At 47.1% G+C, this 103,810-nt stretch overlaps 4 protein-coding genes and 2 non-coding genes across 11 annotated transcripts; 1 reads left to right on the top strand and 5 right to left on the bottom strand.

Annotated features, from left to right (window-relative positions):
* The first annotated feature begins 5,031 nt into the window (after positions 1-5,031).
* Positions 5,032-6,297, top strand: OST4 (oligosaccharyltransferase complex subunit 4, non-catalytic). Its single transcript, XM_036263094.1, has 3 exons — positions 5,032-5,143; positions 5,269-5,406; positions 6,061-6,297. The coding sequence occupies exon 2, from the start codon at positions 5,270-5,272 to the stop codon at positions 5,381-5,383; it is 114 nt and encodes a 37-aa protein (XP_036118987.1). The 5' UTR covers positions 5,032-5,143; position 5,269; the 3' UTR covers positions 5,384-5,406; positions 6,061-6,297.
* AGBL5 (ATP/GTP binding protein like 5) lies at positions 6,095-25,338 on the bottom strand. Of its 3 annotated transcripts, none has more exons than XM_036263091.1 (16): positions 25,222-25,338; positions 23,890-24,156; positions 23,496-23,667; positions 23,015-23,178; positions 22,273-22,450; positions 21,819-21,997; positions 20,949-21,405; positions 20,318-20,487; positions 19,845-19,980; positions 19,007-19,209; positions 18,151-18,365; positions 9,707-9,862; positions 8,530-8,639; positions 8,186-8,232; positions 7,581-7,711; positions 6,095-6,695 (listed from the first exon to the last, which is right to left on the bottom strand). In XM_036263091.1, the coding sequence occupies exons 2-15, from the start codon at positions 24,102-24,104 to the stop codon at positions 7,663-7,665; spliced, it is 2,451 nt and encodes an 816-aa protein (XP_036118984.1). In that variant the 5' UTR covers positions 24,105-24,156; positions 25,222-25,338; the 3' UTR covers positions 6,095-6,695; positions 7,581-7,662. The 3 variants fall into 3 exon arrangements, with proteins under 3 accessions (XP_036118984.1, XP_036118985.1, XP_036118986.1); XM_036263092.1 differs by lacking the exon at positions 25,222-25,338 and adding an exon at positions 24,313-24,347; XM_036263093.1 differs by lacking the exons at positions 6,095-6,695; positions 7,581-7,711; positions 8,186-8,232; positions 8,530-8,639; positions 9,707-9,862 and having other exon boundaries at positions 18,019-18,365.
* A 387-nt stretch (positions 25,339-25,725) lies between these two features.
* Positions 25,726-25,798, bottom strand: TRNAA-AGC. The gene has a single exon. It is a non-coding gene; the product is annotated as a tRNA-Ala (tRNA).
* Positions 25,799-26,141: 343 nt separating this feature from the next.
* TRNAY-GUA lies at positions 26,142-26,231 on the bottom strand. Its single transcript is given in 2 exon segments — positions 26,142-26,177; positions 26,195-26,231. It is a non-coding gene; the product is annotated as a tRNA-Tyr (tRNA).
* A 3,427-nt stretch (positions 26,232-29,658) lies between these two features.
* TMEM214 (transmembrane protein 214) lies at positions 29,659-40,004 on the bottom strand. Of its 3 annotated transcripts, XM_036262991.1 has the most exons (17): positions 39,860-40,004; positions 38,768-38,967; positions 38,095-38,245; positions 37,662-37,796; positions 37,336-37,418; positions 36,785-36,890; positions 36,593-36,674; positions 36,211-36,312; positions 35,703-35,844; positions 35,175-35,266; positions 34,844-34,892; positions 34,537-34,650; positions 34,192-34,309; positions 33,511-33,607; positions 33,169-33,337; positions 32,878-33,023; positions 29,659-32,662 (listed from the first exon to the last, which is right to left on the bottom strand). In XM_036262991.1, the coding sequence occupies exons 1-17, from the start codon at positions 40,002-40,004 to the stop codon at positions 32,536-32,538; spliced, it is 2,058 nt and encodes a 685-aa protein (XP_036118884.1). In that variant the 3' UTR covers positions 29,659-32,535. The 3 variants fall into 3 exon arrangements, with proteins under 3 accessions (XP_036118884.1, XP_036118885.1, XP_036118886.1); XM_036262992.1 differs by lacking the exons at positions 36,785-36,890; positions 37,336-37,418; XM_036262993.1 differs by lacking the exons at positions 35,703-35,844; positions 36,593-36,674; positions 36,785-36,890.
* A 3,771-nt stretch (positions 40,005-43,775) lies between these two features.
* MAPRE3 (microtubule associated protein RP/EB family member 3) lies at positions 43,776-93,766 on the bottom strand. 2 transcript variants are annotated; one of them, XM_036262811.1, is made up of 7 exons: positions 93,602-93,766; positions 48,251-48,378; positions 47,446-47,591; positions 46,635-46,836; positions 45,254-45,408; positions 44,981-45,133; positions 43,776-44,717 (listed from the first exon to the last, which is right to left on the bottom strand). In XM_036262811.1, the coding sequence occupies exons 2-7, from the start codon at positions 48,369-48,371 to the stop codon at positions 44,649-44,651; spliced, it is 846 nt and encodes a 281-aa protein (XP_036118704.1). In that variant the 5' UTR covers positions 48,372-48,378; positions 93,602-93,766; the 3' UTR covers positions 43,776-44,648. The 2 variants fall into 2 exon arrangements, with proteins under 2 accessions (XP_036118704.1, XP_036118705.1); XM_036262812.1 differs by having other exon boundaries at positions 43,799-44,717; positions 46,680-46,836; positions 93,602-93,731.
* Positions 93,767-103,810: the final 10,044 nt, after the last annotated feature.

Genomic DNA, 103,810 nt, shown 5'->3' with positions numbered 1-103,810 from the left:
AGAGAAGCCAGAAAAGGAAGAAAGGAATCTGGAAATGGGGGACCAGCCTTCTGTCAAGCATGAAGAGAACTTGGGCAAAAGGAGACTCTCATTATAAAAAGGCCAAACGAATATGGGCCCCAGACGTGTCTTGGCGAGGGTCAGGCCATAAGTGGGTGAGGAAGGGAGGTAGATGACATGGACCCTATCTCTTCCGCAAAGGAAGTCACTTCCAGCCTGGAGGCAAGTCTGATAGCCTCTGTCGCAGGGAAGGGACAGTCAGACTCAACCATCAGCTCCTCCGAAGATGCTGGAATCTGTCAGCTGGCCCCCTCTTCATCAGATGGCCCCTCTTCACCATCTGGCCCTCAGGCTGTGTTCTGCACTAGGTCTCCCGGTGTGGAGGGAGACTTGGGAGAGCTCGCGCTGCACGCTGAGCACTACAGGGGTGCCCAGGGGCAAAGGCGTGTATGTATAAGACTCAGCGAGGAGCAGCTGGGGCTACTGGGAAATGGGACACAAGCTCTGAAACAGAAACTAACATAAAGCAGGACAGACAGAGTGCCAAGAGGGCCAGACAAATGGAGGAGGCGTGTCCTGGGTAAGAGGAGGGGAAAGACAGTTGGCTGCTGGGGGAGTCAGAGAAGAGCTGTTGAAAGAGATAAAGAGGTTTCAGGTTGGGAAGTGATCTTCCTCAGTTTCCTCATCTGTAACAGGGGAATAATAATAGTGCCCTCTGTCCTAGGTCTGTGAGGATTAAGTTAATACACGTAAAGTATTTAGAATAGTGTCTGGCATGTGGTAAATGCTCAGTACATGTTAGCTTTTATTTGTGTCAAGAAGTGGCCTAGAAAGTCAGAGAAGTTGATTGCAGAAAAATTAGGGAGAGACTCAGATGACTGGTGAAGAGCTTGGATTATAAGGTTTTGAGTAGGAGGTCAATATACATGCAGAAAGAAGACACTGCCAGCAAGAACAATGGGCAGGGTGTTAGGGCAGAAGGATGCTGGCTCTAGCTCCTCCTCTAAATATGATATCACTTTGAGCAAGTCCCATGACTCCACTGGGGGTCTGTTGTCTAGGGTCCCTTCCAAATGATGAGCACCTGAAAGAGAAGGCTGTGTCTGCCTGGTGACTGCCTGGGTAATAAGGGACCAGATGAAGGGAGACACCAGAGAAGATTCCAGGGTTCTAGCCAGGATGGGGAAGTTGAGAAGAGGAGCAGGTTTAGGGGAAAGAAAGATGATCTTAGTTTCTTTTTTTAAAAATATGTCTTTATTGGTTTTAGAGAGAGAGGAAAGGAAAGGGAGAGAGAGAAAATCATGGAGTGCCTGCCTCCTGCACACACCTCAACCAGGGATTGAACCCGAAACCCAGGTATGTGCCCTGGCTGGGAATGGAACCTGCAATCTTTCGGTGCATGGGACAACACTCAACCAACTGAGCCACACCGGCCAGGGCAAGATGACCTTAGTTTAAACATACAGGCTTCTCGCTTTATCACCCTTCACAGATGTTGCTTTTTCTACAAACAGAAAATTTTACAAATTTATTTCTTTCACCAGCAAAAAGATCCCAACTCGCTTTATTGCGATATTCGCTTCATTGCTGTGGTCTGGAACCAAACCTGCAATATCACCAAGGTATGCCTGTCCTGAGTTTAAGATGAGAGTAACACATCTCAATGGAAATGAATGTCCAGGAGATTATTAGAAATGTGGGTCTTGATTCTGGGAACCATTTGCAGGTTAATAATCGAAAGCCAAGAAAGGAAGCCGCCAAATCTTCAACGTGACTCTGAATGATCTGCCTCTGAGAACCTATGACCCAGGATGGGATCCTGAGGTTGGGAAAAGACAGGATGGTGAAAGTAAGCACTGGAACCAACAGAAATGGAAATGTATAGCCATACATATACCCTTAGAGGTGTGGGGATCAGCACACAGGGAGACTCGAAGGGAATGGTCCTAGGAGATCCCGATTTCAAAGTTGCTGCCAGTGGAAGGTTGCAGCTTTGTCCCTGGTTTCAGCATCAGTTCTAGGCCCTAGCCCTGGCAGGAAGCCAACCCACTTCCCCTCCAGGTTGCTCTGGCTACGGCCATGGGTTTTCTTTCTCTGTTCTTTTCCCTCTTCTCTCCCTTCAGGAGGCCTCTGGCAACCTGAGGAGTCATCCCAGCCACCTTGTCAGTGCCCAGTTGTCACCTATTCCTTTGCTTGCTCCCTTAAGTTTAAAAATCTGTTATATTTTAAGTGTGTCAAGTCAGAAATGTTGGCTTTGAAATATAATTGCAGTAGGTTGCGTATCGTTTAGTCCTGTAATTAGGCGCCAAGACCTAGGGGCTGACATGGATGTTTGTGAAATCTCAGAGAAATTGGTGGCTCTGGGTTCACTGTGAGGAGAATTCCTGGGTTCACTGCAGAGGCCTGAGGTGTTGGGCAAGCAGGATGCAATGGAGACTAAGACTAGAGAGAATGCAGCCGTTGCTGTGGTGTGGTATAGGCAGACAGCTACAAATTTCCAAAGCAATCAGAATTCCAAAGAAGTCCTGAGATCAGATAAAATAGGCTAAGTTCCTGGGGCTCTAGGACAACACTGATTCCCCTCTCCACGAGGGGGGATTTCCAAGGGTCTAGTACCAATGGGAAATCTTGGCTATACTAAGCAACTAACTCATTCAGTCAACCATCACTGAGCACTGAGTTCATGTGCCCAAGTCCAGGACAGCCAGGGGACACCAGCAGTAAGGAATGTATTATGTCTAACACCATCTGTCAGAATATGAATATTGAAAGGGAAAGAGGGCAAATAATATGAACTGGGCCTTGGGTCATGCAAACCCAGATGGAAATTCAAGCTTGTGGGATTCTTGAGTGAAAGTCCACTCCTCAAATATATACATTTCCTTTTCCTTCTAACCCTCCCTACAGGTACAGTACTTTAGGTGCTAACCTCCCTAAACTCTGGGTCCCAGGTCTTGTTGCTTTCTCTCTCCTGAGTCTAATGCTAAACTCATCTTTTCCTTGAAAATGTCACATTAATCACAAAGATTAAGTTGCACATATGCCCCCTCCAGATCCTCTCCCTCCCGAATCCCTCACAAGATGAGGCTTTGCCTGTCTCATTTCCCTCCTCCTCTTCCACCCAAGCTGTTTTCAAGCTTTATTAGTTCTTAGCTGAGTCTAGTTTTGTCCTGGAGACCTTTTTTTTTTTTTTTTTTAATTTCAGTTCCTCCAGGCATTAGGCCAAATTACCCATTCAAGGCTGATAAAGTCTCACTGACCTAGGCATAGGAAGTTCTGGGAGGTGAAGGATATTTCTAGATGATTCTAAAATAAATCCTTTTCCTCTTGTCCCTGACCCAGGACAACCTACTGAGTCCACACAGTCTGACATGGGAGTATGGAATAAAGGAAAGAGAATCAGGTGACACTGTCCACCAGCTGTAGAATATTGGTCAAATCAATTATCTTCTGGGCCTCAGTTTCCTTCTTTATAAAATTATCTTGAAGGCACCATTCAGCTCTGACAGTCTAGGCAACTTTGCACCTGGCTCAGCTGGTTTCAGGACAGCCTTGACGACCTGAAGCACCTCATGTCATTGGCAGTCTAGAGAGTCTGCTTTCCAGGGTCTAGTTCTGTTCCAAGAGCAGTTCTAAGATCTGGTTGGACTTGAATCTGTTTCAAATTTCCAGGAGACATGAAGCATAATGTGTGTAATCCTTTAAAACCTAGATCCTCATTCTCTCAGAGCAGAGCTGGGAACAGACTGATCAGAGGGACACATGAGGAAGTACCTTGGAGTTTCAAGGTTATGTGGAGGGGACTAAATAGAAAACTTGTGAGAAATACTGGGTGGGGGCTGGAGGTGAGTGGGGAGGCAGAGGAACTACAGACTGCTAAAGGCAGAGACTGAGCTTAGGAGTCACTGGACCGGAGCATGGAGGACAAACTGCCTACGGTCCCAAGCCAGGGAAGGCCACTCTGGGCTAGTGCACCCTAGCTCACTGTACACACAAGGCGGCAAGTTGGTCCCCTGATCCAGCTGTCCCAGCCCCATAGCAGCTCCTGTAGTTTTCTTTGGCTCAGAGAAGCAGAAGCGTCCCCTGGGCCCTGGCCCCCCTCTACCGCAAAGCAACTGGCTTCCATTACCCCTGACAGCTCCAGAGCAACAGCACAGCCCACCCCCGGCCCCAGCCTGGCTCAGTGCCGTTCCCTTTTATGGTGAAGCTGAGGGAAGCAAGACGTGAGGGGGGAGTAGTTCTGGCTGGGTAGAGGATTATAGAGCCCCAAAGTACTTCTCCCCTCACCAGAGACCCTCAGACATCTACCCACAGTTATCCCCCCCGCCCCGTGACCCACGCTGCTGGGAACCCAGACCCCTCTTGCTTATCCTAGTCCTTCCTCCTCTCTCCCCTCCCTCACATCCGGGGGTGATTTCCCACTTGGCCGAAGTCCCACGGTTTGGGTTTAGATTTCGGGAGGGTCCGCCCTATTTCCGACGCCTACCTCCGGGGGTGGGGTGGTGAGAGGGAGCCAGGGTAAGGAGACGCGGGTCAGATCACAGGCAGGATCTTTCTACTTGTTAGATGTGGGACAGAAAGGCTGGCTCTGAGGAGAGGAGCACCCAGTCGCGCCAGCCCTGTCTCCATTCTGCCGGCCTCTCACCCCTCTCCCCGCCGCCCAGGCCAGGGAGGGGACCCCGAGGGCAGGGCCCAAAGGAAGCACCTGGCTGGGCCGGGCCAGGGCGGGAAGGAGTGAGCAGCAGCGTGGGGGGTCGGGACAGGAAGGGGGGTCAGAGTCTAAGGTCAGGCCAAGCCTCGCGCATGGCCCCGCTGCCGCCGCACTCTCGCCCTAGCACCCCTCGGCTTCGGACAGGCGGTCAGAGCGCCGTTAACCACGCCCCCCGCTGCGCCAGCTGCGCCCAGCTGCAACCAGCTGCGCCGTGCGGCCAACGCGCAGTCCCTCCGCAGCCCCACCCGAGACCCCGCCCCTGCGAGCGCGCCGAGGGGAGCAGGCGAGACGGCGGAGCTAGAGAGACCGATCCGGGAGCCGCACAGCCGGAAGTGCCTGGCCTGGGATAGAGCTGGCGCAACAAACTTCCGGTTCAGGTCTCCTACGTTGAGCTAGTTCGCAGACCGTGTCGGAGCCGCGCCAGCTGGTCAGGTGAGAGGCTTGCAAGCGCGGTCCACACCCCTTCTGGCGGTGGCTGGACCAGGGGGGCGAGGACGGGCCTTGGTCTGGGTAAAGAATGTGCCGGCCGGAGGCTCAGTCCGTTCTCTTCTCCGCAGGATGATTACAGACGTACAGCTCGCCATCTTCGCCAACATGCTGGGCGTGTCGCTGTTCCTGCTTGTCGTTCTCTATCACTACGTGGCCGTCAACAATCCCAAGAAGCAGGAATGAAAGTGGCACTTTCTCAGCGCCAGGTAACGGTCCGGGGCTGTAGCGCCCAGCCCCCGGAGAGTGGAGTGGCGAGGCCGTGCCAGGGCCTATAGGGTTCGAAACTTCAAATCAGAAAGTGTCGGGCCAAGTATGATACAGTTCCAGTACTGGGCCGCTTTATCTGCACAGAGAAGAGAGTGCCTTACAGTACTCTGTCCCTCCCCCTTAAACTGTTTCCTGTTAGAATAGGGGTGGGTTTCCTAATCCCTGCCCCCAGTCCCCAATTTCATGTGGTCCTCAGATGCCCAAGTTGGAGGTACGGGTACAAGGAGGCACTGACTCCGGTAGGAATGATGGTACTGAGGATGCCATCCACGAATGAGGACTTGAACTCCTTAAACAGTCCTCACTTTTCCAAGATTATTTAGACCTTTACGTAGGAAGATTGTTGTGTCCGAGGGATTGTAAAGATATAGAATTCTATTTTCATGTTCTGGGGCAAGGGGCATTGCTCTAGGGGTTGGCTACTATAGACTCAATCATAAAGAAGCAAGGGCTGAAGGGCTTGGAAATCAACCTTAAGTGTGGATCAAAATGTAAAGTGGGGGAGAGGCTGGATGGGAGTTGATACCTGAAGGATTTCTCCAGAGTAAGCTGCAGCATTTTCCTTACCGCAGGTCTTTCCCCCTCTTTTCTAGGGTTCCAGGACATAGTCTGAGGCAAGATGGAGGGTGTGAGGGGCCTTCACACTTCACTTCATCCCTTCTATCCATCACAACATATAAAGCAACTACAGCTGGATTTTTCCAAACAACTTTTATTTCTTCAAAGTCTTCCTTAACTCTATGGAACAAGAAGCTGCCACTGAGTTGAGCCCAGTATAAGGGCTGCTTTCTTTTCTACTCCCTCCCCCCGATATAAAAATATAGATTTTTTTTTTTGTGGTCCCAAAATCTTGTGCTGTGGAGGGAGGGAAGGGGTGGCACCTTCCCTGCTTTGTCCTGTCTCATGGTGATGCTCTGTGATGCCTCAGAACAGTGTGACTGTCATTCCAAGGAGTTATGCTTGTCACATGGAATCAGCAGCTGAGGGAGGAAACTAGCACATTTCTCACTGTGTTTTCCATTTTGTGGCTATATCCTGGGCACCAAGGTCAAGGCATCAGACCCGGGGAGAAACAGTGAATGGGGGAGATTTAGGGACAAAACAAACCTCAGGTTGGCCCAAGGGCCCCCCACTGTAACAAGTCCGAGACTGGGAGTCAGATAGACTATAAGAAATAGGACAAATGGCAGGGGCAGAGTGGGGCCGTGGGGGCCCGGCCTGAGGCAGCCTGCAACAGAAAAGAGAAGAATCAGGGTTGTAAAAAGTCTACCCCTCTTCTGGTCTGTTAGCCAGGGGCTGGGAGATGAGACAGGTGAGATGGGTAAGGATAGGCAGGTTGAGTACTGCACAGTGGTCTGATGCTGGAACCAGCCAGCTCCTAGGCCTTAGACCCTAAGTAGTTGTTTTCTTGTTCATTGGAGTGAAGACTGGGGCCATGATGGGGGGAAAAGTCAGGTACTAGATTCTTTTTTTTTTTCCTCACCCAAGGGCATTTTTCCATTTTTTTTGTTCAGATAGAGCGGGAGGGAGAGAGAGGAAGAGAGAGAGAGGGAAACATCAATGTGAAGGGACACATCAAGTGGCTGCAACCCGCACGACCAGCCAGGGCCAGGGACAAACTGCAACCGAGGTATGCGCCCTTAGCGGGAACCGAACCCGGGTCTCTCTGTACCGCAGGCCGACGCTCCAACCGCTGAGACAAACCGGCCAGGGCTTTTTTTTTTTTTTAATCCTCACCTGAGGACATTTTTCCATTTTTTGTTCAGATAGAGTGGGAGGGGAGAGAGAGGAAGAGAGAGAGAAACATTGACATGAAAGGGACACATCAAGCGGCTGCCACCCGCACGACCAACCAGGGCCAGGGACAAACTGCAACCGAGGTACATGCCCTTAGCGGGAACCAAACCTGGGTCTCTGGACTGCAGGCCGACGCTCTTAACCGCTGAGCCAAACCGACCGGGCAGGTACTAGATTCTTAATGAAAGTACATGTAGTCTTTTTCGGGGGGGTGTCAAAAGGAATTGGAAAGGAAGAAAATGATCCTGAATGGTAGAATTGGGAATGGGGGGGTTAAAATGAGAGGTGGGGTGAAGGACTGGACCCCAGTGCTCACCCAGGTGCAGAGTGGGGTCCCGGCTCTGGCTCACTGCTCTCCCTGGTCCGAGGGTTAGGGGATGTGGGGCCTGAAGAGCCTCTCATCCCTCTGCGAGTCGGCGGTGAGCCCCGGCCCAACCTGGGCCTAGCCTGTGGACAGGGGGTAGGCTAAGAGACTAGGTTCTTCATGAGTATTTTTGCTTCTAGGGTTTCCATGAGTAAGGATGTAGTTTAGCAGTCAACACAGGTATTGGGACCTTTAGTTTCTGGGCACTGTCCCTTGCTGAGAGGGTAAGGCAGGATAACAGAACTCTTCTGTTCAATCTATGACTATATACTCTTGAGTCTTATTTAACTAGGGGAAGCAAAAAGATCCACCATTTAACCTCCATGGCTATACTGGCCAACATCTGCTTGAGTAGAGAAGTACTGTGTGGAAAGATGTTGGAGGATTGGTAGATCTTTCTCAGAGCCTTCTGTGCCTCAGCCCCTGCTAAACCAGCTTAAGCTTCACCCATCCAGTCCCTTCTGCCTATACCCAACTTTAACCAACCTAGCTGGGGATCTGGACTGAATCGGAGTTGGTGGCACAGCTGTTCTAGGAGCAGCAACCAGATGTGTTACCTGGGGAATCCGGGACCCCTCCTGGCGGGAACTCTCCTCGGGCAGGTCTGGGCAGAAAGAGAGGAGAAGCTAAGGGCAGGGGCAGACAAAGCCAAAGCTAGCAGGCTGAGGTTGGGTTATATCCAGCAGGGACATGGGGTTGGAAGCAAACAAAAGACCTGGTCAAAGGGGATGGGGACACTGGACAGACAGGCATTGGGACACCAGAACAGCTCTCTTAAATGGCTGGGGGAGAGGTAAAGCAGTGCTGGGCATTTTCCCTCCTACTACCCAGATGAACAGTTCTATATTGGGTTCTGCCAGAGCTGTTATGCTGGGGACTGAGGAAGACCCAAAAATGTTACCTGCAAACGGGTCCTGATACAGGGCATTCGAGGTCCAGTTCCTAGTAGACTTTTCCCAATCACCATGACAGCCTCTGGCTTGTCCCCTGACAGGAATGAACAGCTGCTCCCTAGGGAACAAAGGAAACTTATCAGGGTAGGGGCCGTGGAGAAGAAGAATTAACTTCTTTAGAATAGCGCTTCTAAATATTGGCAATATTGACATTTGGGGCTGGATAATTCTTTCTGCCATTGTAGGATGTTTAGCAGCATCCCTGATCTCTACCCACTAGATGGTATTTCTTCCCCTGCACCCTCCCCATTTGTAACAACCAAAAATGTCTCCAGCCATTGCCAAATATCTGGGGGTGGTGGGGTAGTTGCCTTTGGTTGAGAAGCTGGGCATATTCTAGTCTGGTCCAAGGGGTGGAGCAGCAAATTAGAGCTTGAATCAGAACTCACTTAAGCTCAAGTGCTCTGTGAATATAGACCTTACAGCCTGTTCCAATCAAATGTGTGAGCATTTAAAGATCAAGTCAGCAGTACCCAAGACCGGCGGGTTGAGGGCTACCTAGTGAAGAGAGTTAGCAGATTAGGAGTAACAGGCTCTGAGGGAGGCACAAAATGCTGGACTGGTATCCTAGAGATCATTCCTATCCAGTCCTTTACACAGCTGGGATATAAGAAAAGGAGAGCGGACAGAAGATGGCCAAGGTTTTGTGTGCATGATGTGGTCACACGTTTGTGGTGATGATGGGAAAGGCCTAGGCTTTTTAAAAATTCTGCAGTTTTGTCTAATGTTGCCCAGCTCCTGGAGTCAGGGAGCTTCGATACGCAGCAGGAAGGAAAAGTCCTAAGGTTCCTCAACTGTAAAAGTGAGAGTGAAATGAGATAATGTGCTTAGAGCATGCCTGCCACATAGTAAACACTCAATAAATGGCAACTATTATTTTATTATACAAAACATTAAATTCCAGCTTCCTGTACAAGGACACGGGTGTTTTGGGTTTAGGATAATCCAGGAAGATAACTGATGCCCCTGGTCTGGAGTGGTCTATATTACATCAAGTCAGGAAGGAGGGCCAGGTCAGGTGGCAACGAAGCTGCAGGGATTTCTTCAGGAGCCTGGTCTATATCCTGCGTGGTAAGGAAGGAAGGAAGCTGGCCAACCTAGATTTCCATGGCAGTGGGTACAGACCTGATATGCTGAGTGAGTTGGGCAGTAGGCAGGAGCCCATATTACGTGAGGAGGCTGGGTTAGAATTGGCTGGAGTTGGGGATGGGGCCAGGCTGCTTGAAGTAAGGCGATGGGTCAGTGGCTGCTGTCGCCGCCTCCTATCCTGGCTTCGGGGCTCTGAGTGGAAGGGACACAAGCAGATAGGGAAGATGAGTGAGGCACTGCCACTCCACTGCTCCACTGCCTCCTGGGTCAGAAGATGCCTGTAAATTTGTCATCATACCAGCATCCCTTGTCTGAAGTAAATCTGAGATGAGTAGAAAGACCTATTAATACTTATTCCAGTTATTCAGATCTCAGACAGCCCTCACCCTACTTCACCTCTGTGTAGCTAACCAACTTACCCACCAGTTCATTTTTTGGCAAAGGAGTCATTGAGCTTGGCTTCTAAAACACTGCTTTTTTAGGTTCTCTTATCTCTAACTGCTCCTCTTCAACTACTTTTCCTGCCTCTTATATGGTGGTGTTCCTCCACCGTTCTATCCTTGGTCCTCTCCTGCTCAGCATACTTTAAACTCCCAAACCTCCCTCTAGCCCTTTCTCCTGAGCTGCAGTTCTAATTGTCCACTGGACATTTCTACCTGGCAGTCTTTCATGACCCACACAAAATCCATTTTCTCCCATCCTTCCTTTTATTCTCCCTACCTTCAGGAAGATCCTGCCAGAAAGCTTGTTTCATCTTTTGACTCCTCCCTCACATTTATATTGTGTTTAACCAAATCTGGACAATTCTACTTCTGCCTTCATTTAAATTCCTTCTTTATTCTCCCTTGCCACTGCTAGTGTCCAGATACAGGTCTTCAGCTCATTTAGGCTTTAAAAAAAAATTCCCCACTGGTCTCTGTTCCTTTTTACAATTCATCCGTTATGCAGGTGCCAGAAATTGTTATTCTAAAACACAGACCTGATCAAAATCATTTTGGCTTAGACAAAGGGGAGATACTGAAGGTCTTCTAGAGGACAGAGTCTAAACCTTTGCACATAGCATTCAAAGCCCTGCCCACTGTGATTCCAGTCTGCTCATCCTCGGTAGGATGCTGACTTGATCCTTCACACCCTCTGCTACAACCCCTAGGGCTGGTAGCTGTGTGGTTCCCCGGCAATGTCTGTTTCCTAGCAAAATCTTGGTTATCTTACACATCCCATCTCAAATGCCACCTCCGTGAGGCCTTGACCATTACTGGTAGAATTAATTGTTCTCTTCATTGTTCTTTATTTGCTTGGCTAGTAATTGTTTATGGTTTCTCCGTAAATAAATTAGTACATGTAAAGGACTTAAAATAGTGCCTGGCACATACTCAGTACTCAATAAATGTTTGCCGATATTCTAATTAGAATTTGAGTCTTGAGAGTAGGGACCTTCTCTGATACTATATATCTTAGTGCCTATAAAGCAGAGACCTTAATAAGCATTTTGTTTACCTGAATAGCAGACACCCACTATAGATTACTGAGCTGGCTCAGTAATCTAAGGGCATATGGTTCTACCCTGTGAGATAGCTCTCTCTGATCCATTCCTTGTGTCTCGAGTCCCACTGTTACAAGTTCTGAAAGGTGTTAGCCCACTAGCATAAATGGTGACTAGATGGGATAGGGAGGCTTTCAGATTTGGCAGGTCCTTCCTCACCAGAGGGACAGCAGGTGCCAAATGCTCTCAAACCGAATGAGCTATTCACTTTCATGGAGCTGAATTTGATGGAGGTTCCAGGATGCCAGTTGACGCCTAACAAAGCAACATACGTTAGATGTGAAAAGCCTCCAAATTAAAAAGTAGGTAACAATAACTTCATCTTGCCTAGCTACACTGAGCAGTAGCCAGCAGTAATAAGGATATTTCTGAAAGGTCCCAAACCAAATTAAAAAAAAAAAAGATACATGAATAAGGAGTAGAAGAAAGGGAGAGATCTCAGGATGGCAGCTACTCTAGATTTGAGTTTGCTGAGATGCAGAGTACCAATTAGAGTCTAAAATCACAGCCAAGAGTCAAAAACAACCAGGATGTAGGGGGCTAGTAAGAGTTGGTACAGCAATGCCTCATTCGGTTTGAGAGCATTTGGCACCTGCTGTCCCTCTGGTGAGGAAGGACCTGCCAAATCTGAAAGCCTCCCTTATCCCATCTAGTCACCATTTATGCTAGTGGGCTAACACCTTTCAGAACTTGACAATAGTAGCCAGAGACTCAAGGCCACAGTCAAGTAACCTGAAACGTTATTCACCACCAATAACTTAGAGATGCTGTAGAGCCCAGACCTGGGAAATTCTTTGGTTAGAACAGGGATGTCACTATGACGTCCAAGTGACAGTGCACAGAGGCAGGAATAATGATCTTGATAAAGGGAGAAACAGGTTTTTAGATAGTCTGAGATATCTGCATACACAGATGCATGTTGAAAACACATTGATGGCCCTGGCCGGTTTGGCTCAGCGGTTAGAGCGTCGGCCTGCGGTCCAGAGAGACCCGGGTTCGGTTCCCGCTAAGGGCATGTACCTCGGTTGCAGTTTGTCCCCGGCCCTGGTCGGTCGTGCAGGTGGCAGCCACTCAATGTGTTCCTTTCATGTCGATGTTTCTCTCTCTCTCTCTCTGTTCCTCTCTCTCCCTCCCACTCTCCCTGAACAAAAAATGGAAAAATGTCCTTGGGTGAGGATAAAAAAAAAAAAAGAAAACACATTGATGGATAAAGCCTCACCCACCACAAGAAAGGATGAGAGAACAAGAGTAAGCAAAAGCTTTTGGGATATTTGTAGGTGCTAGTAAAGGAAACTGCATGATACTCAAGAAGGTATGAAACAAAACAGGCAAAACGTGAAAAAAAAAAAAAAGTGTGAGATGTAAGATCATAGGAAAGATACTAAGGATACAACTCAGGAATCCTGCCTCTAAGGAGAGTTTCAGGATAGAAAACAAGGTCTAGTTTAGGAGAGAAGCCTCATCTGGAACGTGTAAGGCATTTAAAGAGCATTTCAAATCATCACTTAAGAGACTAGCTTCAGATCTAGCCAGGCCTGCTATAAATCTGGCAGTGTGAGCACACAGCCGTTTCTCATGTTTTGGCTTTTGGCCTACTCAGTCCCTATTGAGACAAGAATTAAAGGGAGGAGCCCCACTATCATTTCTTGGTTCTGAGCTATAGCAATGGCGGGTTAAGGCTGAGTACAAGAATGATCAGCTCTGCTTCCAGAGGTTATGACATGTTTCGTGGTAATCAGCTATAGGTACCATTCTGGGAGTGGCAGCAGAGTCCTGGGGCAGAGGTGAGAGGAAGAGCCAGACTGGCCTTGCCATTATATGAATTAGGATGGATATTCTAAAGCCTCACAATTTAGAGGAGCAGTTGTGTAACTTGTGCCTAGATCCTGCATCACCCTCCCCCAAACATCTTTGGAACTATCCCTATATGTCGCACCGCAGATCTTATTAATCCCTGGGATGACTGCAGACCTGACGTATGCCCTCTGAGGGGTGGGAAGGTGAGACAAGCATTCATTCAGCTCCCAACTTCTTGCCTTTTATTTGTTCAGCAAATATTTGCTGATGGTTTAATAAGTGCCAGGTACAGTGCCAGGTGATAAAGGAAAAAATAGAGGTATTAGGAGACATTTCCTGCCGTCGAGTAAGTTTTAACATGCTATTTAACCTGAAACTTTTGTTTGCAGTAGATGTAAGTGATGATGATGCTAGTGGTGATGGTCTTGTGTCCTTTGACTCACTTCACAAAGGAACCTCCATTCACTATTAGACTTTAGCTTCTCTACCAAAAGCTGCCTGTCAGCTGAGCCATGGCATCACAGGAGCCAGGAAAGGTTCTAGTAACCTCAGGCTTCAGTGCCAGGGTTGGGGGAAATGAAAGCAGTGGTAGCAGGACAACAGCTGAAGACTTTACATTTAAGTCCCTTGTCTTTTACCCTAGTATCCCACTGGGTAGTCTGGAGGGCTCGGGCTTATGTTTCGGTTATAGAGACTATTGCTTGAATCCAGGGCCAGGACTATTACGAAGTGAGTGAGGCATCTAGGTTGCACAATGTAAGGAGGCCCTTGCCTGACTCTGAGAACAAGTGTCTTCTTACACTGTGTGTCCTGGGCACCTCACTGGCCTCCCCCAGACCTTGCCCTGTTTTTGTCAATACGTAACCAATAGAAGAAGCTGGTTTACCTCTCCACCCTCTCCCTGGCCCTCCTTTGAGCTGTTTGCGTCTGCTTTTACACTAGTATCTTGCAGACTTTTATTCCTCACTCTATCATTGTATTAGATATTCCCCAGTGATCTCTCCTTCTGCCTCTGCAGCAGCTGCTGATAATGCTGTCTGTGCTTCTGAGCCAGTGGATGGGAACTTGACCACAGGTCTGGGAAGGCAGTGCTAACTAACCGTTTTGCAGTGGGGGAGAAGGAGGTATAGAAGATCCTGGCACTGTGGTCAGGGGTTCTGGGAGTCAAGGCTTATTCAGAGACTCTTCAGCCTCCTGCCCCAGGAACATTCCTGCTCACCCAAAGTTGGCTACTTGTTGGTCTTCTAAAATGTCATCCCCCAGCCTCTGAAGACAGAACCTGTCAGACTAGTTCCCTGAACCTCTGCCTTAAGCTTCTGACTGGGCTGCCTAAATCTTTTCTGAAATTTTCTGGATAGCCCCATCGTATGTTTTGTCCTAGCCTATAAAGAATAGTCACTAATTAAATGTATAGTTAAGTATGATGTAATTTTTATACATTAGTGGAAATTTTCTTTTTGTTTTAAATCCTCACACGGGGATATTTTTCCATTTTTATCTTCAGATAGAGTGAGAGAGGGGGAGAGAGAGAAACATCAATGTGAGAGAGACCCATTGATCCCGCAGGACCCTGACTAGGACCAGGGACTGAATCGCAACTGAGGTACGTGCCCTTGACCGGAATCAAACCCTCGACTCTTTGGTCCGTGGGCCGACACTCTGATCACTAAGCCAAACTGGCCAGGGCTCTTTTTTTTTTTAATGTTTTTATTGAGAGAGAAGAAGGGTGAGGGAGAGAGAGAGAAACATCGATGTGAGAGAGGGACATCAATTGGTTGCCTCCTGTATGCACCCCGACTGGAGATTGAACTTACAACCTGGGTATATGCCCTGACCAGGCATTATTAAACTGGTGACCCTTCACTGCAACCAACAGAGCCATACTGGCCAGGGTGAAATTTTCTTATAACTTCACAAGACAAAAAAATATGGTCAAATCACAATCCCATTTTTGGGTTTGGCAAGTATAGCAGATTATAGTTAGATCTCACAGGTACAGGTTCTCCCTGTCTCAGGAGACCAAGTTTGTCTCGATGTGACAGAGGCCAAGGAGCCAGATGTTTGGAAAAGGAAATGTCACAAAGCTACAGTACAGATAAATCACACTAGACAATGAAGTTGTTCCAAGGGTTGAAGACACCAAGTCCAGACACCACAGTCTGCATCACAGGTCCCTGTCCAAGCCAGGGCCAGTCTCCCATCCTGGCATCATATCAGGGACTTTAAGAGAGAAAGCAGGAAAAACTGCAGCACCAGCAAATGCCCAAGAGAACACGGGAGACAAGATTCCCGGGATCTGGCCCTTTCAGCTCCTCACAGTATTCCTGGTTTGTTATTAGTAACCCTCTTCTTGACCCCTTTACTTTAGACATAGTTTCTTAGTTCTTACAAATATTTATTCAAGTCCCTGGAGTGTTTTTTTACTCAAACCAGCTCTCTTTTTCTGCTTCTAAGCTCATTCACCTGGGGGAACATAACTTCTCACTTGGTTTTACCGGCACCTGTATGTGGATGATTCCTAGATCCAACCCTGATGTTACCTTTTCTACAGTTTGGCCATTTTTCTGCCTGCGGGACATCTCCATATAGATAATCCAAGACATCCAAGCATGTCTACTAGATAAACTCATCACTTTTTCTTCCAAGTGTCTTAATGTCGTCATGATCTTTTCTAGCTTGTAGCCCTGACCCTCTCTTAGTTTCTATCACTGAGTCCTGCCACTCCGTTTCTAATATGTATATTCATCTCTCCTTCCCAGACCCTGGTACAGGCGCTAGTCTTCTCATGTGTAAACCATCATGTATAAACCATTCCAAGGATCCCACCCCCCCTCCCTGGCCTGACATATACAGGTCAGACAGCTCTTTTAACATAAGTATTTTGTTCCCATCATTCTCAGAAGCAGCACATATGTCTCGTTAACTCATAATCTGTTTTCAAGACACTTCTTCTGCCTCCCACCTCTCTTTATGTGACTCCCGTGGCAAAGGGCTTGGCCCTTGGAGCCAGCTAGTAGATTTGCTTCTTGTCTTCTCTACGCAGCAGCTCTGGTCCTGGCTATCATTCTCATCTCTGAAATGTGTTTGTCAAACCATATACCACCACCCATTTTCAAAACCACTTCTCAACTAAACATTCTCTGGCTAATTACCTTGTGTTTACCTGACAGTGACTCCCACGTCCCCTGTGTGTTTATAATGTGTGTGTGTTTATGTTGTGTTTACTGCCCTCATGCCCTAATCAGTTTCAAATCAGCCAACTAGAAATTACTTTATACTAACTATGCCTATTTTGTTAGTTATTTGGGGAAGTAACAAACACAATCCATGTCCCTCACTCAAGGAGCTTAACATAGCACTCTGCATTGGGAAGGGGACAGAGAGGATGTTTAAAACTACCTAGAATCCTCCAGTGAGGATGCAGAATAGGCTCTTTACTATTTCCCTTTTGCAAAATGGGAAGAAGGATTTATAATGCTGATATTCCTTCCTAGAAACTATGAGTTAAGAGGAAAAGAAATTAGAAGAAAAAAACTTTATCCAGTTTAAGATGGGAAACTCAAGTATACTGGCACATGAAAAAAATGTGTGAATAACTCTTACCAGTAAATAGCTGTGCAGTTTTGGACAAGTCACCCTTAAACAGCCTGATCAGAAAAATGGAAACGCCATCCATCCCACAGGGACCTCGTAAGGATTAAATGAAATTTATATGTGATGCTGTTTTGTTCACCGTTTAATATTAATTACATATAAGGCATTAATACTCTCCTTCAAACACAGTATGCAAAAGTGCCCTTTTCAACGAAGATAGAATCTCAAAGAATGGGACTTGGAATATAAGCAGAGGTAACCATGATGCACTCAGGGATCGAACATCGTACTGGTCAGAGCTGGGAAGGACCATTGTTCTCTGGCTTCCACAGCAATGACCCGGTGCATGTTCTGGGTCTGCACCAAGAGCTCTGATGCAAGCTGAGTGGCAGGAGGTGCTAACAAGGATGACTGCAGCTTGAAGACCAGCAAAGCTCTTAGTTCCAGCTTATAAGCCTCCATACTCTGACAAGACTTCTGTAGCCCGGGAGCCACGTACAATATTGATTTGTGGCTTAGTGTACTCCCAGAAGTGGCACTGCAAGTCTCCCCACCACAGTCCCGGTCACTCCCAAGAAATGGCTCTGTAGTCCTTTCCTCTTCTTTTTCCCTAAAGGCCCATCTGTCTCTTGTATACATTTTTTTTTTTTTTTTTATCCTCACCCGAGGACATTTTTCCATTTTTTGTACAGACAGAGTGGGAGGGAGAGAGAGGAAGAGAGAGAGAGGGAAACATCGATGTAAAAGGGACACATACATCAAGTGGCTGCCACCCGCACGACCAACCAGGGCCGGGGACAAACTGCAACCAAGGTACATGCCCCCAGCGGGAACCGAACCCAGGTCTCTCCGGACCGCAGGCGGGCGCTCTAATCGCTGAGCCAAACCGGCCAGGGCTCTTGTATACATTTTGACTAGAATCTCTTGTCTTATCAGGCAGAGTCTCATCAGGCCAAAACTAGGGGGACTGATACAAAGTTGAGCAATTGTGGTCACTGCTGGAAGGGGCTAGACTATTGCTTTATAAGCCTACAACTGAATCTGTCTGTAGTTCCATTTTTCTTTGCAAAAGTTAGAATCTTTTTGATAACACTTTCTGAATAGGCTCTGAAGCCAGGAACAATTTCAGCTCATAGGACCTTGGAAAAGATTCTCCATCGTTCTACAGTGCTGCAATTTGGATTGTGAGGGCATTTCTTTATACTGCCTCCAACAAGACAGCCTGACACTGTCCTTGAAGTGAGGCTCCATATCTCAGTGTAGCCCTGCTTCAGCTACTGTTTCATCCTTAGAAACTCTCCTGCTTCCCAACATATGCTGAAGCAGATACCCAGGATACCCACCTATGCCATACACAGTACCACTCTGGAGCTCATGCCGCAGGGAACACCAAGGTCGCAGGAGAGGCTGCAAATTCTGCTATAAACTAATTTTATTGATTCATCCCCTTGGTCCCAGTCCAAGTGTGTATCTTCATGCTCTCACTTCCCCCAACAATGCCCCAAACAACTGAACACCTGTTGCAGGGGCTCCCAGACTAGCTTACCTCTCACGGGGCCCAGCACCCGGTGGTTGACCTTTTGGGTGCTAGAGCCCAGGCCTGGCAGCCCTGCAGACCGACTGCTATGAAAAGGAAAGCTGAGGGAGTTCTTCATCTGTGGAGAGTTTTGTTGGCTGCTGCTGCTACCGCCAGCACTTGTGCCAGTGCTAAAACTTCGTGCACGGCTCAAGGTATTTTCAGAGCAGGAAACAGGCAATCCACTGCAAAGAAGCAGATGCCAGTTAACCAAGGGCCAGGGAGGTTGTGTCCTGAGTCTTTCCCCAGGGTCTGATGCTCAGTAAAGCTTCACCTCTGAGGTACAAAGGTATAGAGACTTATTCCAAGGGAGAAGGAGGAATTCCTGTTGTTGTCTGAGGTATCTAACCTGGGCCATACCAGCTTATCTCAGAATGCCTAGAAGCCCTTGTTCACACATACATACATGCTCCTGCAGAACATACACCAAGAGCCAGAAGGGCCATCCCTGAGCAGCTTAAACTCTCAGAAATTCCTCCCTCATTGCCTTGGTGCTGGCCTTTGGACCCCTCCATCAGTTATTCACAACCACTGGAAGCTGAGCCCTGCCCTCACCCCAATTATATTTGATTTTGTGCAGGGCTCTGGAGCATGGAGTCCCGTAGCCTGATTTCCAGATACCTAGGAAGCATGTAGCTCCAGGTGAACAGGAAGAAGATCCCATTCTCAGAAAGTGAGCTCATCTCACTAATTTTAATTTACCTGAAAATATTTACTATGTGGTCCTTTTGGACATAGGAAAGGAACACCAATCCCTGGGAATTCCTCGCTCTAGAGCCCTGTTCCACTCTCATAGTCTTTCTCCCTTCCACCCTGCTGGTCTTACTTGTTAGTTTTGGGTGGAGTTCGAGAGCCTCTCTTCTTGCTGACACCCACGTTCACAGTGCTGCTCGGACCTCGAATGCTACGCACATGTTTTAGCATCCAGGCCCGGAGGTTCGTGAGGCTGCTGTGCTCTGATAGCACGATTCGGGGCCATGGATTGCATTCTGCCATGTCCAGGGCTGCAATGGCCATAGCTCGTCCCACCTGTGGGGGAGTCCAGTTTGGCTCAGTGTCTTGATCTTCCAACCAAGGCTGCTGTGTTGGGTGGGTGCACAGCACAGTGGAAGGGAGGAGAGGCCAGACCTCAAATTTGTTCAATGGGTACTCCTACTTTTGTGCTCAGGCTGTTTATCACAAGTGGATTTAGAGCTGCTCCCTAAATCATTGTTTATTTGGGGGCCCTCACCCATTATGAACTGGGGCAGATGTGTTTCTGGCTGGCAGCAGGAAATTCTCCCAGCAGAAGGCGTTTGGATCTCTTCTATAACTCACAGCTCTTTCTGCTCCTCTTGTGTGCTCTAGGACACCAGGGATCACCCAGACTACTGCAGAGGGGGTGCTTTTAGCCCAGGAGTGAACTAACCCAAAATAAGGAAGATAAGCTCAGAGACAAAGAACCTGACTCAGATCTGCTAGTGGACTCTCTGCAGTGGGGAGATCAGAACAGTGCCCATCCATCCTCTCAACACCCATAGTCAGAGGCCTGCTCCTGTGAACTGACGAAAATAACCACAGTGGTGAGATGGCAATAGTGGTGAGCCTCTCATCAGAGGACCTTAGAGTCAGGCAGCAGGAGTGAAGGCCTTTCCAGACTTCTCCTTTTCCCCATGTATTCGTACCTGCTCAAACAATTCCACAGTGTATCTGGAAGGGAAGGCCGGCGGGGGAGGGGGGCTGGCACGCCCGTTGTCATGGCAGGCGGCAGGGATGCTGTTTACTGAGCGTCCAGTGTTGTAGTTGCATTCAAGTGTGTAGCTAAGACACAGAGACCTTTATCAGTGTCCTGCCTGGACTGAATTGGTACAGAACTATGGGGGACAGCCTTGGTTGTCTAAGAAGGTAATCACTTGGGAAAAAAATGGACACAAATAGAAAGTGCTAATTCCTAGCCACCAGCAACTGACCTTGGCACTATATCACATACACAAAAAGTCCCAAAAAGGTAGAGTCCCAGACTAAAGCCAATAATGTTCATTGTGAGCCTGCCTTTTGAGAAGACTTGGGCTGTCCCCTGCCCTTCAAACCCCCTAGACTGGGTATTGCTTTGTTTAGGGAAGTTATTTCATCAACTGTATTTCAGTTTCCACCCAACCTGTGGATTATCCCTGAGGCTTTGTAGATTGCAACCCGGCCGCTTCCCTCCTTAGATTGGCCATCTCTGCGGTCTCGGGCATACATGTTCTTCTCTGAGAAATTGCAGCCCTGGAAGTCGAAGTGGGCTGAGTTCAAGGAGATGAGCTTTGGATACAGCATATTTTCCACCTGTTTTGGGAGGAGGAAAAAGGCAACTCAGGAGAGACAGAAAAAAGGCCTAAGGGCAAGGAAGAGATGGCAAGCATGGGGCCATGTGACTTAGATACCTTCACAACCATCAGCAGTAGACAGCGTTTCTTGAATTCTCACAGAATGTTTGACATTATTTCCAGGTGTTGGAAAGGTGCAATTCTACCTCTTTTTAAACTCTTAGCTTCTTCTCTCCAATAATGCAAAATTTTCCTTTTCCCTCGGTTTCCCAAATTCTAGAAAAGAACTACAATGCCAACAGTCTGACACTCTTTCAGGGTCATGATAGAACAGGCCCCAGTGCCATCCCTTCTTGGCCCTTGGAAGCTTGTTCAGTAAGTAGTCCACCTTTTGCAGCCACAGGCCTTCCTGACAGAAGGTCACCTTTATCTCCCAACCTGCTACACTTCCCACACTCACATGACACTGTGGATTCCTACCTGGGTGTTCTCATCACTAAAGCTGTTTCCATACATGAAGCAGCCCCTTTTGGAAGCATGTCCGTGCAGGTCCACATAGTAAGCAACACCACTCTCTTTGGGGGGAATGGTGTCGGGGGCTGGCTGCGCAACCTCAGTGGCCTGCTGTGGCATAATCCACATACTGTTGGCCTTTTTTTCTGCTGGCTCAGTCTGTATCCAGGCCTCCGGGTTTTCCCCATCAGATGAGTGCCCAAGGTGAGTTTCATTTTGGAGATTATTGGCATTCTCAAAGTCAGAAAGGGGGGCATCAGGACGGAGATGAGGACTGTGCTGTTGCGCAGAGGGACTCTGGGAGTTCAGACGAGAGTGTACATGGTGGTAGAGAAGGACAGCTTTAGCCCCGTAGATGGCCGGGTGCAGGACTGCATCAGGTTTCAGGTACTGACGGTTCAGATTCACTCCACGTGAGTCTGTGCTGTAAGGAAAGAAGGACTGAAGCAGGGTCTAGGACTGGACCAGCGAGGGAGACACTAGAGTAGATGAAAAGGAGACTGTGGGAGACTGACTTATAGAATAAGAGGTTGAGGTCACATTAGGAAAGAAAAAACTGAGGCTAGGCCCTGTCCTTGATCTGCTATCACTCCTGCAGAGAAACCTAAGGATAGCCCCCAGGTGGAGCTGCAGTTATTCTAGCTCTGCTCCTTCCAGAGAGTGGCAGTAGATGGGACCCTATTCCTTCTCAGGTCACTGGACAATTAGATGGGCTTGCCCTTGTTAGGGTGCAACCTCTTGATGAGAGGTAGGTACATGAGAAGCTGATAGTATTTCACTAAGATGCAGGGCATGAGGGGGACTGGAACAACCCAAGAGGTTGGGGAGGCTTCTTACCGGTAATGGCCCCGGACCACACCATCGGGGTTCAACATGGGAATCAGCTTAAAGACAAAGAGGCGACGTAGGGTTTGGGCCCGGGGATCATCAGGTCGAAGGATGAAGTCCAAAAAACCATTGAAGACAAAGCTAGATGGAGTCTCCCCAGGGTGTACTCTACTACTTAAGAAGAATATCTAATGTGGAGAAGAGAGCAGTCGTTAGGTCAGTTACACTATAGTTCCACTAGAACAGTACTGAGGTCAGGGGTGTGGGAGAGGGGATGACACAGGAATAGCCACTGGATCTCCAGCTGGCTGAGTTTGTAAGTGCAGCGGGAACTGTTACATTTGCCTCAGAATGCAGGCTGAGGCTGTGTCCAAGATGCCTAGAGCTAATGTGGCTTTAAATTATCAATAGTGCCTGGGCTAGTGAAAGGTCAGGGTCCAACCTTTATACTATCCCCACTCACCCTCTTGCCTGTGAAACAGAATGGTCGGGGGGTGCTGATATCAGGAAATAGCTGCTCTAGACGGGGCTCTCGATCTTCTTGAAGCCCATGGCAGGAACTGATCGTTAGCAGATCTACACGAAGTCCATCCAGAGAATAGCAAAGGATCTCCCGGTGGTAATAGATGGTATCCAGAGGGCTGTAGGGATACAAATCATTAAGCCAGTAGAAGTCCCTACAGTCCTAGCAAGAGGTGGGCCTTGTCACGAACCCAGGAATTGTAGGATCTGGTATTTCACCCTCACCTTTGGGGCCTTGCAATCCCTCCAAGTGTTAAAGGAGGCTGAGGATTTGGGTGGGTCTGCATTGCCAGAATGCAGAGTACAGGACAGGATGAAGTTGGTTTTTGCCCCCATTTATGGCTACCTAGGATAGCTTACTTTGCATAGACAGAGAGTTGCCCCCTCTTGGAACAGAAAAAAAGGTGTGCTGAGCAATGGCAGTGCTGCTAAATTCTGGATTTCTAATGGAAGCTGGGATATTACGGGCTTGAACTGGACATGGGGGTGAATGGAGTGTAGGTGGTGGTATGCTGAGATCAGGTCACACAGTACCTATCTGCCAAAGGTGCCCAAAGTCCCACATTCTGAACAGAGAAAGGAGCTGATGAAGTTTTGGTTCAGGGCTCCTAGGGCAAGTTCCAGAAGCAGCAGAGGTGCTGTCTGGTCCAGGGCTGTGTTAGGAGTAAGAATGGGGTTGGCACCTGCTATGGGTAGGGTGGTTCTCCAGAAAGCGCTGGTCTAGCTGGTTTAGCAAATCCTGGCAGTCACTGTAGGAGAAGGGGTAGCAGAAGGCGAAGTAGGTGGTGGCCCCACGGCCCTCTACGAAACGATGAACAAAGGATAACACAAACTGCGTTTCTGTCATCTGAGGAGCAGAGGAGGAAGAGGGAGGAGCAACATGCCATCGATGTCAGAACTAAGACCCTATTGGAGTCACCAGGAACTGACCTCACACCCTCATCACATTTACCAACTTCCCTCCCTTCGAGACTTTCCATGACAACCAGCTGCTTTGAGGCTTCCTGAGGCAGGAGCTTATCTTGGACTCCTGCTAGTGCTGTAGGAGGTACCAAAACCTGGTGTCCTGCTGCCTAGTGCTCAGTATCAAGGCTGATTCCTCTTTTCTTTCCCTCTTTCACTTTTAGCACCCAAGTCTTTCTTTCCTCCTCATGGATAACTTACCTCAAATGTGGGCCGGTCTCGAATGCGTTCCCAGCGTGGCCGGGTAGGCAGTGTACGCACAAAGGGGGCCATGCCCTGGGAATACAGCTTGCTCTGCTTGTTCATGTTCATAATATTGATCTTGATGAGTTTCCCTGGAGATCCTCCCCGGACACTGAAGTAAAACCATGACCTGAAGGCCAGAGTAGGAGAGACCGATCATTATATACGAGAGGGTTGCAGAGGGAATACGTGGGAGAGTAGTAAGGACAGGAGGAGGAAGGAGGGGTAGGGAGAGAAGGAAGGATAATGTGTTGGTATGAACTGTAAGTCAAAGGGCTAACTGAGCATGGGTTTGGGGACAGGGACATCCCCTCTCGTTTCCTTCTTCCACCCTCCATTACTTTCCTCTTACCTGTTCCCATTCTCAAATTCTGTTTCAGCACAGTCTGGTCGGGTCCACACATTGAATTCATAATCAGGGGAAGAGGCAGTGCTGCCGGTGGGGGCTAATGCCACACCTGCTACTCCTTCCCCCTCACTAGACACAGATTCCACTTTTTCCACATGGGCTAGGTTCCCTGAATCAAATCGAGAACTGAACAGCAGTCCCCCACAGCGCAGCTCCATGGTGGGGCTGGGAAAGCATCCTCCTGCTCCACTCTGGCCCCGAGAGCTGTCCCTGAGAGGAAAAACGAAAACAAGTGTTTTGGGTTATCTCCAGATAAATGAGCTGCTCTTAGGGGGCTCGCTCCCTGTCAGGAAAGGTAGAAGTGGCCTTCCAGCAAAGGCCAAGAGAAAGCAGTATTCTGTCCCTTCACCAAGGGTTATAACTGACCTAAAAGGGCTCCATTTTACTACAGCATGGTTGTTCCAAAATGTAATACTCAGTGGCTTAACCAGGTTGAGAAATACTAAGAAATACTAGACTCTAAGCTTTGCAGTCGGCAGATTAGAGAATATAATCAGAGCGGTCCGACTGCCCAAACCTAGCCAAGATACACCCACCACAACACATGGCCATCTTGAAAGGTGAGCCATTCTGGATCTCTGCTTCCTAGACTGGCCCCCCTACTCTCCAGCAAAGCAGAATGGAAAGTACCAAGTTTCTAAGTTTAAATGGGCAACTTCCTGTCTCCACTCCTCTGTCCTCACAAGTACTGACTAGGCATTCTTCTGTTGCTCCCCTGAGCCCTGCAAGGGCTGGTTCTTTCTTTTTTGTTATTACCCTATGCCTATTATGGAAGAAAACTAGAAAAGTGTGGCCTTTGTCAAGCCAAAGGAAACTGGGAAGAAGCCACTTGCTCACCTAGAGACTGCAGCTCAGTTCCAATTAGGGCACAGCTCTGTTTCCACCCTTCCCAGCCCTGTAAGCACTGGGGTCCCTGAACAGGCTACTCTGGTAGTTGTGGGTTAATAATGAGTGTTGTTAGTACCCCCCAAAAAGTGGCTGGTAGAGACCCATCTGGGGGCTTCTCAACCCTGACTCTGGAGGACAGAGACTGCCCAGGGCAGGGTAGGGTTTGGAGCATGGAATGGGTCAATACAGACTCACAGTGGAGGGAGGGCGGGAAGGCAGGGAATAGGGGTCAGAGGTGAGGCCACCGGAGTGGGGGTGGGGCCGGGGAGCCCGGGTTGAGGGGCGGGGTGAGATTCCAGAAGGGCTTGGTGCTGAAGGGGCTGAAAGGGCTGAGAAGGGGGCGGCACCGGGGCGGGCGGGGCCCGCACGCCACGCACAGCCCCTCACCTCTCTATGGGCCGGTGATCCCGCTCCCTTTCCCGCTAGCGAGGCGCCACCTCGGGCCCCGGCACCCAGGCCCTCTACCCAGGACCCAAACAAAACCCGAGCGCCGCGGTGCCGGGACCCCGCTCTGCCAGGAAACAACAAGTCTCTCGCCTATTGGCCGTAGGTACAGCTGGCTACCCGCCCAGTAAAGCTCGCTGCCATTGGTCAGTGCGCAGGGGTTCCCTTGCACGCGAGCGGGTCCCTGAGCCAGTGCCGTGTAGGGGCACGGCCGGCCCGCCAGGCGGAAGGGTTCCGCCCGCGTCTTCTGGGAAGATAGTCAGCCGCCCGTCTGCCAGGAGCCGGGAGACAATGACCAAGAAGTAAACTGCAAAAGACTTACCTTACAGATAAAAGGGGAATGCGTGAGCGTAACCATGTCTGCCGCGCTCTTCTGTTACAAACACGCCACCGGTTCGGTTTCTCGCCCGTTAGTCAGATCGTATTTATGCGAGGGCAAAAACCGAGTGGAGGATGCGGGCATCGATCCCGCTACCTCTCGCATGCTAAGCGAGCGCTCTACCATTTGAGCTAATCCCCCGGCTGCTGCTGCTCTCTCTCCATTTACCTTACAGGTCGCTGCCCGCTGCCCGCTGACCAGCCGACCAACCGAAATTCACGACATTGGATCCATGGGCAAAATTTTAACAAGTAGGAATAACTACACGTAAACCATCGTAATAAAGCCTTATTTAAATTAAAACACATGTTGATACGTCTGGATTTAACCCACACGGGAGTTGTGCTGTACGTATCCCGACTACTTACTGCATATATGTTTTACCGAACATCGGCAGTACTCACGAAATTCTCTCTGGCTTGGAGTAAACCTTTTTCCCCACAAGGCAACTAAATGAAGTGGAGGTTAAAAATGTTGTACGAAGTCCTTCGAGCCGGAATCGAACCAGCGACCTAAGGATTGCCACAGCTCCACCTACTACAGTCCTCCGCTCTACCAACTGAGCTATCGAAGGCCCCGCTGCCTCAGCATTCTGCAGATTCCCCTCTAATGCTTACCGAAGCCTCGCTGTCCCGGGACGGCTTCCCGGAGCCCTGGACTCCACCTTCTAAAGAAGCTCGCCGGGCTGGGCCCTTCCAGACCACACGGGACAGAGGAAGCAGGAGACAGCAGTGAGGGCACAGGGCGCGCTTCCCAACCCTGCATGGAGGAAACACGGCAGTACACTTCCCTTCGTTTCCCTGCATTCTACAAAACAATACACCTCCACCCCTCGCCCCTCCTCGTGGCTGCCATAGGGCTGCGGACGCTTAGAGATCCCGCTCGCAACCCTGAGCTTCTGGGCAGCCTTGCCCAGCGGGGCCAGAACGCACGCACGCCCCGCAACTGCAGAGCGCAACCCGGTTCGCACAGCCGAAGGCTGGCTTTTGCTATTTCTGCTCCACATTTTCCTTCCATTTCTCCCGGGACGCCAATAAAATCCCACTGCTCTCCTGGTGAAGTACATTCATTCAGTCAATTAACCAACGTTGTGCCCGCTTCTATTCGTCCTGACTAGGGCAAGAAAGACAGAAACCACAAAGCTGCTCGAGGTTTTCGGGGCGGCGCGGGATCCAGCTGCCAAAACCCCGCGAGGCGGGACTGGCGGGCGGAGCCCCGAGAGGGACCCCGGGCCTGGCTCTGCCCACCTGGCCCCCGCCCCTACCCGGCTCACACCTTCACCTCTCTTTCCCGGGGCCTGCAAAGCCAGCCCACAATCCTTTGCCACTAGAAGCTCCCGAGGTTTAAAAACAAAGAAACCAACCTAAAACCCAACTCTCCTGTGAAGCCTTGCTTCGTAGCCCGGCGGGGTGGGGATGCGGGAAGACCTGACCTCCGTTTCCAGCTTTGGCCAACTGCCTGTACAACCTGGAGTCACGATAGCCCTGGGCAAATCCGAGTCAGGTGATGATTTCAAGCCCCTTGCCGCTCCGACATTTTATGGGTTCTGGCAGGCTGAGCTTTAAATCCGAGGTCTGATGTTGAGCTCAACACCGCCTTGCGCCCACCCACAAAGTAGATGTTAACATCTTGGTTTAACTTTGCTTTGTTGCTGCAAATGGAACCATTGTGTCCCAGAGCATTAACTTGGGGTGTTTAACAGTTATTTTCTTTCTTGGGGCGGGGGGTGGGGTGGGCTGGGCTGGGAAGCAGAACATATTTATGTTGCTTTTTTGGCGAAATTCACATAACACTATTAACAATATTAAAATATGAACAATTCAGTGGCATTTAATGCATTCACAGTGTGCAAATTACCACCTTTTTCTAGTTTCAAAACTTTTTGTTTAAACACCCTACAAGAACAACTCGTACCCTTTAAGCAATTACTCCCCACCACCATCCCCTGGCAACCACTGATCTGCTTTCTGACTGCATGGATTTGCCCAATTCTGAAGATTTCATAGAAAAGAAATCATAAAACATGTGACCTTTTGTGTCTGATTTCTTTCCCTTATGTTTTTGAGATTCATCCAGGTTGTAACCTGCATCAGTACTTCCTCCCTTTTTATGGTTGAATACTATTCCCCTGTATGAATATACCACCTTGTTTATCCATTCATCTATTTTGAGCTATTTCCACCTTTTGGCTTTTATGAATAATGGTGTTCTAAATATTCATATGCAAATTTCTGTATGGATATATGTTTTCATTTCTCTTGGTTATATACCTAGGACTGGAATTGCTAGGTTTTATGGTAATTATAATGTTTCAACTCTTTGAGGAGCTTTCAAACTGTTTTCCACAGTGTGTGAACCGTTTTACATTCCCACCAGCAATGTAGGGTTCCCATTTCTCCACATTCTTGTCAACATTTTTCTGTATAGCCATTATTTCAGTAAATTAAGCTCAATTAATTATAAACATTTTCTATCATTAAAGATTCTTTGGAATCATTTGAATAGCCATTTCCTGTCCTTTAGTTTTACCACAATTTATTTTAATATTGATCTTATTGTCGGACACAGTTTATATCCAAATTTTCATTATTAATACTACTACAGTAAATGTTCTGGAATATAAATCTTTACTTTTAATGTTTACTCATAAATGTTTACTTTTTTATTCTTCAGAACACACACACACACGTTAATCTTTTATAATTACTTTTACATATTTTGGAACCTCGCATAATTTTGATAACTAACTCTTACAATTATGCAAAAAATCAGAATATATATACATATATATTTTAAAACCACTGATCTATCTACTTTATTTATTTATTTATCCTCACCCGAGGACATTTTTCAATATTTTGTTCAGATAGAGTGGGAGGGAGAGAGAGAGAGAGAGAGAAACATTGCCGTGAAAGGGACACATCAAGTGGTTGCCACCGACACAACCCAACCAGGGCCGGGGACAAACTGCAACCGAGGTACGTGCCATTAGCAGGAACCGAACCCCGGATTTTCTGGTCTGGGATGCTCTAACTGCTGAGCCAACCTGGCCAGGGCTAGTATAAAAACTTTTAAATCTTTTGATAAATACTACCAAATTACTTCCCAGAAACATTATGCCAATTTCTACCAAAGCATTCACTGAGTACATTATCACTTTAAAAAATTATTTAATATGATATACAAAAATAAAGTGTTATTTTATATCTGTACATTTTAACCAATGAAATGGGCTTTTTTCAAGTCTGTGGTTCATTTGCATTTATGAATTATGCCTTTTATCCATATTTTTATTATTGTATCTAGCACCTTTCTTATTGTAGTGTTCCTTAACATTAAGGATGTGTTATTGATATGCTCAGTAAGGAAATGGAGGCCTTGATCAACACAGCAACTCGACTTAATATACACAGAATATTCCACCCAACAGCAGAACATGTTCTTCTCAAGCACACATGGAACATTCTCCAGGTTTGCTCACGTTAGGCAACAAGTCTCAACAAATTTAAAAAGATTGAAATAATACAGTCTGATTAATGTAAACAACAAACTTTGGATGAGTGATGTGTTATTGTAGGCTGTGGAGAGGCTGTGCAAGTATAGGGCAAGGGTTTATGTACCTTTTGCTCAACTTTGATGTGAACTTAAAATTGCTCTAAAAATGAAGTCCATTAAACATTTAAACTGGTGCTTACACAGTAAAGAAAATTATACTGCCCTGGCCGGTTTGGCTCAGTGGTTAGAGCGTCGACCTGCAGTCCAGAGAGACCCAGGTTCAGTTCCTGCTAAGGGCACGTACCTCAGTTGCAGTTTGTCCCTGGCTCTGGTTGGTCGTGGGGGTGGCAGCCACTCATTATGTCCCTTTCATGTCGATGTTTCTCTCTCTCTCTTTTCCTCTCTCTCCCTTCCACTCTATCTGAACAAAAAAAATGGAAAACTGTCCTCAGGTGAGGATAATAAAAAAAAAATTATACCAAGGCACATTAAAAAAATGGTCTGAATTCAATATTTTATTCATAGGCAGAATATTCAATATTCAATAAATATTCACTCATACCTTGAACAATGGAAGCTCCCCTCCACCACCTTCAAATTTCCTCATACCTCAAGTCCGGGGTAATGAAAATACCCAGTAAAAATGGAATACCACATAGGGAAAAGCAAGGTCCTTTGTCCCCTCAAGCCCTTTTGGGAGTGGGACCATGAAGAGTATGTAGAAAAAGGATGGATCATTTTAAGTGTTTTGCTTAAATTCAAACTCCTTCAGGAGAGATGAGACATATTAAATTGCTGAGGTCATCCAATCATTGAAATTTCTGTGTAACTGACAACTGGGTCATTCTGGAACACGGCAGGGAAGGCATGTCCCTCTCTTTGGGAAACACTTCACCTCAAGGGTGGTGGCATTTGAGAACGGACGAGCAATGCTGCAGGTGTGAGACCAGCAACGTTATCTGCCTGGCAAGATAATCTATCCATAGTAAATCAGGCCGGCCCATCAAGTTGGCCTGCTCTAAAGCTGTAGACTGGGTACAAATAACCAGAGGAGTGTGGAAACATACTTTAAGACTTAGAAAAATGGAAAGAAGTGTTTCAAATGAGTCATGTAATATAATTTGCAGGTCCACATAATTTGTAATTAAGAGGTAACCATATTTAAACTGCCCTTCAGTTTTGTGGCGCGTTATCTGTAGAACTCCAGCTGTGTGTGAAAAGTAAAGTAACAATGTCCAGCTGTAACCCTCTCCAGTGTCAATTTACTTCTGTTCTTCTAACACCAAGTCATTGCCAACCTGTCAGCACCAGAGTGTGCTCCACTAGTCCATACTGGTTCAACTCACTGGCTGTTTGTTGATAGTTCTGCAAAAATGAAACATCTGGATCTCTGGTGTAGCTTTAATGAACAGCAGGTGCAATGTTGGGACCACTCCTCTGCCAGAGGAAAAATTCTGGGCAATTCCAACACTGGGTCAACCAACTGCATCTATTAAAGCCAATTCAGGAGTCAGTCTCCTTGTGAGAGGCTGTGGAGACCTCAGTTAATCTAAGTTGAAGAGAAATGTCACACCACCCCAGGGTTATATGCCAGAAATGGAATGAACCCAAGGTACAGTACCCACATTAGAAACCAATGAAGCACTTGTGGCATTCTCCAAGTTGCTGGATTGAAAGAACTTAGCTCAGCAGCCTTAGCTGAACTGGACTCGATGTCATTGTAGGAGTGTCATGAGTTTGTCCTTTGCTGTTGCCAACTTCTTCTACTTGTCTTGAATATAGGCCAGTTCCAAAGCTTCACTATTCCTGAGAATTGAACCCATTTGTTTCTGATTGGTGAAGAGTAACTGAGGACATGGAACATGTCTTGGGACCCTTGGACAGTCCTGCTGAGATGTCCTAGACCACTGCTTTTTGCCAGGCAAGGTTTCTAATTTCTGTGAAAAATGGTCATTGCTAACTGCCACTAGGAGAGCAGGGTTCTGCCCAGTGTGGGCTATTTAATTTCCAAGTTGTAACATCCTAACAAGGAAAGGGAACAAAAATGTGAGTGGGCAGTGCACCTCTAGTACCGCTTGTTTGGAAACATTCAAGAGACTTGAGGTGAGAACTGAAAATCTGTGCAGTTATGACATAGTCTCAAGTCCAAAATTAAAAGGACTTTGGTGATAAACCCTTCATCCTGTCTCTGTTGTTCTAAATCTTCCACTTACTTCCTTATAAAACAAATCAATTAATAAAGTCCTGGCAAGGAAGAAGACATCCCGATTGCTGGCCAATAATTTCCCTAGGAGATTCCTTCCTGCTTTCCCAAGCATCAAATAGTTAAACTGTCACGGCAAATCACAATTGGGACATGAATCACAGTGACAAGTGAGACTATATGACTAGGGGAGCAAGAGGAGTGTGTCTAGAACCCTCAATAGGCCAAGTTTAGGATGAGGGGTGTGGGCTTTCCTTGCCAAAAGCTCAATTACTGCCAGCAGCTACAAACCCTAGGAGGGCAAGGGCCAAAGGGGAATATGCAGGTGCCCATATTTTGTCCTGTTCACAAGTATGGGAATTCCTATGTGAGGATGCAGAGAGGAAAGCTAGAAATCAAATCTGTGGCCTTTATTCCACCTAGTAGGCATATCCAGGAGCTATATGCTGAATCCTGTCTCAACAAGTTGCTGAAAGGTTCCTTGGGCCCAAGGCATACAACTAACTGGGCTCTGCTCTGCAGACAGATGGCAGGTAGGGGTGGGCAGCAGAGAAGCTGAACCTGGAGGCAGAGGCCCCCCAGTACTGAAGGGGAATGGTGAGTAAAAAGGATCAGGGTGGAGGGGGCAGTGAAGGGTCTCGAAGGACCTCAGTTGGGCATTTTGAGGTGAGAGGTTTTTCCAAGTAGCCCTCCACGTCCAGGCTTTGGGTAGAGGTGAAGCTGCTGTTCCCTACTGTGGTGTTGTAGCCTTCCGGGTCCCTTTCCTTTTCTTGCTGTGATTAAAGTGTGGGGGCAGAACTCATTCATGGGAAGAAGGCAGAAGCCACTCGCTGGAGTCCCACCTCTGGGGATGAGCTGTTTGGGGCTTCAGGAATGAGATAGAAGGCAGGAGACAAGAGAGGAGGCTACAGAGGCTACCAGCCCAAGGGCAGAGGCTGGGAGCTATGTGCAACAAGGCCAGAGAAGTGTTCAGTGGACCTGCGGATAGGTGGCTGAGATACCCCTGGGCTCAGTCACCACCAAAGACGAAAGTACTGGGGCAGAGACGACTGGACACTTGCCTAGAAGACAGAACTCAGGCACCAATAAAAAAGTCCCCAGGCAGAACTGCCCCCATGTGTCCCCCAGCAGTCTCAGATAACCCATCCCAGTCAGAACCTAGTGGCCAAGGAGGCAGGGCCTACTGCTGGGATATCATGGCAAGTGCCCAGTCCAAGAAAGCCACTGTGATGTCCTGTAGGCAGAGCCAGGTCCAGCGGGCAGCCTCACTGAGCTGTGTCTTCACGCAGTCCCAGGTCACCTCGCCTCTGGGAGGAAAGCAGAACATTTGTGGGGTTGGGAAGTAGTGATGTGCAGCTAGCTGTGTCAAGTCACAGAGCTGCTTCTCAGACCCACAAATGCATACCAGGATGGCCAAGGGATGAGCAAGGGGCAGGGCAGAGAGACTGAACGGAGATGTGTCCCTGGAAAAAGGGCATGGGGGCCACTGGACTCCTGCTGGAGCCCCGGATGAGAGTCTCACCTGCACGCCTTGTGGCAGTACTGCTGGGCCCCAGCCAGGGCCTCAAGCAGCATGAGCCACACTGGCAACAGCACGTTGTGGTAAAGAAGCAGAAGCAGCTCCCTCAGAGAATGGAGCAGCTGGTTCAGGGCATCAGGGAGCTGGAGCTGGACCATGGAGAATAAATAGGGTTAGGGTGCCTGCTGAATGCATCCTGTCCCTGAGGAACCAGTCCACGAGGGGCTGCACCTTCCCAAGAACTCAGCTGCTGGGAAGACCAGCCCTTCTCTGACCTCAACATCTGTGGCTTACCCGCTGGGAGAGGCTGGTGAGGCTGTCACTGAAACAGGCAAGGTGGGAGGCACAGTGGGCAGAAAGGAAGCTGACTGTGGCATTGATGTGAGTCCAGGCGAACTGCAAGCTGGGCCTCACCACAGTCAGCAGGTGAGAGCCCCAGGCTGGCAATGTCTCCTCTAGCCAGCTGTAGGAATTAGGAGAGCGGAGGGCTGAGTTTCGTCAGGCAGCTCGGCTCCCCAGACATAGTTAGGGGAAGGGAGGCCTTGGAAAGGGAAAACCACACTTCCCACTGACTGTCAATGCCATCACCACCCTAAACACCCAATCCCTCTCCCCACCTCCCTGGGAGGTGCTCACCTGTAGCCTTGCAGGCTGTAGGAGTAGATCTTGGCACATGCTTTTTGGCCAGCAGGCAATAAACCAGATGACTGAAGCAACCGGCCAGAAAGGGAAGCTAAGTAAAGGGGGCCTCTGGTGAGCTGAAAGGTTGGGCAGAGACTAGGCAGACAGATACTACAGGATCTAGAGCAGGCCCAGTGAAGGATGGGGCAGACCTCAGTGTGTTCACAGGGCTGCAGAGCACGCTTAGAGGGAGGGGATGCAGGCCCAGGGAGCTGAGCCCATTTCTCTTGCTAGGTCACGTGAGCAGGAATAGCGTAGGCAGGTGGAGCCCTGGACTTAGGTATCACTTAGGTATCAGGAAGCCTCAGGTTTGGCGTCTGTCTTACTTACCAGCTGTGATCTTTTTTTTTGTTTTGTTTATCCAGCTGTGATCTTAATCTAACTGATAAATCTTCCTGAGCCTCAATTTCCTCAAGAGTTAAAAAGGAGATAACACCTACTTAAATGAGACCATGAACATACAAGCATTTCTACATTGCAAAGCACTAGTCCAATCTGAAGTGGTAATGTCATAGCTATGGACATAAAAATCTGTCTGAACAGAGCTTGTTTTGCAGCATCAGGGCAGAGTTGTGTGCTGGGGACAAGGGTGTTTCACCTAGCTCTGTGATCCACCCCATGCCAATCCCTGCTTACCTTGGAAAGAGCTGTGTGACCGGAAATCGTGGCACAGGAAACCTATGGCAAAGATCAGCACCAACAGGAGTAGCCGTGTCCAGGGCAGCCGGAAGCCCTGAGCCTGCTGCAACAGACCCTAGGAGGAAAGGCGGTAGGAGCAGTGGTCAGAAGGGACGGGGCTTCTTGCTTCCTAAGGCAGGCCTCAAGCTAGGCCTTCCAAGGGGAGGGTCAAGACCCCACAATGCTCAAGGTAGTGGGGGCTCCAGGGACAGGTGGGGCAGGAATGTGATACAGGCCCAACCCAGGGTGTGCCGAGACAGATGCAGAACAGTGTGTGGGTTGGGGAGGGCTGGGTGCTGACACCTTGCAAGCTGCATCACAGGTGACGACATCCTGGTTATTACAACTGCCTTTCCTTAGCAGCTCCTGGTTGGTAAGCTTGAAGGATTGAATGGTTTCTTGCAAAGACTTCTGTGCCTACAGGATAAGAAACATCTGGGTTGAGAGTATAAGATTTGGCTGTTAGGGAACCCTGAGCCTCCACCATGCTTCATTTTCCATGCCATATGTACTAACAGAATGCCTTCTCAGGGAAGGGGGGACAGTGGCTGGGGGTACGAACCCAGAACCCAGACGAGGCTCAGCCTGCCATGTCCTTCCAGCTCCTCACCTTCTTGGGAATCCGCTCCCAGGACCTGAGCAAATGCTCCAGAAGCAGGCTGTAGGGAAAGCACAACCCCGGCAATCAGGGAGCCCACTCAGCCCTTCCCATCCCCATTAGGCCACTGGCTGCTTCAGGATGAAAGACTGCACCCCCTACTAGCAGATGACCAGCTTCTTAAAGGCCACCCAGCAATGTTCCCACTCAACTTGAGATGCACTAGCCCTAAGAACAGTAACAAATGTTTCCCTTCTGCTTCTCGGACAGGGAGAGGCTGGGAGGCCTGAACTAAGGAATCTCTGTGTGAGTGAGAGGTGGTTGACACCCTGCCCCAACCTGCCTGGATTGTGATAGGTGCTTGGGGTACAGCTGCCTCCAGACGTTGGCACTGAGGGGGTCCACCGTCAGGCATTCGGTCAGGCTGCGCAGGAGCTGCACAGGAGATGAGAGAGGGAGAGACAGTGGGGCATGGGGCTGGTGGAGGAGACAGTGCTGAGAAGTAATCCCCTTCTCCCAAGTGAGACCATGCAGGCAATTCATCCACTCTAAAGGGTGGAGAAATTGTGCCCAGACCCCAGAGATCTCAGAGACTGAAAAGGGGGAGGCTGGGGTCTTGAGCTAGACCTTGAACTCAAAGATCACTCATCTGCAAGAAAGAAGACATCAGAGACCAGCCAGACCTGAATGTGCTGTCTTTGCAGCTCTGTTTTCTGAGGATAGAACATGACAGAGTAGGGCAGGAAGCTGTCAGGAATGAGCTAAGGGATGTTCAGGAAACAGGTCCATGAAGGCAGGGCATTTGTCGGCAGTAGGGATCTCCACAGCTGACCCTTGAAAGGGAAAAAGGAGCCTCCCACCATTTCCTCACCTCTTTTTTCATCTCAGGAGGGCAGTTGGGGGTGGCTCTGGACAGAAAGGAGGGGAAGTAGGTATGCAGGGTGGATTCCGGCTTTGCCCCAAATGCCAGCACCTTCAGTCGGGGGTAGAGCTGACACAGCTGCTCCTGCAGGCTGGAATGGGGGTGGGGAGGAGAGCCAGGCAGAGGCTCTAAATAGAGTTGTGCACTGTGTCCCTTTTGCTTGCCTCAGAGTCCACACTCTGCCCAAGGCTGGGAGTCTAAGGGCCTTGTAATGGCTCTGAATCATTTTAGACTAAGAGACTCTTTGGAAAATCTGTTGAAAGTCACAGATCCTCTCCCCAGGAAAATGCCTACATGCTAATCACACTCAAGGGTCCATATCATTTCAAGGGGTTTACTGATCCCTTGAACTTGCAGTTTGAGAATCTTAGATTTAGGGTGGCTAAAGAAATATACTGCCTGCTTCTAAGCCCCTGCTGGGATCCTTCACAGCAGGTGTGTCCCAGGGTGGCCCTACCTGGGTGTCAGAGAGTTGTTGGGCATATAGGCAAAATCCAGAAGTGGGAAGAAGTCCTTGGGGCCAATCATGCCAAAGCCCTTGGTGAGGTTGGGGTGCATCCTGTGGGGGAAGAAAGAAACAGGTTTTTTGGGGACTACCACCCAGGCCAAGATCCCAGCTAAGACCAATATCTAGGAATAAGGACATTAACTCTACCCAATACCTCACCCTTTAATGGTTCCCTCCCCTTCCTTCCTCACCACCACTTTCAGAGCTGGAGGAGCTAGCTGGTCCTGGTTTTCCTCACATCTACAGAGACCAGGATCCCAGCATCCCATTTTACTGAAACAGCCACTTGGAGACACCTGGGCCTTCCCCTTGCCATCACCCCACTACTCACAGGAGCAGGCGATCCAGGTATGCAATGGCGAAGGGGGACAGGGACTTGATGCCCAGCACAGGCAGCATGATCCCCAGCCACACTGTGGAGACAAAGGTTAGGGAGGAAGCTTCAAGCTCAGACCCACTGGGGACATGAGAAAGGAGCTTCCTGGCTCCAAGACCACCCCTCTCTTTCCCACTGCTTTGTTACCTTTCAGTCCCTCGGTGAGGTTGGCAAAACCTGCTTGACCCAGTGCCCACATGATGGTCAGACACTTTGCTGGTCGATTCTGGTGGGACCTCAGCAGTTCCAGGAACTGAGGAGACCAGTAGGAAAGGCAGGCTGGGATAGGGCAAAGCATCAGAAGCACCCCCAAAGCGAGGCAGGAGGAGAGCTGTCAACTGGGAGGGACAGGCTGAGGGACAGTGGAGCACACTATGGTAGTGTGGTGCAGTGATTTAGAGCATGGGCTCTGGCACCAGACTGTGGCCTTCACCCATACTTGCCACTTACTAGTTGACTGACTCTAGGAAAGTTACTGAACCCCTCTGTGGCTCAATCTTCTCATCTATAAAATTAGAATAACAGCAGTACTTGCCTCATATATACAAAGCAGACACACAGTAAGTGCTAATAGTATCAGCTGTTATGACTGGACTTAAGGGTCTTCTGTTAGCCCTTGATTGGGTCCAACAGTGTAGATTCTGCCCAGCTTCCCCGGTCCTAGCCTTGTAGTGTCCCTACCACCATCCTGAGCTCACCTTGCCCAGGTTCATGGTGGCAATCTTGGGTTTGTCTTGCAGAATGGCTTGGATACAGATGCGGTAACCATGTAGTGACTCCCCTGGAGAGACACATGTTCTTAGACTCACACATAGGAATAGGCACCCAAAACCTGAAATCTCCCTATTCACAGCCATGAGCCCAGAACCCAGGCCAGTGAATCCTAACTTTCTCCTCCCTTTCCCCAAGTGTCAGGATTAGCACATTTCTCTAATGGAAACAACAACCCAGCTGCTCTTGAAGCAAGAAAAAGGAAATAGGCCCCCAAGATGGGGCTAGGCTATCCCTCATGGGCCCCTCTCACCTGGCGTCTTATCCAGCTCTTGCAGCATGGTGAACAGACAGTGGTCAAAAAAGAGCTCCAGAGACCCCGCTGCTTTTGCCAGTAGCCCTCGGATGATCCCACGCAGTTCGCGGCTCACCAGGCTATAGGGATAATCTGGGGCAATAGACCTCCATATGAGTATAAGGACCAGAATCTTCTACCAGCTCTGAGCACACTGGCGTGCTCCCTGAGAATGGTGAGTGGAGCAGAGGCCCCTGCACTGAGGCTGGCACCCTTCCTATCCCAATAAGGCCCAGAAACATTCACGGCCATGATGATTTGAGAACAGCTCCACCATATAAATCAGGGCAGTGGAGGATACTAGGGTCTGTTCCTAAGTAGTGTGCTTACACATAGCCATTTCGGAATTTTCTTCAAATTGTCTGAGCTTGAGGGAGTTGAGAGAACTAACCGTGAGTATGCTGGCTTAGTGTGGGTTCACTTAGAGGTGCTTGGAGCTTGTAGTTGAGATAGCTGGCCAGGTCCTTCAACCACACAGATGGGTTCCCAGAGAACACGCTCTGGCTCTTGTCCAGTTCCTTCTGTAGAGCTGCCACATCCAGCTGCCAGGGACACAGGCCTCACATGGTCAGTTGTGGGTGAGTTGTGAGTGCAGAAAAATGGGGGAGAGGTGGGAAAATGGTTGAACTAGGTGGTGACAGGAAGAACAAAGGGTTTCTGCTTTTAAACATAAGTATGTGGAATGCCACAATTTTGCTGATACAGATCTTTCAACGTTTAGGACAGCTGGACTTGCTGATCTCAAGGCCCAGTACTCTTAGGCCCTTCACATGTTCAAGGGGAAAAACAAAGGACAAGATGCAAAAGATCACTGCTTCCATGGGGTAAGGAACCACAAGTAGTTTCTCCAACCTCTCCTTGGGATCTCTGGGTTTCAAGGCTCTCTTCTCACTAATCGGTGTTTCCCTAGAAACTTCTCATTTCTTTTTTATCCTAAAGCAAACATTCTGTCCCTTGGGGTTTCCATCCTTCCATCCTTCCCTGAATGCTTCCTCTCTACCAATAGTGTCCTAAATTCCTCAGCTGTCTGGCCCCTTCCCCACCGAAAGTCTAGGCACACTCACAGCTTTCAGTGCCTCCTCCAGGCTGCGGAAGCGGCCCTGCTTCTGGTTTTGGTTGGTGAGGGTTGCCACCTTCTTAGTCTGCTTTTTGTTCCCAGGTTTCTTAGGCTCCACGGCTGGGGGTGGAACCTGCTCCTTATTCTGCTTCTTCATGATTTTCTCAAAGCCCCGCTCATAAAGGGTGCTTGTCGTCTGGATGGGAGCTGATGTAATAAGCAGAGAAAGAGGGACCATCCTTGGATCTTGAGGACCTCTCAGGAATACTGGCCCCTTCTCCCACCCTGTCACCTAATTCACCTCCGGGGAGGAGCTGCCTCAAATACCCTCCTTGCTGTCCTGCTTAGGGAGCAGGCCCGTGAGCCCTTCTGGCTGCTGCTTTCAGTCATCACAGCTCTTGAGTTCATGGGCCCTTTCACAGAGATGAGGCATTATTAGTAAATCAGACTATCTGTGAACTAGTGGAGGGGTTGGAGACAGAGGGCTGGCTCCTTTGGTGAGAGGTTACTAGTCCGGGAGATCAGGATTTTTCCATCTTGTTTCAGATGTGAAAACGCCACAATCAACAAGTGGCAAGCTTTCTCCACTCCTCTGGGAGACTCGGAGGAAAGAGGCGCCACTTAGAATAAGGCTTGGTGGGTGTTTAAAGTATGTGGTGGGGCCTCCTATCCGTCCTCCCTTCACCCCACCTCCTGGAGGGGGCACCTTATATAATGGACAAGGATGCCTCTTCCCAGCGCTCGGCCACCTGCCCAGAGAGGCCAGGCTAGGGCCCGGGAACAGCTGGTAGGGTGTGTGCAGTGAGCGGGGCGTGGGGAGACCGGACTCCTAGTACCCTGACAGGTGATCCTGGGCCAGGCATCTAACTTCATTGAGCCTCAGTTTACTCATCCGCGAAGCCAGGACAGCAGCCTCCCTCGCGCTGTCTGCCGTTTATGAGGCTCAAAAGAGACAAGGCAAGGGTAGCGCTCGCTGAACTGGGAGGCGCCGATCGGCAGCAGAGCTCCGCCTGGAGGAGCCCGGAGAGTTCTGCTGCTGGGGAACCCCCTGGGGGCGCAGGCCCGGGTCCGGGCGGCGGCGGGCCGGGGGGGTACTCACGGGTCAGGTCGTATTTCCACACGCCGTTCGCCTCCCCGAGCGCCCGGCGGTCCACTCCGCCGCCTCGCCCACTGCCTCCGGCCCCAGGCCGCCGCCCCTTCTTCACCACCTCCCAGCGCCCCCCACCCGCCGTCCTGGCCGCCATGGCTCCGACCCTCCCGCCACTGTCAGCGGCCTCCCTGGGCTTTCCGGTCGGTGTGCGCGCGCCGCGCTCTGCCACGTCTCCTCGCAGAGCCTCGCGGCGCGTGACGACACCCGCAAGGCAGCCTGGGACTTGTAGTCTTCGTTTTTGTCGCGCTATTCAGGCCAAGATGTGAGACCGGAGGCACTTGCTTTCAGCAAACTGCAAGGAGCACCCACTGTGTGAAGGTCGCTGCACCCGGCGACTTGGAAACTTAACTGTTGCAGTTTTTCTTTCTAGTAGTGTCAGAAGGATGGAATGAAAAGAAGACTCTTCACCTCCAGGAAGAGTTTGTAGACTAAATGCTTCCTTCCTTCTAGGAAAGTGCTTGTGTTCTGTTGCTAGTGATTAATGTTGAGTTTAATGGCCTGTAAACGTATATTGTGAAGGAACAAGGAAGAGGATGGAGCCTGAGGGAAGAGACAGTTTTTGGAGAGCGGACAGTTCTTATATGAGGCAGGGAAAATCGGGGGTCTGGGACGGCCAGGGCTGGCTGGATTTCCCCTTCCAGGCAATGGGAAAGAGACAGCTCTGGCTCTGTCTGCAGTGTCCTAAGTCCCAGATGTGGCCTGAAAGTGATCAAAAGCTGCAGAGCTGAGGAACCACTCAAACAGGTTACTGCTCAGACATCCACTATTCCTGGAGGGCCTCCTACCATGCTTGTAGTATCATGTGGGACCATGAAGAGCTTGAAGATCCCAGCAGGGGAGGACGAGGGAAAGCGAAATGAAAGTAACTTATCACAATTGAGGAAATGTGCTATTTTGTGTACACTCCTACATTTGAGGTTGAGATTCATACCTGCCATACTGAGGTGCAAGGCAGGCCAGCCCTTATAGTAAGAACTAATAGAGTCCAAATTCCTACTGGACCAGACAGCTTAGAGGGTGACAAATTCCTTAGGAAGGAGATTGGAGAAGGCTTCCTGAAGGAGATGGAAGTTGAGATGGGTCCTGAGGAATGGGAGAATTTTCATTGGTTGGAGATCAGGACAGCTGGAGAAAAGCCAATTGTATGGAGTCACTGATTTAAGCAAAGGCCTAGAGGTGGGACAGTGTAGGGCAAGGCTGAGAAACGAAGTGGTTTAGTGTGACAGTGCTTAATGGAATTTGGAGGTAATGAGATTGAAAAGGGTCTGAGCCCATATGCCATGGGTCTTGCCTGCCTAATTTGGACTTTATCCGCCAGACCCTAGGAAGCCCATGGGAAAGTAACATCATCCACTGTTTTGGAAAGATGAATAAGGAGAAGTGAAGGATGCATTGGGGGTAGGAGAAAGGCAGGAGGTGAGAGATAATCAGCCCTTGCTGCCTCTTTCTGCCTGGCCTCCAGCCTCTTCAGGTCTGATCATGGCTGACTTTGCCTCAGGTAGCTCTGAGATGGAGTACTTTTGCCAAGGACCATATTTGAGCTGATCATTAATTCATTAATCAGATCATTGGTTTAGCTCTACTCAGAGTCCAACAATTTCCCCTCTTTGCTTGACCCCTTATGTCACATGCATGGTCTCAGAAGAGACACTATTTTGGGAAGAGAAACAGAATGGGCTTTCCATAGAGGCCAAGGAGGGGGAAAAATATAGAATGATGGGCGGGGGAGGGAGGCTTTCTTTCTTGTCTTTCCTTAAAATAATAGTTTGGCAGGTCATCTGTAGTAATGTGGTATATAGGGGACAGAAGTCATTTACTTATCCAGCAGCATTTCCAAAGCACCTTCTCTACCTAAGCACCTAGCACCATGCTAGGTGGGGCTGGAGGATGCACCTCACTTGCTTGTGAGGAACTTGAAAACTGTGTGGGAGACAAATGTGTAAACAGAAAATGACAGTTCACCGTCTTAAATGTTCCATGAAAAGGCACATTTAGTATGAGGTACTGAGAAGAGGTGAGGGAGTTTTATGTCCCTGAGCTCTGGGTATTTGAAGAGCAGCCTTAGATACTAGCCATGGAGGCGGACTTGGGCAGGTACCTACATGGGGTTTGAGGGAAGAATCAAAAGGTGTTGGTTCAAGGGGGACAGGTGGGTGTTTAGTGGGGGCAAGAAGAAGGGTAAGCCTATGGAAGCATGGTAGTAGAAATCTGTAGATTTCTCTTGCTGGTGTAACAAATAACTACAAACCTAGCGGCTTAAAACAACACAAATTATGTTACAGTTCTGGAAGGTGGAAGTCTGACACAAGTCTCACTGGGCTAAAACAGGTATCTGCAGGTTGTGTTTCTTTCTGGAGTCTCCAGGGGAGGATGTTTCCCTGCTTTTCCCAGCATGAAAGCTGCCACATTCCTTGGTTCATGGCCCCCTTCATCTTCAAAGCCAGCAGCATTGGGTCAAGTCCTCTCATTCTATCACTCCGACCTCTTCTGCACTCTCTTCCATTTTTATGGACTCTTGTGATTACATTGGGCCCACCTGGATAACCCAGGCTACTCTGCTTAAGGTCAACTTAATTCCTTCTACAACTTTAATTCCTCTTTGCTATGTAACGCAACATATTCATACGTCCTGGAAATTATGATGTGGACATCTTCGGAGGGAGGCATTATTCTGCCTACCACACCTGCTTTAGCAACAGGGTGAGGTCTTGGCCTGAAGATGAACATTGGGCAACACAGAACAACTACCTTATGCTTTGATAGTATCTACCTGGGATAATGGAGGAAAAACCTTTTAAAATTAGGCAAGGGATTAAAAAATCATGAAGATCAATAAAAGCAGGCAAGAAACTTGTTGGAGGAGAAAAAGAGATAAAATAAAGCCAGAAGTATTTGTATGTGGGGTGGGTGTCAAAAGGAGGAGGAGAAGTGAATGAGGAATGAGCAGGCAGGAATTGCTTATTTTAAGCTTCTGTCTGGAGCCATTAGAGAAATGGTGGTGGTCTGGAAGAAGGTTCATGGAGCAGAGCCACAGAAGAAACAGCCCCAACTGTATCTCGGTCATATGCATGATGGTGAAGAAACAGCTACCAGGACTAGCCTGAACCTAGAGGAACATTCTGGAGGCAATACCTTTGTGGTCTTTGGGGATGAGTACTCAACCACGAGCCAGGAGATGTGAATTCTAGTCCAGGTTTTTACCACCTGGAGTAAGTCATGTCACTTGTGGGCCTCGGTCCCTTCATCAGTAAACAAGGGCGCTAGTCTACATGACTGCCAAGGCTTTGTTTGAATGGGCTTGGGAGCTCTTGGTCAGGCTTGCAGGACACTGGTGATTGAGGCCCTTTGCCGGGTCACGCACCAAGAATGCAGGGCTGTGTGGACGATGTGAAAGCTTTCTGATCCTGGTTCCCATGAGACCTTGTTCTACAGAAGGAACCACATGGGCACTGCTGTCCTTCTGGGCTTCAGTGCTCAGAGTTGCTTACTCTTTGCAACTCATTCAGCTCTCTCTGTCAGATGAGCCCTTGTCCCCGGCTGGATCACTGTGGTGAGGTATGTGAGCTTTGACAAGGGGTGGGGGACAACATGCAGTCTAACTGGTCCAAGGGAGACTGAAACAAAGCACCCCTTGGCCAGGCCACCTGTCCCCCCCACCCCCAGCCACTTTACTGGGCTACCTACCATCACAGCCATGGCCCTAAACCCTGTTCCTCCTCAGGGCTTGGGGGTGGGCATCCATGCCTTCTCTGAGAACCCTGGCGTGCGTGTTGGGAGGTGGGGACTAGGTCAGAGATGGGCAGTGGCAATCGCTCTGGAGAGGGAGTGCTCAGGAGGAGCAAAGCACTGAGACCCAGGCTGTAGCTCAGTTGAGGGAGACATGGCATGGACTTTTACCACACAAGTTTATTTAAATAAAAGTGAACACATACACAGGCTGAGTGGCCTGAGGAGCCAGGGCTGGGGGAGGCAGGTGGATGGGAGGCAGACGTACAGGAGGGTCTGGGCAGAGTCTGTGTGGTATGAACCGAGCTGCAGAGGGAGTGGCTGGGGGCCTCGGGGCAGTGCTGGGCTTTGAGGCTGGGGGAAGAGGGCCCAGGATGGTTGAGTCTGGTGCCAGGAGGTCATTTGCATCCCTCGCATGCTCCCCTCTCTCTCCCTGACCACCAAGGCCTAAGGCACCCCCTCCTCAGTCCCCCATCCCTCTCCTGACATCAGCCTTCCCCTCAACTACTGGGAGTCAAAAGACAAAATAAATAAGAATTAGTGAGTCCTGCCATGGCCTGGCAATGGGGAAGGGAGGCCAAGCCAGGCACACTGCCCCGGAGCCCATGCTGTGAGCCCTGGGAAAAGAACAGGTAAAGTGCAAGGAAAATCCAGTAAGTAAAAATATACCAATGACTTTGTCAAATATACAGCTGCTGGCTGTCAGGGGAGCAGGCGGCTGGCTGGGGCGGGTGGCGCAGCACCCTGGGAAGTGTTGGCCGAAACAGCATAGAGACAACGGAAATAAATAGGGGTGGGGAGTGGGCAGGGGTCCGACCCACTGGGCCAGTGCCACAGGAGATCAGGGCCTCTGCCTGCCCACCTACCCCATCCCCTCAAGCCCCCTTGCCTGACTCCCCAATGCTGCGGCACTGACACAAAGCACCCAGCCGACCGGCTGTGAGGAAAGGGTTATAATGTGGGGGTGGGAGAGGAGTGGGGGGCGTGCAGTCAGCCAGGGCTGGGGCCGCCCTCAGTACTCGTCCTGGTCTTCTTGTTGGTGTTCCTCAATCTCATCATCCTCGGGAGGTGCAAATCCTTCCTGGAGGGTGGGAAGGGAGAGGGAAATGGTGAGCCAGGCAGGCCAGGCTGAGGGTGGAATTATATAGGCAGCTTGGGAGCAGGGGTCCGAGTTCTAGTCCTTTTCCCTGCCAATGCTCTCTGTGACCTGGGGACTGTGACTTCAGCTCTCTCTCCTCAGCGGTCCATGTTCTCCAAGGCTCCTCTGGTCCCTGTCTCTCTGGTCTTAGGGCCAGGCGGAATGGGGCAGGGCCTGGGACGTTAGCAGGTGAAGGCAGAGCTCACCTCCGTGGCATAGAGAATGCCAATGATGCCCGAGATAACAGGGCTGTTCTCACTTTCGTGTTCCTGGCAGATGAGCTCGATGTCTCGAAGTTTGCTGAAGTAGAAGTCACGCTCCTTCTCCAGCCCATCCACTGTCAGCTTCAAATCCAACAGCTGCTGGGGCAAAGGTGGAGTTCAAGCCAGAGATCCCTGCCTCGGCCCCCTGCCTGCCGTGACACCCCAGGGCCTGGCTGCTGCGGTAGGGTTGTCTCAGCTACCCTTGCCCCCACTCACCTGCTGGTTGAGTTCAAGAATTTGGGCATCAGTCTCATGGCCACCATTTCGGGCCGACGGGGGATTCTTCCGGAGGATGCAGGGTGGGGCCACGTTGCTCAGTCGACCGGAGGTCTGCATGTTTTTGGGGCCTGTGGGGGACGTCCTCTGTGGAACTGCCCAGAGGGAAAGGTTGGATGGGGCCGTGTGAGCCCCAGCTCCGCGGCAGGAGCCAGGCTGGTGTGAGTGTGGGGGAGGCCCCGGAAAGGCAGGCACTCGCGCCCTCCCTCCTCTCCCGTTTGGGAGCATCTGCACCTGGGCCTCAAGCCACGGCCACACGGGACACCACAGCAGCTGGCAGCCCACTGGCAAGCCTGGGAGCAGGGACGACAGGGAACTAAAGGTGTGTGTGGGGGGGCTGGCCTGAGGGAGCGATGGGGGACCCAGGATGGGCACTTCGGGGAGTGGGGCTGGGAGAGTTGGGGCCCTCTTGCATTGACAGTGAAGCCTGAGGGAAAGCAGCTGGGGCAGGGTCTCGAATCTAGCTCTTGCTGGGTCTTTCCTGACAAGCCCCAGCCCAAAGCCACCCTCCATATGGGTGACCTCAGAGTCTCGGGACTGGGGGACACTAAAGAAACCTGCCCCTGCCCCTCCCGGCTGCCTGCCTCAGATGGGCTCTGTGCCCTCTCCGGGCCTGACTCAGGGAACAGGCATGCTGTGGCTCCTTGCTCGCTAGCTAGGGCAGCTCCAGACAGAGCCAGCTGCTTCTAGTGCAAAGCAAGCAGGTGAGTGGGGCAGGTCCAGGCGGGCGGCAGCGCAAACAGGAGGGCTCTGCTATGACGGGTTCAGATGGGCTGGGGCTGCTCCTCTCCTTTTCTCCCAGCCCTCCCGACCCCCCAAGGCCCTAGTGCTTCTTTCCCTTCTCCTCTAGAACCCAGACAAAGTCTTGTTTCCAGAGACTCATCTCTTGAGGACTTAGGGCTGTGGGCCTTTGAATGGGGGAAGATATGACCAAGCTCGGCAAACTCCTGTCCCTGGGCATCCAGTGGGCAGGGGGCAAACAGGATGTGTAGTGCTGGCACCGGCCCTTGGCCTGGATGGACCTGGACAGAGGACTATGCCATGTGCTGCCCCGTCATCCTGAGGCAAACCTGTTAGCTCATGCTACAGAAGGAAGGGCCCTCGGCTGGTGCCAGTGGCTCTCCTTGGTAGCAATCTTTGGAGCCTCTCCTCCCTACTGCGACTCCCCCTGGTCTAAGCGGGCAGCAGGCGGCGTCATCTGAACTCCGTGATAACAGTCTCCTCTAGGCGGCAGGGCCGGGCCGGCAGCCCAGGAGGCCTCCTGGTTGTAGAGCCTGCCGGCCCGCCCCCCACGCTCCCTCCCCCAGCTCGGGCACGTTACCTGCTGTGCCAATGAGTTTCTTGGATTTGTTGAAGATCTGATCACCTGGGTTAGGAGGTGGCGCTACGTCCTGGCCCTGCCGCGCCAGCAGAGGGTTGTATTCCTTTCCATCATAGTTTGCGTCAAAGAATTTCTTAAACCACTGAATAAACTCAAAATTATCTTGGAATTTTCCTTTCACTAATTTCTCTACAGGAATTATCTGAAATAGACCACATAAGCGGAGAACTTTAACCACTTGCGGCTGGAGGGCTGCCTTCCTGTGAGAGGGCCACTGCTCTCAGGAAGGCCAGCCCCTGGGCTGCAGTGGCCGCCAGCTCCTCACCGGGCCCCCTCCCATGGCACCAGGACACATGGGTAGGCTGCAGGCCCCGCCGGGATCCAGACACAGCCTTCCCCCAGGCACAGGGGAGACTGTGTGGGGAGGAGTCCCTTCGTGCTGCTGTCTCCATGTGGGGTGGGGGCTGCTGGAACCAGGGGCCTGGGGCCAATGAGGCAGTAGAGTGAGCAAGAGACTTTGCTTGGGCCCTAGAGAAGGAACTCAATAGGAGCAGTTTATCAAGCCTCAGTTGCTGGGATGGATAGGGTCCAGGGAGGAGGAAGGGACGGGAACATCGTCAGGATGGGATGTGAAGTGTGGGGGTTTCCACTGTGCCTTGAGCTGGGGGAACATCCCCTCTGGAGAGTTGGGGGGTGGAGAGAGGCACAAAAGCTGGAATGACCCCAGCAGCCCCTGTTGCCCTGTTGGTGGGCCATCTTCTTCCCCAGGGTCACATGGCTCCTCAGGGCCCCTGGGAGCACAGGCACCTACTTTGTCAACACCCATCTTCTTAAAAGCCGCTTGCAGCACCTTGAAGTTTTGGATGTATTCGTGCTCTAGCTTGGCCTGGAACTTCACCTTCCTCAAGTGCACACAGCCAGGGAAGAGCATGTCCATGAACTGGCAGTAGGCTGCCCCTGTGGGGAAGCATGGCTGACTGAGGGTCCAGGCCGCTCTCCCGCCTAGGCTGCTTGCTCTCCCTCCAGCCAGGCCCTCTGCTGGCCTCCTCCAAACGACCCATCTCCTCTTTTCTCTTCGTTCTGGGGCATGGCCAATCCTACCGGCAGGATAGACTCAGCCACAATCCCCCCAGCATTCCAAGAATAAGAACTATGACTATTTATTGATGCAATTATGTGCCGGCACCATAGCAAACACTAGGTATACGTAATTTAACCTAACAGCAATCCTAGTGAGATGGGTGATGTTATCTCCATTTTACAGATGGGAAAATCGAGGCCTAGAGCAGTGTAGTGACTTGCCCAGGGTTGCACAACAGGAAGAGCTGAGATGTGGACCCAGAGTGGCTAGACTGGACCTTGTGCTGCTAACCTCTGGCTTTACTGCCTATTCCCACTGCCCGCCCCTCCTGCAGCCCTTTCTGTGCCTCTCCTGCTCTCCCTGGTCCATAGAGACCCTGATTTCTTTCCTTCAACTCCAAACACTGACTAGTTTAGGGACTCTGCACCTCCTTAACCCTAATTACAAGTTACATTCTCTGCTGTGGCCGCTTTGCGTCCCTCCTTCCCTCTCTTCCCCTCCAACAGGGCCCACGTCCCTGTTCCCAGCCTCTTACCTGAACAGAGCTGTTCTATCTTGGTATAGTTGAGGTGCAGGGAGTCGTTGACCCATGCAAGCATGTCATGACGACTCAGATTCTCACTGGTCACGGATGTGGAGTACACATTGACGGCCATACCCCAGCTGCAAGGAAAGAGGAGAGGCAAGGTCAGCACCAGGCAACTCGTACTGTTCTTTCCTTCTTTAGTTTTTACTGATTTTTTAGAGAGAGGAAAGGAGAGAGAGAAACATCGATGTGAGAAAGAGACATTGACTGGCTGCTTCCTGCACGCCCCCTACTGGGGGAATTGAGCCTGCAACCTGGGACCTCTTAGTCCTTGGGACAACGATGCCCAACCCACAACCACACAGGCCAGGCTCGTGCTGCTCTTCAGCTGGAGCAGGAACTGGATGATCCCTGGGGAGATGAGAGGCATCTTCCTCCAGAAAGCCCTGCAGTTTCCCTCCTGGAGAGGGGTACCTCTTCATTCTTTAAACATCTAATGAGTGCCTCCTAGATGCCAGAGGTGTGCTTAACTGGTGCAACAAAGTTAAGTAAGATGTGGTCTCCACCTTCAAGGAGTTTACAGACAGGCAAACCCCCATACACAGTAGGGCACGTGCATAGTTCAGGGATGGCACAAAGAAGGGAGGGATCGCTTCTGCTTGGCAGCATCAAAAAAGGCTTCCAACCGAAGATGTTGGAGCGGGAAAGGAGTAGGAATTTTCCAAACATACAACGGGATGTGGAAGGGCACTTCAGGCCCAAGGACTGGCAAGAACAAAGTCATGGTTTAGTCCAGGGCCCCGAGCTGCTGGGCAGGGCTGGGCTGGGCGGGGCGGGGCAGCAGGTTTTGTGCTGGGGGTGGCACAGTGCGCTGGCAGGGACAGATCACGAAGGGCTTTGTTTGCCCTGAGGGGGAGTTTGGACTTTTTGTTCAGACAGCAGGAAGCCATTACAAGTGTTTAAGCAGACAGAATCCTGACCAGATTTGTGTTCTAGAAAGTCAGCTACCCACCCTGGCTGCCCGCAGACCAGAGTCGTGGGTTCAGTTCTGGCCAAGGGCATGCACCTCAGTTGCGGTTTGTCCCTGGTGCTAGTCGGGGTCGTGCAGGAGGCAACCAGTTGATGTGTGTCTCTCATATCGGTGTTTCTCTCTCTCTCCCTCACACTCTATCTGAAGATAAATGGAAAAATATCCTTGGGTGAGGCCAACTAATCTTTGCCTGACTTCAAATACCATATTCCTGTGGGGCCTGTGGTGTGTGGTCTGCTGGCTGACCCGGGGCACCTAAATTCTGCTTGTCCAGGACCTTCCCTTAATACATGCTTGTGCTCTGTATTCATTACCCCAGTGATGTCACCATCTTCCTCATCTAACCAAGTCCTGCAACTCTGCCTTCCCAATATGCCCTGCTCTTTGCCACCTCTCCTGCTACCTTGGAGTTTATGCAGACATTCTCTCCAGCTGTCAGACCTACCTAAAAGCAGCCCTGGCCAGGTCACTCCCCAGCTTAAAGCCCTCGCAATCAGCAGACATAAATGAGACACCCATTGGCCAAATTTGCCTTGCAGACTTAAATTCTTTAGTACTTACTGTTGAAAACTTTTTTTTTCTTTATTCATTTGAGAGAGAGAGAAAGTGAGAGAGAGAGAAAGTGAGAGGGAGAGAGAAATAGAAACATCGATGAGAGAGAATATCGACTGGCTGCCTCCTGCATGCCCCACACTGGGGATTTGGCCCACAACCTGGGCATGTGTCTGACCGGGAATCGAACCAGTGACCTCTTGGTGCATGGGTCAATCAATGCTCAACCACTGAGCCACACCAGCCAGACAGTGTTGGAAGCATTTTTTAATTAGTGCCCAATATTTTAAAGTTAAGAAGTTTTAATTTGGGATGCAAACAATTTGGGATTTCTGGCTTCTTTTGGCAATCCTGGGCCTATGCTCCCCGCACAGCAATCTATGTTGCTGCTGAGCAGAAGCGCCCACTCTGGCCAACAGGTGGGAGCCTCTCCCCCAACTCCCAGCAACGGCCAAGTGTCTGTGGTGTTTATCTCTGACTTGCACTGTTAAGGGAAGAGGGAAATACTTCTTGTAACTATATTTTATCAGAAATTAAGAAACAGAAGATAGGCTGAAAGGACTATGTACTCAGAATTGTAACAGTGTAGTTCTGGAGTGAAGAATACTTCTCTAGCCCTGGCCGGTGTGCTCAGTGGTTAGAGTGTTGGCCTGTGGACCAAAGGGTTGCAGGTTCGATTCCCACCCCTGGTTGGGGTGTGTGCAGGAGGCAACCAATCGATGTGTCTCTCTTACATAGATGTTTTTCTCTCTCTCTTTCTCTACCCCTCCCTCCCTTCCTTCCACTCTCTCTAAAAATCAATGGAGAAAATATTCTCAGGTGAGGATTAAAAAAAAAAAAAAAAAGACTATTTCTCTAGGTTTAATCCGCAAAGTGCCTCTGAAGAAAGAATGAGCCCAGCCCACTTCCTTGTCCCTACCTATACTGTGTCTTTATCAAGTCTGGTCTGGAGCCAAAAGTGGATGACACACAGCCTGCCCCATGCACTCCAGAGGATTTTGAGTAGGAGAGTACCTGAGATTCTCTTGCAGAGACTTCCCAACAGACTGGAGTGAAGCCCAAGTCATGCATGTATGTGTATATGTGAATAACTATATTTATTATATGTAACTGTATTATATTTATTACTCTATCTTGTCATATGTAATAGATAGTTATGTATATAACTATATAATACACTATACTATGCAGAATATATGCAGTATATCATATATTTATACATATACATACATACACACATATTATATATATGTAATTAAAAAAACACTGCAGATGATTCTGGTGCACAGTCAGGCCTGGTATTAGAACCACAGTCCTCATCTGATACTAGGAACAGAGCCCTTGTCTCCACTCAGGACTGGCTCAGGTTCTTCAGGTGATGCTATCTCTGTCCTGGTTGGGGTCCTTTTTGGTTCAGGAGAACTCACCCAAAGCATCCAGGGGTCCCTGCAAGAATTCTCTGTCACACTTGTTCAAAGGTCTCTAAGAAAGCAGCTTCCTAGTTCCCTTACATCATGACAGCGAGGGCAGGATACCTTTTTAGTTTTCCTCTCCTAGATTTGGCCCTGTAAATACAACTACATTATGGCCAGCAGGTGGCACCCAGGTCCTGAGCAAAGACGCCTTTAAATGTTTCCCCACCCCCCACCCCCTTCTCCCTAGCTCCGTTAGAAAGGAGAGCCCCTACGTTGGATCCGGTCCCCCAGAGAGGAAGCCTGGTTGGGTCGGAGGCTGGCGGTGTCAGGGCAAGGGGCTGAGTGGGGTGCTTTCATGGCCAGCTGGAGTGGCTGAGAGGACGGGGTCTGCTCTAAGATTCTGGGCTACACTAAACCAACTCCCCGACTCCCCAAAGCCACATGTTAAACTCATCAACACGTCCAACCTCTGATGACTTTTTTTACTGGTGGTTGATTTAGCCTAGACTCACACCAGACCACTTCTGGGGGCAGAGGTATAGAAAGCATTTGTCCAAGCATCTGGCCCTAAGTGGACCAGTTGCCTCCAATTAGAGTGGAGACATAGTCTGTGAAAACTCTTAAAGTTAACATACCCATTACCAAGGGCTGCTTCACTTTCCCTGAATGGTAGATAATGGTAGGCAACCACCCAGAGGGGGCAGGCTCTGTTCCAAGGGTTGCAATAGTGGGGTCATCCAACCCAGTCCCCATGTTTCTATCATCATCTTTGAGACATGATGACTGTCAGGAAAAACAGCCCCTGATTTGGTTGTGACAGGTCATCCTCTAGAGCACTTGAGAACCCCATTCAGGGTTAGACTGAGGACATGACCATGGGCAAAACCTGCTCTGCAGAGTCTTGACTCCTGTTACCAGGTGTGGAGTCATGGGAAAGAAAGGTTGAGAAGGTTTAATCCAGTGATTTTGCTAAATCACTTCCCAAGCTAGGATCATAGGGTCATGGTGCAAGCACCGACAACAGAAAGGCTGTTACAGCTCTCATCAGGAGAGGTGGGCTGGTGGTCATTCTCCGGCCCGAGGTCTTGAAAACGGTCACCACCACAACCAAATCTCCACATCCCATGGCTAGAAGAGTTTTGAGAGACTGTCCTGTTCCTTCCCAGATACATAGGACTGCACTTAGATCTAGGTTTTTATAATTCCTAAATCATAACTAAGTCTGCATAACTCTGAAAACTCATTTAATATTTAAGAATCTTATCACCGGACTAAATCTAATTTCAGCTTTTTGTTTTTAAGTCTTCAGTGGAAATCTGTCTTCCACAAATATGTCTTGAAGATAACTCAGGGCCCCACAGTCTTTAGTTCTCTGGTCCCTAGACGATCCCTCTGCAGTTTGCAGGCCTCTACCCCCTGCCCAGCATGGTTATGAAAGTTGCACCAGGTCTCTCACTCCTGCAGTGAGTGTTGGGCATACTGCTAGCAGGCTCCAAAAGGTGCTGCTTAAAGAATACTGGATCTCCAGTCAGACCACTTGGGTTTCAATTCTGGGTCTACCAAGTTCTAGCTGTTTGACATGGGGCCTCAGTTTCCTCATCTATAAAATGGGAAAAGCCCCTACCTCATAGAGCTGTTATGAGGTTTAAGTGAGCCATGGATACAAAGTGCTGAGCAGAGCCTGGCACACAGTAAGTATCTGGCAAGTGTTACCAGCATTACTGGGGCAAACAGGGAGAATTCAAGGGCATTTGTTTGAGAAGCAGGTGCCCAATACACACCCAGCTTCAGGTGTCCAAGACGCCAGTCCAGGAGGCAGTACACACTGTGCTTTTCTCTGCCCCTTCTGCCTGGAACGAGCCATCTGGGCTTCCCAAAGATAGGCCTGTGACCAGAAACCTCCCACCTCGACTTCCCATAGATTCTGCTTTGTAGACGCCATCCTACCGGCCAGGAAAACTGGAACAGATGCTGTGGGATCAGAGGAGAGAGAACTCTGCGGAGCCTGCCAAAATGTTTCCTGCTCCTGACATGGGGCTATGCCCATTGTCACTGGGCTACCCCTTCCTGTCCAGACCCAGGGGGGCTAAAGTCACCTGTTTGGAAAATTTGCAAAATTGCTCTCCCTTGCCCCCTTGGATCACACATCCAGGTTATTCTGCGGTTGCATGGAGGCAATATGTGCAGGCAGGGATGAAGGGTGCTGAGGGACTGGAGGAGCCTGGCTGGCGGGTCACAAAGCCCTGGTAGACCCAGCCAATCACCTTCTTCACACGGCTGAGCAAAGACCTGGACTCATAGGGAGGCTCGGCCTCTCAGAGTTGAATCAGTCAAAGGTAGAGATGGGGCAGGTGGAGTAGTTCCAGGGCTGGTGGGGCCAGCACATCCCACCCGGTAGATCAGGACAGGGAGCTGGATGGTGTAGGTTCAGGTAGGGACCGGAGCTTCTCCAGGATTCTGTTCACAAACACTTTTAGGTCATGTAGCTCTTCCTAAGATCCTGAACTCCACTGAGGTTCCAGCCACTGGAGTCCTGGATGTGACCTGCTGAATGATGATCTGAACTTTTTTTTTTTTAATCCTCACCCGAGGACATTTTTCCTTTTTTTTTGTTCAGATAGAGTGGGAAGGGGAGAAAGAGAGAGAAACATCGACGTGAAAGGGACACATCGAGTGGCTGCCACCCACACGACCAAACCAGGGCCGGGGACAAACTGCAACCGAGGTACATGCCCTTAGCGGGAACCGAACCCGGGTCTCTCTGGACCGCAGGCTGACACTCTAACTGCTGAGCCAAACTGGCCAGGGCATGATCTGAACTCTTAATGAGGCTCCCCCCAGGCTGGTTTGGATGTTGCTGCCATACCCCTTGTAGTGCTGTCCAGGGGAAGGCATCCTTTGGGGAGTTCTGGCCAGACTGTTCTATCTGACCATAACCCAAAGGGTTAACGGAAACCCAGGAGGGGAGTAAACAGAATACATCACTTGTTAAAATTAATTCATTTCAGTAGGGTCCATCTAGATGGGCAGATAGAATGGTAAACCTTTCTCTCTAAAGGTTCTCCACTGGATATCTTTAAGTTCCTCAAACATCTACATAAGTCAACAGACTTCCAGGACGGGAGCCATCCATCAAACCAAGGTGACCAGCGGCAGACTCCTGGAAGCTACCATGTAGTGAAGCGAGCTTTAATGGCAGAAGATGTGGCCTGGCTGGCTGCAGACTCTGCCACTTACTGCCTGAGAGACTTTGAGCAAGTAATTTGAGGTATCCAAGCCTCAGTTTTCAGGTCTGAGGATCAGAGTGATGATACTATTGAGCACAGGACTGTTGTGAGGTTAACGAGGGACCCTGTCTATGGGAACCAGAGTTCAACATTACCCAGACTTTGGAGGTTGAGCAACCTTAATAGCAGACAGAGAATGACTGACATATTTGACTCATTCTTTCCGGCACCCTGAACGGATTCCCTACAGACCTCTGCTCAGGGTGGTAAGCAGGGGGACAGTAAGAGACAGGCTTGGCTTTCGGTTGTGGCCCTCAGGCAGAAAGAGAGCTGAGCTTTTGGAGTTATGTTGCCCACTTCTTTCTTTAATTAGCACTGGTTCAGGGCCCAAATATTCAGTAAATATTTGTTGAATAAATGAATGGGAGAGGTTAAACCACAGTGTGGGGTTTCAGGTGATAGGTGGGCTCAGAAAGGATGGTCTTCTGGCCTCATTTCTTGTTTGTTGCCCCAAGGAGAAAGGAGGAGAGTGGAACTCTCTGGCCACGCAACCAGATGCAGCGCGAAGCCTCTGGATGCTCATCAAGACACTTAAAAAACCTCTTCCTCTGATGCAAGTAAAAGAAGCTGTGCAGGGTGCTGCCAGATTCCTCAGAGCAGGGATTTAGGATGGTTCTGAGAACAGAACTTGTAACCTGCTGGGAGGACTCCAGGTCAGGACACCTCTCAGTCCAGCTCTGCGCACCCCCACAGGGTCAGGAAGCCCCCCGCCCCCGGCCCGGTTCTGGAGGGTGGGTCGCTGGTCCATCTGCAGCTAGCTTGAGGACAGAGAAGGAACAGGGCTGTGACATGCTGGGAAGAGAACATTCCTTTCTACAGCCCTAGAGGGCCTGCTCTTCCTTTAATGACCCTTCATGCTTCCACAGCACGCTTGCATCTCTGGGGACACTATAAGCCATGTCACTTTATTTTCCTTTAAAATGATGTTCCTTCAGTCTGTGTGGCTTACAGTTGTCATCGCACAAAGTGGTATGTTCACTCCCTCCTCTGAGATACCTGGATTCATCATAGTTCAGCCTACCTTCCCTTGACCGGAGTCGGCTCAGCTGTCTCTGCTCTCATAACTCCTCCCACCCCACAGCCAATCCCGCTCAGACGTCTCCAGTTTTATTTCCTTGCCTTTTTGACAGACTGCTCATATAATCTTTTAACCTTTCCACCAGAAAGCCTACTCTGATGATGTCCAAAACAAATGTGACCATGCTCGGAATTAGATTCTCTGTCCTCTTTCTCACACAGAATGTGTGTCATCCTTAATATCCTCCAAGACTCTACCCTACCTGCCTGCCCTGCAGGAGACAGTCGGCCCTTCAGTGGGGACATGGTGGGAAGGGTGCGAGAAGGCCTGCCTAACTTCAAACAGCTTCTCTCCTGATCTACCCGAAATTCCCGCTGCAAATGGTACTCTTGTGGATTATAACATTTGTCTCCAAAAAGCCTTCTTTGAAAAATTCTCAGTTTTGAATACAGGGAACTGAAGGCTCTGGGTCAAGCTCAAGATGAACCACTGGCGGGCCAGAGCATGCCAGGCCTCTGCACCCAGGCCCTGTGCCCGCCAGCCCCCGCACGGTGGCAGGAGAGCCAGGGGAGTTGGCACAGCTCTAGGGCGTGACGGCTCGCTCTGCTGTAGGCCCTGGAGCATTAGAAGGGAAAGACAACTTCAAAGGTTTTCTTCTTTATATTTCTCTTTGCAAACGACTGCAACATTGCTTTCATCTCAATCAGCAAGTGCTTCCTGACCACGGACACAGTGTGCTAACCACTCCATGAGGCACGGGAATATTTTAAAGCATGGGTCTTGTTCTCAAGGAGCCTTTGTTTGGTTGAAGAAAGAAGAGTAATTCATAAAACAAGGGACCTCACAAACCAGAATATATGAGGTACTAAATAGTGAAAGCATGTATGGCTTCTACGTGCTCCAGAAGAGTATATGGATGACTGGGGGCTCAGTAGTTAGATGGTTTCTGGGGAAGTGGCACTAATTTGGGCCTTTAGAGATAACAGGATGTCAGGAAGCAGTGAAAAGAAAATGGAAACTTTGGAACATGGGAAACAGGTTTATTATTACTTTTATTTTGTCTTATTTTTAAAAATATCTTATTCTTTATTAAAAAAAACTGTATTGATTTTAGAGAGAGAAAGTGAGAGGGAGAGAGAGACAGAAACATTGATGAGCGAGAACATAGACTGACTGCCTCCTGCATGCCCCCCACTGGGGATTTGGCTCACAACCTGGGCATGTGCCCTGACCAGGAATCGAACCGGTGACCTCTTGGTGCATGGGTCCACACTCAACCACCGAGCCCCACTGGCCAGTCATTACTTTTACTTTTTAAACTGAGCATAAAGCTTATGATTAAATCTTAGAGGACTGTTAGGAAACATAATCAAGAGAAGAGGTAGGAACGGTAGTATTGTCCCAGGAGCCCAAGGAGGGACCAGTCTCGAGGGGGTTACCTATCCAGTTTAATGAAGTTACCAGACCTTAAATGGAGAAACAGTTTGATTGTAAGGAACTCTGAGTCATTTTGTTGGAGTATGAGGATAGAATCTAGACCTGCAGATAGTTATGGCCCCAGGTCATTTGCCTATGAGGATGCTGAGGAAGGAAATCGGGAGTTTGTCTCCAAGGCCATTTGTGCTGCAGCACGACAGGCGGACTAGAGTGACTGAGTGCAAGGTGGAGAGCACCCTGCATCTTTTAGTAAAAATGTGAAATGGTACACAGATTTAACATAGGCTTGTGTTCTTTCTTTCTTTCTTTTTTAATAATTTATTTATTTTTGGTACATGCCCCTAGCAGGAGCCGAACCCAGGACTCTCAGGTCCGCAGGCCGACGCTCCAACCACTGAGCCAAACCAGCCAGGGCTAGGCTTGTGTTCTTTATCTCAACACCCTACTCATCCTCTTTAGAATCTATATCCCATCCCTAAGTTTTAGATCTCATCTGTCTAAGGAGGCTCATGAGTACAACCTCACGGTTTTTCTAAAGCTTCCTACTACACTGCATCATGAAGGAAAAGAAAGAATGGGAAATTTTTAAATATAATGTCTTCACTAAGGTAAATGTTTTAAATATTCACGTACTATTCTGTTTAACTGTAGTTAATCAGAATCCCTTTTGATCTTTTTTTTTTTTACCCTCACCCGAGGACATTTTTTCATTTTTTGTTCAGATAGAATGGGAGGGAGAGAGAGGAAGAGAAAGAGAGAGAGAAACATCGACGTGAAAGGGACACATCAACCCGCACAACCCAATCAGGGCCGGGGACAAACTGCAACCGAGGTACGTGCCCTTAGCGGGAACCGAACCGGGGTCTCTCTGGACCACAGGCTGATGCTCTAACCGCTGAGCCAAACTGGCCAGGGCTAATCCTTTGTTTGTTTTTGGTAATGTGCCCCTAGCAGGAACTGAACCCAGAACTCTCTGGTCTGCATGCTGATGCTCCAACCGCTGAGCCAAACCAGCCAGGGCCCTTTTGATCTTTGAAAATTTTGTTTGGAAAGTTACTCTATTAAGGCAGGGTAGAATTAAAAATAATTCTTACAAAGGACTTTAAGAGCCTCAGACTCACTCACTTGTTTTTTGGAGTGTGTGATCCAGGCACTGAGCCAGGCATGGGGCCTCTAGGAAGGAATGAGACCCAGCCTGGGCCCTTGAGGAATTCATGGACTAAGTGGGGAGCTAGACAAGTGAACAAAATCGTCAATGGGCAACCCATTACGCTACCACCCCCAGATGCAGGAATGACATGCGGCTTCCTGGGTCAGGGAAGGCTCTGGAGTTTGAGTTTGGTCTTGAAGGAGAAACTTATTAAACAAATTAAGTCAAGAGGAAAGAGGAATGGGTTGGGAGGAGGGAGAGATCTACAAATAGTTTACCCCAGAGTGAATGTTGGGGGCAGAAGATGTGGTTAGAAGGTAGATGGAAGCCACACACCAGGAGCTCTGTAAGGCGGTCAGGAGCTATTTCATTCTGTGGGAAACACACCAAGGGATTTTTTTTTTCTTTTTTTTCTTTTTTTGTTCAGATAGAGCGGGAGGGAGGGAGAGAGAGAGAAACATCGACATGAAGGGACACATCGAGTGGCTGCCACCCGCACGACCAACCAGGGCCGGGGACAGACTGCAACCGAGATACATGCCCTTAGCGGGAACCGAACCCGGGTCTCTCTGTACCGCAGGCCGATGCTCCAACCGCTGAGCCAAACCGGCCAGGGCGGGATTTTTTTTTTCATGTATACAACATATCTGTACACAATACAGAATCATTTGTAACAATACTGTATTTAAAATAACAAAGCATAATTTCCAAATTGAAATGATAGCAAATGAAATGACAGTGCTCAGAAACTGCATACAATTTGTAAATCTTTTCTAGAAAAAACTGAAAGGATTCCCAAGTGCTGCTTGCAGAAATCAGTGCCCCTCCAAATTTTTGTAAACTCTTTATTTTGAAATAATTTAAAACTCACAATTGGAAAATAGGACAAAGAATTCCCATGTATCTTCCTCCAGCTTCCCCAATGACATCTTACATAACAATTGTTAAGGCCAGGAAGTTGACATTGGCACGTTAGTACCTAAGCTACAGACCTGATTTGGATCTTATCAGCTTTTGCATGCACTCTTATTTTTTTTGGTTACAGTCTATGAAATTTTACCACAAATAGATTCATGTTGTCACCACCCTACTCGGACACAGAACTGTTCTATAACCTCCGAGAAACACTCTGGTGCTAGCCCTTTATACATGCTTCTCCTCCCACTCTAACCCCTGGCAACCACAGGTCAGTTTCCCATCACTATAATTCTGTGATTTTAAGAATGTTATATAAATGGAATCATATGATAACTTTTTGAGATTGGCTTTTTTCCCCCCTCAGCCCTTTGAGTTTCATCCAAGTTGTTGCATGGATTAATTCTTTTTTATTGCTGATTCATATTCCAAACAACAGTACAAGTGTGACTGTACCACGGTTTATCCATTCACCCAGGGAAAGACATCTGGGTTGCTTCCAGTTTTTGGTGACTACAAAAACCCTATGAGAACTTCCCTTAGATTTTTCTTGCTTTGTCCATGAGAGTCTGGCTCTGGGGGAGATAGCTCCATATTTTCCTGTTCTTTGGAACCACAAATCTGGTTGGGGGTATATGGTTGGGAGGCCCAGGCATTAGGCAGGGGTCGGGGGGCTAAGACACAGGTGCAGAAACAACTCTTTAAACTGACTGTTGACAGAATTCTGGTTTGTCACAGTCTAAATCTGTTCCCCTGTAAGCCAGATTCTTGCTTCTTACATGCATTTACACTAACCCAGATTTGTGAACTCACCTTCCTGATAAGCATGTACCTCACTTATCTATCCTTATTTTTATTTTATTTTTTAAACATTTATTTTCTTTATTGATATTAGAGAGAAAGAGGATGGGAGAAGGGAGAGACAGAAACATTGATAAGAGAGAACATCAATTGGCCGCCTCCGGCATGCCCCCCACTGGGGGTCGGGCCCACAATCTGGGCATGTGTCCTGGCTGGGAATCGAACCAGCGACCTCTTGATGCATGGGTCGATGTTCAACCACTGAGCCACACCAGTTGGACATCTAGCCTTATTTTAAAAGTCTTGGCATAATTTCACCAAGGAAACTTTAGAATTATAGTGGCCAATTCAGAGAGCGGTCACTATGAACAGAGTTGAGAGGTGCTTTAGAACAAAAAGAGAATAAAGTTTCAAGCATCTAACTGTTTGAGGATTACTGGGGCTGAATCCATTAAAGTTCAGAATGACCTGTCTAAATTTCTACTCAAACTTGCACAAAACCCTCTTAAATCAGAAGCTAAAGAAGGACTAAAATAGTCAAAAGTATAATAAAGGACTCATCATATCTAGAACAAGTCCTTGTAACACCCCTACACTCAGTTGAAAAAGCCAGTGGAGGGGCAGAGATTTACTTGGGGCCATAAATAGAATTGTCACTCCCTGATCAGAACCAAGTGCGCTCTTATCTCTAGTGCCTCTGAGGCTGCATATTTTATAGCTGTAGAGGTAAGTTCTTTTTTTTTTTTTTACTGTTTCTTTAGATTAAAATAGTGTTTGTTTGTTTTTTTACCTTCTTCTGGGAAAATCAACAATATACCTGGAGTGTTATGTCCCAAAGACTTGCTGAGGCTTCTACTTTTCACAAGTCCTCAACCACAACCTGAAGGGCCTTGAATTTCCCTCTGATTCTTATGTGGATGAGCTTCTGTCGGATCTACAGATGAGGTAAGCTTTACAACTGATTTGAGTTATCTATTGTTTTTTCAGAAAGGGTATTAGACTTTCAGAGAAAAGTTACAATTTTGTTTAAGTGAAGTTCATTACCAAGGACATGATTTTTCCCAAAGAGATAAATCCTTTACTTCTGGCAGACTATAGGCCATTCAAAACTTTTCTGAAACCATCACACTCATAAATTAACCAAGTCCTAGGTATACAAATCACTTCCTTGGGAATCTGGACATGAAGAGGTCTTTTGTGAGTTAACTAGCCCTACCTCCCACTCTGGGCTTACCTAATGACCATAAACATTTCTACCTATGTGAACATGTGAGATCTGGACAAATCTTTGGTGTTAAAGACTCAGCTTCATGGGACTCATCAGATGTCAACAGTCTACTGCAGTCTCCTACCTGTGGCAAAGCCTACTCACCTTGCCTCTGGGCATTAACCCTAGCAGTTAAGCTAGTGGGGGGCTTCTGCACACCTGGTTTTAGGGTTTCCTTTAAATATGCTGGCATTTCATGCTGTAGAATATTTGTAGCTCACTGAAAATATGCAACATTTCTTAGTAAACAGGCTTGCCATCAGTGAAATCCTATTACCTTCTGCCCACATATTTCTATTCTTTGCAGTAATACTTTGAATTCTGCTACCCTACTTTGAGATGTCATGTTTTCAATGAAGTCATTTTGGCCCACCTGTTTCTGCTCTAGGAAAAAGAGAATGTTAGATAATTTAAGCAGTAGAAAAACTGGGGCTTGATTTAAGAACCCAAACGCTCCCTGGCCGGCTTGGCTCCACGGTTAGTGCGTCGGCCTGCGGACCAGAGAGGGCACGTACCTTGGTTGCAGTTTGTCCCCACCCCGGCTGGGGTCATGTGGGTGACAGCCACTCAATGTTTCTCTCTTCCTCTCTCTCTCCCTCCTGTTCTATCTGAAGATAAATGCAAAAATGTCCTTGGATGAGGATAAAAAAAAAGAACCCAAACGCTAGCCACTCAAAGAAACTCAGGGTTGCTTTTTTTCCCTCATTAACACCAAGGGTTCTTCCAGATCCCACATGTATATAAATTTTAGTTTCTCTTCTTTTCTTTTCATTCATGGAGGTAATAACTGACTGTAGCTTCTCACAGTTCAGGTGTCACCTCTCTGGAGGTCATGGTAGGATTCTGGAACTTTCTTATTTTAGAGGGGTGGTAGTGAGGCCCTAGGACTTGACCTGTGTTCCTGCAGTGAGCACAAGTCTTGCTTGGATTCACTCACTCCTTTGTTCACACATAAGCAGGTGTCTACACAAGGGAATATGTAAGCACCTAGTAGGTACAGAGATGATCGGGCCTGAGGAGCCCTTCTCATTCATGGATGGCTCCCTGTTGAGGAGCACTGTACATAGGGCTAACTGCTGCCTGGATAATACCTACTTCAAAGTGATGTAGAGATACATTTATTCTTTTGACCACCTCCCCAGGAAATTGCAGCATGTTGCAAAAGCAGCTTAATATGATTAAAACTCCCCCAGAATCTACTGATACTGTCTTCTTGGTCTTCTCTCTGTTACAGATTACGAAGTAGGTCTATAAGACTACCTTTCCTGAGGTACACCAGCTACACATGGACTGTTACCCGTGGGGAGGGCTGTTTCAAAAGAAGCCAGATTCCAGGCGTACCTCATTCCCAGACAAGCCAGGATGGCCCTGAATTAGGACTAAGGTAGGACAAATGAGGACTCCACAGTGGCGAAAAGGACTTTCAAAGTAAGGCTAGAGGAGTGAAGTACACGTTCACCAGGAACATCACAAGTCCTCTGCGACACCTGTCAGGTGGAGGACCCATGCCAGCCTCTGGGGAGCACAGGACCCTGCAGTCCTGCACATCCAGGCAGAGATGGAGAAGAATGGAGGCTGGCTGAGTTCTCAGGGTCCCTGCTCCGGGTCCCCAGCGGTCACTGGGCACTTCAGAGTCTGGTCAGGGCTAGTACAGAGTTAAAATCCATGTAATAGTAGTAGGGTAATAGCTTAATAACAAACAAAAACCTGTTATTAAGAATGCAGGGAAGTGTACTTTTTTTGAGGATTTTTAGAAGAGTGTGAGCCAAACTGATGACATGCCAGGAAGCAAAATCTCAAATACTCTCTTGAAGTGTACTCTTTGAAACATGGTTGGTGAGAGTGTCATTTGGTACAATCTTTTTGGAGGGCAATTTGGTAAAATACATACATATATATATTAAAAGCCTTTATATTTTATATACTCTTTGACTTTAATTCTACTTCTAGGAATTTTACACTAAAGCAATAACTGTGGGTGTGTATAAAGCTTCAGATATAAGCATATTTATAATAATGAAGAACTGGGAACAAGCAAAATGACCAACAATAATGAACTGTTAAATCAATCATGGTACACCTAACCTACACAGCTGCTTAAGAGAGTGATATTGTTGAAGAATATGTGATGGTTCTTTGTCTCTGTTGGCTGGCTGACTCAACACCCATTCCAAACACCCTTCTCCCTGCCTGTCTCCACTACGGAGGTCAGAAAAAGGGAAAACTTGCTTTGTAGCCCAGTGGTATCTTCTGGGAAGTTTTTCCAACCCCCTCCCCCCCCCCCCCCCCCCCGCCCCACACACAAACACCTCTCTAGAAAGACTTGGTGTGGGGAAAAGCTCCCCAAGTGATTCTGATCTGCTCTCCAACCTGAGAACCACTTTTTTCTCCTAACTCCATCATTAACGAAGAGCTGTCCCTTCCTTAGTTATTTTTTTCATTTATCTCTTTATATTGGTATAAATTCACAAATTATTTTACTCAATGACTTATAATACATTACCATGGTTTATTTTGATGTTCAAATTGTCCCAGCATTGGTCACTGGGAGCCACTGCCAGCTGGCTCTTCTGGTTTTAACACACCCTCAACATTCTTGGACAAGTTCCTTTCTAGTGCAATAAGATGTTCTAGGCTCAACTTATACTTTCCCTGCTTCAGTCTTGGAACGAGCCATTTCTCTAAGGGTCCTGGTCCTTTTAGGGGAGAGTGAAATCCACTTTTGAAGACTTAAGCATCACATTAATATTTATAATAAAAGATGACTGAGCAAAGTTAGGAAAGAATAAGAAAGAGCTCCCAATCTGATTATGACCAGTAAGCAGGGGTCAGCAATTATGAGCTGGAACCTTTTTAAAAATAAAGTTTTATTGGAATACAGCCATGCTCACTCATTTACCTTTTATCTATGGCTGCTCTCACATTACAACAGCAGAGATGAGTAGTTTTGACTAAGACTGTATGGATCGTAAAACATAAAAAATTCACTATCAGGTCCTTACAGAAAATATCTCCTGATCCCTGCTAACAAATATCTATATGTTATAGACAGGATTACCTATCAGGAGGAATAGTGTGACTTGGAGACACAGTAAATAAGACCAATATGTCTTCCTAGCTGTCACAAGGCAGTACCTTTATCAATGCAAAATAAGCTACAGACTTGGAAAAACTGTAACGTCACAACGTAGCATCTGGTTGTAATTACGGAACAGAGGAAGCGGTTACTATGCAATATAGAAACAAAGGATGGCTGGAAAGTAAAACTACCTTAGTGCAACTTTAACACTGTCCAATGGAGTGGCACTCTGTTTGGCTGATGTTGGTATTCTGGTCACTATGACAGTATTTCTTCTAGCAGAGAGGGGAGAATTAATCAAGCCTGACCACAGTGTGGACAACATACCATTTCTTAACATCTTCCAACTCTATTTGCTCTGATTTTGTGCTTGCAAAGCAAGTTCTGATTACTTTTCTGATTTTCAAGATACCACAATGTAGGGAAGAAGTATATCCCTTGCTACATAAAATTTGTTTTTTGGTACAAATGTGCCTGTGCAAATAAATGTAAGTTGGTTTTCTCAGGACTTGGTGACTTTAAGGAGAGCTGACCATTAAAATATCAAATCTAAAGACATGAGAGGCTAGATCCAGAACTGTGTCAATTCCCTTAGAACATGGCACACAATAAAACAGCTAGATCATCATTACATTTCTCCCAAAGTGGGCAGATGTAAAAGTATGCTGAAATGTTGGACAGCTCCCGCACGCAAAGATTAGGGCTCCAGCCAAATCCTGGGGTATCCTGGAAGCGTTCCTTTAAGTCAGTGTTCTCAATAAGTCTCTGTCTTGTGGGATCCCACCTCCTACTCAAGAGAGCATGGTTCTCAAGATTTCCATTATAATTCTGGATTTCCTGATAGACATTATCTTTCAGACCCAACCAGTGATCAGGACCAAGCTGGGCCTACAGTAGTAGAATAAAGAGCCAGAACTGCCCTGTTTCTTAAGTCAGGCAAACATCAGCACTGCTAAGACTGAAAAGGGGGTAGAAGACCCATCAGCTGGTCCTCGACTGGGCCGTCTCAATGGGCAGGGGGTCACCCCCTCATGTAACAAATGATTATAGCACAGTGTATTAAAACTACAACATGAATTCAAAGACAGGGGCAGTGACTCATCCTTGTAATTTTAATTCCAAAGCATGTCCCAGAGTAGGTGCTTAATGTTTTTGATTGACCTCTTCTCTTTTCCTCAAATAATCCATCCCCAACTCTAGAATAAGTCACCACTTTTTTTTAAGTATATGCCCTGGCCTGGTAAAACGGTTGGTTGCAGTGTCCTCTGGATATGACAAGGCTGTGCGCTCCATCCCGGGTCAGGGCACCCACAAGAATCACCCAGTGAACGCACAGATGAGTGGAGCAGCACCCTGAGGTTCTCTTTCTCTCGCTCCCTTTCTAAAATCAATCAATACATTAAAAAAAATTTTTTTTAACTGTCTGAGAACGTTACTCAGTAAGAATGACTGTACTGTTTCCTCTAAAATATGACTTTAAAATCATATGTCTTTTCCAATTGGCAAATTATTCTTTATTACTTTTTTTTTTTTAAATCCTCACCTGAGGATACTTTTCCATTTATCTTCAGGTAGAATGGGGGGAGGGGAGAGAAACATTGACATGAGAGAGATACACTGATCAGTGGCCTCCTGCATGACCCTGACCAGGCCCTGACCAGGGCGGGAAACAAACTGCAACTGAGGTATCTGCCCTTGACTGGAATCGAACCTGCAACTCTTTGGTCCGCAGGCCAATGCTCTAACTGCTGAGCCAAACTGGCCAGGGCTATTACTAAAATTTTTGACAAAATGTATTGCTATAGCTTTTAGATGTAAATATAATAAATATAAACACATCTCATTAATTTTTCTTCCTTAGTTACAGGAGTAATAAGTTTCTGATTTCTCCAAATCATGAAATTAAACAACTGTATACAGCAATTTCTCAGAGTAAGTTGGCACAAAGGAAGGATATGTGTGGAACGGTGGTGGTGAAGGTCAGGGAACCAGTTCTCACATGTGTGGACAGAGGGTCAAAGCGCAATTCTAGCATGACTTACAACAGTGAGTTACTTCAATAAGGGCAGGAGAGAAGGAATGCCCGTTAATTTTAGTGGAATGGAAAGAACTCAGTTATTATCTGCATACTTCTGGCTTGAGTAAGAATTTGAGAGTGATCTAGAAATGTAAGACTGGGAGTAGATGCCTAGGAGTTGCCAGGGCCTTCCAGAGAGATCATTTAGGCAATCACATGACCAGAATTCTGGTGGAACCGAGATAGAAAAGAGAAACTAAGGAAACTGTGCGAAAATGAACCCATTTCCTTTTCATTTCTGCAGGGCTCTATGAAGTGAATGGGGAGTTTTATTCTGTTTGTAAAAAAAAAAAAGTAGGGATTACTTAGGAGCAAGCACAGAGAGATAACTATAGAATAGTGCCTTTTTTAACTCCTCACCTGAGGATATGTTTATTGATTTTTTTTATTAATTAATTTTTGTTACAGATGTTTCTCCTTTCCCCCCCCCTCTGATTCCCCCCCCTTGATTTTTTTTTTTTTTTGAGAGAGAAACATCTGATCAGTTGTCTCCTGCATGTGCCCTGACTGGTGATTGAACTTGCAACCTAAGTATGAGCCCTGACCCAGAATCAAACCCACAACGTTTTTGGTGGATGAGACACTTCAATCAATTGAGCCACCCCAGCCAGGGCTGTAGTTAGTGACTTTTTTTTTTTTTTTAATCCTCACCCGAGGACATTTTTCCATCCCTTGTTCAGATAGAGCGGGAGAAGGGGGGGGGGGGGCGGAGAAACATCGATGTGAAAGGGACACATCGAGTGGCTGCCACCCGCACAACCCAACCAGGGCCGGGGACAAACTGCAACCAAGGTACATGCCCCTAGCGGGAACCGAACCCGGGTCTCTATGGACCGCAGGCCAACGCTCCAACCACTGAGCCAAACCGGCCAGGGCTGTGACTTTTAATAAAGTGAATAGCAGTGACCCCACAGACCATTTGTGCCCAATTGCTACCCCCAAAGTTTTCTTCTCCCTATCACCACCATCAAGTTCTTTGTGATCAAGGCTGTGGACAGTAATGATTCAATCACCACTGTCACTTCCTTTCTGCTTTGTCCTCTACTAGGGTGACATGCCAAGTGTTGGGAAGGCTGTGCCTCAGCAGCAGACCTGACTGTCCTTGAAGCTGACCCACTGAGCCTCCCAGGTTCTTACAGTCAGTAATTATGCACTCTGTACCCAATGAGCATCAGGGACAGTGCTGGGCACTGGTGACAGGTGAATGGGACAAGGTCGCCACCATCAAGGAGCCCACAGCTAAACCATGGAGAAAGACATACAATGACAACATCATATATAAGGGCTATAACATCAATCAGTTCTTCTCTGGTAATTATTTGAACAATTACTCTCTGGTAATTAATTGTTATTGAATTTGAAAAATTATAAAAGTAGTATTAAAATGCAAATAATACAGATGTATCTAAAATGAAAAAGCAAGCCCAGCCAGTATAGCTCAGTGGTTGAGCATCAACCCATGCACCAAGAGGTCGCCGGTTTGATTCCCCGTCAGGGCACACGCCCAGGTTGTGGGCCAAATCCCCAGTGAGGGGCAGGCAGGAAGCAGCCAATCGATGTTCTCTCTCATCAATGTTTCTCTCTCTTTCCCTCTCCCTTCCTCTCTCTCTAGAAATCAATATGAAGAAAAAACTTTTAAAATAAAAAAGTAAAATTTTACTTTTGTATGTGTATTCTTCAGACCTTTTAATATACATATTCAAAAAATATACATATGAATTCCACTGTTTAAAGAAAAATAGAATAAAAATATAAATATTCTACATACTGTTTTGTTTCCTCTAAAAATATCATGGTTACTTTTCTGTGCAGAGTATACAGATTCACCATTCTCCTTGATATTCACTTGTATCCAGGAATAACTAACCTCTGAAAAAGTTAGGGGATGTTTTGGGCAAAAGGTGATATGTGATCTGGGCCTTGAAGGAAGAGTTGGAGTTGATTTAGTAGTAAGCAAAGCTGAGAGAAAATGCTTGTGATGCATGCATTGGGGAGGGACTGAGAGACAGTTCAGGGAGGCTGAGAATGTAAGAGGATGTGAAAACACACACTTCTTTGGGGACCATAAGCAGTCTGGTGAGGACATGATGTTCCTCAGACTTTGATGTGCAACAGAATCACCTTGGTAATTTCTTAAAGCTGCAGCTGCCCCATCCCCTACCTTGAGATTCTGATTCAGTAGGTTGGTGACCCCAAAGTCTTTGTTCTTAACCCACTACTCTAGGCTGCCTCTCCTTCTATGATAGTGTGTAGTCACTCACATCATCCTTCATACAAGCAAGGCACAGGGAGGCCCAGAAAGTCCCTATGGGAGCAGAGTAGGAAATCTTGATATCCTTACATTTTGCTCACTTAGCCATCTCATTCTTAGTGTTCTAGCGTCCTCTTCTACACAATCTCTTTACTTTGTAGTTTTATATCATCTTTCATCTAAGAAGTTAAAAGTATTCCAACACTGACCTCATGATTGGACACTGAGAGAAAGTAATAACCTCATTTTATAGATAATGCAGAAGAATAAATGAGGCACCAGAGAGCTCACTTTCCTACCATGGTGAGTCAACACCGAAGCTGAAGACACAATGAAAGGCTGCCTTTCATTCGTTCATGTTACTGTCCTACGTCGCTTTTCTCATTAATCGAGGCAGAGTATGGAAAACAGCCTGCATAATGCCCTGCTGACAGCAGAGACAAGTCACTTCTCTCCTTGACCACTACCAAGCAGGCTGTGCCCAGGTGCTCTGGAGCTCAGTGGGTGTCCGAAATGACACAGGGCTTTCCTTCTAAGGGTATCAAGAAAAACTTCAAAATGCCACCAAACAAGGAAAGAGACAAAGAGAGCTGCATCTTAAGGCTTCGCTTCTGTGTCAGTTGGGAAACAAGGGTGCTGTAACTGCATAGCTGTTTAGGAAAATGTTGAGGAGGTGAAGCTGTGTTCCTGGCAGACAGTAAGGATGAATGACAAGCCTGGGACTTCCCAGCATGCAGTGGTGCTGAGCTAGGGCACAGGTATAGGGGGACATGGCGGGAAGAGCAGAATTCTTTTTCTGTGAAGGAGTGGCAAGGGTCACATCTGGCTTTTGACGAAGACTTTCAAGCCAAGAACCATCATCCACGTACTTCAAGATGGAGCACTCTTTAGAGCAGAGGTTCCCAGAATTTAGGGTACACAAGAACCACCTGACTGGTCCATCACCAACGCAGATCCCTGAGCCCACCACCATGAGGACAGTTCTGGACTGGGGCCAGGAGTCTGCATTTTCACAGGCTTTCCTGGTGAGTCCATTGTAGGACCACACTTGAGACCACCCTGCCCTCAAGAACACATGCCAACTTCCCATTGACCTGCTCCCATCACTGTTAAAAAGTCAGTGGCCTGAACAGCATCAAGCTGAGTCATGGGAAAACATTTTTTTTTTTTTTTTTTTTTACATTGCAGTTTTCCCTCATCTCCAACTGCTTCAGTCTTCTTTCTGGTTGGATTCCAGAATGTCATGATAGAGTAAAGCAACTGAGGAACAAATATAAAGAAATATGCTGACTTGCCATATAGATGCTGAAAAAAATTTCAATGAAGGCTCACAGCTATTAACAAACATTTAGTTAACTGGTTTCTTCTGCCACCATTTATTTATTTATATAGGAGATAGTTTATTTAGAAAGTCACAGAGGAAGAAGTGAGCCATGGAAGAAACGGGCTCAGGAAACAAGTTATAAAGAGAGGCAAGGAAAACATGCCTGGGGGGAGGAGGGGAAGGGATGGGCGTGTCCACAGAGAGAGCCGCTCTTCAGCCACCGTTAACATTTTTTTTTCTTTATTGATTTTAGAGAGAGAGAAAGGGAGAGGGAGAGAGAGAGAGAGAAACGTCGATGAGAGAGAGAGAGCATCGGTTGGCCGCCTCCTGCATGCCCCCACTGGGGATTGGGCCCACAACCTGGGCATATCCCCTGACTGGGAATCAAACCCGCGAACTCTTGGTGCATGGGTTGATGCTCAACCACTGAGCCACACTGGCCAGGCTTTGGCTACCATTTAAAAAGCAGCTAAAGGAGGAGGGGGGAATCAGTGGGGGGAAAAGGAGAAACATCTGTAGCAAAAATAATTAATTAAAAAAAATAAAAATAAATAAATAAAAAGCAGCTAAGTGGCCTGGCCGGTGTAACTCAGTGGTTAAGCGTTGACCTATGCACCAAGAGGTCACCGGTTCCATTCCCAGTCAGGGCACATGCCCAGGTTGTGGGCCAAGTCCCCAGTAGGGGGCATGCAGGAGGCGGCCAATCGATGTTCTCTCTCATTGATATTTCTCTCTCTTTCTCTCTTTTTTTTTATCCTCACCTGAGGACATTTTTCTATATTTTGTTCAGATAGAGTGGGAGGGAGAGAGAGAGAGAGAAACATCGACGTGAAAGGGACACATCAAGTGGTTGCCACCCACACAACCCAACCAGGGCCGGGGACAAAGAAAATAAAAAGGAGCTAAGTGTATGCAGTGTTCTTTCTTGATAATCATATATGCAAACTTGAAAAAAGAGCTAGAGACTAGGACAGATATTCTCTCACTCCATCACAGACTGCTGAGATGCTGGCATGTCCTTGCATTACAAATTGTCCAGGAGGAGCTTCCCCCTTCCACCAAATCAGGATGTTGCTCTGTGAAAGACACTGGTGCCACATCACTGTGGTGCTCAGACCAGCGGGCCAGGAGACACACCATGTAACAATGGCCCTGATTAGAACCTGGCCTTCAGCAGGCCTGCCTGCCTAGGATGCGGGAGTAGAATTGTTGAGAGGTGGCCCCGCCTTGGCCAGTTTCTCAGTGGTTAGAGCGTCGGCCTGCGGTCCAGAGAGACCCAGGTTCGATTCCCACTAAGGGCATGTACCTCGGTTGCAGTTTGTCCCCAGCCCTGGTTTGGTCATGCGGGTGGCAACCACTCAATGTGTCCCTTTCACGTCGATGTTTCTCTCTCTCTCCCTCGCACTCTATCTGAACAAAAATTGGAAATATGTCCTCGAGTGAGGATTAAAAAAAAAAAAAATAGAGGTGGCCCCAGGATGATGGGTTCTTTTTTGTTCCCTACTTTGAATTTTATCCTCTAATCTAGAGCCAGTATTCAATGTTGTTTTTAAAGTGAAATTCATTCACTGGAGTTTCAGGTCTTGGTGTTATGAAAGGAGTTGAAGCAAAATTAAGCCATTAATAATTTGGCAAGGTTCCAAAGCATTCACCATACCATCTCACGTTTCACACGCATGCAGGACACCTTTGTCTAATGCCTTGTCCTAGAAATGAGTCTGAGTGGCTGGGAACCCAGACATTTCTGTCCTAATAAATTTTTCTCTGATCCCTTTATTGGCTGTCAAATCTCTTTTTAAAAATCTCCAACTTTATATTCAACCATCAAAAACTTTTCCAAAATAGGCATGAGTGTTTTCTAGTAGATAATTTTAATGTTGAGAATTAATTCTCTTTCCCAGTCCCAACTCTACTTCTTTGAAGTCAGCATGCCTTTCATCTGTAAATATGAAAATAAACATTAATAATTAATGCATTCCCATCCTCTCCAAATAGGAAGTTTTATTTACTTCTGAGGAAGAAATTATTATTTCCCAGAGCTAGAGAGACAGGCAGAAGCAGAACGGGAAGTCTGCTTTTGATGGTCTCGATATAGATTCAAACTGCCTCAAGTAATTTCATCTGTCTTCAAGAACAACTATTACTGGGTCACTCCCCCCTGAGTTCTTACCTCTTTTTTTGTTTTTTAATCCTCACCCGAGGACATTTTTCCATTTTTTTGTTCAGACAGAGTGGGAGGGAGAGAGAGGAAGAGAGAGAGAGAAACATCGATGTGAAAGGGTCACATCGAGTGGCTGCCACCCGCATAACCCAACCAGGGCCGGGGACAAACTGCAACCGAGGCACGTGCCCTTAGCAGGAACCGAACTCGGATCTCTCTGGACCACAGGCCAACGCTCTAACTGCTGAGCCAAACTGGCCAGGGCGAGTTCTTACCTCTTAATGGAAATATGTTTCAAATGGCAGCTCTTCAGCTTCTCACTGTCCCTTCTGACCAACAACCCCATGAACCACTTCCATATTTTATGAAGAGAGCCATACATCTCCCACATGCCAAGTACAATGAACTTGTCCCATCACCTGTAATCCCAGCATCAGGTATACATTTATTTTTTAACATATGCATAATGATTTTGTTTTTGTTTTTTCCAGGTATGCTTTTTGTGACTCACTCTTTGGCTCATCCCAGGGGCTGTGTCCCCACAGGCACCAGCTTTATGACTGATGGCTGTATGAAATGCTCTTAAAGGCCCAGTTAGCTTAGTGTGTCTGATAAGCACCAAAGGGGTTAGACCTCCCACCCCGTACACATCTTCATCTTCTCAAAAGCTTAAAGGGAGAACTTCACCTTGCCTAGCTCACATTCACAGCCCCACCTTTTTAGCACAGCTGAACCTCCCTTCTACATTTTCTGCCTAGAAGAACCTGTGAGGGTAACACATTTCATGTTTCCTACCTCTGCATGAAGAAGTGTTCCCTTTGATTGTGCCTTTCTTACTTCAAGGACTAGCATTTAATTTGAACGCCTGGGGATGTGGTGAACAGAGCCACCATTCCTATCCACACCTGTTAGGATTATACAGTTTGTGATGGGCCCCCAAAGGTGTCCACGTCGTAATCCCTGGAACCTCTGAATATGTTACCTTAAATGGTAAAAGGGGCTTTGAAGATGTAATTAAAATAAGGATTATGTGATAGGAAAATTATCCTGGATTATCCAGGTGGGCTTAATGTGTAAGGGTCCTTATAAGAGGGAAGCAGGAGCCCTGGCCAGTTTGGCTAAGCAGTAGGGTGTCGGTCCCCTGGACCACTGAGTCCAGGTTCGATTCCAGCCAAGGGCACATACCTAGGTTGCAGTTTGTCCCCGGCCCTGGTCGGGTCATGGGGAGGCAACCAGTCGATGTGTCCCTCTCACCTCGATGTCTCTTTCTCTCTCTCTCTCCCCCCCTGAAGATGAACAGAAAAACATCCTCGGGTGAGGATAAAAAAAAAAAAAGAGGGAAGCAGGAGGCTCAGAGAGATGTGATGACAGCAGCTGAGAGTGGAGCGATGTGGACCATGAGCCAGGGATGCAGGCAGCCTCTAGATTCTAGAGTGGCTCTCAACCTTCCTAATGCACGACCCTTTAATACAGCTCCTCATGCTGTATGTGGCGTATCTGCATGTGGGCGGCCGCCTGGAGAAGGATGGAGGAGCGGTGTCTCAGTTCCTAAGACCATCGGAAATATGTGTTTTCCAATGGTCTTAAGCGGCCCCTGTGAAAGGGTCGTTCAGCACCCCCAAAGGGGTCACAACCCACAGGTTGAGAACCGCTGCAGATGCTGTAAAAGGCAAGGAGACAGATTTTCTCCTAGATCCTCCAGAAGAAGCATAGCCTTGCTGACACCTTGATTTTCGCCCACTATATTAGTTTCCTGGGGCTGCTTTAACAAATTACCACAGATTGGGTGACTTAATGTAACAAAATGTATTCTCCCACTGCTCTGGAGGCCAGTTCAAAATCAAAGTGTCAGCTGGACCGTACTCCCTCTGAAGGTTCTAGGGGGCATCTACTCATTGCCTTTTCTAGTTTCTGGTGTCTCCAGGCAGTATGTGCTTGTGACCATATCATTCAAGTCTCTGCCTATGTGGTCACAAAGTTTCTTCCTTCTGTCTCTCAAAACTCCCTCTGCCTTCCTCTTAAAAGGATACACCTGACTGCACTTAGGCCCATCCAGATAATCTAGGATAAGCCTCTCCTATTAAAATTCTTAATCACACCTTTTGTCATAGAAGGCAATATTCTTTTTTGGGGAGGTCATATATAGTAATAGTCATACATTCTGGGATTTAGGACTTTTGGGGAGCTACCAATTCAGCCCATTATACCCACTGACAAGGATTTGGACTACCGACCTCCAGAACTATACTAGATCTGTGCTGTTCTAAGCCACTCAATTCGTGGTGATTTGCTGCAGCAGCAATAGGAAACCAACACACAGATGGACTTCTCTCCCCTGGACTCTCTGAGCTGAGGAGTCCTTCTGTTCTCTCACTCGTGAAGGTCACCCTGGGTGATGTTGATTGCCCTGTGGCCGTGGCACTTGTCTGGGTCAGACCTGAGGTGTGGGCTTCCCAAGTCTACTTCTGCCATGTCCTTTCTATGAGATCTACACTGTCAGAGTCCTCCTTGGCTAAGTGTTTGCACATGGAGAAAGGTGTAGAGAAGAGAATCTAGAACTAGAATATTGTGAAACCTCTCATGAACTGGGAGGATGGCCCAAGTGGGACTCTGTCTGACATTAAAGGCCAACATCCTTCTCCAAAGGGGAGAAAAGAGTTTCAACATGTCTTAACCTCTCTCAGGGCTGAAGCACATCTATTTAAACGATACCAAGCAGCTGATACCCAGGCTAGAGAAGGAAGAAGTCAGGATCTGGGGATGTCCCTTCTTCTCTTTTACAAATGTTTCAGTAAACTTAGGCAGTTAAGCCAGCGATGCTGGGCATTTACACACTTATAGGTCAGTCTGGATAAGGCAGAGTTTTATTCTGCTAAGTCATTGTCCCCATGTTTCATTTTCTCCACTAGCACAGTGAAAGCATCTCCCAGGGGCGAGTTTTAAACAAAGTTCCCTGACACGCTATTTCAGTCTCTTGGAAATAGTGCTACTGGGGACAAAACCAAAACCAAATATAATGTTACCTGGGCAATGGGAAGTGCTTTCCACATGTATCTTGCACTGGGACTTGAACATGACTGCTGGAAAAACCCTAAATGGATATGATTCTAATTTAGTTAAACACTGGAAGAAAACGCAGTAATAATGTTCACTGTAGTAAACGGTAGTGGCAATCGGTTTTCTGAATGGAGGGGCTTAGGGCTGGTAATCTAGCGGGGAGAGAGGTAGAAGAGGGTCTTGAAGCTGCACGGGCTGGGCCAGCACACACCTGCATTTGGACTGCATGTTTCCTTGGGCTGCTTTGGGGCTGGCAGCACTGAGGCCCACCTAAACCAGGCCTTGATGTCATGCTCTCATCAACTCTTTTCTAGCTTTTCCAGTTTTTCTGTAAATGAAAATTAGTAAGAGCCCATGTTTTTAGAAAAAAATCATGTTAGTATGTGTGTAGAAAAAACTTGGAACATTCAACAAAATAGTGGCAGTGATTCTCTTTGGGGGGCAAGGTTATGGAAGACTTCTACTTTCCGCATTTCTGTAATGTTATAGGTTTAAAGTATTTTTAAGCCCGGCCGGTGTGGCTCAGAGGCTGAGCACTGACCCATGCGGTAAGAGGTCATCAGTTCGATTCCTGGTCAGGGCACATGCCCAGGTTGGGGGCCCGGTCCCCAGTGGGGGGCATGCAGGAGGCAGCCAATAGATGTTCTCACTCATTGATGTTTCTATCTCTCTCCCTCTCCCTTCCTCTCTCTAAAAATCAATAAAGAAAAAAAAAATTTTTAAAAATATTTTTAAAGGCAATTTTGACTTACATTTGTTATCCACAAGAGGATTTTTTGATAACTACTACACAGTAGAGGCATTAGTTGAACACACAATGCTCTTAAAAGTTTCTCTGAAAAAATGAGCAAGGTAATAGTGATTTTTGAGAATAACCGCTTTAAAATCATGGAAAAGCTAATGCATGGATGCAAGTTAGGATGTATGGGTTACTGGGGAGAGAGTAAGACAAGTGACTCAAAACCGCTCAAGAGTGTTCTCCAGTAGAGCAACTGAGGACTTCGCAGCCGTCTGAGGAATCTCTCCCCAAGCCCCAAATCCCCACCATGGAGTGGGGACCAGAGGGGAGGCAGCTGCCACTCAAGGACAACCGTCAGCAAAGGCTCCTCAGCTGTTTCTCCCAGCTCCCCTCCTGTCTTCAACAGCCCGCTGCAGCCTAGGGACACGGGGAGCTTCGGTCAAAAAGCTGACAGGCTGCCTCTTTGGAGAGGCTGCTAGAAGGCACTGTCAATGCCAGAAAATCAAGCTGAAAGCAATGTATAAATTGAGACATTTCAGCTAACAGTTCTGGGAGCTCTAAACAACTAGTTATTCCCTCGTCCCTCCCAAAGAGGTCATCTGCTCCAGGCAGCAGGCAACAGGCAACATAATTTCCACAGAATAGCCAAATGCTGGCAGAACCCCAAACGATGGACTTAAAAAAAAAATGTTTTTATTGATTTTTTTAGAGAGAGATAGGAACATCGATGTGAGAGAGATAATCAGTTGGCTGCCTCCTGCACACACCCCCACTGGGGATCGAGCCCAAAACCCAGGCATGTGCCCTGACCAGGAATCGAACTGGGACCTCTCAGTCCATGGGATGACGCTCAATCCACTGAGCCACACCGGCAGGGCCAAATGATGAACTCTAAAGAGAAAGGGGCAAATGAGACCTTCTTAAATACTCCTGACAAAGCCTGTGTTACCAATGGGTTCCCTGTGCCCTCCAGAGGCACAAGTTCTCTTGAGTCATGACCTTTAGAACATCCGAGAACAGCTCTGGGCCAGAGCAGTGCCTGGCCAGGTCTTGCTAATGGAGCTTTCCAGGCCATGAGAAGTTCTCTGGGCTACAGTCAGAGGTGTGTTACATCTGGGAAGGCACAGGGTACTCATTCTACATGTTGGTAGACCGGCTAGGTTCAGAAAGATACCTCAGGAAGTAGACCAGCTCTCCGGAAGTATTGGCAGTCAGGGTGAGGTGCCGAAGGGAGTAGTTCTGGAGTCTCCCCGTGGGACCCAGTGGGCTCCTGGGTCAGGATCTAGTCGCCCATACCCAGGAGAGTGGGAAATGGGCCCTTGGGGGAGGTTATACTACACAAGTCGACTTCCTCTTTATGTAAGAACAGAGTATGCGGTGGGTTCAGTCTCTGAGCCCTGTCTCTACCTAACTGGAAAGTTAACTCTGCCCGAGTAGAGTTCAACGAGGTCTATTGAATAGGGCAGTAGTGGTGGTATCCTCTTCTCCCATCTCCTGAGAGGAGCTGGTGTGGGCCTTCGGGTTTCCAGTGCCCCTCCCAACCTGGAGACTGAGAGTCCAGGCGCTGCTCTTTCTGGTTCTCTTGTCCACTGGGGATGACCGTGAGGGCTCTTTAGTCCACTACTGCAGCCACTATCTACTCACTCCTAGGAACCACTTCACAGACTAAGGATGACAAGAAAATACCCCTCAGAAATCCACTCATCCAGCAATTACTTGTTGAGCCTCAACTGTTTCTAGGGCTTCTATCAATGAGTAAGCCAGTCTTGGTCCTTGACTCATAAGAGCTTGTTATCTGGTGAAATGAATAATCAATAATAAAATAAACACAAGAATAAGTATATAACTATAATCACATCAAGTGCAATAGAGGAAAAATACAGTACTAGAGTGTTTGGTTTTGTTTTTTTAATCCTCACCTGAGGATATTTTTCCACTGATTTTTAGAGAGAGTGGAAGGGAGGGAGGGAGAGAGACAGAAACATTGATGTGAGAGAGACATCAATTGGCTGCTTCCTGCAGGGCCCCGGCTGGGGCCAGGGATCTACCTGCAACCCAGGTATGTGCCCTTGACTGGGAATTGAACCAGCGACCCTTCTGTCTGTGGGCCGACACTCTACTGCTGAGCCAAACCATCTGGTGCAGGACTAGAGTGTTTTGAAAGCAACGGCTTTCAACCTTATAGTAAAAAATACATTCTACATACAATCCAATATATATACAAACACAACACACACAGACCTATATAATAAAACAAAAGTTTCATTAAACAATTCTTACTCTTATTGTGAGTGATACATTGATATTTTCTGGTCTATTTGTTTAAAAAAATGCTGGCTGCAACCCAATAGGCCACTCCCACAACCAACCAATGGTTGTGATACACAATATGGAAAACCCTGTCACAGGGGCCCCAACCTGGAGTGAAGCTGGGACGCAGGTCATGGAACACTTCCCTGAGGGAATGACACTTTAGCCAAAACATGTGAGGTTAAGAAGAATTAGCCCCAAAAGGCCGGAAAGCTAGGCAGAGAGAACAGCATATACAAGAACTCCTCATTCTACAGAAAAGGAAACTGGGGATCAAGGAAAGACGTGATTTGTTCAACATAACTAACCCCAAGCCCAAGACTCCAAACTCCAAGTTCAAGGTTCTTTAAAGTACTGCAGCCTATCAGTTGTAGTCTTCCTCTTCATTTTACTAATTATGTGCCAAGGGCTAATTATTCTCACCTAGCCTGAGTAGGAGAAAAGAGAAAAGAACAATGGCAGGAGGCTATGTTCACAAAGAGCCCATTTAATTCTTCACGCAAAACAATGCACCTTAGCTCCTACCCCACCTGGCGTGAGGCCTGCACTGCGAGCTGTTTGTTCCTTCCCAGTAGGAACTGGCAGGGAGCCACACTCCTGCTTAGTCCTGGCTTTAATGAAAAGCCATTTACAAAATGCCCGGCAAGGCTTAGACTCAGCCGAGGGGCCTGGAAAGAATGCAGAGTATTGGCCCCGGCTTTTCCATCACCCCCTGTGGATGCCGCACCTGACTTTCCACCTGTTTCCACCTTGCTCAGTTCCCTGCGGCCAGCCCCTGACTGCTGTGCATGGTCAGCTGTGAAAATGCTCCAGTTGTGCAGCACAAAGGTAACATGAACCCTGCAAATGAAATACAGGCCACAACCCAGGCTGTCAGTCAGGGTCCGGGTCAAAGTGGATGATCTGGGAGGACATGAGGAGAGGGGTCAGAAGAGGCACAGGACTTAGGCAAGAGAAACAGGGCTGTTATACACAGTTGCTCGGTTTGTACGCTGCACGAGGCACCCAAGGAGGGGATGAGTGAGGCTGGAATAGAACCCATACTCCACTCACAAAACTGCATTCCTGGCAAGGGCCTTTATCTGCCTAGAAGAACCTTCACTCACAGGAGCCAGAGCGGAATGGCTCAGGAGGGCACCTGGTCAGAGATGGAAACAGCCAGACCTCATGACAGCACACTGGGAACATGACTGTTGAGCCAAGGGAAGGTCGGCCTCCTCAGGTTTTAACCTTACAGGTGCGTGGGCAGACAAGGGCAGGTGGTTAGGTGCTGCTCTGTAGTGACAAGCTGTGACCACGGCAACTACTGGCTGACAAGCAGAGACATCTCCCAGTTCTAACTCCTTATCCAGCCAGACTCTGATCCTCTCCACCTTGGCTTCTCCTTCATCCAGCTCCGAGTGATCCACGCACCCTGCAGGCACAGCTCTACTCCCGAGATTTTAACTATTAGTTTAAAAATTGCTAACACAGCCCTGGCCGGTTTGGCTCAGCGGTTGGAGCGTCAGCCTGTGGTCCGGAGAGACCCGGGTTCGGTTCCGCTAAGGGCATGTACCTCGGTTGCAGTTTGTCCCCGGCCCTGGTTGGTCGTGCGGGTGGCAGCCACTCGATGTGTCCCTTCACGTCGATGTTTCTCTCTCTCTCTCCCTCCCGCTCTATCTGAACAAAAAATGGAAAAAATGTCCTCGGTTGAGGATTAAAAAAAAAAAAAAAAAAATTGCTAACACATGCCCATGTAAAAAAAAAAAAATCCAAACATTACACAAAGGTAAATAATTAAAAGAACAGCCTCTCCCCAAATTTTAAATTAGACTCTTTCTCTGTCAATAACCTCCTTACTGCGCATCCCTCATATTCCAAACCAGCTTTCTGTTCTCACTGGAGCCTGTAATTACTCTGCCCCTCGTTCCACGGACAACCAGCGCCCGTCTTAGATCGGCAGTGCTTCCATCTCGGACCCCAGGGCCAGCTGCTTCGCTGTCACGTTAGATTCTGCTTCCTCAGGAACCTTGCCCCACCCCATCCTGATGCTTCGTCACTCACTGCTGCTTCTCCGGGCTAGAGGACTTCAGAGACTTAGTCCATTATGAATTCATGGGACCAACTCAGCCCTCACCCCTGAGCAACAAGACTTTTATTCATCACACATACGCCCAGGCTCATTTCTCACAGTGGTTCATTCAGGCCTTCAAGACCTCACCCCCCACCTTAGCAAGTGGAAGTCTTTTCTTAGCAAGAACTCCAGTCATCCCCCTTGGCTGTCACCCTGCAAGTCAGGGGTAGAAAGAACTACACCCACTCCTACCAGTCTCAGAGGAAGAGACCCTTTTCTCCTCTGCAAAGTTACCCCTTCCCTGGTGTCCTCAAGATCATTCCTACTTGCTCCCTTTCTCTCCTGCACCTGGATTATTTTCCTCAACTCTTTTCCCATTTCTCCTTATTATCAGAAATCACTCCAAGTCAATACCAAGCTCTTACTCTAATTGTAAGTTGGTTGGATCACCATGGAGAACAATGTATAAGCCTACTAAAAACAATATGGAAGCAACCTAAGCATTCATCCATGAGTGAATGAAGAAGATGTAATATACAAATGTATATATATGTAAATATTACTCAGTTGTAAAAAGACATTAAGTGGGGTGAAGGCGGTGGGTGGGGGCAGGAGCGGGGAGGAAAGGGTCAATAGGAGAAAAAAGGGGATATCTGTAATACTTTCAACAATAAAGATAAATTTAAAAAATAATAAATAAGCCCTGGTCAGGTTTCTCAGTGGTTAGAGCATTGGTCCGCAGACCAGAGAGTCCTGGGTTCGGTTCCCACTAAGGTCACGTACCTTGGTTGCAGTTTGTCCCCAGCCCCGGTTGGGGTCATGTGGGTGGCAACCAATCGATGTGTCTCTCTCACATCGATGTTTCTCTCTCTCTCTTTTCCCCACTCTCTCCCTCCTGCTATATCTGAAGATAAAATGCAAAAACTGTTCTTGAAAATGTTCTCAGGTGAGGATTAAAAGAAAAAGAAAAACCAACCCAAAAGAAAATCTTGGCATTTGTGACAACACAGACAGACCCTGAGGATATATATGCTAAGTGAAATAAGTCAGAGAAAGACAAATACCATATGATCTCACCTATGTGGACTCTAAAACCAACCAACCAACCAACTAAAAAACCCCAAACCCAAAAAACAAATTCATAGATACAGAGAAAAGAATGGTGGTTGCCAGAGGTTGGAGTGGAGCGGGTGGGCAAAATGCGTGAAGTGGCCAAAATGTATAAACTTCCAGTTATAAAATAAGTAAGTCCTGGAGATATAATGGACATCATGGTGACCATAGTTAGCAATACTGTATTCTATATTTGAAAGTTGCTAAGAGAATAAATCTTAAAAGTTCTCATCACAAGAAAAAGAAGCTGGTAACCATGTGTGGTGATAGATGTTAACTAGACTTATTATGGTGATCATTTCTCAGTTTATACAAATATCAAATCATTATGCTGTACACCAGAAACAAACGTAACGTTACATGTCTATTACATCTCAATAAAAAGCAACAATACTGTGTATACCAACTGCCTCTGTAATTCCACTTTGTGAGATATATCGTGAAGAAATAACCCACAAAAGAAAAAAAGCAACTTGTACAGTGATGTTCAGAGCAGAGATATTTATACTTGCAAAATGTTGGAAATACCCCAATACTAGATTGAAGGTTAAGCATACTTTGGTATCAGTAGGTAGGATGAGACACCAGAGAAGGTATGGAATATTTGGAGTACCAAATATGTGAATTATGTTGATATAGAGAAATCTTCAGACGAAGTATATTTTAATACACACAAATATATATATATATATAAACAAAAATACACAGTTATTACAATTTTATATATGTTTGCTGATAATGAATAGAATTGTTTATACCAATAAGAAATTCGATCCGACTGCTTCTGGTTACTATTTTTCTTCCCTCCCCTGTTGCTGTTGTCTGGTGACCATCCACTGCCTCTATTTTCTCTCTATTCAATTTCCCCCTTAACCATATGCAATCTAGCTTCTATCTCCAATGTTTTTACTGGTCTGACAGTGTTAAAAATCATCATGCTTGCCCTGGTCAGTTTTGCTCAGCGGTTAGAGCATCGGCCTGCAGTCCAGAGAGACCCAGGTTCGGTTCCTGCTAAGGGCATGTACCTCAGTTGCAGTTTGTCCCCGACCCTGGTTGGGTCGTGTGGGTGGCAACCACTCTATGTGTCCCTTTCATGTCGATGTTTCTCTCTCTCTCTCCCTCCCACTCTATCTGAACAAAAAATGGAAAAATGTCCTCAGGTGAGGATAAAAAAAAAACAAACAAATAAAAAAAAAAACAATCATCATGATTTTCTTCTAGATAAATCCTGAAGTTTAGTTAAATTGGTAGCAATGAAGCTCTCAATGTCTTCTCTTCCCTTGCGGCTGAATCATCCTAACTTCTCCACATCTCTTCACATTTTCCCTAATTATGGACAATTTTTAAAGATTATTCTTGGAGCTCTGGTCTTTGTATTCTGTACCCAAGACCTCTGGCAAGCTCCCTTTTCAGGGAGCCATCCCTTCTGTTCTGTTGATGTTGACTCCCATATCCATCCCAACCTCATCCTCAGCTTCTAGTTCTATGTGATCAAGCCACTCAGATGTCTCCAATTGTCACTCTATGTAGATCTCCATGTCTAAAACTAAACTCATCTCCAAACCCCCTCTTTAACATCCTAACTTCTGGTTAATGTCACCAATGCTGTCCCAAACTCAAAACCAGCTCACACCCTCAAATTGGTAAGGCGACCTTCTTACAGTCCTCCTCACACACATTCCCGCTGTTCCTTTGTGGATGCTGTGCCTTGCCCCATGGAAAGCCCTCCCTGGTGTCCTGTCTACTCATGTTCAGGGCAAGCCCAGGTTCTGCTTCCTCTGTGATGTCTCTTCCAATTATTCCAGTTCACAACGATTATTTTCCTCTCAGAATGCTTTCTGAATTAGACTCTATAGTACCAATGACACACAATACACTGTTCTTTTCATTTCTTTTGCCTGGACTGTCTTAAGCATTCATCTATCCTTTGGTGGACAGCATCCCGCATCACCCTGCACCCTCAGCTCCAGTGTGAATCCTTCCTGAAGTCTTCCTGGTTCTCACAGGGTCAGGGCCACTCTTCCTTCTGGGTTACCAAAACACCCCTTCCCGTTCCTGCTGGAGCTCCCATCCCCTTGCGTTGTCATGACTTCATTTTGTGTCCAACACACATGCCAGAATGTCAGCTGAACTTCTTAAGGGCAAAGACTGTCCTATACAATAAAGCACAACAGATGTGTTACTGACATCTAATGTCATACACACTAATCATTCCATACATCCATGTTATCTTCCAAACCAGACTTCCATCTCCTTGTGGACGGGGGTTGAATTTCATTTCTTTTACATCCCATAGTGATTAAGAATACAAACCAGAAAGGATTTGGAGCGTACTTATTGAGAGTATGCACAGAATAGGCCTTGTGAAGACAATACACAAATTTATATGAATAACCTATAAACCTGGAAACGATACTGTCTGGGGAATACAAGTCTTATCAAGATTCAAAACAATGCACCTTGCTATTCTGGGGCCAGCGTAACACATCTCCGTACTTAGTGGTCCTGTCACTTAAAGGCGTTAATAGGATGCCAATACTGGGAGCTTTCAGCTGTGGGCAGTACCTATCTAAAATCAGAACAAATCAGAGTCCCTGATAAGTGGCAATAATCTGCAGGGAAGGGGCGGGGGGTGGCTGTCTGCTAAGAGTCTGGTGCTGTAGAAAGTCTGGCTACACAGTACATATTACACCACTGGAGATAAGCCTTCAGTGAAACACTCCTCATATGGGAAAGGGTATTTCATTTCATCCAGAGGTCCAAGGCCTGCCCCTTTCATACGGTACAACACACAGTAGTCCAACTATGATCTTGCTGACTCAGAGCAGATAAGATTTCATTTCTCACCAGTCAGAAAACACCATTTAAATTACAAGGTGACCAGGATAACAACACCCTTGAGAGAATATGACTGCTTCTCTTACAGTCACTCGGAGTGGTGGAGCATCTCCAGCAGCCATACCTAAAGACTTACTCACTAATATTCCCAGGTGGCAGGGAAGGCCTCCACCCCACTTGGGACAGGTGTTTGTAGTCAGAACCATTTCGAAGAAGGGGCAGATCCTGCTTAGCAAACATCTATGGCAGCAGAGGCTGAGCTGTGTGGCAGGCCGAGCTGTGTGACAGGCCAAATGGCCCTCAGCTCTAAGTCCCAGATCCCCAGTGCTCGGAGTTGGGCAGATGCCACCTCTGGTGGAAGGCAGGTATCAGCCCACTGGGCTGGGCCATCGAGGCAACATACAGTGTGTGTGGACCGGAAAGATGAGGAGAGAGGACAGTTGCCAGGCCAGCCTCCCCCTGCACAATCAGCAGCTCCAGGACCTGCTGTAGTAAAGAGGGAGCTGCCCAGCCTATCCCTACAGAGGGCTTCTGCCCATCAGGTGGCCACTGGTGGGCACACAACCTTTTCTATCCCTGGAAGAAAAAGGGCCTCTGAGCTGATGGCTGGTCAGAACACACCCAAGGGCAAAGGGAGGAAGAAGGCTGCAGCAGGCCTGGGCACAGTCTTTCCTTTTTTTTTAAAATTTATTTTAATGTAATATAATATTTATTTCATTTTATTAATTAAATTATTTTTGTTACAGATATTTCTCCTCCGCCCCCCCCCCCCCCGCCATCCTCCTCCTGATCCTGCCCGCCCCCCAAAGGATTGTTGTCTATGTTCACTGGTTATGCATATATGCATATAAGTTCTTTGGTTTATCTCATCCCCCCTCCCCTGTCCTCTGAGGTTTATCAGTCTGAACCGTACTCCTTTCTATGTCTCTGGGTCTATTTTGTTCATCAGCTTATTTTGTTCATTATATTCCACAAATAAGTGAGATCATGTGGCATTGTCTTTCTCTGATTGGCTTATTTCACTTAGCATAATACTCTCCAGGTCCCTCCATGTCGTCTCAAAGGATAAGAGATCTTTCTTTCTTACAGCTGCATAGTGTTCCATTGTGTACATGTACCACAGCTTTTTTATCCACTCATCTACTGATGGACACTTGGGCTGTTTCCAGATCTTAGCTATTGTAAATAGTGCTGCTATGAACATGGGGGTACATATATTCTTTCTGATTGGTGTTTCAGGCTTCTTAGGGTATATTCCTAGAAGTAGGATCACTGGGTCAAATGGCAGTTCCATTTTTAATTTTTTGAGGTAACATCACAGTGTTTTCCATAGTGGCTGCACCAGTCTGCATTCCCACCAGCAGAGTACTAGAGTCCCCTTTTCTCCACACCCTCACCAGCACTTGTCTGATGATTTGTTGATGGCGGCCATTCTGACAGGTGTGAGGTGATACCTCATAGTCGTTTTAATTTGCATCTCTCTGACGATTAGTGATGAGCATTTTTTCATATGTCTCTTGGCCATATGTATGTCTTGTTTGGAGAGGTGTCTATTTAGGTCCTCTGCCTGGGCACAGTCTTTCAAAATAGATAGTTCAGATAGGTACACAACCACCAAACATGAAAGTGCTAAAGAAGGCCCCAGAGACACTGGGGAACTGGGAATCCAGAGAACATGAAGAAATGGGGAAAGAAATTCCACCCCAAACAACCCTGTGGTATATAGGGTTTTTACCGAAACCTGATAAATTTTGATAAATTTAAACAGCAAAAGTTAAGAGACAAATAAAACGATCTTAAGATACTTTTGTTCATAAACTTTTTTTTTCTTTACTGATTTTAGAGAGAGAGGAAGGGAGAGGGAGAGAGAGATAGAAACAGCGACTGGCTGCCTCCTGCATGTTCATAAATTTTTTTACATCCTTGAATAGATGACTCTGTTTGGATGGATGGACTTGGGAGTTTCTAGGCTGTCTTCAAGTCCCAGACCCACACAATACTACTTTAGGCACACTCTCTCTCCAAAAGGAAATGAAGTAGCTATTTAAAGAAACACCTCTGAGCCAGTGTGGCTCAGTGGACTGAGCATCACTCCATGGACAGAGCATCACTCCATGGACAGAGAGGTCTCTGTTCGATTCTTAGTCGGGGCACATGCCCAGGCTGCGGACTCAATCCCCAGTAAGGGGCATTCACGAGGCAGCCAACTGATGTTTCTCTCTCTCTCTCTCTTCCTATCTAAAAAAAAAAATCAATAAAAATATATTTTAAAAAATTTTGAGAAGTGTTTATTATTAATAATGACAATAGTGAAACAAAATAATAATGAAAAAATAAATATCCTGTGACAGTCTTAGATACTGCCCTACTACATGGGGTCTGTAAATCACATTTTTTTGGTTTAAAAAATTGTAATAAAAGTTATAGTTACTTAGAAAAGCTTGGAAAACACTTAAAAGCACTATGAAAAAAACATCCACTTATAATCTATTACTTAACTATAATTGCTTATGATTTGGCATATGCTCTGCTAGTACCTTTTCGTACTTTTCTTTATAAAAATGGTATCATTCATTCTTTTTTTTTTTTTTTAATCCTCACCCGAGAACAGTTTTGCATTTATCTTCAGATAGAGAGGGAGGAAGAAAGAGAGAGAAACATCGAAGTGAGACACATCGAGTGGCTGCCACCCACATGACCCCAACCAGAGCCGCAAACTGCAACCTACGTACGTGCTCTTAGCGGGAACGGAACCCAGGCCTCTCTGGACTGCAGGCCAATGCTCTAATCGCTGAGCCCAACTGGCCAGGGCAAAATGGTATCATTCTTAACATACTATTTTATATCCTCCTTTTTTTATTATTATAGCCAAAGTTTCTGATATTAATAAATATTCTTCTAAAGAATTTTTAGCCCTGGCCGGTTTGGCTCAGCGATTAGAGCATTGGCCAGCAGTCCAGAGAGACCCAGATTCGGTTCCCGCTAAGGGCACGTACCTTGGTAGCAGTCTGTCCCCGGCCCTGGTTGGGTGGTGCATGCAGGAGGCAGCCACTCAATGTGTCCCTTTCACGTCGATGTTTCTCTCTCTCTCTCTCTCTCTCTCTCTCTCTCTCTCTCTCTCCTCCTCCTCCTCCTCCTCTCTCTCCCTCCCACTCTATCTGAACAAAAAAAAAAATAAATAAAATAAAGGATTTTTAATGCCTGTGCAAATTTTATCTAGGTGAACCTACCCAATCCCTGATTGTTGACCCTTTTGGTTAAGTGTTTGATATTATTAATAATGTTGCATTAGTAAAAATCCTTATAGTTTTTAAATATTCCTCAAATAACAATTTCTGGTCTAAGGACATGTGTCCTTTCAAGGCTTTGGATATATATTGTGAAAATTACCAGACAGATTCTTGCTCAGTTATTTTAAACATATCACTCAGTGGCATGTATCTCCTATATATAGAAAATAGTTTCAAGAAAACAATAATCTTACATGGAGTCAATACACTTCGGATAGGCAAAGTCCTTATTTACTTCAGACAAATGAAATGTCCAGAGGTCAAAACACTGATATTATGCTGAAAAGTTGGGTAACAACACCTGGCTAGTTTAGCCAAGTTGGCAGGGCAAAAGGCTAGTGAGAACAGTATCTAGGGTTTAGGCCAGTACTGGCCAATCAACTCTACAGAGAGGAAAAATCATCCCTGGCCAAAGGGTGCCTCACAAGCCGTGGCCAATTGTCACACAAATTTGTACTCTTGGCCAAAAGTTAGATTGGCTGATGGAATGTGGATTACTCAGCATAACTCATCCTAATTCCAGGGTAAGTGAGCACGTGTCCAAATTATAGGTGTGTCATCTTCCTATAATAAACAGGACATCTGGCTAGGAAACACAACTTAACATATGAGATGATTAAAGGTTCAGCAATACTTAATAAAGTTGTCATAGTTTATCAGTAATTCTTAAGAGAAGCACTTAATAAACCTCTGTGTGAAAGGTGTGCTCTATGATAGCCAGGCCAGATCTAAAACACAGCCACTGTAACAGAGTGTCAGCATTTCAGCTGAGGTTCCTTTAAACTTCAGGCCTTCTTGCCCTGGCCAGTTTGGCTCAGTGGTTAAATCATTGGCCTGAGGACCAGAGTCCCAGAGGTTTGGTTCCCACTAAGGGCATGTGCCTTGGTTGCAGTTTGTCCCTGCACTGGTTGGGGTCGTGTGGGTGGCAACCACTCGATGTGTCTCTCTCGCATTGATGTTTCTCTCTCTCTTTTCTCCCCTTTCTCCTTCCCACTCTACCTGAAGATAAATGTAAATAATAATAATAATAATAAAAAACTTCAAGCCTTCTTAATGTGAAGAGGCACAGATTTTTCATAAAGATCATATGCTCATGTAATCTGATGCCATTTTCATCAGTAGCTGAAAATTAAATTAGCTGATTAGAATAGTAATGATTACTTCAACCAGTCAAGAGAAGGAGGGGACTATTCTCAAGAAGGAAAAGAGAAGACTAGGAAGAGGTGCTGAGGTAGGAGGTCAGTGATGTACCTGTATGCTGGACTGCCAGGGAAGCAGCCACGTTGGAGGGTCCTGCCATCACTTAGAGCCTGGTTTGGTGCACACTGGCTTGGCCTGCTCAAAGGAAGCAGTCTAACCCTATCTGCCCTATGCATTGAAGGTTCCAAGTAAAGACAACTGTTTCTTTTGTATCAAATGTATTTACTGCAAAACAACCACTACCAATTCTATCGGTCTTCACTAAATTGCAAAAGCATACATGATTCTTGTAATAATTCATATATAGAAGCATATACAAAGTAAATGTTTCCCTTTGAGTCTCTTTCCCTCTTTCACAACCAAATCCCACTTCCCAGAGGTAAACACTACTGTCTTTGGATGCTATCCCTGGGTATTTTCTTCCATCATGAAATTTATAGGAATTTAAATGCATTTGTGTTCTCCCATCTGAATGGCCCTGGCTCCTTAATTACTTGGTAGTCTGCCTTGAGCCCATCTGGAATTGCTGCCATCCAAAATGACCTCCCTTTATCTCTGCTCACTAGCGAGGAGGTTTCCCTCCCAAAATGGATAGCTCCTTCCCGGGGCCCTTAGATCTCCTGGACATAGAAGCTGACCTGAGCAAAGTCCCAGATTAAAGCCACACCTCTAATAGTAGAGGAAGTAGATGCAGGCCATGTGAGTTTTATTCACAAGCAAGAACTCAGCAGCTTTTCCACTTCAAATTAAGATCACTTCCCAGACTGGCCTCCCCAACTGGAGGACCAACCGCCCCCACAAGGCACACAAACACACCAAGCCTGTGCTCTCCTAGTCAACTGCTCCTGCCCCGCCAGTCTTTCAGATAACCAGGTCAGCTGAATACATGGAGACAAAGGGGCATTTCATATACTCCTATTTTGGCAGTTGAAATAACACTGCAAGTGCCAGGTCTTCACAGGACAAATCTTCTCTCTGTGCATGTCAAACACACCAAGAGGGCTGCCAGGCGATGGGGGCTGCTGATTGAGGGTCCAAGATGGATTTAAATCACAATAAATTTTTGAAAGCATTACTTATTTTATACTTTAGTAATATAAAGTAATGCCTTCTATCTCTTATTAAGCAGGTACTCTATATACTTCCTTTCATTTAATCCTCACCACCACCATGTAAAACAGCGACAATATTTCCAGGGCTGCAGGTGAGGAAATCGGCAATCAGAGGTTTCACAACCCAAGGCCACATGGTCAGGAACTGGAGAACTGGGGTTTGAATTCAGGTCTGTCTTCTTCTAGAGGCCAGACTGCCTCACTTTCCCAAGGTGGGATTAGAAGTCCCTATGGCTTCCAGAAACTACAGAAGGTTACATTCTGGCAGCTGGAAGAGAATCCAGCTCCTCCTCCTCTGAGCCCCTTTCAGCCCTCACCGCCTTGCTTTCTGGAATGCAGCAGCCTTACAGATAGGAAGTTCAGATGTCAAACACCCACCTTCACATTTGCTTTATGTTGGATGATGCAAACTGTAGAAAGAACAACCTTCCTGAAGTTGAAATGTGTAAGGAAAAATTATTATTTCTAAGATGGCAAGAATAAATATTTAATTAGACAGTGTAACACTGAATTTCCCCTGGCTTTGCAACATCTCAGACAATAAAACAAGCCCTTGTCTACAGGGCTAATTACAGATGACTAAATTATTTTTATTAAAACCCTTTGGAATATTAAACATGAGGGATGAAACAACATGGTATTGTAGAACAGCTCTAGTCCGGAAATTTGGGTTCTAATCCTGACTCAGCCACTAATAACCACCAATGTTTATTTCCATAGTTTATAGCATTTTCACATATTTGCTACATTAGTTGGGTGACCTTGGGCAAGTCACTTAACTTTTGGTGTCTTATGTCAAAATCTGAAATGAGGACATTGAACTATACCATTTGAAGTCCCCTCCACTTCTAATACCCATGTGTTTTAGGATTTTTATAAATGTGTCTGTAAACAAATAAGGGCAGATGAATTCTGGTTTACAAAAATTATATTTTCTGTTCAGTTTCTGAAAGATGTTACTTGGCTAAATTCAGGTACTTGCTTCCAGGTAGTTCACTCAGCTTCTGGAAGGTACCACATATATGTATTTTTTTGTCCTCACCCGAGGACATTTTTCTATTTTTTGTTCAGACAGAGTGGGAGAGAGAGAGAGGAAGAGACAGAGAGAAACATCAACGTGAAAGGGACACATCAAATGGCTGCCACCCACATGACCCAACCAGGGCCGGGGACAAACTGCAACCGAGGTACGTGCACTTAGCGGGAACCGAACCCGGGTCTCTCTGGACCACAGGTCGATGCTCTAACCGCTGAGCCAAACTGGCCAGGGCTGGAAGGTACCATATTAAGACCGTGGGTTGAATTCCCACATAGCAACTTTCCTCTGTTCAGTAGCCAACTACCATTCCTAACTCCAGCTAATCATCTCAGATACATGGCTTGGGGAAGGACTTGAGGAAATCCATCCTCACAATGCATGCACTCTCAGGATGCTAAGTCAGTAATGGCATCATCACACACCCAGGAATATTATAAATCTCAGTCTTTCTTAATCCTAAAACACACAAATCCCTCCTTCAAATCTTGCCACTTACTGGCTGTTTTGATGTTCCTGAAATTAGGATGCACCTTAGAACAACGTATATATTTGATCTGGTAGTGTTAAATTATTTCACCTAAAAGGTGTTGGTAAATTGCTGGTATGTTTTAGAAGCAAGGAAATATAGTGCTATAAAACCACAACACAGATTACACAGATTTAGGTGTAACTTGGTTCAAATACTGTCCCGTTCCCTGATCTTAACAATTACATTCAGTAACAACTGGATAGGCAATGTGTAAGACACAAGTATTAGCACTGTTTCCCAACAGCAGCAGTTTAAGACAATCTATCATTATCTCATAAAACACTGGTATGGATTTCAAAGGCAAATTAACCCATATAAAAACCCCTGTGATGCTCTGAAAATGTACTATCCCACAGCAAATTGGAAAGGGAACATTTTACTCACGCCCTCCTGATCTATCTAGCCTTGACACATTTTCTTGCTTCTTAATTCACAACCCTCCACCCCAGTAATATCGCTGATTCCCAAAATACACTCAACCCAGGAGGAGCAGCTCTCCAGCACAGCTGTCTGCTCCTGCCCTGCCCGGGTATTTCTGTGTCACTATGTGACACAGAGAGGACCACACAGAAGGAATGTAACTCTCAGGCCCCACAGTTCCCATCGCCTCACAGGCAGGTGCATCCCGCCAAACCCCAGACTGGCATTCGAAACAGAAGAAACTGCACTACTGCATGGGGGCTGTAGTTTTCCTGAACTCCATCTCTATGTTTAAAACTAGGGCGACAGCCGTCTTTGCTACTGTAAACTAATCTGATGGGCATGGGGGTGGGGAGTGGCTCTCAGGAGGCTGCCAATAGGCCATGATTGAGCAAAGTCAAGGAGCAAAATCATTATTTTCACTGTTTGCAATCCCAGAAACTCCACATTAGTGGGTCCTTCAGCATGATTTTTAGGAGTGAACCATCTACTTCTTTTGCAGCCTGGAGTAAAGAAAAAAACAAACCAAAGCCTTATGTACAGTTTAACTGCCTGATATTTGCGCATATATTCTAACAGTACAATCTGTGAAATCTGGAAGCCAGAAAAAAGAAAAAGAATAAAAAGAACTTGGCAATGAGGTGCACACACAGTAGTCAGGAGCCCTCGAGTTGAGGCACGTTTGTTGAGACAGCTTCTGGCTATGGGCAACAACTCTGACTTCAGCTCTATTTCTGCTGGGGGGAAAAACACTTTGGGATCTTCCCCTATTCCATGATCAGGGAATGCAAGATGGGCAGGTGGAACCGTAGCAAACATAACCCAGGGAATCGTCCAAATATGCTAGAACCCCTATCAGGTGACAGCCCCCACAAAGACTCACAGCTGCAGGAGGCCAGGGGTACAGGCCTCAGATATACACCATGGAGAAACCTCAGGTCCTTTCCAATCTGCACATGTTAGGTTAAAACTCACTATTACCCAATTGGTTACCACATGGAATTCACAGGCATCACAAATCAAGTCCTGCCACAACCCCTCAACATACAAACAGTAAGCACTTGCTATGGATGATATCAGGCCTGTTCCCAAGCCTCACAATATACCAGGGTTGTATTAATTTTTTTAAAAAGCATTTTAAAGAGTACTGCAAGACACAACACACCGGAAGCACAGGAACTTTAGCTCCCACTCGCAATCTTTCCCCCTCTAGTCCCTCTCCACAGCACCCACCAAGGCCACACTCTGCCCACTAGGAAGGCCACCGTGCACTAGCGGGTGGTCACTAAACAGTAGCTGATCACGATGAGGCTGAACCCTTCTCGGCAAAATCTATTCCGAAAGCCCCACAAGCTCTTAACAGCCAGTTAGAACTGTCCAGACCTGCTTCGCACACCAGCCAGGGAAGGAGCGTGCGGGTAAGAAACCTGAGGCCCCAAGGTTTGGGCAGGCAGACTGTCCCCCTCCCCCAAGTCTCCCCTCGCTCTCTCCCTTGTCACTCTTTTCTGGCATAGCACCGGGGAAAACCAGAGAGGCCGGAGGTGTCAGGCCCGAGAGGAGTAAGAAGGAACAAGGGCGGCCGGGGGACAGTTTGGGGGGAAAATCAGTCCGGGGCGGAGGTGCGCTAGCGCCGCGTCCAGTGGGGAAGGACCCCCGAGGTGGGTCTGGCGGGAGGGAGGAGAGGGGGAGTGGCTCGCGGGGGCCCGACGGTTGTGGCCGCAGGGAGCCCCAGAGAGAGCGATGGAGGGAGGGAGGCGGGCGGGGGTTAGACGCGGTTGGGGGGCGGGGGCGCAGATGGAGAGGCGAGGGGGGCAGCCCGGTTCCCCTCCCCCAGCCCGGGCCCGGGCCTCCCGCTGACTCAGCCCCACGGCGTCCGTCGCCTCGGCCCGGACTCACAGTGCGCAAGGCGGCTCCGGCGGAGGCGGCGGGGGAGGGGACAGGCGGCGGGGGCTCTGCGGCTAAGGCTGCGGCTCCGGCCGGCGGTTCCGGGCGGAGGGTCCTAGTAGAGGCCGCCGAGGTCTCCGGCTTCAACGCACAGAGACTGCGGGGGAAGAGAGCACTGCGCAGGCGCGATGCGGCCACCGCTGTCAGTCCGAGCGGGGCGGGGCCAGGGCACCCGCCATCTCCAAGGCAACCAGGCGGTGAGGAAAGGACAGTCCCTTCTTCCACCTTGTCATAGCAACGGCGGCGGGAGGTGGGGGCGCCGAGAACAGTCCCTCCAGATTGCCATAGCAACAAGGAGAAGAACCATCCTCATAAATTGACCGTGGTACCGAGGGAACGCTATTACTTTGTCACCATAGCAACCGGAAACAACCCCTTCCTTTTCCCTTAGCAACAGGGTAACAATTCCTCCACCCAGTCTAACTGATCACAGAAGGAACAACCATTTACACCTGATTCCATAGTAGCCAAGTGATGAAATCTTGTCTGTCTCACAGCTACTGCAAAGGAAAACGTGGAGAATATTTCTTCCCTTTCAACAACACGAGAGCTAAACTAGGCTTTATCTCCACTCTTGTTTTATAGTTTTCAATCACAGGACACTCTGTACTCTTAGAGCCTGTTACTCTAATCCCTAAATTCGACTTTCCCCTACCTGTATTAAACATTCCTTATCATTTCCTACCAGAAAGTCTATATACCTTTACTCCCAAATCGAGCTAAGAAAGTCGTCTATACACATATCACTTGAGTGTTTATTAACCTTATTGTTCTCTTCCAATGCATTTGTAAATAATTCTTGTTTTTTCATCTTGCCTACTAGCTGGTTCAGATTCTACCTCCTCATACTAGCTCCCTCCTTGATATGTTCATTGGTGTTCCCAAATTCCCTATTCCAAGTTGGCTTTTATGGATCTCCCCAGTTTTAGACCCCTCCTCTTCCTGTCTATGCCTACTGTTACAGTGTTGCCCTTCAGTGCCCTGCCCAGGGTTCCACTCTGCTCACCCCCTTTCTGTTTTTTTGTGAAGATGACTTCTGACTCTACCGTTCTCAGCCCTGTCTTCCAAGAATGTCTTGAGGTCACCTCTGTACCCACATTCTATAGTATTGTCCTTGGTTTACATGTCTGTCTCCCCAGTCAGACTGTGTGTCCCTTGTAGGCAGGAATTCTGTCTTATCAGCTCCTTCAGCATCCAGGCACAGAATGGAACACATTATGGAGTTCCAATAAGTGTTTTTGTAATTGAATCAAGTGAAGACAAAAATTTTCTTCAAATATTCCTCAAAGGTTTTCTTTGGCTCCAAAGAAATGGGTGAAGGAGGTCAAAAGGTAAAAAGAAAAAAAAAAAAAAGATTTCCTCACTTCCTTTGACCTAATTGCCTCAGAGTCTCAATAAACATTTTATTTATGATCTTTACACATATTTAATCTTTAAGTATTATTGCTACTATTATAACTCTCTCACTCCCTTAGCTCTCTATATTAATGCCAAAACCCTAGTCATCTATTAATTGAGACTCTTCTCTATTTCCTGAATCCTCACCTCTACCTACTCTCCCGTCTACACTATCCCAAATGTTTCCACTGAAGTAAATTTCCTCACTGGGTACTGACCTCCTCCATGACTCCTGCCACCCTCTATAATCAGTAAGATCTTCACACCTCATCATTCTATCATCTCCTAACCCAGCCCTCTTGGTGAACATCACTGGATTTTGCTGGGCTTGTTGAAATGCTGGAAATGCTGCATTCTCTTTGAATGAATCAGAAGTAAGAATTCATAGGCAAGCATTCTATTCCCATGTCTCCCTGTCTAGCTCCCAGATTCCATCCCAGGACTATTGGTGTCAATGGACTCAGGGAAGAAGGAGAAGGCAGCTGATTACAAATAGAGTGAAAAATGAGAGGGACACAGCATATGCTGACTCAGGATGCTCTCCTCCCATCCAAGGCAACTCTCAGATAGGCGAGGGTTCCTTGTAGAGGACAATTTCCAGGACAAATCAAGGGGTTAGGAGAGTGAAAACCCATGCTACACTTTTTCTTAGTCACAGATCTGGAGAACTGAAGGTGTTCCTAAAAGTATCTACAGGGTGCTATAAAGACATGGGAAATTTTTAGACTCAGTTTACTTTGGTTGTCTATTCTGAAGTTCCAGCTCAGTTCCATGGCTGTATAGACTTGGGTGGTGTAGACTACCCTGAAGAATCCCAAGAAGAGACTATGATCCTTATAGCCCCACCCAGTCACCACGCATGGGATAGAGGACCATTCCTGCATACCTTTCACCTAGGTTCTCCACAAGTTAACATTTGCCATGTACCAGTTATCTATTACTACAAAATAAATCACTCCAACATAGTGGTTTAAAACAATAATTTCATTATCTCCATTTCTGTGGGATGGGAATTCATGAAGAGCTCAGCTGGGTGGTTCTGGCATCCCTTTTTATGACTTAGTTTCAGACATCACTTCTGCCAATACTATTGGTTAAAAAAAAATCATAAAAGTCTACTTAATATCAAGGGGAGAAAACCTTACCTCTCAATGGGAGGAATGTCCAAGTCATGGACATTCATGAGAGCTTGTGGATGGGAGATATTATTGATGTCATCTTTGGAAAATATGATCTGCCACACTCTACCCTCTGATGACACAAATTCACACACCACTCAATGCAAAATATATTCATCCCCTCGCTCAAGATCCCTAAGTCTTATCCCATAACAGCACCAACTTGAAGGCCAAGATCTCATCATCTAACTCAGGTCCCAGTGTGGATAGGGTTTCTCAGGTCCAGTTCCTTGGCTATAACTTGTTGAGTACCAGTCCTCTTGATATGAAGACCTGTAGAATAAAGAGACACATCATTTGCCCCATATGCACTTAGCATATACTAGTGGCACACACATAGGATAATTGCTACAGACATCATTTCAAAAAGGAGACAAACAGAAGGCACACACAGCAGTTACTGGTTCACAGCAATTCTAAAATCCAGCCAGGCACGCATTGCTGCCAGGACCTGGTTTAGAGCTTGGACTCAGCCACTTATTTATTTCAGTGTTTACATGGATCCCACCCCCAACTGGTTATAATTCTTCCCTATGATTATTTGTTTTGATGCTCAATTTGTCACAGATTTGGCCAGTGAAAGAACGTTCAAGCTCCTATGTCCTTTGGATTTGTCCCCATCATTCTCTGAAGATCCCTTGCTTCCTGGCACAAAATGTTCCAGGCTTATCTTGTCCCTTCCCTGTCCAAGCCCTGGAATTAGCCATTCACCAGGGAGCCGTGGGTCCTCCTGATTTTTTGTAATTTTTTCATTCTCCCTTGCCCCCTAAATCTGTCCTTAAACAATGATGAATCCCAGGGTTCCCATCTCATTTTATTTTCTACTCCCTCTATTCATACTCCATGTGTGGTCTTGTCTAGACACCTCCACGACTTCTGGATCTGGATCTCCATTCCAATCAGCTCTTCCAAGTGTCAGAACGGTATATGTAATTGCCTTCTTGATATTTCCAACTCTATGTCCTATAGGCACCTCAAACTCAGTGGGTGTAAGCTTATTTGCCCTGCCCCCTAAAACCTACCTTTCCTATATTCTTTATAATTCTTAGTGGCATCACTATCTAAGAAAAGCCTGAGGGTGATCCTAACCATCGTCTTCTCTCCAACTCCATATACCAAAACAGTTTTCCAATATTTCAATTGCACTTTTAAATGTCTCTCAGACAGCCCTGGCTGGTTTGGCTCAGCGGTTAGAGCATCAGCTGTGGTCCAGAGAGACCCGGGTTCAGTTCCTGCTATGGGTATGTACCTAGGGTGCAGTATGTTCCTGGCCCTGGTTGGGTCGTGAGGATGGCAGCCACTCGATGTGTCCCTTTCACGACGATGTTTCTCTCTCTCCCTCCCGCTATATCTGAACAAAAAATGAAAAAAATGTCCTTGAGTGAAGATAATAAATAAATAAATAAACGTCTCTCAGATATTTTCTCCTTCTTTATCTCCATCACCTTTACCATCTCCTGCCTGGATTATGGCAGAGCCTCACACCTGGCCTGCCTCCAGTTTCCACCATGTTTGACTGATCCTGAACATTTTTGCTAGAAGGCCCTTTGTAGAAGGTACATCTTATCACGTGACTCCCCTGTTTAAATCCCATGGCCGTTCTTCTCAAACTGGCTGAAGTGACTTCCAGGCATGGGGATCCCTGTAAGGAAACAGAGTGGAGTAGCCATGGAATAGTGAAGTTTAATTTTATGTAGAGATTCAAGAAAACATTTAAAACTTATTAAAATAGACATGATGAAAAGTAGAATGCAAGAATCACATGACTTTTTTGTTTTATTTTGTTAATCCTCACCTGAGGATATTTGCCATTGATTATTAGAGAGAGTGGAAGGGAGAGAGAGAGGGGGGCATCAATGTGGGAGAGACACATCAATTGGTTGCCTTCCATATGACCCAGACCAGGGCCAGGGATCGCACCTTCAAGAGGTATGTGCCCTTGACCAGGAACTGAACCCATGACCCTGTGATCCACAGGCTGACGCTCTGACTGCTGAGCCAAACCAGCCAGGGCTAAACATAAGACTTTTAAAAGAGAGTTTGAACTCAAGACACCTCCATGCCTGTATTCTGTACTGCTTTTTGGGGTACTTTAGTGGAATGTTTGAGAAATCCTGGCTTAAAGGTTAAGACTCCTTTACATGGTGGGCAAGCTCTGTTATAATCTGGCCTCTTCTAACCATTTCCAGTTCACCTGCCATTCCTTTTATGCCCCCAACCTCATTACCCCTCGCCATATATGTCAGCCACAAAGAACAAACCCTCATAGTTGACCAAGCAAGCAGTTCTGTCTCATGGCTGAGCCTGCCTGACGGGGTTCACCTGTTTGGAGTCTCTCCCTTCATTGGGAAAACTCCTACTCCTTCTCCAAAACCAGTTTTAGTGCCATCTCCTCTGTGACAGCATCATGGACCTCCCGCAGAGTTGACACGTTCTCTTTGGTACCAGGCATGTTCTTTACCTGGTCCTCCATTGCCTTGCATCACCATGCTGTTCACATCTCTTCCCACTAGAGGTCCTCACACTCAAAGACGATATCTTATTCACCTGTGTGATAGCGCCTCACATGGAACTAAAAACAGCCAAGCAAGTTAAAAACAATCTGACTTTTCTGCACTTTTCCCAGGGTGACTGGTGAAGCCAGGTGATGGAGGGGGTATAAGAAAGTGAGTTAACTTTGGCTGGGAGGTTTAAATTTTAGATTGAAACACACAGGGCAGTCCTGCCTGGGTGTGAGGTGGAGGCAGGGAGGAGCTAAGTTGCTGGTAATTGTTACCAACAGTGTTCATTATTCATTTGAAAGTAGCTAAATGTGGAATAGGGGGCACTCAAATAGGACTGATTCTTACATACAGGAAAAGCATGACATGGTTTTAAAGTTTATAAGGCCCCGTGTAAGCAGAATGGAATTTTGCTGAGGAATGAATTTTAATCACACAACTTGTGTGATTAAATGAGTCCTTATCTAGAGATTAAATCTAACCCTCCAAATTTGACCTTAGGCGTTGGTTTTTTGTTTGTTTGTTTTTTAATTGTCACCCAAGGATATTTTTTCTATTTACGTATCTTCAGATAGAGTGTGAGGGAGGGAGAAAGAGAGAGAGAGAGAGAGAGCGAGCAAGAGAGAAACATCCATGTGAGAGGGACACATCGACTGGTTGCCTCCTGCACGACCGGAAGAACCGCAGCTGAGGTAGGTGCCCTTGACTGGAATTGAACCCACAACTCTTTGGTCCGCAGTCCGACGCTCTAACCACTGAGCCAAACTTGGTTTTTCTCATGTGTTGTGATGGTTAAATGAGTTAATATATGAAAAATGCTGAGCAGAGCGATTCACAGCAAATACCCAATAAATGGTAACTATCAATATTAATAAATGAAACTCTCCTTAGGGTCAAGAGGTCACTTGATTTTTCTTCTCAGTTATACCCTGTTAAATTATGTAGGAGCAGCTCTGGCCAGTTTGGCTCAGTGGTTGGAGCTTCAGCCGCAGATCAATGAGTCCGAGTCCCTCTCTCTCCCTCCCTCCCACTCTATCTGAAGATAAATAGAAAAAAAATGTCCTCGGGTGAGGATTGAAATATATATATATATATATATATATATGAGCAAATATGCAAATTTAGAATTTGCAAAGGTCTTAAGACAAACAACTCTAGGCCAGTGGCTTTGATTGCAAGACCTTACCCTGTTTTTTTTTTTTTATCCTCACCTGAGGACATTTTTCCACTCTTTGCTCAGATAGAGTGGGAAGGAGAGAGAGAGAGAGAGAGAGAGAGAGAGAGAGAGAGAAACATCGATGTGAAAGGGACACATCGAGTGGTTGCCACTCGCGTGATCCAACCAGGGCCGGGGACAGACTGCAACGGACGAGGTACATGCCCTTAGCGGGAACCGAACCCAGGCGTCTCTGGACCACAGGCCCATGCTCTAAAGGCTGAGCCAAACCGGCCAGGGCCCTTACCCTGTTTTTTGTGGAAGATACCCACCTCGATGAGGAGGAGGGTGGTAAAGGTTGGATTAACTTGGATGCGTGAGAGGTGGCCTCAGAGTTCCAGGACTCTTCTCTTTCACCCCTCTCAACTTTTGCATCAGCATCAGCTGTTCCTGCTGCTCAGTGGGCACAAGTTGTGCCTTTTCCCTAGTGGTCACCTACTCACACACTAAGGCCAGTTCATGCAAAGGCAGCATCAGACAGAGGTTAGAAGCATGGGTTAGGGAGCTACAGGGACTTGAATTGATGTAAGTCTGCCACTCGCTAGCTCTATGGAGTGTTATTTAACTCAGTTTCTTCCTCTGTAAAGTAAACAATAGTAAAACCATCAAAGGTTAATATAAGGATGAAATGGAATCATGTTTATTAGGTGCTTAGGACAACACTTGGTATGTTGTGGGCTTTCAATAAACAGTATCAGCTGGTATTTTTTTTTTTTATCCTCACCCGAGCACATTTTTCCATTCTTTGCTCAGATAGAGTGGGAAGGAGAGAGAGAGAGAGAGAGAGAAACATTGAGGTGAAAGGGACACATCGAGTGGTTGCCACTCGCGTGATCCAACCAGGGCCGGGGACGAACTGCAACCAAGGTACGAGCCCTTAGCGGGAACCGAACCCAGGTCTCTCTGGACCGCAGGCCAATGTTCTAACTGCTGAGCCAAACGGGCCAGGGCTCAGCTGGTATTTTTATTTATAAAGTGAAGTGTTACAGTCTGTGCATAGACCTTCCCAAAGCCGGTAAAGTTCATTGCCCCCATGGCACTTGTAGTTGTCTGTCTCTCACACTATTTCTCATTCATAAAGGGGAAACTAGCATTTATTTAGCTCCTACTACAACCAGGCATGAAATGCAGACCATTTTGTATAACCTCCCTGGTTGTCTCTAGAGGTTGGTACCATTTCCATTTTCACAATAAAAAGCAGAGGCGCTGAGAGGTTAACTCACTTGCCTAAGATCACACAACGAGTGAACATCACAAGCAGGGTTTGAACCTAAAGCCAACACCAAAATCCAAACTTCTTCCATTAGCCCATGCTTCTATACTTTGTACAGTATACTATAATTGTTTGTCAATGTTTTCCCCCCTAACTAATCTCTAAAAGCAGGGGCTGCACTTGATTTATTTTTGTACTGTCTAACACATGCCTGGCAGATAGTCCATCCACATACATTAAATGGAAGGTGGGAAACTCATACAAGTAAACCTAGAGTCTTCAGATAAATACAAAATTTAAATTTTAGATAATCAACAAATAATTTTTTCAGTATGACACAGACACTATTTGAGACATACCTATACTTAAAATACTAAGTTATTTGTTATCTGATATTCAAATTTAATAGAGCATCCTATATTTTTATTTGCTCAGTTTGACAACCTTAACCTAAACCCTGAGATTGGCCTTGCGAGAGACAACTTCCCCAGGGATTTTCCTGGTACAAGAAAGGCTGCTATGGCCCCTCATTCATACTCCAGAAGGACCTAATCCTGAGCTGCTCTGAGGGGCTGGGATTGAGGCCATAGTACTCTAGACATACCTGCCTTTCTTGGGCCTTGCCTGTTTACCCAAATTAGGTTAGTTTTGGCATCTTTAAACCAAAGCAGTGGCCACTGATGGGCTGAAAGCGCCATCTGGAGGCCCTTATGGGTAGTACTGTGGTCAGGGGCCATCTCCGGGAAGGAGGACTTTGGGGAGCAAAGAAAGGCCAAACGAGGAAGAAACAGGGTAGAGGAGGCCAGTCTGGAGACAGGCAGGAGAAGATACACCTTCCTGGAATTTTATTTTTATTTGAGAGGGAGAAGGACAGGGACAGGGACAGGGAGAGAGAAACATCAATTTGTTGTTCCACTTATTTATGCATTCATTGGTTGATTCTTGTATGTGCCCTAATTGGAAATCGAACCCAATTTTCCATGTCGTTGCTAACATTTGTTCTTATCCGTCTTTTCCATTATAACCATCCTAGTGGGTGTGAAGTGAAATCTCATTGTGGTTTTGATTCGCATCTTCCTAAAGACTGATGATGTTGAGCTTTGTTCATGAGTTTTTATTTTCTTTGGAGAAATGTCTATTCAGATCTTTTGCCCATTTTTAATGGAGTTATTTATCTTTTTATTATTGAGTCATAAAGGTTGTTTATATATTCCAGATACAAATCTCTTATCAGATCTGTGACTTGCAAATATTTTCTCCCATTTGTGGGTTGTCACTTCACTTTCTTAATAATTTTCTTTGGAGCACAAAATGTTGTAAATTTCGACGAAGTCAAATTGATCTAATTTTTGTTGCTGTTGCTTATGTTTTACTGTCATATCTATGAATTCATTGCCAAATCCAAGGTCATGAAGATTTACTCCTATGTTTTAGCTCTCACATGTAAGTCTTTGATACATTTTGAATTAATTTTTATATATGATGTGAGGTAGTGTTCCAATTTCATTCTTTTGCATGTAGATATCTAGTTGTCTAAATATAATTTGCTGAAAACATTACTTTTACCCACTAAATTATCTTGGCATCTTGGTAAAAAATAAATTGACCTTAGACACTTTGTTTTTCTTTTTTAGTTTTTTTTTTTTTTAAGTGTACTTTCAATTCTATTCAATTAATCCGTATGTCTACCCTTATCACTGTTGCTTCATGGCAACACTTCAAAATCAGGAAGTGTGATCCTTCCAACTTCATTTGACCGTCCCTCTCTCTAATCTTGGGGTTAGTGGTTTGCTGTGTTCTCCCCTCTCTGATGGATCCAAGAATCATTGTCGATTTTTTTCAGTCTGTTCAGTTTTTTGCTTGTTGTTAGGATGGAGTAGAAACTTCCAAGTTCCTTACATGCAGAATGGGAAACTGCTGTATGCATTTTATGGTATACCTGTTTCACTCAAAGTAAAGCATTTGAATTGAGAAAAAGGATACATCCTTAGTATTTTCCTGGACAAACACTATGACCCTTTACAGATGTATATTTTGTTACTCTTTCAAATAGATTTTTCAAATTTTGCTTATTATCGTAACGTCCACTCTCCTTCCCCAACTGAGTATCAAGAGGTTTTCTTCTTTCCCCTTCCAGGGTTCTAAGAAGCCCCCTCCCCCTCTACTGTGCATAAGGCAATTCCTGGAGAGGGTCTTTGTTTACACCCATGGATATAAGAAAGCCTGTACTTTTTTTTTTTTTTTTAATCCTCACCCGAGGATATTTTCCCATTGATTTTAGATAGAGTGGGAGGGAGGGAGAGAAAAAGACAACATTGATGTGAGAGAGACACCTCCTACACGACCCTGACTGGGGTGGGGATTGAACCCACAGCCCAGGTACATGCCCCTGACTGGGAATCAAACCTGTGACCCTTCAGTCCACAGACTGATGCTCTAACCACTAAGCAAAACAGGTCAGAGAAGAAAGCTTCTACTTTTGATTGCTACGGAATTGAGATGTGACAGTCATCAAGTCACCACTCTGCTGTATCCACAGCCACTGAGACCTGTAACTCAGGGCTGGTCACAGGAAACCCTGTCTCCACCCACTCCCAAAGGACCCATTTTCCCCACCTCCCACTGTACACTGTCCCCCGTCTCTCTGTGATGGAA

The sequence above is a fragment of the Molossus molossus genome, unplaced genomic scaffold (genome assembly GCF_014108415.1).
Source record: "Molossus molossus isolate mMolMol1 unplaced genomic scaffold, mMolMol1.p scaffold_m16_p_15, whole genome shotgun sequence".
NCBI classification, from domain to species: Eukaryota; Metazoa; Chordata; class Mammalia; order Chiroptera; family Molossidae; genus Molossus; species Molossus molossus.
The sequence above is the reverse complement of the archived record's forward strand: the minus strand, read 5'-3'. Positions and strand labels throughout refer to the sequence as shown.

Bases quoted from the DNA above. Each gene is read 5' to 3' on its own strand.
- OST4 (XM_036263094.1), top strand. From the start codon at position 5,270: ATGATTACAGACGTACAGCTCGCCATCTTCGCCAACATGCTGGGCGTG.
- AGBL5 (XM_036263091.1), bottom strand. From the start codon at position 24,104: ATGGAGCTGCGCTGTGGGGGACTGCTGTTCAGTTCTCGATTTGATTCA. The intron at 23,179-23,495 runs GTAAGTTATCCA...TCTGCTCCTCAG, and splicing joins GAGACCGGCCCACATTTGAG to ATGACAGAAACGCAGTTTGT. The intron at 19,981-20,317 runs GTTGGGTGGAAA...TCTGTGTCTTAG, and splicing joins GCCTCAGGGATAATCCACAG to CTACACACTTGAATGCAACT.
- TMEM214 (XM_036262991.1), bottom strand. From the start codon at position 40,004: ATGGCGGCCAGGACGGCGGGTGGGGGGCGCTGGGAGGTGGTGAAGAAG. The intron at 35,267-35,702 runs GTGAGGAAATGG...TCTCCTGTGCAG, and splicing joins CTCCTGAGATGAAAAAAGAG to CTCCTGCGCAGCCTGACCGA. The intron at 34,893-35,174 runs GCAGGTTGGGGC...CTTTCCCTACAG, and splicing joins AAGCACCTATCACAATCCAG to CCTGCTTCTGGAGCATTTGC.
- MAPRE3 (XM_036262811.1), bottom strand. From the start codon at position 48,371: ATGGCCGTCAATGTGTACTCCACATCCGTGACCAGTGAGAATCTGAGT. The intron at 46,837-47,445 runs GTAGGTGCCTGT...GGTCTATTTCAG, and splicing joins AGAAGATGGGTGTTGACAAA to ATAATTCCTGTAGAGAAATT. The intron at 45,409-46,634 runs GTAACGTGCCCG...CCCTCTGGGCAG, and splicing joins GAAACTCATTGGCACAGCAG to TTCCACAGAGGACGTCCCCC.